At 43.2% G+C, this 125,731-nt stretch overlaps 8 protein-coding genes across 15 annotated transcripts; 4 read left to right on the top strand and 4 right to left on the bottom strand.

Moving 5' to 3' along the window:
- The first annotated feature begins 6,871 nt into the window (after positions 1–6,871).
- On the top strand, positions 6,872–17,905 carry drd4-rs (dopamine receptor D4 related sequence). Of its 2 annotated transcripts, XM_029248855.1 has the most exons (6): positions 6,872–7,245; positions 8,020–8,389; positions 13,094–13,371; positions 13,694–13,806; positions 15,660–16,240; positions 17,381–17,905. In XM_029248855.1, the coding sequence occupies exons 3-6, from the start codon at positions 13,135–13,137 to the stop codon at positions 17,581–17,583; spliced, it is 1,134 nt and encodes a 377-aa protein (XP_029104688.1). In that variant the 5' UTR covers positions 6,872–7,245; positions 8,020–8,389; positions 13,094–13,134; the 3' UTR covers positions 17,584–17,905. The 2 variants fall into 2 exon arrangements, with proteins under 2 accessions (XP_029104688.1, XP_029104689.1); XM_029248856.1 differs by lacking the exon at positions 8,020–8,389.
- Positions 17,906–27,561: 9,656 nt separating this feature from the next.
- Positions 27,562–60,428, bottom strand: LOC108936379 (kielin/chordin-like protein). The gene is made up of 27 exons (XM_029248962.1): positions 60,157–60,428; positions 57,112–57,659; positions 56,301–56,370; positions 54,497–54,597; positions 53,883–54,009; positions 50,828–50,907; positions 50,475–50,571; positions 46,509–46,591; positions 46,313–46,406; positions 45,408–45,560; positions 45,201–45,307; positions 44,938–45,001; positions 44,670–44,770; positions 42,744–44,121; positions 42,476–42,576; positions 41,392–41,461; positions 41,105–41,214; positions 40,516–40,609; positions 40,224–40,376; positions 35,621–35,794; positions 34,240–34,322; positions 33,294–33,477; positions 31,511–31,593; positions 29,598–29,777; positions 28,760–28,897; positions 28,414–28,507; positions 27,562–28,318 (listed from the first exon to the last, which is right to left on the bottom strand). The coding sequence occupies exons 1-27, from the start codon at positions 60,272–60,274 to the stop codon at positions 28,293–28,295; spliced, it is 4,611 nt and encodes a 1,536-aa protein (XP_029104795.1). The 5' UTR covers positions 60,275–60,428; the 3' UTR covers positions 27,562–28,292.
- Positions 60,429–67,418: 6,990 nt separating this feature from the next.
- Positions 67,419–77,278, top strand: LOC108936378 (cadherin-related family member 5-like). The gene is made up of 14 exons (XM_029248961.1): positions 67,419–67,443; positions 69,569–69,780; positions 70,159–70,215; positions 70,720–70,812; positions 70,893–70,979; positions 71,102–71,212; positions 71,340–71,510; positions 71,679–71,769; positions 72,196–72,302; positions 72,664–72,864; positions 73,246–73,377; positions 73,640–73,718; positions 74,628–74,824; positions 76,601–77,278. Exons 1-14 carry the CDS (start codon positions 67,419–67,421, stop codon positions 77,276–77,278), a joined length of 2,241 nt encoding a protein of 746 aa, XP_029104794.1.
- Positions 77,279–81,608: 4,330 nt separating this feature from the next.
- On the top strand, positions 81,609–91,054 carry irf5 (interferon regulatory factor 5). Of its 5 annotated transcripts, none has more exons than XM_018755621.2 (9): positions 81,609–82,263; positions 86,393–86,585; positions 87,273–87,459; positions 87,581–87,612; positions 87,763–87,790; positions 87,938–88,328; positions 88,669–89,058; positions 89,491–89,609; positions 89,798–91,054. In XM_018755621.2, the coding sequence occupies exons 2-9, from the start codon at positions 86,536–86,538 to the stop codon at positions 89,984–89,986; spliced, it is 1,386 nt and encodes a 461-aa protein (XP_018611137.1). In that variant the 5' UTR covers positions 81,609–82,263; positions 86,393–86,535; the 3' UTR covers positions 89,987–91,054. The 5 variants fall into 5 exon arrangements, with proteins under 5 accessions (XP_018611137.1, XP_018611135.1, XP_018611133.1 ...); XM_018755619.2 differs by having other exon boundaries at positions 87,273–87,434; positions 87,535–87,612; positions 87,951–88,328; positions 89,798–91,052; XM_018755617.2 differs by having other exon boundaries at positions 87,273–87,434; positions 87,505–87,612; positions 87,951–88,328; positions 89,798–91,052.
- Positions 91,055–91,127: 73 nt separating this feature from the next.
- tnpo3 (transportin 3) lies at positions 91,128–103,850 on the bottom strand. The gene is made up of 23 exons (XM_018755646.2): positions 103,572–103,850; positions 101,053–101,253; positions 100,349–100,422; positions 99,886–100,042; positions 99,616–99,759; positions 99,034–99,209; positions 98,467–98,605; positions 97,905–98,051; positions 97,562–97,669; positions 97,137–97,228; positions 96,555–96,694; positions 96,098–96,289; positions 95,503–95,594; positions 95,317–95,393; positions 95,170–95,230; positions 94,948–95,088; positions 94,684–94,800; positions 94,479–94,573; positions 94,184–94,340; positions 93,892–94,059; positions 93,458–93,570; positions 91,837–91,931; positions 91,128–91,696 (listed from the first exon to the last, which is right to left on the bottom strand). The coding sequence occupies exons 1-22, from the start codon at positions 103,689–103,691 to the stop codon at positions 91,871–91,873; spliced, it is 2,772 nt and encodes a 923-aa protein (XP_018611162.1). The 5' UTR covers positions 103,692–103,850; the 3' UTR covers positions 91,128–91,696; positions 91,837–91,870.
- Positions 103,851–110,196: 6,346 nt separating this feature from the next.
- opn1sw1 (opsin 1 (cone pigments), short-wave-sensitive 1) lies at positions 110,197–113,157 on the top strand. Its single transcript, XM_018755948.2, has 5 exons — positions 110,197–110,539; positions 111,339–111,507; positions 112,421–112,586; positions 112,722–112,961; positions 113,059–113,157. Exons 1-5 carry the CDS (start codon positions 110,197–110,199, stop codon positions 113,155–113,157), a joined length of 1,017 nt encoding a protein of 338 aa, XP_018611464.2.
- An 800-nt stretch (positions 113,158–113,957) lies between these two features.
- Positions 113,958–120,303, bottom strand: LOC108936415 (calumenin-B). 3 transcript variants are annotated; one of them, XM_018755757.1, is made up of 7 exons: positions 120,187–120,303; positions 117,937–118,172; positions 116,807–117,000; positions 116,134–116,300; positions 115,878–115,938; positions 115,181–115,380; positions 113,958–114,933 (listed from the first exon to the last, which is right to left on the bottom strand). In XM_018755757.1, the coding sequence occupies exons 2-7, from the start codon at positions 118,155–118,157 to the stop codon at positions 114,829–114,831; spliced, it is 948 nt and encodes a 315-aa protein (XP_018611273.1). In that variant the 5' UTR covers positions 118,158–118,172; positions 120,187–120,303; the 3' UTR covers positions 113,958–114,828. The 3 variants fall into 3 exon arrangements, with proteins under 3 accessions (XP_018611273.1, XP_018611270.1, XP_018611272.1); XM_018755754.1 differs by lacking the exon at positions 116,807–117,000 and adding an exon at positions 116,555–116,748; XM_018755756.1 differs by lacking the exon at positions 116,807–117,000 and adding an exon at positions 116,555–116,748 and having other exon boundaries at positions 120,232–120,287.
- Positions 120,304–120,974: 671 nt separating this feature from the next.
- gtf3c6 (general transcription factor IIIC, polypeptide 6, alpha) lies at positions 120,975–123,875 on the bottom strand. The gene is made up of 6 exons (XM_018755828.1): positions 123,773–123,875; positions 123,498–123,578; positions 123,273–123,336; positions 122,005–122,049; positions 121,655–121,765; positions 120,975–121,450 (listed from the first exon to the last, which is right to left on the bottom strand). Exons 1-6 carry the CDS (start codon positions 123,794–123,796, stop codon positions 121,176–121,178), a joined length of 600 nt encoding a protein of 199 aa, XP_018611344.1. The 5' UTR covers positions 123,797–123,875; the 3' UTR covers positions 120,975–121,175.
- Positions 123,876–125,731: the final 1,856 nt, after the last annotated feature.

The following is a 125,731-nucleotide window of genomic DNA, read 5'->3' as shown; positions in this document are numbered from 1 at the left end:
CTCTCCAGCAGGTCTGAGGTTCGAGTCCCGCTTGGGGTGCCTTGCGATGGACTGGCGTCCCGTCCTGGGTGTGTTCCCTCCCCCTCTGGCCTTACGCCCTGTGTTGCCGGGTAGGCTCCGGTTCCCCGTGACCCCGTATGGGACAAGCGGTTCTGAAAGTGTGTGTGTGTGTGTGTGTGTGTGTGTGTGTGTGTAAGTAATTCTTTTGTGCTACACTAACATGCCTGCTATGCTCTGCCAATTTTGACACCGTTTTATTGTGTTATTGCCTAATCTCTTGTGTGTCCCTCAAACTTTCTTCTCGGAGTTACCCATGAGTATTTCCAGAAGGTTTATTGGTATCTTTTATCTATAAACTTGCCTTGAGGATGTGATTTACTCCGACAAGACCTCTGCAGAGATGGAATAAGGGTTTTGCTGAAGATCTCGCCCTTTCATTCCATGCTAAAGCTGGTAGGATAAAATGTTCTCCTTTTCCTCCTTTTTTTTCCCAGCTTTGGCTTATATTAAGTTCAAAGTTGTCTCCGTTCGCCTCTTTTAAAACTGAGGATGAGCTTTTCTAACACACTGAAAGAAAGGCCTTCTGACATATGAAACCCACAGCATGTATGCACTCAAGCCACCCAATCAAATCAGATATTACTACATATTGCATATATCACCACTTCAAACAGAACCCCCTTGGAGATGATTTTGCACAAAGACCTTTGCGTTATACGCTTGTGGAACTCGAAACACAAACTGGTCAGTGTAGATTGCATTAGTCACGGTGTGAAACGATAAAGGAAATAAGGAGGTAGGGAGAATGGAAATGCATCACAATGACATGGGGTCAGCATGAAGTCGCGTAGAAACATCACACGTGGTCTTATTGAATTCATCTACACTACGAGGAACCAATGAGCGGAAATCATAACTATGTTGTCCAAGAAATTACTTCACTTTGACCTCCAGCTCCAGCTGAATGCTCAGAATATGAACACAAAAAAACTGCTGGCTCTTCACCTTTCCGTGGAGCGTTTCTTATCACCAGCGAGCATACGCCGAATATCGGGAGGTCTGCTAAGTACACAGATACAAATGTAAGACTATGAGGTATCGTTTCAATTGAGGAGGGTTGTAGCTCTTGCAAATTTGCGAAATCCATGTATCTACTAGGGGCAGCTGGTAGCGTAGTGGTTTGAATCATTGCCTCTGGACCCAAAGTTTGCAGGAAAGTTCACAAGATGATTGAAGATCACTGCCTGTGTCTTTCAATTTTCATCTTTTTGTTCTTCCCAGATGTAATGCAAAGCATGTGGACATTATGCTATTAGGGTGTTGTTAACAAATGTCTTGTACTAGATCTTCTTCGATCATGAAACTGAGGATTTACTGTATTTACCCTATTATAAGGGTGTTTATGTTATTAAAGCTGTTCATGTGACTTAACTGAATTAACAGTTACAGCTTCATAGTTTATTTCTATAAGGAAACTAAGAAACCGGGTTCAAATCCCATTCCTGCTGTAGTACCCTTGAGCAAGGTACCCTTCACTGCACCAGTAAAATTACCCAGCTGTATAAATGGGTAAATAACTGTAAGTAACTCAACGTTGTAAGTCTCTTTGGAGAAAAGAGTCAGTTATACATGTTATAATAAGTAATGCCTTTTCACAACAGTGGCATAACTTTTCAGAAAAGATAGATAATGGAATTATACACGAGTTTCCTTGAATACTAGGGGAGAAACACTCAGACGAGGGGTCCGCTAAATGAAATACATTGATTTCAATCCATAGAAAGAGACCCCTGGTGTGGCGGTTAAAAACACTTAGATCCCAGATTAAACAGCAGCTGTACAGCTGTACAAGCCCACACGGTACATGTATACCCCTGTTAACATGTGCTCCACATATGTTTTCCCCCCGAGAGCCATCACTTGGCAAGTGGAACCTGTCAAAACGATTTATTCCATAGGTATGAATTTATTTGTCACATCTATAACTTTAGAATTTGTTAGAAGAGCACTGCCAATCAGACAAATACGATTAAATGGTTAGTGCACCTTGAGCGCATACTGTGAAACGATATATTTGTTTGAAAAATAATATATGTCTGAGCTGTGGTCAAATACGAAACTGTCACACATCACGAGTAAAAGAGGAATCAAGAGAGGTGATGTATTAAGGCTTAATATGAGATACGGGACGACTGTGAAGAGTTATACAGCGAGAGGGCTGTGATACGTCGGTTTGCCTCCACATACTGGAAAAAGCTTCAAAAGATGAAGGAAAGAGACTGTAATACTGCGGGGGCAGAGCTCTCCCAATTAAACCAGTACTAATGAGAACTCCTTCCGAATAATCCAGGCACAGAAGACTTTGTATAAGAAATTAATGCCCTGCATAATTAATGAAAAAGCTGAAAATATTGTTCTGCTTGTATGGTGCAGTTTACGAGTTCTGTATTGAATGTATGCGTTTTCTTCCTTTTGATACACCAATAATTGGGAAAATCCTACATAAAATGATCATTAAAAATTACATTTGTATTCATGTGGGAATATCTCTAAGACTGTGTGTATCACTAAAAATGCATATAGTATTGAATCACAGCTGCTCAGTGCTGCCAGTGCTCTCTTAAAATAATTTTTCAGCCTGTTTTACAGCCACAGAGCACTGGATGCATTAGGCAGCTATGATTCAGTGAAGCACTAACATGATTCATCACAGTGACCCCTTCGCTGTGTTAAGTCCCGGTCTTAGCTGTACTGAGCGACGTGCCACCCAGGGAATGGCAGAGCAAGGAAACCAGAGAACCAAGTGGTCAAATATGGCAAAAAAGGCCATTTACATCAGTAATTTTGTTTACTTTGGCAGAAGGACCTCCTGGGGGTAAAAACAGAAATATTTGCTCTTAACAACAGCATTTATAGCATCCGGTATCAGACGCTTTACGAGAAGCACGAGAGATAACAACTTTCACCGTCCCCATCCTGTACTGTTTCCTATTCTCATACCACAAAGCGAGGACAGTCTTGGACCAGTCAGACTAGTTCTGAGTACATTTACATTTATTCACTTAGCAGACACTCTTTTCCCAAAGCAACTTACAATGGACAATATGTAGTGTTATCAGCCCGCATATCTTATTCACCGTGGTGACTTACACTGTTGGATACACTGCTTACAACGGGTCACTCATCCATACATCAGTGGAACACACTGTGTCACTCACACACACTATGGGGAACCTGAACAGCATGTCTTTGGACTGTGGGAGGAAACCAGAGCACCCCAAGGAAACCCATGCAGACACGGGGAGAACATGCAAACTCCACACAGACTGAGCGGGGATCAAACCCATGTCCTGTTGGACAATTTGGACAATTTCAAAACATTCCTAGCAGTGCCGCGCCCCAGAAATGAGCACTTGCCAAGGAAAGAGCACAAGAACCCAGATTGAACTGCAATGGTAGTACTTTCTTTCAAGTACTTTCTTTGCTGCTGGAATGCGTTCGGCTAAGCAGTGGGTGTGCAGTGAAAACACAGTGAGAGAAGTAAAAGAAATGCGCTGAAGAACCCTGCAGCAACACCTTGTCTGGGGCGGAAATCTGACACTGAAACAAAAATTGAACATATGAAGCAATAGAAATTCAAGGAACTGGAGTCAAATGTGGTGTCATTTTCCAACCTGACACCTTAACTACAGAGAGCAAAATGTCAGCGGGTTACTAGATACGAGGATGCCAACCTAACATTGCCACTTTGTCAGTATTGACTTCCAATTCGGAGAGTGACATTGTATCACCTCTATATTTATCCTGCTGCTCGGCTTTAATCTCCCTTATTCAAAATTCATGGCGGGCAAATCCTTACAGACATTTTATTTGACATTGTCTTGTGTTCATCACATACAAATATCTTATCAGCTCACACCTCCGTAATGATGACATTAAGATTCAAACGGAGGGATTTGGTGCCTTCAGCCGAGCTCCAATTAGAAATAGAACAAATTTGCTTGTGAATCCAGATGCTACTGTAGGGTTACTGGGTTTTTCGGGGATTGCGCAGTTGAATTCAACATTTTTATTGCCAACATAAATTAATAAGCAGCAAAACAGGGCAAAAAAACCTATTATCTACAATCAAGGTTAAAGTGTTGGAAAAGCTCCCACCCTGCCCTTGTTGTGCCATTTCGCTAAAAAATAATGAGCTATTGATGTATACTGGATAAATCACTATACACGTAAAATCCATCAGGCATTTACATGAAAATGATAAAAAATTTCTTATTCAGATAAAGTCTATTAACAAAGGAGCGTATACTTGTTTGGTTCAAAAGGAGCAAAAACAAAAAGGAACTTTCAGAAATAGAGTCTAGTATATATTTTATGTAATTGTACATATTATACCATATAAAAAAAAACTGCAGTGATTTAAATAGTTATTTAAGCAAACATATCTAATTTGTGCATTTTTCTGTCAAGATAATACACACACACACACACATTTTCAGAACCGCTTATCCCATACGGGGTCACGGGGAACCGGAGCCTACCCGGCAACACAGGGCATAAGGCCGGAGAGGGAGGGGACACACCCAGGATGGGACGCCAGTCCATCACAAGGCACCCCAAGCGGGACTTGAACCCCAGACCCACTGGAGAGCAAGACAGTGGTCCAACCCACTGCGCCACCGCACCCCCTGCCAAGATAATACAGTATATGGAAAAATATTTTACTTTAAAGAGAGAGCCTGCAGAGGGGTGCGGTGGCGCAGTAGGTCGGATTGGGCTCTGCTCTCCAGTGGGTCTGGGGTTCGAGTCCTGCTTGGGGTGCCTTGAGATGGACTGGCGTCCCGTCCTGGGTGTGTCCCCTCCCCCTCCGGCCTTTCGCCCTGTGTTGCCGGGTTAGGCTCTGGCTCCCCGCGACCCCGTATGGGACAAGCGGCTTCAGATGATGTGTGTGTAGAGAGCCTGCATTTAATAAGTGTAGCGGTTGGGGTTTTCACATTTCAAAGAGCAAAAGTGGCCTGCAGAACTTTAATTCTGCAGGATCAGATAAGAAAATGTTGGCCGCCAGAGGATACTGCCAAGACAAAACACCACGTCTGGCATATTCACGAAGCTACTAAGGAGACGCACCTTTTCTGTGCTGCTCAAGACCCAGAAGCAGTCATTTTGATTTTACATTTATTCCTTAGAAGACACTTTTCTCCAAAAGCATGCACAACGCAGAGTAAATATTCTCAGCTTAGAACTGATTGACTTCTGATCTTTTGAGGTGGAGGAGTGTAATGCTCTTGCTGCGGTGTAGGGAGCGATCGTGTCTTACAGGTCCCGGGGTGTAGATGTTTCGACCGCTTCGAAGACCACGACCGGAGCGTCGAACTTACGGGAAGCTGCAGGATGCCAGAGGAGGGAGGGGAGAAGGAGAGACACGCGAGAACACTTCCGGCAGGTCAAACCCAACTCGTGCTGCAGCTTTGGACCAGAACCTGCGTGGAGTGAATTGTGGGATAAGAGCGGATCCTGTGGACGTTTTACAGGATGTCTCTGCAGGGTTGGGTTATTTCATCAACGTGTCGGGAGAATCAGTGACGGAAGTCAGTTGTTATTCTCAGGCTGCTTACCAGTGAAGCAGATGAAATGAGCAAACTGCCCGCTGTGAAAAGGAGTTCCGAACAGGTGGATGGACCTGCTGGGAGGTGGAGGATCTCAGCCTTTGAAAGGCCAAGCTGGAGATGCGGTCAGTCGTCCGAGCGGCGCGGCGAACTACCAGACCGAAGGACACATCGGTGGCTGACAGGAGTGGAAGGGCTGAGTATCCTGAGCATAGCAGTGACAGTGCTTAGCTGGGACAGTCAGGTCAGCTGTAATTAAACCTGGGAAGAAGAGAAGGATGCAGATTGTTTTGGATTCAGTTATATTTTTTGGTCAATGAAAACAAGACCAAATTTAAGAAAACAAAATCAAAAACATGTCAATAAAAGCATATACTCGACCCTACAATCCATTATTACTTTAGGTTGTTGCCATATGCGTAGGGTCCAGTATCCGCTTCAGAACTGTTGGAGGTTCAGTTCCCACCTCCTGCTGCAGAACAAGTGAGCACAGTACTTTCCAAAAACTGTGCACGAAAAAATAACCCAGCTGTATAACACACACAGACATTTTCTGAACCGCTTGTCCCATACAGGGTCGCGGGGAGCCAGAGCCTACCCGGCAACACAGGGCGCAAGGCCGGAGGGGGAGGGGACACACCCAGGACGGGACGCCAGTCCGTCGCAAGGCACCCCAAGCGGGACTCAAACCCCAGACCCACTGGAGAGCAGGACCCGGTCCAACCCACTGCACCACCGCGCCCCCCAGACCCAGAATGTTTATTAATTAATGAGACATACATGATTAAAACACATGGTAAATAAGCTCAACCCCAGGACCGCTGAGTGGATTTTGCCAAATGTTGGAGCACACTAAATATAGTCAAATCTCTGCTGGGGTCGGGGTTCCTCTGAAGCCACCAAAACTGGGCCATGAGGTTATTGACACGGAGAGGTGCGTGTGGTACGGTGGAGAGGGAGCGGTCCGGTCGCATCCGGGCACAGCTGCACGGCCCGGTGCTCCGAATTAGAGTCGGAATAAAGGAGCAGCCTCTTTAAGACACAGCGGAGCTCACGAGGGGAGCGCGGTGCATATGGCCAAGAGCCAATCCCCGGCGCCTGAGCCATCGGGGGCAACGTGGAAAATGATGGTACTTAACGTCCACAGACAGGAAAGGAGCGAGTGAGAGAGAAGGAGGGTGTGAGAGAGAGAGAGAGAGAGAGAGAGAGAGAGAGAGTGTGTGTGTGTGTGTATGTGCCATAGACAGAGGGGGGGCAGAGTGACACCGTGAAGGAGCACATGTTCACGCCATCAGCGCAAGGTTTCGTCGCATGAAGCCGTGCGCACGAGCGCGTGGCTCATCTCGCACATCTGTTCTAATTAAAGATTAAACAGAACTTTTCTCCCCTCCTTTTTTTCCGGCCGTGCGTGACGGAATAGAGAGAGCGCAGCGCGAAAGAAGGAGGCATTCAGCTCCACTCACAGCACAAGAAGATAACTGGGACATATGGCTGCACAGGAGGAAAAAGTGAAGATGATTTAAAAAAAAAATAAAAAAAAAAAAAACCAAAATCTAATGGAACGGACATCTTTCTCTAAGGATAAAGAGATTTGAACTCCAAACCTGTGTTCTGCGGAAGTTTAGGCTTAACGGGCGCTGTAAGTACATTTAATTTTGAAAAATTTTCTGCACTTCCACGTGTTCATTTAAACCACAGAAACGTTTCAATTCAGAGCCCTTTTGGCATTAAATCAGTAACATTTAACAGTTAAATTACATGTTATTTCCACATTTCTAGGCTGACGTCTTCATAATCTTACTAAATAAAAATCTTAAATCAAACTGTATTGCATCGGTTGGTCACAATGATTTTTTTTTTTTTTTTTTACAATTTATTCTGCTTTTGCAGCCACATTAGAAGAACACAACACAGTTGCACGACACACAGCTGTCATTTCAGTACTTTTTCGAATGGCCTTTATCTTTTCACTTCGCCCACCTGAGAGGAAGGGAGAAGATCTTTGCGGCTCACATCGGACCACTCTGTGCTCTCTCATTTACCACAAATTTACAGCACTGCATCGGCTGTGCCCGACACACGTGTACGTGTAGCTGTACGTGTAGCTGTACGCGCCGCCCTTCACGCACACGTACCTTTATTTTAGAAAAGCTTGCTTGGAGGAGGTGACCTGTTGCTAGGGTACAACTTTGCCACTTGCATCCGTCACTTGTGACTGAATCTTTGTCTTCCTTTGCTCTGAAATAAATCTGACACATGCAATATGAAAACACGGAGCCGCTGTGTATTTAAGGGTTAAATAGTCAGTCAGCGAAACCCGGCTGGCTTTGCTGCGCGGGTCGGGCCCTAAGGCTCGACCCCATTTAGGATTAGGGTAAGGGTTAACCCTAACCCTAAGTTCATCTCTCTCCAGATGGGACAGTGCCTATTGGAGGGTAACAATCAGAGAACAGCCCCACCCTCTGCCTGCCACCGGTGCCCGCTGGGAGGACCAGTCGCATTTCCTCTGCCAGCGTTCATTCAGCCTGTGCTGCGAAGGGATGCTGGAGAGCAGTGGAACATGGTGGAAAGTGGTGGCATGCGGGGTTTCTCCCACCGTCTTTCTCCAATCACTGCTTTTTACACAGCTTCACGCTGAATATGGACTCGGCCTGCCTTTAGCGCTCCGCACAGGTGTTAAATGTGTGAAATTACCGCTTTTCCAGCGCTGTCTTCAAATTTGGAAGGAGGGACCTCAGTAACTTCCCGCGCTGCCTCCGGAGACAGATCGGACGGTTAAACAGGTGAAGTGTGAAAAAGAATCGAACTGTCACTAAAACGAGTTCATGCATGTAAACATGAATAGAGGAATTCCAATATATTCATAGCTCTCCTGTTCTTGTTTTTTAACAATACCATTCATGGAAATTTTTGCAACACTTGTTCCTTGTAAGGGGGTGCGGTGGCACAGCGGGTTTGGCCGGGTCCTCCTCTCTGTTGGGTCTGCGGTTCGAGTTCCGCTCGGGGTACCTTGCGACGGACTGGCGTTCCATCCTGGGTGTGTCCCCTCCCCCTCCAGCCTTGTGCCCTGTGTTGCCGGGTTAGGCTCTGGTTCACCATGACCCCACTTGGGAGAAGCAGTTTCTGACAATGTGCTTGTGTATGATTACTGCGGACGTTACAATGACCTGGTGATCCTAGCTGAGATTTACAGATTGTTCCATGGTTTTTGGACACATGATGCTTCACTTTCATTACTGTCTCTGAGATCGCTAGAACTCGGCAGCCTGCTTACAAAAAGGCTGCCTTACAGATCATTAAATTATTAAAATGTATTTACAACCCAAGGGGGGTGTGGTGGCACAGTGGGTTGGACGGGGTCCTGCTCTCCGGTGGGTCTGGGGTTCGAGTCCCGCTTGTGGTGCCTTGCGACAGACCGGCGTCCCGTCCTGGGTGTGTCCCCTCCCCCTCCGGCCTTACGCCCTGCGTTGCCGGGTTGGGCTCCGGTTCCCCGCGACCCCGTATGGGACGAGCGGTTCAGAAAGTGTGTGTGTGTGTGTGTGTGTGTGTGTGTATTTACAACCCATGGGCTGCACTGAAAGTGCCATTAAAACACCCTTTACAGAGTATATTTTGCATGTACACCAATTCACATGTACATTTGTCCCTTACTTCCTTGTTTGGTTTTTATACTATAATGGTTTTTATGCAGTAATGGTAAAATATTCCTGATATACCTGCTCCCCTCCAAAGGTAAAAAGTACTATGGTGATTCAGCTGGTAACAGTGCCAAGCTGTTGAATCTCTAGAATCTGACTTTCTGGCCTCTCAGGCTTTTGAATTGTCTGTTCGACACCTTCAAGGCCCGCAGTACGAAAGAATGATTTCATTTCATTCATGTATTCATCCGTCCTGCATGATGTTTACAGGACTGTTGCCATGGTTCCCCATTCCCACATGTTCAGAGTCAGGACTGAATGGCGCTTTACTTTCTGCTATGCTGATACATACAACAAATCCATGACTTATTCACGAATTCGGGATTCATGATGAATCCCGACTTGGTTTTTAGAACTGTTCAAAACACTGCAAATATACCATATTTACCCAGCTAACCTGATTCGGTTCTTTGACCGAAACAAAAGCCGTTCTTTCTAAGTTGATAGAAAGATTTAGGTTAACTCATGCTTTTCTCCAAAGTAACGTACCCATATATACAGGTGGGTAATGTTTTTTTTTTTTTTTTTCCAGGGTAAATACTTTGCTCAAGGGTATTAGAGATGGAGGTGAGATTTGAAAGTGCAAACTTCCGGTTGAAATATCATTTTAGTAATGATAAAGAGTACTCAGCTGCACCTTGCCAGACACACTTGGCACACGGAAAAAACCAGAACATACATGTGTTCTTAATAAGTGCTGTCCCAAAGAAGCCCAAACGTGGTAGACTTCACCCCACCTTCATATTTCTTATCGGAGGCCTTGTGGACATATGTACGTTAACTAATGCACTGATATTTCTTGCAAATGCATTAACGGAAATAGTCGTATTCCGAATGGTAGAAACTTTTGCCGATTTACAGTTAGTGCGTTGATGCTGTGACCGGACTCCGGTGTGAACCTTCCAAACCAATAACAGTATGGACGTTTCCCTACTGCTTCGGACGTATCACAGCGATGAACGTGATATGCGGTAATTAACAGAGTGGAGGATTATCCGTTTTGGGCGATATCATCTGGACATGGGCTTATGGAGTTGCGAAGCTCCTGTGATGAATCAAGCAGCGGTGGAAAAGTTAGCAGCAAACTCTAATTAACTTAAAGGTCAAGCCAAAGAAAGAGCACAATGACTCCGAGTTGGAAGCGCTGTGTTCTGTCCATTGAGACGTGTGGATGTGGCAGTGTTAATGGAAACATCAAGCTTCTCTCTCTGAAACACCCAGCGATATATACACAATCGACCCTTCCGGCACGCTCCTTAATACGTCCGTCGAGACGTGATGAACACGCCCAATCAGAGCTGAAAAGAGACTTCTGGATTCTGTGCTACATGAGGATAATAATAACAATAATAGTAATAATTCCTCCACCTACAAAATTTGATTTCGATTCATTAATGATTCGTTATTCTCAGTAGATTTTGATAATCACAGGAAAACCCCTGCATGCTCATATCGGTTTAATTACATAGAGCTTCGAGCCACATATCCTACTGTATATTCTAACACAGCGTTCATAATGAGGGCGGTACAACGGCACAGTGAGTAGTGTTGCTATCTCACAGCTGGGGGATGGTGCGAGAAGATGTGGGTTCAATCCCCACTCAGCCGGTATAGAGTTTGCATGTTCTCCGCGTGCCTATATAGGTTTCCTCTGGGTGCTCTGGTTTCCTCCCACAGTCCAAAGCCATGCTGTTCAGGTTCACTGATAGTGTGTGAGTGACAGAGAGAGAGAGTGTGTTCCGCTGATGTATGGATGAGTGACCCGGTGTAAGTAGTGTATCTAGCAGTGTAAGTCACCATGGTGAATAAGGTGTTTAGGCTCGTAACACTGCATAGAGTTCATTGGAAGTCGCTTTAGAGAAAAGTGTCTGCTAAGTAAATAAATGTAATAGGCAACAAAAAGAATGTTGCATGTTATAATCATTTAATATATCACGGCTTTTCTTTGACTGGTATTTGATTAAATTTAACCAATTCATCGTCTACCTTAAGCTGAACATTTGTGTCTCCCATCACAGGTCTGTCTCAAGTCTCACAGATGATGACAGTATTTAATTATTCGACTAATTCTGACTGCAAGTGATAAAAAAATCCAGTGGCTTTTCAAATACATGCAGTAGAATAACATTTGTTTTCATTTTCCACATTTAAAAAAAGCTCAGTTGACTGCTGTGGTTCGGCAATCATTCCATAAAAAAGAGGCGAAAGAAACACTCTGGGAGGGATTTGTTTCTCCAGGTACAGCACATTGAGAGCATTACATATACATTTACATTCATTTACCAGGCACTTTTCTCCAAAGCAATCTCCATCTCAGAGAGCAAGATCGAATCCATTGTCCTTGGGATCATGTATGTGAACAGAAGCGTGTGCCACGTGCGACTGTGACTTCTGTTATTATTCATGTGGAGAAACCCATGCGTTGTTTTCTTCTTTACTCGCAAAACTGAGTTAGAAAGAAAGCCACGAAACTGTGCAGGCTTAACAGTACATCAGTGCTCCCACAGCATGTCACTTGTACACAGCGGCTCCATCTATTCACGCTTGCAGCTACTGTAATTTTCAGAGCTCAATCGATGAAACCGCTTTGTGCGAAAATCTTTACGCCTTTATCTGTCCCCCGTCATTATTTCGCACTGTTCCACCGACGGTATCCTGTTATTAACACGCTGCAATTATAATCCAAAGTTCTGGCTGTCGACCGGCTCCAGGAGCTATTGTTATGTTTAGGAACTTATTTCCTAATAGGAAGCAGAGACATTAGTCATTGACAAGGCGCAAAAGAAAAAGTTCAGATGAAAGATGACGGGAAGAATTGACTGCTTTTAAGACCTCTTAGTGGACTCGAAGGTCTAGGTCTAAGAGTTGGACAGCCGGGCCATACGCCACGGGCCTGAGAAAGACCGTGAAAATACCCATCCGCAAGTTCATCTTCAGCAACCTCTCGCATGTCTAGTATCATGGTGATTGAGGGCCGGTTCTGGAAAGGACGCTGCGAAAGAGAGGCTCGCCGTGCACGAGAAATCACTGCAAGGCAGACCGTGAAAAGCTCGTTATTTATTACAGGAAGTCCGACTTCGTTCCTTGGAGACACCGCAAAGGTCGAACCTCGGAACGGCTTCCGCGGCAAACTGCCGTAACGGCAGAACGTAATTCAAGAGTAATTCAGACCAACCATTAAATTAAATTGCAAATGAATAAATGTAAATATAATAAAAGGATGGGTTGAATAATTAATTTAAAATAAGCATTAACTACTTCTGGGCATTTGTACGCTCAGGAATAATTCATAGTTAATGTACATCTATGGGTACATTATTAAGCTGTGCGATGGCTGAGCAGCTGCCGTTATGGAGATGATTGGGCCCTAACCGCACGCCCGGAACACGGCCAAGGCAAATGGGAACGGGTCAAAAGTCCTTTGCAAAACAAGAGAGAACTTTGGGCTCGTTTTGCAAAGGGAAATCAGCACAATGTTCATCGGTTCGACCTAGAGGCTGGCATTCGTAAGCGTTCGCTGGGTCGTACCCATACATCTGATTTATGAACTGCCCATACTTGAAATGTTCCCGCGAGTTCCGTGCGACAGCTGGAGCCATCGGTCACATCCGCATTATGACTTTCCATTTATTAATTTTGCTCTGACTTTGCGCACAAAAATGCGAAGGATTTTCATAACAGTTTTCACCCCGTCTGCTTTGGTGTGCGATTTCCGCGAGACCGATGCCACCAGACCGCAGGGGGCGGACGAGGTCAAAGCATCACTAAGCGCACGGTTTTGCCCCTTAGATGCTGACAACGTCCCGACGCAGATCACCGGGGGCCCCATCATGGTCAATGTGACGGCAAATGGCACCCTGGGACAGAACGGGGCCCGGTACAACTACCCAGCGCTTCTGCTGGGCGTCCCGCTCATCCTGGTCATTATCCTGGGCAACGTACTGGTGTGTCTGAGCGTGCTCACCGAGCGCTCGCTCAAGACCGCCACCAACTACTTCATCGTGAGCCTGGCGGTGGCCGACCTCCTGCTGGCCGTGCTCGTGCTGCCTCTCTACGTGTACTCCGAGGTGCGGCTCCGGGGCTCGAACCAGGAACGAGGTTTTCAGCAGCTTTGCTGTGTTGTTTATCCATTTAAACGACACGTTCCTCCAAATTCCGCAGCAAAGCCAAAAAAAATGCAGCTACGGGCTTTCCAATTCGCAAAGTCGAAAGTTTCCGACGTACCGGCTGCTTCAGAGTTCCGACAAACACCGACACCACGTCGACTTGTTCGGCAGCCGTTCCATCCCAGAGCCTATAAATCAAAGCACTTAGCTAAAGTCTGCACAGCCTCACGTAGCTGCATCGCAATTTAAATCATTCTTCATTTAATTTTGGGCTTGTGTTCAGTTTCTCGGCGGCATTTGGACGCTGGACACGCACATCTGCGACGCGCTGATGACTATGGACGTGATGCTCTGCACAGCCTCAATCCTGAACCTGTGCGCAATCAGTGTCGACAGGTAAGTGCAGCTAACGCACCTACTCTCCGTCACATTCCGGACCGAAAGAAGACTTATAGATCTATGGCCGGTGTTCTTATGAAATAATTCAAGGCTCTGGTCGTTTCCCAGCTGCTGGTAGGGCGGTAATTACGAGCTGGAACCGCAAACTATTTTCATGATCCGTGCACGGAAAAAGAGGTCAAGGTGGGCTGTTTGTCAGAACCGTCTCTGGTGTAGGAAATGTGTTAAGGGGGGGTTCAGCTTAGACAGGTTCAGTTACCCCAAGCGAATTAGCCCATCCTCCAGCATATATGCGACATCCCAAGGACACAGGCCCGGAAAGTGGTGAAAAAAAATCACGGCAAGGAGGAAACAAACACAGTTCCACTTCCCCGACTTCCTCACTTAGGTTCATTTCAACTGTTTTCCAGAATATTTTACATTGACATTTATCCACTTAGCAGACACTTTTGTCCAGAGGGTTCATTGGAAGTTGCTATGTAGTGTTACCAGCCCCCACACCTTATTCACCGTGGTGACTTACACTGCTAGATACACTACTTACGCTGGGTCACTCATCCATAGATTAGTGAAACACACACTCTCTGTGTGAACCTGAACAGCATGTCTTTGGAGTGTGGGAGGAAACCAGAGCACCCAAAGACTTACACTGCTAGATACACTACTTACACTGGGTCAGTGGAACACACACACACTCACTCTCTGTCACTCACACACTATGGGGGAACCTGAAGTCCTATAACCATAAGTCCCATATTTTACTCATGCCCCCGCTGTGAATAGAGCACAAACGGTATGATGATGCTCAATAAGCGCTTGCAATTATGCCTTTATGGCTCAGGCTGTGGAAAAGACGTTACGACTTTCATATATCCCCCCCCCTTTAAAGCCAAAAGCAGTTTGTTTTAAGCATTAATGATTTTAACGACCACATTGCGTGACTGAAACAAGTTGCAAAGTGATGTTTTTGGAGAGGGAAAGCGAATTAAGGAATTTGTTTTGTGTTTGTTCACTAACTCGGGATAAATAACCGTATGCCATTTTCTTGCTGCGATAAACTAAACATTTAATTATCTCAGGTACTCAAGTGTGTTACACGGTGCGGGATGTATTTGCTTAAAAATGCTTTTCTAGATATTGAGGTTAGAGCCCGAGAGTGAAGGTACGATACCGGAGGGACTGTGAGTCCATTTCTTTCACTCTGAAGCCTTCGTGTGATCACACTAAGTCTTAAGAAAATCTAATTATTTGCAGAAATTGCAGCGAAGCCAGAGCACAAGTGTACAGCACAAAAAACTTAACTGCATAAATGCGTAAAAGCGGAAAATGAGCCCAAAAACATCGCCGAATGAAAAATACAACGTGCGGTGAATTCATTATCCAGATTTGAGCATTATTTAACCTATATCAATTATCAAACGGATGGAAATGAGCAAAACGAACGCAGCGGATAACGAAGATAATGCTGCGAGCGCAGACACGTGTACGTGCGTGTGCCACATTTTTAATATTCACACGCAGAAAACATGTTGAGTCTTCCTAAGTGCTGAGGAACCATTGCCCTGTAGGCCTGACGGTCCAACCCTTTTGCCGTTTGCCTGGGCGTGGGTTCGAGCCCGGCCCTAACCCTAACTCCAAAAGTGACTGAAAAACAGGACGTGATGTGGGACGACGTGTTAAAATGTCACGTAGGAACGAAGACTCAAGGTATGACGGCAGCAGCAGCCACGCACCCATATCGTCTGCAGGCCTCCAAGGCTGCGCTTCCCATCTGCATTGACTTTTATCCCCCACAGACTAACCCTAACCTCACCCTTATCCTTATCCCCGATCCGCTGAACTTTCTACAGATACATTGCCGTCGTGGTCCCCCTGAAGTACAACCGGAACCAGTTCAGCATGCGGCAGCTCATCCTCATCGCAGCCACCTGGGTGCTGTCCTTCGGCGTGGCCAGCCCCGTCATCTTCGGCCTGAACCGGGTGCCGGGTCGGGATGCCGGCGTGTGCAAGCTGGAGAACGACAGTTTTGTCGTGTACTCCTCCGTCTGCTCCTTCTTCGTGCCTTGCCCCATCATGCTGCTGCTCTACTACTGGATGTTCCGCGGGCTGCGGCGCTGGGGCGCCAGCCGGGAGTCCAACCTGCTCCGGGCCGAACGGCGCTTCTCGCTGGGCCTGCGGAGGGCCGGGGCCGCCTACCTGGTGCCCGGCCTAAGCCCCACGGACGCGTGCCCGGGGACGGTGCCCGACAGCGACCTCATCACCGCCCAGGGGGACAGCGCTTCGGACGCGGAGGGGGGCGAGAGGGCGCGCGAGGGCAGCCCCCGGGCGAACGGCGCGAGAGGCCGCAGGAACGGGAGGGCCTCCAACAGCAAGAGCAGCCGCGTGAGCGGACGTGAGCGCAAAGCCATGAAGGTCCTGCCTGTGGTGGTGGGTAAGTGCGAGCTATCGTACCGCGGTGCAAGCGATCCGGTCCGGCTGATTCGCGGTGCCGCCGATGAGCACATTTATCCATTTATCTCACACTTCCCTCCAAAGTGACACGCAGCATTATGCTGCTTACAGTGATTTACTAATTTACACAGCTGGGTGATTTTTACTGTGTCAGTTCAGCGTAAGAACTTTGATCAAGGGTACTGCAGCAGGAGATGGGATTTGAACCTGGATCCTTTGAGTCACATGCGGCAACATCCCTCTTCACGACCACCATCCCCAGTCATACGATAACTGTGGATCACCATCATAAGGCGAGATTGTCAGCAGCTCAACGGAGCTCATTCTGCATCTCGCACCACACGTTCTCAGGCTATTTCTTTCCCACCGATACCATTCCCCGCGAATCCAAAAGGCCGTAACAGGGGATGAACAGGGTGAAAGCGTGGTAATCGTTCATACAAGTCCAAGTGAAACTGCACCAAGCTGCGTTCCGTATCCCCGGCGGAAATACTCCCACCGATCAGGGAGGCGCTAACAGACTCCGGGGCAAACAAACATCCGTACGTGTCCCGACGTCCCGCTCGTTTCCAAGGCGAACGGCCTTCACCGTGTCGCCGGTGCATTGTCCCTCATTATCCCCAGCTGCCTTTGATCCTCGGGACGGAATTTTAAAGAGCCGGACTGCATTTATTCTGCGGAGGCCCTCTGGCCTGCTTGTGTCGCTGTCATCATCGAGCCTGTGTATAAACACGTATACACGGCAAAGCATCTCTCAATGGATCTGTGTGTGTGTGTGTGTGTGTGGGGGCCAAGCAGGAACACAAACACCCAGTTGAACCTAATATTCCACTACTGCTGTTGAGCTCTCTTCCTGGAAGGAGTATCAGGGCCTATAATTAAAGCGAACCAGCGGTGAATTGAAAGGTGAAATGCTTCATTGAAATTTTAAATCCTTGCTCTGCTCTCATTTCAAGTTTACCACGTGTTTCGGGCTGCCGCCGCTTTCTGCGTTTGTTTGTTTTGTTCGTGCAAAGTTTCCACGCTGCATTCATACGTATATGACACGCAAGCGGAGCCGCCGACGTCGCGTCGCGGAAGGGAGGTCGGGCCAAACTCACCCCGCTGTCTTCTGCCCAAGGTGTCTTCCTGGCCTGCTGGACTCCCTTCTTCGTGGTCCACGTCACCAAGGTCCTGTGCGTGTCGTGCGACATCAAGCCCCCGCTGATCAGCGTGGTCACGTGGCTGGGCTACGTCAACAGCGCCGTGAACCCCATCATCTACACTGCCTTCAACACCGAGTTCAGGAACGTCTTTCAGAAGCTCTTGTGCTGTCAGACGTGAGGACGCAGGCAGCGGCGCGAAGCCCAGCGGTTTCCTCCTCGCCACATCGACGTGTGCGGGGTGACCAGGCTGCACGTGACGTGTAGATTCTATGCCTTAGCTGAAATTATTGTGGACTGAAATATGGTAAAACAATAGTAATCTACTGAAACCGTGCCATGTCGACTGCTGTAAAATATCGCTTGAGTACAATAACCCAACAATAATAGACTTTAGCCCAGAAGCATAAAACATGTGAAACCGTGTATGTTCTGGAGTTTGTTTGTAGTGGTTTTGTGCAAGGCTGCCTTGACAGTGAACTTTAAATGTTCTGCAGTATTCCCCGCCCCCCCCCCCCCCCCGTTGAACACACCTGTAGAGTTTATTCGGAACGTCTACAAACCTCTCTGTCCAAAAACATCCCGTTCCCACATTTCTTTGACTTTGTGGCTTGTGATTTCGACAAAAGGTCCACGTCCCTGAAACATAAAGCAGTGCCGTGTTTTACTGTATAAAGAAGCAAAGCGAAGAAGGGCTATAATTAGTTGAGATGGGGTAAACAGTGAATTTTATTGTAAAAGTAAAAAAAAAAAAAAAAAGAATGTGAAACCGCAGTCGGATTCAATGTGTTCCGAACGTGTGGGGACGTTTCGTGCTGTTTCATTGTAATGTGCTCGATCTCGATGGAGTCGCGAGCTCTCGCACAACTCCAGCGAACGTGCGGTATGTAAACGGTGATCTGTGTCAGTGGTGAAGGTGAATAAAACGACGTGTTCCACGGGGGCGCTATGCAAATCCTTTGTTTGATCGGGTGTCCGAGGATGCGACGATGCCGTCAAGTGGGATGCGAGACATTTTAAAATAGCTGCCCATGCGGGGGGTAATTTCCACTGGCAACTGCACACAAGGGTCCTTCAGTGGACATTTTTGTGGAGATGATCACACGTCTAAAGCGCCGTCAAAGACTGGGATCTATCCATCTGTGTATTGCTGTATTATCTGCACCCTGCTTTGCCAAAGCACAGTGTATCAGGTCAAAGATAAAGTACCATGGAACACCAGGTAAAGAGAAGAACTATTTCTGCCAGATCTACCTGTCCTTGAGCCAGGCCGGAGCTTTTACTTTCTTGTTGCGGTAAACCTCCAGATGAACCACAAATTACATCTCGATGGGCGCAACCTGAGAAACCCGTCCAGGCAAACGAGCCGCTTGCATTTTGGAAGAAACAGATAATCGTGCCAATCGCGACGTCGAGATACCGAGGCTTGGAAACGCAAAAATAAATTGACGCGATGTGCCGCGCAAACCGCGGGTAACCAAGGTAACGGGTAATGAAGAGGTACAGAAGCAGTACTCGGGGATAAAGGGTTCTTGCCGATCTGTTCACACCCATCCTCTTAACATCAATAATTTCCATCTCTTTTATTCAGGTATTGGTCAGTGTAGCAGAAATGTATGCAAAGAGAACGCCTTTTGTCAGGCTTTTCTGCATGGCCAGTTTCAGCAAGGAAACACAGGGTGTTTAATACAGTTTGAAGAAAGGGGGCCGTTTCATAATCCGGAGGTCCAAGCACACATGTAGGATGAATTAGTCATTAGTTCTTGATGTCTAATAGGCAGCTTCCTGTAAAGTGCTTAATTCCACTACATCATAGATATGCTTAGTCAATAAACTGAACATAAATTCATTGTCTCATATTGTTTGGTCTAACAGGGTTGGAGTGATCTGGACAGTATAATTTCTGTGCGCTGTTATTGTGCAAATAGATGGTCTATTTGGACAATAACAGCGCACAGAAATTATATTCTTTCTGGAACATTCTGCTGAATCATAATTGTGCGCTGATCATTACGTGCTAAATAAATTAGCATGCAGTTGTCGCACAGAGAACAAATTTTGTGAAATTATTATTGCGTGTCTCCTTATTGCATGTGCTTCTTACACGGCATAAATAAGGTCAGTAAAAAATTTGTTGGCATTTTTTTCCACTCCGGCATCAAACATCAGATATGTTTGTGATATAAAATAAAATATTAAATGAACCTTATGTGATCGTAATATCTTCAAAAGGAAAAAAAAAATTACAAAAATAGATAACACATCATTCTGATTTGTGCCAAAACAACTGGTTTCTGTTTCTCTCTCTCTCTCTCTCTCTCTCACACACACACACACAGTCTGAAACCGCTCGTCCCAATGGGAGCCTAACCCGGCAACACAGGCCGCAAGGCACCCCAAACAGGACTCGAACCCCAGACCCGCCATAGAGGGGGACCCGGCTAAACCCGCTGGGCCACCGTGCCCCCGGTTCTGGCTTCCTTTTTTAGAAAATGTGGTCTAGAATAACTAACTCTGGGGTATTAGAGAAAAACATGATTTAAATACTGATGCGTCACCCTCAGCCGCGTGGAGGGGAGGGAACTTTCGGTTGTCGCTACCTGATCGCAGTCACCTTAACTGTCCCCGATGAACACTTTACGCTCTCTTGCAGAAACCGGCCTCCCCGGCCGCACCTGCCATGGACTCTCGATTTTTTTCAGTGTCACAGTTCCTAAGTTCTGTCCCAAATCCCGAAACAAAGCTGTCCCTATTTTTTGCCACGCTAGGGTAACCTGCGAACTTTCCTTCGTAGAAAAATTACAGCCCATGCTCTTATCCCCAGTGTCCCAAGACCGTAGGCCCTGCGCCTTCTCATGGACCCATTTACATTCATTCATTTAGCGGACACTTTTCTCCAAAGCAACTTACGATGCTAAGCTACTTTACAGTTATTTACCCATTTAGACAGCTGGGTAATTTTAGTGGAGCAATTCAGGGTAAGTACCTTGCCCAGGGGTATTACAGCTGGGGGCAAGATTCAACCTTGCAACCTTTGGGTCCAAAGCAAGCAGCTCTAACCAGTACGCTACCAGCTGTCCTAAATCGAATCTACTTCGCAGCGCTGAGTCCCTTCGCTCCCTTCACCCTTGCTGTCTGTACCAAAACAGGTCCCACAGATGGCAGGAAGACAAGAACCAGAGTGCTGGTGGTGCAGTGGGAGGGGCACCTGAGCTGGAAGTGCCCGACACAGAAGAAGGGGTCGCCTCCACAACCGATGCGCCACCCTGACCTAATGCTCCCATTCCAGTAAGCGCTCGAAACCACCTCTACCCATATCTGAGGAGGTAAGGGACCGGGGTCTGGATCATTGTGTCAACAAACAGGATGTTAAGGTTGATGGGGGGCCGTTGCTCAACCCCGAGCAGTGAGTCATCCGCCCACATTTCTGCGTGATAAACGATAAGTTGTGCTGATGGGACCGAGATTCAGATTCACACACAGAATGGGCTGATTATTGCACCCGTTTCTATTCACTGCACATTGTTATGCAACACACACACACAATGTCTACAACCGCTTGACCTGAGCAGGGTCGCAGCAAACTGGAGCCCAACCCGGCAACTCGGGAGGGAACACACCCAGGACGGGACGCCAGTCCATCGCAAGGCACCCCAAGCTGGACTCAAATCCCAGACCTGCCAAAGAATAGGACCAGGCCAAACCCGCTCCACCACCGCTCCCCCCACTTACGCAACACTTCTTTAGCATTTACTCATGTATTTCATGTTCTACACAGCCAATCAGCTACGAAAGTAGTAAGTACTAAGAGTAAGAGCAATGTATACAATTTTATTGATCCAAAGTGTCCAAACATAGAGCTTCATTGAAGGTTAATCAATATTCTCTAATCCATATTTATATATTGTTCAACTTCAGTGGTTCCCAAAGTGCCATTTGAGCACAGAGCTCCTCCCACCACACATATACACACAGAGGATCCAGCTGTTCCACCTTACATGGAACGACGTGACCACCGAGGACCCAAAGTTCCCCTGTTCGGGCTGCGCAGTGCGGTCCCTCCCGTTCCCCAACATGGTAATGGGGAGGGACACCACTGGTGTCAGTCAAGGCTTTCATCCCCAGTGATTCCGTCACGGTGCGCAAATTGAGCAGCGTCAGCGGAGCCTGAAATCACTTTTTGGCCAAAATTTGTCTAAATGTAACGTTTGGGAATCTGAACAAAACAGTACAAAGGTATTCCTGATCTACAAAGTCAAGTAACGCCTATGAAACATTCAAAAAGGGCCCCGCGCCTGTATCTCTATTACTGCCTAATAGTTCATTATCATATCAATCATCCAACGTTCAAACCTTCCGCACCAGTTGCTTTTAAATAATAACAATCCTAAAATTGTTCTATGCTTAATAGATACATTTTGGACCACTGTGATTTTTGATGATTAACGAACAAACGAATGAACAAACAAAAAACATAACAGTAAAAACCAAGTTAGAAATAATTCCGGCACAAATATTTTAAAATATATTGTTATCATTACCCTGCATCAGTAGAACTTTTATTTTGCTGGTGTTTTAATTCATATTACAGAACACATTTCTTGTCCCGGCACTGATTTTCTTTTTTCCCCCAAAACAAAAAACTATCAATTGGTCCCTAACAAAAGGAATAAATTAAACTTGGTGAATAGTGCCATCCCTAGTCCAGGGTGTGAATCTGTGACTTCATGGTTTACCTGGTTTAGTTAGAGCTTTCTCAGTCTTGGATTCTTCTCACCGGAGTATAATGTACGGTCCTAGTAAACAAGATCTTTTCTAGCTTTATATTGCCTTGTCTCATTCCAAATATTAAACCCTGGAGACATGGATATTTTCAATGTGTCCTTAATGATGTTCTTTATTTTGCCTTATGAAGAATCCCAGCACCCTGTGCTTTTGACAGCAGCGCTCTGACCTCAAGTAGGACATGAGTTAGAAATCAACACTGTTCAGACAAAGTCCGGGGGGTATAAGGAACAGGGAAAATTAAATCTAATGGCACCTACTTGATTTCACAATTACACCGGAGTCCTTGAGGTAAATGCCAGAAACTTTTACTGTTGCTAGGTTACTGGAGAACCGGAGGTCCCTGTGTTCGAGAGCCGTGCGCACCGCTGGCTTTCTCACCGAGTACGAATGTTGTCACTGTGGGATGCGACTGCCGCCCTGTTCCGCGCAAGCCTTGGCCGTGTCCGCGATGAACTTGCGTTGACATCACAGTTGACATCACAGAAACGCTGTCGGGAGGGGTTGCTTTTGCAACGACCGGCCAAAATATGAGGGAAAAAAAAAAAAACTCTACAAATTTGCTCAAAACAGCTATGGGATTTCTTGACCTTCTTGAACAGTAAATCAATTATGCACTTTAATGTCTAATAATTCCCAGAATGCGTTTCCAAATTATCTAAAAACCTTTCATTTACATTTTACAGGCTCGAAGTTTTATTTTATTTTCTTTTGGAAAGGAGGTCTGTGTTTTGCTCCCACACATAACCACTTAAAGGGAATGATATTCACAATTATGTCGTTTATAGTGCTTATTTGCATATTTTTCCTTGATTGCAACCTCTTGTTATTTGCTGCTTTGTAGCTTCTTAATATTTCACTTCTAAGTCAAAATTGGTGCCGCTGGCAGCCGTACCCTTTCTCGTGACTGCAAAATGGGCTGACGTCCCGCTGAGATCCCTGGAGCTGTTGCCACGCGTTACCTGTGATGGCGCGCGTTTCACCCGAAGCCGGGCGCGCCATTGACCCGCTGGATCCACGCACCAGTCCGAAAACAATTCGCAGCTTCTCGCATCCACCGTTTCCCTGCCAAGGCAAGAAAAGAAACACTTTCCGATGTCGGCGGCATTCAGTGACTTCATTCTTGACATGCAAATCGCAAATGACAAGTGTTCTTGCATTTCTGCGGAGTCTGAGAGCTGTGGAGTGGCAGGTGGCAGCGGGGTGCCGTCCAGCTCTCGGGGGAACATTTTCCAACCTGAAAAAGTGCGTGCAGATATTGAAATATGAATTCCTTGACAGTGAAGGTTGATAGGGTGCTGGTTTTTAACCACTAAATAAAAGCGCAAAGGCATGCTGTTAGATCACCCCTCCTGGATGGGGTGATGGGAGTCCTTAGGGGAATAAACTGTTCCACCATAAGGGATTATGAGGGATAATTTGGGAGGTGTCATCCCTATGAACACAAATGCATCTGAAACTGTATCGAAACAGAGCGACGGGGCCCTGGCCATCATCCCGCCCAAGACAGCACTCATTCTTCGAGCAAATATCGAAGCAAAAGGACAGATGTTGTTGATCTGCGTCAGCTGTCCTCCAGTACTGGATATGGTGAGCAGATTGCTGCAATGCGCAGTAAATTATTTATCAATAGGTGCTGCCTCTGAGCAAATGTTGTGAAAGAAATCTCACTGGATGCGACACAGCAGTGTGACTTGACACAAAAATGGCCCATTTGGAGTCTATCACATCGGCCGCATGGGGGGTGGGGGTGGAGGGGCCATACAGTCGCAAAGCGGTACATGGATCGACCACACAAGACAAGACAATAGAGGTAATGATGAACAGGCCAAAACTTACAGGCACAGGTGACACAGGGGCCACTGGGGGCAACTGAGGCCCTGATGTAGGTGTAACATTTAAAAACATTTTCTTTTTTTTGTGATTCTCTCGTGTAGCTAGATGTGCTGGTACCAGTATTCATTTCAAAGCTCTTCATTACTTACCTGAAATTCCATCTAACAGCTCTGCTCCTCAGTTTCATCTGCCTGTGTTCTAACGTTTCTGTAGAACATCCCGCAAAATCCCAGGTTCAAATCTCGCATCCTGTAGTACCTTCGAGCATGGCAGTTGCTCTAAACCAATCTAGAAAAAATTACCCAGCTGTATTACCCAGGGTAAAAAAAAAAAAAAAAAAAAAAATGTAGGCAGCTTAACATTGTCAGTTGTTTTGGAAAAAAGCATCAGCTAAATGGATCAGTGCAAATGTAAAGGCAAAATCCGAACAAATATTTTTTTAATAGATTTTCATGGTTTCACCTAGAAAAATGGGAATTAAGGCCACTACTCATCATTATGTGTAGTTAATGCAGCATTTGTTTTTACTCATAGTGGTCCTTTCAAGTGTAAGATGCTGTAATTTGTATATGTTGGACAGATTTACTACCTTGTGAGACAGCCTTATCACTCTTCATGTGTTGTTTCAGTAACACAAGTTTAAACTGTCTGGTGAGCCCAGGTTAAAGCTGCATATATAGAGGTGCAGAAGATTAGAGCAGGAGGGTGACACGCCTCCCACCAGGTCTCATTTCAGGCTAATAAGAACAAATAGGTCTTGGTTAATCAACGTGGCAGACATGGCTCTTGTTTCCAAGGCTCATTGTCTGGCACGGTGTTCAGCAGGAGCCATGGAGAGGTAATTCATCAGCCTAACCTTTTCTACCTAAATGGCAGCACTCCAGTCCACCCCACAAACCCCTCCTCCAGTCCTCAGCACTTCAGCATTTCACTGTCTGCTGCACAATTTCACCATAAGACACATCAAGGTGGATGGAGCTGATGGATCAAATGGCACCTGTCTGTAACCTAACATGACTTTAGGGAAGATAAATACATGGGCAACATGATTGCATGACTGAAATACCCAGAGGGAAGAAAGTAAGAGCTGCATTTTTGGGGGCTTTGTTATGACAACATTTGCCATACAACTCCAATTCCAAAAAAGTTAGGACATTATGGAAACTGCTAATAAAAAGGAGTGATTTGTAAATTTACTTTTAATTGTATTCAAACAAAAACAGTATAAAGACAAGGTATTTCATGTTCTACCTAGTCAACTGCGTTTGAAGGTATACATTTATTCCGAAATTGATGCCTGCAACACGTTCCAAAAAATGTACATAGTTTAGGACTAATAACGATATGAAAAGTTGAAATAACAAGGTGACGTGAAACAGGCAAGGCCATCGTGTTACAGTATTAAATACCCCACAATGTCCAAATATTTACTCATCAAATTTATTCAGACTGCTATACAGAATACAGGCAGTTGTCGAATTATGAACGAGTTCCGTGTCCTCAGTCTGCCTTTAAGTCGGATTTTGACGTAAATCGGAACACTTAGGTATGTTTCGTATCTAACGTCAGTTTATAAAATGTTTGTCTTAGTATAAAGTATATTGTGTACCTTTCTATGCATAAAAAACACAAAAGAAACACTTCCGGATATACTAAAACATTTTTAATATAACAATATAGTAATAATATTAATAATAATACAATGTAATGATGTAATAATAATAAGAAGAAGAAACAGAGAAGTAACTACAGTATTTATAATAGAGATAGACATAGAAAAATATAATAATAATAAATGTTACTACTGGCATGATGAACAGAGGACGATAGACCTAAATGCAGGATCGTATATACACCGACTGACTGAAACCGCTTGTCCCGAGGAGAGCCAGAGCCTAACCCGGCAGCACAGGGTGCAAGGCTGGAAAGGGAGGGGACACACCCAGGACGGGACACCAGTCCATCACTAGGCACCCCAAGTGGGACTTGAGCTGCAGACCCGCCAGAGAGCAGGACCTGGCCAAACCCGCTGTGCCACCGCACACCCTAGGACCGTTTATTCAGTATCAAAAGACTAGCAGACGTGTTCTCGCGATCGGAAATGGGCGAATGGTCGGTCATCAGCGAACTGAAGAGAGGTGAGGATTTGAAATCATGGTCAAGGGACAAGGCGGTGGTTGTTATCAAAGAGACGTGGAGTGGGACTGGGGAACGATGAGGGACAGGACTTGGAAGAGCAAAGAGAGGTAGGTTTGAGAACGCAAAGGGGACGGTCGTGTCGAGTGAGATTCTGCTACTGGGAAGTGTCTTTTATAGCTGAGTGCTCCGATTGAAGATGCTGGTTGAGGTGCGGGGAGTGGTTGTGACAAATACAGTATTTATAATAGAGAGGGAGAGAGAGAGAGAGTGTACATGCGTGCGTGCACATGCAAAACATTAATTTAAAGAAACTTTAATGTTTGCTTTTTCCGGGGGGCACAGTGGTGCAGTGGTGCAGTGGGTTGGACCGGGTCCTGCTCTCTAGTGGGTCTGGGGTTCAAGTCCCGCTTGGGGTGCCTTGTGGCGGACTGGTGTCCCGTCCTGGGTGTGTCCCCTTCCCCTCTGGCCTTACGCCCTGTGTTACCGGGTAGGCTTCGGTTCCCCGTGACCCCGTATAGGACGAGCGGTCCAGAAAGTGTGTGTGTGTGTGTGTGTGTGTGTGTGTGTGTGTGTGTGTGTGTTTGCTTTTCCAGTATTTGTTGGCATTTCACCTTTTTCCGATCGCTTTATTATTTCCACTTTAGTTTCATTCATGATTGTTTTCCTTGTCTTGGATGCATCACCATCACTTGCATCACATTTACACTTTGGTACCAGGGTCAGGAGGGTAAATGCAAAAAAATTAAAATAAAGCCAAATACAGCAACACACGAGTCACTTAACAGCAATGTGGTCCAACTGGAAAGAAGGAAGTCTGACAAACAGCTGCAGAAATGTAATGTCTTGATGCAAGTCGCTAAGTAGCGCCTGTTTGTTATTACAAACCATTGTATCTAACTCAAATTTTGAATATAATAGGCTTAAATATTAAGTTTTAATTTGATTGTTACTTAAGGGTGACAAAAAAATTAACTTCCGGTCAGTAAGGGGGATGGTTCGTAAGTATGGGTTGTATGTAAGTTGGACTTTCTTACTGGGGACTGTCTGTAACCCCTTGCCAGTGAACAGTGCTAATCAATGTTATAATTGATTCCCAAATGCAGATGCACGGACAGACACAGACACGCACAAACACAAACAAAAGAGTGTGACAATAGATGTAGATGCTCTCTTATGCAAACAGAACACATATAGAAGGTCTTAGATATAAAAGGCTTGGGGAACACCTTGATTATCTCCTCTGACCTCTGGATGTTAATGTGCATCAGCAAGCTGTAGATCATGTCCTGGCTGAAAACTGGTGCCAGTTCTGGCAGAGATAGACTGCCGAAGTCCAGATGCCACCACTGAAAATAAAATCATCTAAGAGCAGACTACAGAGATGCTTAGAGACTGTTTCGCATTTTCCTTATGACTTTAATAGTGATTTGGAACAAAGACCACAACAACCGGAAAGCTGATGGTGATGGTTACAACTATGTCTTAGATTTGAGATGTACGTCACTTTGCACAAAACTGTCTGCTAAATGAATAAATGTAAATGCCTACATTAATATAATATACAAAATGAATACAGATGTTATGTTGTTGCAAATAATAGAGGAGTAATTTCATTGCTTTCAATTCAGAAGAATGTCAAGCCTCTGAGGTGAGAAAACAAAGCGGTTTAACACAAACTCTTTAGATTGCCCAGTTTTAGTATGTGGATCAAAGAAGGGTAGGCTCAAGACAGTGACTGAGAAAGGCTTCATATAGTGAACTTTAACATATCGGATTATACATCACTCATAATTTTCACATGTACAATTTTTCGTTTCCTCTTGGGCTGGTCAAGCTGATCTCATTTATTAAAGTTATCTATTGTACTTCAGGCAGCCAGCTGCATAATGCAGCCAACACAAACTCAATCTAACATTAAGTAATTAAACACCACATTTTAAAAAAATAGTGAGAGTGACAACAGTACGGTTCCTTTAATCTGATAATCTATGCAAGTGCCTTGTTATTTCAGCGAGGAATTTCAAATGGATTGCATTTCTTCTTACTGACAGGATTGTTTACTTAAGTAAACATTGGTCTATATTGCCACCTTTCCTTTGTTCTCATTCCCATACCGGCAGGCTTGGATCGTTACATGGCATCTCCGTGGTATATGTCTGTGGAAGAGCAGGACAGGAACACATCAGGTTTTCTGTGACACCGTGGGCTGTGGGATCGGCAGGATATTGCAAACTCAGCGTTATCATCTCACCTCGGCAGCGAGGGCAGCAGGACCCGGGATCTTTTACCTGGTCTTTACAAGTCAGCCTGGGGCAGGGGATATCCACGCATAAGACCCGACCAGCCTGAGAGATACACACACAAAGTGACAGAGACACCGCACACAGCTGCTAGCAACAAGAGTTATTCAGCCATAACTGTGGACACTCATCTGTAGATAGTAGCAGTCTTTGTGCCTGACTGCTCCAGTGTTGCGGGTTCATCTAGTGAACCAAAACCAGAGAGTGAAATAACTTTACAGTACTTTCACCGTAAATGTGCCAGCACCTAGAAGGTAGGGGAGAAAGATGGGAGAACAAAACGAGAGGGAATCTCACCAAACATGAGCAGTCCCTACAGCTGCTGGCAACCGGTGTGCGTATTCTGAAGACCTGACGGTCGGCATAGACAGCACCCATATAGGAGCAAGAGCGGGTCGAGGACAACTGCTTCCTGTGGCATGACACGGACCCATTCTGCGTGCCAGGAAAAGACAGGCAAGGCTGCAGTCTAGGAAACTGCACACCTAGGTATAAAGTGTTTTTAACTACACAATGTCATGTGGGTTTAAGTGACTCCACTGTTTATGCCTGAATGTCTGAGTAAAACTGTCATGGATATGAAAATCTGCCCTTTCAAGCTTGAGTGTTTATAATAGTCTAAGAGTTTACAACAGTTTTTAAAGCAGAGAATTCTTCCATCTTCAGATATGTACATTTAAAGATACTCACATTTCAATGTAACTTCACAGAAAAGGGAATGGTGAACAAATGACCTAATTACCTTTAAGTTATACTTAATACATTTCCAAACATTACACAAATGTATTCTGCAAAGTCCTATATTTGAACTGACCAGTGCACTAAACATTCCCATATTCCCATTGATGATGGGAATTCTTCTGTGCAAAATGCCAAATTAGTCATAATATACTTCAGATCTCAAGGCAACAAAAAAGAAACAGACCACATTTGTGTCTGACTTAATTACTGTGGTGCCACTGGTTCAGTGACTGCTGCCTCTTGCAGTTCCTCTCCCTGTGCCACACATGTTGGGTATCTGCTAATCTGCACACATTCTTCCTAGTTACCTGTACTCACCAGTCTCAATAAACATCTGGCATGCTTACCTGGCCTCACTATTTCAGTGCACACCATGTTTGGTACCATTACTCACGAGGCAGCTGCACTGCACATGCTGCTTAGTTGGCATCTGGAAGGCAGATCCGTTCTTGTAGACCCGACCCTGAAAATGACAGCCCTTGGAGCAAACAGGGCAGCACTCCCCAGGCGGGATGATGGGGTTCTGACACTGCACCTCAGGACATTTGACCGGTGCGCACAATACATGGCCATCCTGAAAGAAAACACACTTCGTCTCCAAGCAGCCATATGAAGGGTTTGGTATGTCAGCTGATAAACTTACACTGGCAATCTTAAAAACTGTTCTCGGGCTCCTACTGCCCCCAAAGTTTTATTTTGTACAGCTGATGCAGGACAGTAAACACTTTTCTATGTTGAAACACCAGGGAAAAGAAACCTAATAGCTAAAATACCGTATGCAGATAACGCACTTCTGATGTGTCCAAAAGTCACAACTGATGATACCATTCTGAGAGGTGGAATAGAGGCTGTAAAATGATAGAATGTGTACACGGCAACACAGGACCAGTTCCTGGCACAATTAAAAATCACTCTGGAAAATACATTAAAAACATGCACTTGAGCAAAACATCCTTCTCTTCTCATTAGCTCTGGATGACTACCTTTTCATTCCCTTCAAATGCAGCTTCAGGCAAAGGTGCTCAATTAAGAAAATGCTTCCAAAAGGGGCATTTTGTTAGCCCACCAAAACAGTAATGTTTTCTGTCGAAAGCAGCTATTCTGCATTCCCAAACTGCAAAATACACACACACATTTATGTAATGATATGTCTATACACCAAGACCGAACATCTGTCAATACCTAACCTTGATGCAGAAGTCAGGGAAAAAAGTCTGAAGAAATCTGTCTTAATTCTTATAGTGGAAAATATAGTAAAGATCAGAATAGATCATAACCAAGGACAATCTAAAAAGTGCAATGGTTAAGCAAAAATAAAAAATTTAAAAGGAGTGTTAAAAGACGTATGTACTTACACTTCTCTGCAAAGCAACTTCCAACAGACTCTATGTAGTGTTATCAGCCCACACACCTTATTCACCAAGGCGACTTACACTGCTAGATACACTACTTACACTGGGTCACTTATCCAAACATCAGAGGAACACACTCTCTCTCTCTCACTCACACACTCTGGGTGAACCTGAACAGCATGTCTTTGGAGTGTAGGAATAAACTGATGTAGACACAGAGAAAACATTCAAACTCCACACAGACCAAGAGGGGATTGAACCCATGTCCTCTCACACCACAGAGGCACTGTGAAACAGCAGTGTTACTCACTGTGCTACCACATCACCCATAGATGACTTACGGAGAAGTTGCTTATTCAATTTAGTAAAGCTTTACTGATGTAGCTTAACTCAAATGCAGATCAAATGAGAACAAATGTATAATTTAGTGAATTATTTATATGACTTATATGAATAACTTTACAATAGATTATTTATTCTTTTTCCTATATAAACATACAAAAGCACAGTTAAATCTAGCATATGAAATATATGCTATTCTTAACATCAGTTCAAGTTTTCATGTTATTCCTCAACTTCACAGACACAGATTCACAGTTAGTCGAGAGGCCCACAGAAAGGTCTCACACATTGCCGTTGGTCATTAACAGTCAAACTGCACATTTTTAAAAGATAGCACACATTCAATATCCTTATGGCTCGTTCACACATCCCAACATTCCTCACTGCAGGAAATCAGCAGATGTAGCACCAACTACAAAAACACCACTGTGGATCACAAGACCTAACTTCGCCACAGAGAGGAGCTGAAAAAGTAATGCTGTCAAAAAAAAAAAAAAAAATCCATCTTACAAGAGTCAGGAGACAAAAGACAAATGCGAAGATTATCCCTGGCTATCTGGTTGATAGTGTAACATCATGAGGAAATGGATGTGGTAGGTGGTGACGTGCTTACCCTGCAGGTGCACTCAGAACATGGGTTTCTAGGGTCCCGCACAGACTGCTGGATGGCCAAGGTCATGTTGTAGAATAAGCACCCTGATGGAGAATGAAAATTCCTGCTCAAAACATACTTCTGCAATGTCCTTCAAGGGCGTGGATGCTAAGATTTGCCTGGGGCAGTTAATGGATAAGGGGGGTGCAGTGGCGCAGTGGGTTGGACTGCAGTCCTGCTCTCCGGTGGGTCTGGGGTTCGAGTCCCGCTTGGGGTGCCTTGCGATGGACTGGCGTCCCGTCCTGGGTGTGTCCCCTCCCCCTCTGGCCTTATGCCCTGTGTTACCAGGTAGGCTCCGGTTCCCCGTGACCCCATAAGGGACAAGCGGTTCTGAAAGTGTGTGTGAGTTAATGGACATTTGGTCTCTTCCACTAGAAACTTTTCCAAAATAGCCTAGTTGCAGTTCAAGAGTGGGCCTTCAGGTAAGGACAGTGTCGGACAATGCCGCAATGAAGGTACAGGGGTTCTACAGAGCTTGGTCCATCAGACATTGCAGTTTTCCCTGTACAATTAAGAGTTCAGAATAAATTTCAGTAAAATGGGTTCTGGCAAAACTGTGAGCTGAATCAGGTGGTTCACTGCCTGGAACATGTCCTCCTACACCCATTCTGACATTATCCACTGTGGACTCATTTCATTTATTCAGTTATGTTTTCTACCATGATCCTTTAAATTACTGTGTGTCGCTAATGGCAAAACCTGTAGCTTGTTGGCATCTCTAGTTGTAACATATTCGCAGTTGATGTAACTAACACCTTATTTGCGTATGTTTTCAGCAAAGATGCATAAGCTGAAAAAGCAAAAGACATGCTTAACTTAGTGAAAGAATACTGCTAAGGGGGGGGGTGCGGTGGCGCAGTGGGTTGGGCTACAGTCCTCCTCTCCAGTGGGTCTGGGGTTCAAGTCCCGCTTGGGGTGCCTTGCGATGGACTGGCGTCCCATCCTTGGTGTGTCCCCTCCCCCTCCAGCCTTACGCCCTGTGTTGCCGGGTAGGCTCCGGTTCCCTGTGACCCCGTATGGGACAAGCGGTTCTGAAAATGTGTGTGTGTGTGTGTGTACTGCTAAGGGTGTGAGTGCTCAGAACCCCCTGTACATATGAAAATTAATAGGAAAGATGGGAGGGCACACGGGTTTACCGAAATAATTATATTTCTTGCACTGTGACGGCAGTGTTTTGGCAGGATGAGCTTGACACTGATGAATGCCTCCCACCAAAACAGGTCCATCAAATTAGAAAAAATATAAATATTTTGGTAAGTTCATGTGTGCTCTCCAATCTTTGTTTTCAGTTTAGTAAAGATGTAAAAATTTTATAAAGAACATGCATTTTTGAACAGTTTTATGTTAAATGTTGTCACAACGGAATTAGAAATACAGCATTAGGAAACATGCTTAAAATGAAGCATGAGGACCTGCCCATATTCATAGCAAGTAATTCCTCACTGGTCACACAAGTATGATTATCTCCTGGAATTACATCTGCAGACCCCCAGTTACAGACCTCGAAGCCTGATCTAAAGAGACGTCAAACCCTGTGCACACTGGGAACTTATTACATTCATTACTTCAAAGATGTGGCACATATAAATAAAACATAATTCCATAATGTTGTGGCCGTAATGAATCTCTGCTGCAAGCTGGACTCCAAGTGAGCATCTGACAGATGGAGTAACAGGGAGACGAAACACTTTCTGGACCAAGATGCTTTGCTTTGATGTTGAAGAGTACACCTCGCTTGGCTTACCTGTTGCTCCCTCTTTAGCAGAGTGAATGGTCCCTACGGTGAGATTACTTCTTACATGCCAGTTTTTGGCCATCAGTGGAAGTTTCGCACCTGCACATTTGGGGCAGCATTTTCCAGGTACCACATTCTGCTTGCTGCACTTTAGCGGAGGACATCTTTTCCTCAGGCACCGGACGTTGCCGTTCTGCAGCAAAAACAATGCAGCCCACCGTTACATTGGTACACATGGTATGACAGAGCACATCTAGTGGTAACCTCAGAACCTTGATGGGTCTTTCTCTGTCAAATCTTTCAATATAACTAACATGATACTCTCCCTTGTGGCATACAAATATTTTGTGCCATTGTAGACAAAGACATTGCAAATTCATATGTTTCATTCTACATGGTTGCGATGCACAAGAACCTGTGCAAAAATAAACACCTCTTTTTACACTGACAAGCAATGAGGGCTCTTCTTGGCGTGCTAATGAGATTCGCCGCAGTGGTGCTAATCAAAAGCTATAAGAGTGTCAGCGAAAAAGTGTCGAGAGATGTGAAAGCAAGCATCCAGTCGACAATGTCACTGCCTATCCTCAATTTCAGAAAGGTGGCAGAAGCTATTAAAGGAAACTTTTTTTGTGATTAATTGCAAGAAATGACAAAGTCAAGGACTTTCCACACAGAAACATATTTATAAAGCTTCAGTCAAGAGATAAACATAAATTTGGCAGAGTTACAGTTCGTACAGTCCCAAAGTGTGATATTCAATTCAGCCTTAGCTTCAGCTCTAAATGCAAAACAGGAACAATAAAGAATTTATAGGCACCAGTTCACTTGATTTCATTAAATACACTTGGAGTGAATAAAATAAGAGGGGCTGTTAAAAAATCCATAAAATCTGTAAAAATTGTCAGAAAAAATTCTAATGGTTAAGAAGAGGGTGTTTCAGACAACACAAACTCACGTTACAGTGACAGGTCTTGCAGTCATCCGTAGGGTGAAGAAACTGCATCCCATTCTGGTACTCCACCCCGGCAAAGCTACAACCTGAAATGTGTGTATGGCTGCATTTATATTTAAGATTACAATGAAATGCCCTGCTAATGTATCCATTAGTGTTATAATGACACAATTTTTTAATGTGAAACACCACATACAATAACTCACACACACACACACACACACACACACACACACACCGTCTGAACTGCTTGTCCCATACGGGCTCGCGGGGAACCGGAGCCTACCCGGCAACACAAGGTGTACAGCTGGAGGGAGTGGGGACACAACCAGGACGGGATGCCAGTCCGTCGCAAGGCACCCCAAGCAGGACTCAAACCCCAGACCCACTGGAGAGCAGGACCCGGTCCAACCCACTGCACCCCCTGACATACAATAACTGCAGATTCCATTTATCTGACACTTTTTCCAAAATCAACTTACATTATTAAGCTACTTACAATTATTTATTCATTTATAGCTGGGTAATTTTTACAGGAGAAGCTGCCCACCAAGCTACCTACATTACCTGGGTAATTATAGCTGGGTAATTGTTCAAGGGAACAATCCAGAGTAAGTAGCCAGACAGCTGGTAGCATAGTGGTTAGAGCTGCTGCCTTTAGATCCAAAAGTCACAGGTCCCCCACCTCTGGCTGCAGTGCCCCTGAGCAAGATATTTACCCTAAATTGCTCCATTAAAATTACCCAGCTATATAAATGGGTAAATAATCGGAAACTTAACATTGTAACTTGGTTTGGAGAAAAACATCAGCTAAATGAACAAATGCAAGTACCTTGCTCAAGGGTACTACAGCAAGATGTTGTATGTGAACCTGCAATGTCTGAGGTAGAAGGCTGCAGTTGTAACCACTACTCTAGCTGCTGCCCCCAACACAGCACTGCTGTGCAGTACAAGTCCACATTTTGCTACAAACACCAAATTAATTATCAATAGCTCAAGACAAAAACCAAGATCCCAACCCTTGATAAACAGGTGATTTCTAAACCACTTTGCTTTTTGTCGTGTTGAGATGTTTCTCATTAGACCTTACTATGTTGATTAAAATTATATATGTGTCTGTGCATTTCACCACATGCAGACAGAAAAATACAGGAAGTTTAAGGAGGTAGTGTACTCTGTTCTCAAAGTGAGACCGCTAATAGCAACACGTTCTGACCTTGACACACATAAGGTCAAGGATGTTGGGTGTTGCCAGTTTGAGGGTTGTGGTCAGAAGGGGTAGAAGGTTTTAAACCTGTGATGCTATCTATGATCATGGTATGGCTTGACAGAGACCAGGAAGCATTCAGTAAATGTATTAAGACAGGTGCAGGAAGAGCGGTACCGTTGCAGTCATTCCGGCAGCAGGGCCCAGGCCGCGGGTTACTGCAGTTGGGGGGTGGACACTCTTGGTCCTGGCATATAACCTCTTTCCTCAATCTCACGCACTCCTGGCATGAGTCTGATGAGCTGTGGAACTCCTTACCACCTGAGATCATGTGGTTCTCAGAGGAACAGTCTGAATGAAGATGGGAACAACATAAAGACATCAGATCTCTGAACTGCTGCTGCGGTTCCTGAAAACAACCAGGCTATACCACATTGACACTAATGCACATATTGTACATTTACATTTATTCATTTAGCAGATGCTTTTGTCCAGAGCGACGTACATCTCAGCAAAAGTACAATTTATGCATTACATTGAGAGAAGGAGACATAGCTGCAGACATGAAAGTCTCAAGCAAACCTAGTTTGTTCAAACCTAATTTATTTTACACAGACTCATTGGCAGGGACCTCATACTTACACACTTAGATTGTATTGACAGTATTGTATTATTTTAATACAGACATCATTTCATTAACAATAAACCACATTCACATTCCACTTGGCTGTGTTTCTTTTTATCCACCTCTGTATCAAAATACATCAAACATATTTCTTTAAGCTATAAATTACTAACAATTTCTTCTTGTTGAGGATTGTTTCCTTACAATAAGACTTGAGAAGGCCGGCTGGCCATTACAGAAACACCCCATCCAGACTGAAGATGATGACCAACCACCATGATGGATGAGCTGTACCTTGCAAAACTGGGAAATCAAGCTACCATACAGCCACAATGCCTTGGTTACCTGTAAACTGACTTAGAAGTCTTGTTTATCTAGAATGCCCAGAAGGGTTGGGGGCTGGGCAGCCACTGGCACTCGGACCCCCAGAGGTTTTTTTCTCCCTGGACTTTCAGTTGGGAGTTTTTTGTTGTTTTCCTCCACGGCCAGTAGACACACTTATAAGTCATATAAAAGCAATGATAATGTATTACAGTAGTCTGTAGCCAACAGACTTCTTTGTTTCTTTGTCTTATGTCTTTGTTCAAGCGCTCTGTGTCACTGCGTGAGAAGAGTCCTCTATAAAAATAAATTGAATTGAATTCACGTCCATCATTATTCACAAGGTTTTATAAAAGTTTCAAATTTCAAAGACAACCAGGATTAGAAAAGAATCTATTTTTGCAGCAATATGTGTATTGAAATTATAAATATAATTTAATACGCATAAAATATCCATATAACTCAATCATAAGCAGCATTTCTTCGTTGTGATATTTTAAATTTAGAGAAGATTACCAAGGTACATAATAATCTGTTTTTACATTTGTATTGTCCAGTGGGGTTATTTTAAAAAAAGTTACTAGATAGGCTTCTGGAAGGATTAACACCAGAAGTTTGGGTAAACAAGCATATGTCACACTGCAATATGACAGGAGAATATAACACTAGCTACGGTGTGGGGGACAATGACATTACAAGACCACAACCCAGGGGACATTAAAGTATTGAAAGATTACAGATGGAAACATTATAGGAAGAATATCTGGGAGTTTGAAACAGCTGCGTCTAATTGTATATCTTAAACTGGCAGAAAGGTCAGCGGTTGAGAACAATGGGGAAATCATTGCCAAACTTAAACCAAATGGAGTGGAGAAATTGCCCTTTTAAAGTGAGATACTGCTCTACACATCCCTGTGCTCTGACAATAAAGTCGGGACTCAGAATTCAGCTCCAGCAGATTGCCTCTCAATCATTTCAGACATTTTTGTTGTTGAACACGTTTTAAAAGTACGTAGATGGCAGAGGATTATCCAATTGCAAGATTTACAAAGTTTTTAGTGCATGCTGCAGGCATCCACATAAACAGCACTCAAGATTCTCTGACTTTGCTATTGAACTGGTCCAGGTTATTTCAGAACACCTGAGAGGCAGAAAAAGTAGAGTAGGCCTGGCAGACAACAACAAGGACACAGACATTAACCATTTTTAAAGAGACAACATAACTTTCCCCACTTGACTTCAAGCACCAAAGAACCCCTTGACCCGACTAGCTCGTTTGGAGTCTCTCGCCAACAGAAAGTATGCTGCTGAACTTTTAAGGACTGAAGCTCTACAATGGCATACTTCTGGGGAACAGGATGTCCTTCTCAGACACAAATCAGATGCTACCTAGGCTTTTCAGGCAGTGCTAAAGAGCATTTCCAGCAGTCAGACTGGTTTCCAACCTCTTTTGGCAATATGCTTTGAAAGCTGAATGAATGAAACTCCTGATCTGACAAAGCATGCTGCAGTAACCATTTCTTTAGGTTTTTTGGTCCTTGCCTTTGAGCAGCTGAAGTCACACAGTCTTCCTGAAAATCCAGCTCTGGCTTTTTTAGGCCTACGTCAATAAGTTAGACAAAATGAACGTTAAACTATAGTAATATTGCTGTTGTTAAATGCCATTGAGTAAATGTTGAACTTTGGCAATCACGTAAATATAGTGCTTCCAGAATTTTCTACCCTTCAAGTGTGTTCATTGTCACTGTGATTGGCTTCATTCATATGGGTGCTGGTCATCCTCTTCTTCTTCCTTCTTTCCAACTTTCCTAAGTATTGCGATCCTCAAGGGAGAGTTTAATTTTTGCATGATGTGTCTAAAGTACAATAACCTCAGTGTCATTATTTGTTCTACACATCCTGCTCCTCCTCCAACTGGAAGAGACACAACAAGGCCTTGGTCAGTACATTCCAACTCATCTCTGAAAAAAACATCTCCGACTTCCTGCAGACACCTGCCATCTTGTTAATCAGTGCATCCTCCTTAATTTGCCAGAACAACTTTGTGTCAAATGATTATCACTGAAATAGTTTGTATCCTATTGGTTAGGCAGATCTTGCCAGATATTTTGGTGTGGCTTCCTGTCTGCCCCTTAGCCTCTCTCGGAAATATCTAGTTGAATGACTGATCACCAACTTTAACTGAACCTCTCGAAGAATGAAATCCTCTACCTCGCAGCTGGTCCTTCTCCATGTCAAGAGCTCGCCAATCTCACTGGACAATTGACTCATCTCATCCTCACCAGTAGCCAAAAGCCTAACAGGAAGAACTGACTCTAGTCTTTGCTTCTCCCAACGCATCTCAGCTGTAACTCGGGCTAACAAACATGTCCTCTTCAACATCCTTTGAATTCACCAGTACCTCACTTCACACTCCATCCACCTCCTGGTCCAGGCTACTATAATATGTCAGCTGGAGCACTGCAGTGCCACTCTGTCTGGTCTTCTGGCCTCTCCCACTAAGTCTCTTCAGCTGTTACAGAATGCTGTGGTACAAGTTGTGTTGGACCTGCCAAAGTGTTCCCGTATGTCCTCATCAAGTTCAAGACTCTGATTATGACCTGCAAGATAGTTAAAGGACATCCAGATAACCAGATCTGGCCACATGCTTGCCCCCTTCTTCACGGAGTCTAAAATCTGAAGATCACCTGTATGTACATAATAAAAAGCTACCAGCAGGATTTCTGATTCCCTTCCAACATTGAAAAAGGCTCCCAAGACTCTTTTTTGGACGGATTTCCTTCCCGAGTTCTTAAAGCCTTCGTTAGTTAATTCCACCACATGGTACATTTTATCTAACTATTTCCCTATTTGTACATTAGTCCAGAATGTAGGTACAGTACTGGAATATGTGAACTGTGACAATGGTTGTACTGAAGAAATAAGCTGTGCTTTGTGTGTGTGTGTTTGCATTTCTCTTTACTCTGAGTTGTTTGTTGCTGTATGTTGTTCCAGTCTAATTTGACTCAATATCCATCAGTTTATTTTCCTGGCTGTTCATGGTGTCCTTCACACTTTATTAGCCCTCCATTAACCTTTCTCTGAAAAGTCTTTGCATGTAATTTTGGCGCATTTTCAAGGCAAACATCCTGGGCAGGCAAATGAACACCAGAGACAATTTTGTATATGTTATTTCTTACCCTACGGGTTATGGGACACTCACAGCCAACAAAACATAAAAGCCAAATTGCATTTTAAAGTATATATATATATACATAAATGCTGGTAAATAGTTACTGGAAGACATTACTGATGTTCATGAGGAAACTGCACATAACACCAGTCTCACATCACCCCCTAGTGGAAGAATACTTCACACATCTTGTCTGTTGCTGACACAGTCATTCTAATACACATGTATATGTAGTACATGTGTACTATATATACATGTAGCGTGTATATGTATTACTTGTTTGTTCTACTAACCTCAGATGAGTAGTCAGTCCTGTAAGTAAAGTATTTCCCATGTGACAGAATGAATTCAGTCACAGCAGAACAGATCGAAATCAAAACTGCATAATTAACTGCAAAAGGATGTTTTGTATGGTAGGTTAAAATGCTTTGTAATATAAATTTTGGTCAGGTTGTCCTTGCTAAACTAGGGATTAGGGATCATCAGACTCCAAAAATGTGTCCCGTTACTTTAGGTGCGCTGTTTGTAACTGAGGCAGTTGCACAGTAAACAGCATCCATCTGCACAAATGAGGATTTAGCTGTGTGTCATGAGTTTTACCACTGTGGAGAACTATGACTGCCCACAGCAACACACAGAGCCCATAGTATCCCCACACATACCGTCCCCTCTGCAGGGCTTCTTGATAAGGGAGAAGTGGCAATGTTGTGGGTCACATTGGGACTCCCCATGGACACAGGTGCAGCAGACCTGTGGTTGGCCTTTCTTGACCCACACCGTGCCTTCCTCATGCCACTCGCCATCCATCAGACACCCTGTAATGTTTGTAAGAGAAGGGCTTTTTATAATATTCCTCTGACTTTTCTGAGGGCACCACTGTGAGAACAAACATGAGTTTTGCTGCCCAAATCAATGTTGATGGTTGATAGTTATGGATGGGATGTATGAGAATACCTAAACACTTGGGACAGCACTGTCCTGGTGGTCTGTAAGGGTTGCGGCAGGAAACAGGTGGGCAGAATGATAGTGCACAGAGTACTCTGCCATCCTTCAGGCACAGGGACACAATGAAATGCAGAAGTATGGCAGGCAGGCACAGAGAAACTCCTCAGAGGGACAGAAGGGCTCTTTTGTTTTATATCCATATATTTTGTACAAACGAAAAGCACAATTACTTCAGCTGAATCTGATAATGGAGATTTGTATGAAACTCGGCATACAAATAGGAAACCGAATTTCATACTGCAGGCACAAAATAAAACTCTGAACAACATTAAATCATTTTGTCCATTCATGTAAATTTCAGAGCAAATAAACAAATACATACTGTAACATTACTCTTAGTCCACTTTCACTAGAAGTATGACAGCTGAAGGTGTGTTTATGTTTTGCTTTACAGTTAATTACGTTATTTACCATTAACATTAACTTGTGTATTTTTATTAGCATATACACCACTAAAACACTGTTCCAGGCCTAGATAAGAGAACCACAATGATGTATTTCTTAAATAAAAACTCAGTTTAAACTTGATTTGGCTTACCAGACAACTACATATTTTACAGGGGTCTTCGGGGTCCATGAAGGTCTCCTCATTGTTGTAAACAAGGTTTTTGTACAAACATACCATGTCAGGTGTGGAACAATCGTCATCTGTGAAGACATCATAACTGTTAAGAGTATTTTGACTGTAGCAGATGGCTACATTTTCTATCTGGAATGAAACAGATGGTCAGTTTGTACATCCAAAGTCAGTGCTGATGGTTGATGGTGACTGATGGTGGGTGCCGATGTACCCCAGTGTAGCTGGACAGGCGGGACAGCACTCACCAGGCAGTGTGGGAGGGTTGGGGCAGGGTGGCTGTGTGCAGTCTGTAGACGTGCATTGTACAGCACCAGCCTGCAGGAACAAGTGATGAATGGAGCCACAACTAAAGCCACAACAAGACCACCGCTCTTATTTTATAGTGAAATTTAAACAGACTAAATTTCTTGAACAGAAATTCTAACTTGATAGCAGAAGACACTGCAAAAGTACAAAAATTACAGGGGATGAAATTATTTTTCTAATAAAGCACCTTTCATGTAGACTGCAGCCTAAAGTTCATAATAAGTACATACTTAGGTAAAGTGTAAGCTACAAAATGTAGAAAATTGAAAAATACTATACTGCAGTTAATAACAGTTGTACAAACTGAAATACAGAATTAAACAAACAAAAACAAGACAATGTTAAAAACAAATAAAAAAGATGCAGATACATTAATGAGAAATTAAAGATACAAAAATAAAATAAATTTCATAAAAACAAAAATTAGAAGATGCATTTTTTAATGTTGTTGAATTCTTTATAGATGCTACTTCTACTACACTATTTTCACGTGTTTGTCCATTCAGTGGTACAGGCAGTCAGTGAAATGATTTCAGAACAGCAGTGATGTAAAGTTGGTAAATTAAATTGTGCTCCATCTTGAACAAGATTTTTTTAAATTTTTTTTTGACCACAAAAGAGTACTTTGACTGTAGCTGATGGTGATATTTTCTGTCTAGAAGGAAACAGATGGTCAGTTTGTGCTTCCCAAATCGTATTTCCTTTTTTCCCCATATGTCTCTTTTTTTTTTCCTCTATGGCACATGTGAAAATGTAAAGCTGAGAGAAAAAGCTTCTACAAATAAAAACAAAGCATCAGTTCTAAGTCAAGTTTTATTATCTCTTATAGATATGACCAGCATTGTTGAAAATCCAAGCTGTAACATAATCACTTGAACTTCTAGTGTCTAATAAAATTTCTAGTGTCTTCTAGTCTCTACTAGAGAAGTCATCAGGAACCATTATGTTGTTCCATCTATCTATTTACGTACCTATGGATCTTTCTCTTTATTTATGTATCTCTCATTTTAAACATGACCTTACCTGACAAATGCATGTCTTAGAGGAGTCATCAGGGTCCACAAATCTCTGCCCATTACTGTACCTATGCTGTTTGTAACAGCAGGCACTGGGACTGGGAATACCTGTGAGGACATCATAATTGTAACAGGAGACTGTGACTGTATCTGATGACTATATGGTCAGTTCTGTATGTAAGGAAATAGATGGTTAACTTCCCGAGTCAGTGCTGATGGTTATTGGTGACTGATAATGTGTACTAGTGTATCTGGAGAGACGGGACAGCACTCACCTGGTAGTGAGCAAGGAATGGAGGAAGGATTGTAGGAAGGAGTTGGGCAAAGATTGGGGGAAGGAGTGGGACAGGGATTGGGGGAAGGATTGCAGCAAGGATTGCGGGGAGGAGTGGGGCAAGGATTGCGGGGAGGAGTGGGGCAAGGATTGGGGGAAGGAGTGGGGCAAGGATTGGGGCAAGGATTGCGGGGAGGAGTGGGGCAAGGATTGGGGGAAGGAGTGGGGCAAGGATTGGGGCAAGGATTGCGGGGAGGAGTGGGGCAAGGATTGGGGGAAGGAGTGGGGCAAGGATTGGGGGAAGGAGTGGGGCAAGGATTGCGGGGAGGAGTGGGGCAAGGATTGGGGGAAGGAGTGGGGCAAGGATTGGGGGAAGGATTGCGGGGAGGAGTGGGGCAAGGATTGGGGGAAGGAGTGGGGCAAGGATTGGGGGAAGGATTGCAGGGAGGAGTGGGGCAAGGATTGGGGGAAGGAGTGGGGCAAGGATTGCGGGGAGGAGTAGAGCAAGGACTGGGGGAAGGATTGCGGGGAGGAGTGGAGCAAGGATTGGGGGAAGGATTGCGGGGAGGAGTGGAGCAAGGATTGGGGGAAGGAGTGGGGCAAGGATTGGGGGAAGGATTGCGGGGAGGAGTGGAGCAAGGACTGGAGGAAGGATTGCAGGGAGGAGTGGAGCAAGGATTGGGGGAAGGAGTGGGGCAAGGATTAGGGGAAGGATTGCGGGGAGGAGTGGAGCAAGGATTGGGGGAAGGATTGCGGGGAGGAGTGGAGCAAGGATTGGGGGAAGGATTGCGGGGAGGAGTGGGGCAAGGATTGGGGGAAGGATTGCGGGGAGGAGTAGAGCAAGGACTGGGGGAAGGATTGCGGGGAGGAGTGGAGCAAGGATTGGGGGAAGGATTGCGGGGAGGAGTGGGGCAAGGATTGGGGGAAGGAGTGGGGCAAGGATTGGGGGAAGGATTGCAGGGAGGAGTGGGGCAAGGATTGGGGGAAGGATTGCGGGGAGGAGTGGGGCAAGGATTGGGGGAAGGAGTGGGGCAAGGATTGGGGGAAGGATTGCAGGGAGGAGTGGGGCAAGGATTGGGGGAAGGAGTGGGGCAAGGATTGGGGGAAGGATTGCCGGGAGGAGTGGAGCAAGGACTGGGGGAAGGATTGCCGGGAGGAGTGGAGCAAGGATTGGGGGAAGGATTGCGGGGAGGATTGGAGCAAGGACTGGAGGAAGGATTGCGGGGAGGAGTAGAGCAAGGACTGGGGGATGCAGTGGGGCGAGGATTGGGGCAAGGATTGTGGAGAGGATTGGGGCAAGGATTGTGGAGAGGACTGGGGCAAGGACTGGGGGAAGAAGTTGGTTCAGATTCTCTACGATTGCATTGTACACTGCCAGCCTGTAAGAACAATGGACAGATGACTCTAACCTCTCTGTCTATAACTGACATTTACACAGAGCCTCTCCTACAAAAAAATGAGATGTATTTATAACAATGAAATATCTATAAAATGAGACAGAGACATCTACAACAATGAGACAACAACATTATTAAGATTTTATTTATGGCAATATGGGGGTGTACACATGATATTTGGGCTGTGAAAAAAGACATATTTCCTGTCATAATTGTGATTTTAAGTTGGAGAGCCAGTGTACTAGCTAAATCACCTCCTTTTTTTCCATGGCACATGTGAAAATGTAAAGATGAGAGAAAAGGCTTCTAGAAATGAAAACAAAGCTTCAGTTCTAAGTGAAGTCTCACTTTAAAAAAATAAGGTTTTATTATCCCTTATAGATATGACCAATACTGTCAAAAATCCAAGCTGTAACATAATCACTTGAAATTATAGTGTCTACTGTCATCATGTTGTTCCATCTATCTGTTTACGTACCTATGGATCTTTCTCTTTATTTATGTATCTCTCATTTTAAACATGACCTTACCTGACAAATGCATGTCTTAGAGGAGTCATCAGGGTCCACAAATCTCTGCCCATTACTGTACCTATGCTGTTTGTAACAGCAGGCACTGGGACTGGGAATACCTGTGAGGACATCATAATTGTAAAAGAAGACTGTGACTGTAGCTGATGACCATATGGCCAGTTCTGTCTGTAAGGAAATAGATGGTTAACTTCCTGAATCATTGCTGATGGTTATTGGTGACTGATAATGTGTACTAGTGTATCTGGAGAGGTGGGACAGCACTCACATCGTGGTGGACGGGGAGTGGGGCGGGGTCTGGTGTCTCTCGATGGACATTGTGGAGTGCCAACCTGTTGGAACAATGTAACAGACAAGAACTCCAATGATGATATAGCAGGGCCAAAGTAACATTTGGGTTATTAAACAAAATAATTTTTGACTTTCAGTGCCAGTTAGGTTCAGAGTTGAGGAGCCAGTGTACCAGTGAAACCAAACACCTCAAATAAACAAATACAATTACAAGTGAAAAATCCAGGTTGAACATTTTACCTGAGAAATGCATGTCTCACAGGGATCATTGGGTTTCAAGAATATGTTCTCATTACTGTGGTTGTGCTGTTTGTAACTGCCACACTCACACGTTAAACAGCACCCATCTGTAGGAATGAAGACATGGTTGTTTCAGGAGTGTGAGCAGTGTGGAGAGCTATGGTTGACCACAGCAACACAAATAGCCCTTAATGTCCCTAAACATACCATGTGCTCTGCAGGGGTTCTGGCACTGGACTGGGGGACAGGTAGATGTACGGCACTGAACATTCCCATGCACACAGATGCAGGTGTGGCAGGGTTGGTTCTCTGGAACCCACACAGAACCCTCCTCATACTTTCGGCCATCAACAATACACTCTGTGAATGGACAAAGAGAATATCTTCTTGGCTTAGGCCCTACCCAACATCATCTGGAGCTGCGATCAGTGATGTTTGATGTGGGTTCAAATCCTAACTGAGGCAACTGGAAAGCAATAGATACAACTGTGGTCAGAGTCAACCCCTTGAAATCAAAGGACTCATGTTGAATATGTGTGCTGTGTTCAATTTTCTTTAAGTACATTCAACAGGGAAAGTATATTACTCACCCCAACTCAGAAATGCCACATGTCTTCCAGCCCTGCTTGCTGTTATTTTTGTTTCACTGCTTAGTTGATATTTAAGGAAACCAACTTACAGTGCTAATAATATGCACAGCTGAACACTTTACCATAGCAATTCAGGCTAAGTGCTTTTCTCTAGGGTCCTAGAGCAGGGTTCTTCCTAAGACTAGTACACTTGGCCATCCAGCTCGCAAGCTGAAATGACAGTCCAGTCAGTCAACTTTCACCTCCTACATACACTGGGCTGCCAGTTTCAGTGAAAATGCTCTGCCTGAAGCCTGGCTGATCCTTATCCATTCCCATAAATTGCAAGAGAAAAAGGGCAGAATAAGGAGCTACAGACCTGTAAAAGGCCAGAATGTATGTACTGGATGTATTGACTGGTATCTTATACTAAAAGGCGAACAGACCTCTTATGATTACGACTCAAAGCGGAATCAGAAAGTATCCTCAGTCACAGGTATGTAAAACACAATAATTGTGGAGGTGGGATGCTGTTCAAGATACCTGTGCAAGTGGGGCAGCACTCCCGTGGCCTCTGGATTGGGTTGTGGCATTTGGTGGGAGGACAGCGCACTGGAATACACCTCACCACACTATCCTGAAGGAGAAAAAAATCTTGATGTGTCGTCACAGGAATGTGAACCGAGAGATATAATGGATGAAGTCTTAACAGAAAGGTCACCAATAGGAAGAGACTTACGGTGCATGAGCAGTTCATACAGGGGTTGGATCTGGACAGGAATACGTCTCCATTCTTATAGATGGTCTCCTCATATTCACAGCCTTTAAAACAACACTCCCTTTGCACTTGTCAAAGTAATAAACAGCACTGTATTTATTTCGGTGCTCTGAAGAAAGCTGGCTTCATTCACACCAAATTCCATCCATCCATCCATCTTCCTCCGCTATCCGGGGCCGGGTCGCGGGGGCAGCAGTCCGAGCAGAGTCCTCCAGACTTCCCTCTCCCCGCACACCTCCTCCAGTTCCCCTGGGGAAACCCCAAGGCATTCCCAGGCCAGCCGGGAGACATAGTCTCTCCAACGTGTTCTGGGTCTGCCCCGAGGCCTCTTCCCAGTGGGACATGCCCGGAACACCTCACCAGGGAGGCGTCCAGGAGGCATCTGGAACAGATGCCCAAGCCACCTCAACTGGCTCCTCTCGATGCGAAGGAGCAGCGGCTCTACTCCGAGCTCCTCCCGGGTGACTGAGCTCCTCACCCTATCCCTAAGGGTGCGCCCAGCCACTCTGCGGAGGAAACTCATTTCTGCCGCTTGTATCCGTGATGTCATTCTTTCGGTCATGATCCAGAGCTCATGACCATAGGTGAGGGTAGGAACGTAGATTGACCGGTAAATTGAGAGCTTCGCCTTACGGCTCAGCTCCCTCTTCACCACAACAGACCGGTACAATGACCGCATTACTGCGGATGCCGCACCGATCCGTCCGTCAACCTGCCGCTCCATTTTTCCCTCACTCGTGAACAAGACCCCGAGATACTTAAACTCCTCCACTTGAGGGAGCGGCTCCCCCCTAACCCGGAGGGGGCAATCCACCGTTTTCCGACTGAGAACCATGGCCTCGGATTTGGAGGTGCTGATTCTCATCCCCGCCGCTTCGCACTTGGCTGCAAACCTCCCCAGCGCACGCTGCAAGTCTTGATTTGATGAAGCCAACAGGACCACATCGTCCGCAAAAAGCAGAGACGAAATGCTGCAGCCACCAAAACAGACACCCTCCGTTCCCTGGCTGCGCCTAGAAATTCTGTCCATGAAGATAATGAACAAAATCGGTGACAAAGGGCAGCCCTGGCGGAGTCCAACATGCACCGGGAACAGGTCTGACTTACTGCCGGCAATGCGAACCAAGCTCCTGCTCCGGTCATACAGGGAACGAACAGCTCGTAGCAGCGAGCCCCGAACCCCATAACCCCGAAGTACCTCCCACAGGATGCCACGAGGGACATGGTCGAATGCCTTCTCCAGGTCCACAAAAAACATATGGACTGGTTGGGCAAACTCCCACGAACCCTCCAACACCCTAGTGAGGGTATAGAGCTGGTCCAGGGTTCCTCGACCAGGGCGAAAACCGCATTGCTCCTCCTGAATCCGAGGTTCGACTATTAGTCGGATTCTCCTTTCCAGTACCCTGGCATAGACTTTCCCAGGGAGGCTAAGGAGTGTGATCCCCCTATAGTTGGAACACAATCTCCGGTCCCCCTTCTTAAAAAGAGGGACCACCACCCCGGTCTGCCAGTCCAGAGGCACCGTTCATGAGCTCCACGCAATGCTGCAGAGGCGTGTCAGCCAAGACAGTCCCACAACATCCAGAGACTTGAGAAACTCGGGGCGGACCTCATCCACCCCCGGAGCCTTGCCACCGAGGAGTTTTTTGACTACCTCAGCAACTTCAGCCAGGGTAATGGACGAGTCCCCAGCCTCAGCTTCCTCTACGGAAGGCGTGTCGGAGGGATTAAGGAGATCCTCAAAGTACTCCTTCCACCGCCCGAGGACATCCTCAGCTGAGGTCAGCAACGCACCACTTCCACTATAAACAGTGTTTGTGGAACACCGCTTCCCCCCTCTGAGTCGCCGGATGGTTTGCCAGAATCTCTTTGAGGCCGAACGAAAGTCTTCTTCCATGGCCTCACCGAACTCCTCCCAAGCCCAAGTTTCTGCCACGGCAACTGCCAGAGCCACGTTCCGTTTGGCCTGTCGGTACCCGTCAGCTGCTTCAGGGGTCCCATGAGCCAGCCAGGCCCGATAGAACTCCTTCTTCAGCTTGACGGCATCCCGTACCTCCGGTGTCCACCACCGTGTTCGGGGATTGCCACTGCGACAGGCACCGGAGACCTTATGGCCGCAGCTCCGAACCGCCGCCCCGACAATGGAGGCGCGGAACATAGCCCATTCAGACTCAATGTCCCCCACCTCCCTTGGGACCTGGTTGAAGCTCTGTCGGAGGTGGGAGTTGAAGACCTCTCTGACAGGGGCCTCCGCCAAACGTTCCCAACAGACCCTCACTATGCGTTTGGGCCTGCCAGGTCTGTCCAGCTTTTTCCCTCGCCATCGAATCCAACTCACCACCAGGTGGTGATCAGTTGACAGCTCAGCCCCTCTCTTCACCCGAGTGTCCAAGACATATGGCCGAAGATCAGAAGAAACAACTACAAAGTCGATCATCGACCTCCGACCTAGGGTGTACTGGTGCCAAGTGCACTGGTGGACACCCTTATGCATGAACATGGTGTTTGTTATGGATAAACCGTGACTAGCACAGAAATCCAATAACAACTCACCGCTCAGGTTCAGATCGGGGAGGCCGTTCCTCCCAATCACGCCCCTCCAGGTGTCACTGTCACTGCCCATGTAGGCGTTAAAGTCCCCCAGTAGAACGACAGAGTCCCCAGTGGGAGCGCTTTCCAGGGACTCCAAAAAGGCCGGGTACTCTACACTGCCGCTAGGCGTATAAGCACAAACGACAGTGAGAGACCGTTCCCTGACCCAAAGGCGCAGGGAGATGACCCTCTCATTCACCGGGGTAGACTCCAACACATGGCAGCTAAACTGGGGGGCTATTAATAAGCCCACACCTGCCCGCCGCCTCTCACCCTGGGCAACACCAGAATAGTGGAGAGTCCACCCCGGTCGAGAAGAGTGGTTCCAGAACCCAAGCTGTGAGTGGAAGTGAGCCCGACTATATCTAGACGGTATCTCTCAACTTCCCGCACCAGCTCAGGCTCCTTCCCCGCCAATGAGGTGACATTCCAAGTCCCAAAAACCAGAGTTGGAGCCCGAGGTTTGGGTCGGCCAGGCACTCGGCCCCGACCACCGCCCAAATCACAATGCACCGGCCCCTTACGGTCTCTCCAGCAGGTGGTGAGCCCACCAAAGAACACACCAAATTGTTATGGAAAAATATTTAAACAACTAAAAGTACACATAAGACAAGATACACTTATTCTCATTTACTACCTAATGCAGGGCGTGGTGGTCTGGAGCCTATCCCGGGAAGCACAGGTTGCAAGAATGAAAGTATTTTATCAGTTCTCCCACAATCTTATGTGGGTTCAATTTACATGTCAGGTCTGACAGACAATATAGCAGCAACTGAACGATAATAGGGGGGTGCGGTGGCGCAGTGGGTTGGACCACAGTCCTGCTCTTCGGTGGGTCTGGGGTTCAAGTCCCGCTTGGGGTGCCTTGCGACGGACTGGCGTCCCGTCCTGGGTGTGTCCCCTCCCCCTCTAGCCTTGCGCTCTGAGTTGCCGGGTTAGGCTCCGGTTCCCCGTGACCCCGTATGGGACAAGCGGTTCTGAAAATGTGTGTGTGTGTGTGTGTGAACGATAATAACAATAAAAAAATAATTTAAATCAGGAACCATACAGTCCTTGTGTTTCTTTGTGTAGCTAAATATAATTTATTATTACTATTACCCTGCTGAGTGGAAGCCCTTTTTCACAATGACTCTGTGTGTATCCAGATTCACACAGTTTAAAAACTCACCATTTACTAAAACCATTCACTTTTGGTACATTCCCCAGGACACGTTTAGATGTGCTACTTTGACAACTCAAGCCAGTTTTGCTATAGAGCACGATCACTCTTGTGGTGTAAGTGTTTCGACATGTCCAAACTCAGTATGTTCATGTGGAACATAGGGCAATTACCTGGATAGCAGGTGGGGCAGCACTGGCCTGGGGGGACGTACTGGTTGGGACAGGACTGGGGAGGGCAGATGACCTTGTGGCACTGGATGCAACGGTTCTAAACAGAATGGTAGTGTGAAATGGTAGTGTGTTTAGCAGAGACTTCAACAGTCAACTCAGTGAGGCTCACATTATGGCCTACCAGCATGAGTTGAACACCACTGCACTGGAACCACAAAAAAAAAACTTCTTTTTTTACTAGAATTACATAGAATAAAGGTTGGGGGAGTTATGACACTCCTGAACTCTTCAAAATTGTTTGTATATTATTAAGGTAGAACTAAGACTTTGTACATAAAATTACATTAAATTACCTCACATATACAGGACGAGCATGTGTCTGGACTGAAGGGTTCGCCATTGTTGTACCTTGTTCCCTCATAGCTGCAAGCTCCTTCAAAGGGCATAAAAAAATCCACATTATGTCTGATTCAGGACTAAATTCTTGGATCTAAATAAAAGTGTTTTAGATTATATTCCTAGAAGTAATTTAAAGGAAAAAAATGCACCCGGTATGGTTCAAAGTAGATTAGTGTGCATGATCTAGGCCTCTGTTTAGTCTACTACTTTTTGTGACATACACGGTTTGCAGTAAATAAAGCAAGTGCGTGCTATTGAGAAATACATATGATCTCTTAATAAAACGGATATTTAGTATAGACACTGTATATATTTCAAGCTTTTTTATGAGGCCTGAAAGCAAACTCTTACATAATTAATAACAATCTACAACAGTTTGCAATGGCTCCATAAAGAACTATCTACACAACATCACTGTTACCACTGACCTCAATGCTACGGCTGTATAATTTTATATATACCCTGTGAGATAAAATTGTCTCTATTGTTCCTTTACTTTTTGTAAGGACCTTTGTTCACCTTTGAACTATGAATTAGGGTTTGTGATTGCTGCAGAAATGTGTGGTGCAAGTGGTAAGGCTGCGTCTGCAAGGACACATTACAACCGCACCTGGTCTGCTGCTGCGTAAAGACAAGATAGCAACACCGTGTGAAGGAAACCTTCCTGTGGGAAAGAAGGAACTAACCCCCACACCCCCACAGGGGGAACACACTGTGGTAGGAAGAAAAGACTCAGTTCAGCAAGACAGTCGGGTTGCAGAAAAGTTCATTTATTCATGTGCACATGGATGAGCCTCCTAGAGAGTCACACCCTTAGCAACTAAGCAAGCAGATATTTATACATAGTCTATGGCGGTTCTTCGCAAGCATGATGAGATACATTCCCCACAAAGGAAGAAGTCATAAAAGTCTAAAGTCATAAAGACTGAACTAACAGCCGTTATTAACCCTACCCTGTAGTGTATAAGTATCTGTATTCTACCTGCCCTCGGTGTGACTTTCCCAGGAGGCTCACCCGTGCGCACGTATTGCATTAAAAGGCTTCTGTAACTGAGAGAAAAAGTTGATGTTGTTCTTTCCTACCACAACGCTCTCTTTCATCTCCAATCATTTCCGTGTGCATCGCTACCTGCCTGTCGGACATCTCTACGTGGATGTCTGATCACCACCTGCAACTCAACCTCTCCAAAACAGAGATCCTACACCTCGAAGCTGGCCTGTCTTTCTGTCATGATCTTTCGATCAAACTGGACAACTGATTAATTTTGTCTACCTCCTCGGCTAAGAGTCTGAACCCTAGAAAACTCATCGACACCTGCATTACTTTCCTTCAACAACCCTCGCTCTTCTGGCAGAGGTGCAGGTACAGGCTTGCTCATCTTACCTCACACAGAGTATTCAGTTCTGCCCTTCTCCCATCTCTTCCTGCCCTCATTTGAATTCCACTTAGTCTCTATCATGCCTTAACTGCCCTTTCTGAGGTCATCCTCTATCAACCCTTTGCTGCTTCTTGGATGACCCTGTCATTCTAAAACTCCTTCCCAGTGAACAACTCTTTCCTGATACTTCTCAACTGACATAACATAACTTTTCAGGACTTCCAACCAGATAGCCTTATACCACTTCTACAGTCACTAGTACTTTCCATATTTCAATCCACAGCCACTCATAAGGCTTCCTCCATCTTTACTTCGTCACTCTCCCTGGTTGCTTCCAAAACTGCCCACATCTCACTTTTGTTTAAGAAACCTCGGGATCTGAATATAGTCTGGAGTCACAGATAAGTATCACCCCTGTCTTTCATTTCAAAAAAGTTTGAACATGCTGTACAGTACAGTATCAGTGATCCACATTCCTTGCCCCAAAGGTTCTCCTTGGTGCATATCAGTCTGATTTCAAGATCAGTCATTCTACTCAGACTGCCCTCTTTGCAAGGTCAAACGCTTTCTAATCTGCTGCCCGCTCTTCAGCTCTCATTCTTTTCAACCTCTCTCCTATGTTAGATATGGTCAAACACCACATCCTCGTTACCTTGCTAAAACTGCTTGGTATCAAAAGACTGTCTTTGAAATTATATGAATCTTACTTATAAGGTAAATCCTACCAGTTGGTTTGGCATGGCTTATTCTCTGTCCATCAGTTTCTCCCTACAGGTGTTTTGCAGGGCTTGGTGCTGGGCCCCTTACTCCTCACCAGCTACAACTAAACCTCTGTGAGACTAAAATCCTCATGTTCCTTGTTGATCCTTTCATCATTTACTCTTTCAGTCAACCTGAATAACATACTTACCTCACTCTTCATGTCAGCTAAAAGTCTGTGAGTAACAACTGACTTAAATCTCTTCTCCTCTCAGCACATTGCAACTATAATCAAATGTCGCACATACCTCCTCTTCAGTATCCATAGAACCCCCTAGTACCTCACACCCCACTTAGCCCAGTTCCTGTTCCAGGACATTTTGGTATTTTTCCTGAACTACTGCAACATTCTCCTATCTGGTCTTCCAGCCTCTACCATGGATCCTATTCTGCTGAAGACTGTAGCACGAATTGTGTCATGACATAATGTACATTACAACCACGCACATTTTTGGAATTTTTACATTTAATATGTTTGAACTCAACAGAATGTGAGAGTTTGCTCTACAATGCATAAATCTACAGATGCAGTTCAATCAGATGTGTTTTATACTTAAAATTACACCCTAAAACCAAGGGCTTATTCATGGACTTCAGTTCGACCTTCAACACCATCATCCCAGACCTTCTTCAGACCAAACTGATGCAGTTTTCTGTGCCCACCACCATCTGTTAGTGGATCACCAACTACCTGACAGACAGACAGCAACTGGTGAGGCTGGGGAAAATCACTTCACAAATGACTGCACCACCAAAGACCCCTCTGAAGCTCCTGAAGTTTTCAGATGACACTACAGGTATCAGCCTCATCTTCACTAATCCAAGAGAACCGAGAACCCAAGCAGAGGTGGAGACCATTCCACTGTGCTACCTGTTGGGGTGCATGTGATTGTGCCATTCATGCACATGCAGGAGCCCTGCTGCTCCATGTCCCAGCGTGTCCCTTCCTCCACCTTTCGCCCCTCCCAGATGCAGGTTGGCCTGCCACGTTCCAGGATCTGAGTCAGGGGTAAATCAGGTAGTCAGCTAAAAGAATGGTCTGTGTACACAAGTGAAACACAAATGGGATGGGGGGACAAGACTATACTGTGTTCAAACAAAGCCTAATATTCCCCCCAGTGTTTATGTAAAACTGAACTGAGCACCATAGCAAAAATTTTTACTTCCCCTACAATAAATGACAATAAGTTAAACCAATGTCTATATATGCATGACTGAGGAATGTAAATATTGCTAAAATTTAAATATAAACAGAAATATCCATTCAGAAAAGTGGTTCGACCAAACGAGGGATTCTATGTACTTTTAGACTTGTTGAAACTCATTTCCACCCTGTTAAGGCAATAATAACTTAAATTCCCCCAATACCTATGTGACTCTTAACTATGTCTAGCATCACAATGATCCCCTTATCTTGTCTCTTCAGACTTCTAAACCTGTCCTTCAAGGTGAAGTGCAAGTACGGTATCTTGCTGCACACAGTACCTGGCCATAGGGTAAATCTGGCTGCAGTTTCATTTCTCCATGGTGGGGCCCCTCTGTAAGAAGTCCAGCTTTGCTCTTGAGGTGGGTAAGTTGCTGTAGACCTGAAATAGGCCATAGGGAAGAGGTGCACGTGAGATAGATACAAGCAAACATGAGACAGAGTATTCTCACATATAATGAACATAGCAAAAATTATCCTTAATTATCCCCATAACACTGTGTTTCCTAAATATTTGAGATAACCTTCAGATCAGGACGGAGTTTAAAGTGGTTCAGGGGCTCACTACAACTAATTAACTACTCCAACCATTATGGTACTGGACAAAGTTCAAGCCCAGTGTCCTGAATCCTTCCATATTATGCAATTGCTTAGGTCTGCAACACCTAATGCCATGGTAATAATAAAATAAGTGATTAATTAAATTCAAATTACAAGAAAAAAACTGCTAAAATAAACAGCTTGTCTATGATTGATATTATTGCATGAATTTGGATTTTCAGATAGATGTAGTGTTACACTCACTACCCAAATAGTGTCATTACCAGTGTTTCCACTCATTACCACTAGTCAAATTTTTATTAAAACAATTAATGAAATTATCAACGCTCAGTGTTCATGTTCAAATAATCTCGGTGTGTCAGTTTTATTTTTCTAAATGCCAGGCAGCTACAACATAGAATGGACCACTATTACAATAGAGCTGTAAACCAGGGAATTGTTAATACCAGATCAAATTGGACAAGGCAAAAACTTGGAAAACATTACAAAAGGAAGCTGGAAAAAAGTGACTACTGTATATGGTTTTCTCAATTAATATGTTTATAAATGAGAGCAGAATGTCAAACAGAAGGGGGTGCAAAGAACAAAAAACCAACCAGCCAATTTCAATAACCGCTTGTCCCTAGTGGGGTTGCAGTGAGCCTATGCTAGAGACATTGGCACAAGATGTCAGGGGGGGTTCAACCTGGACAGGACATCAGTCCATTGCAGGGCCACAACTAGGTACCCATGCATGAAGCTGGGCAAAGACACTGTAGCAATTGCAGGGCAAGCATCTTGCTCAAGGGCACTACAGCCAGAGATGGGGATCAAACCAGCAACGTTCAGAGCTAAAGGCAGCCGCTCCACCCACGATGCCACCAGCTCAGAACATTCAATAAGACTAAATTACCAAATATTTGCAGTAATGAAAAAACTGAAAATAAAGAAAAACACTGTATCACCCAAAACCTAAGGAACTACAACAGAGGAGGAGGAGATGTTGTCAAAAACAGCTGCCCCAGGTAAAGAGCCCCAACTCCCCAATTAGTCAAATAACTGCACAGAAAACAGTTAAGAAGTCAGAAAGAAATAATTTTAAAGTATTCAAAATTGTTCATTCTTAAAGTCAAAACAAAAAGAGTTATGTTCTGCTGTATCAGTTATACCACATTTCTAGGATTGGTGACTGAACTCATTTCCCCAGCAACAAATCTTTCATGGAGATCAAAATGACTTGATCCATAATGGTAATAATTATTAAAGTCTTCCATAATTTCGAAGATACTGCTTTGTTTGGGGGGGGGTGCAGTGGGTTGGAACGGGTCCTGCTATCCGGTGGGTCTGGGGTTCAAGTCCTGCTTGGGGTGCCTTGCAACGGACTGGTGTCCCATCCTGGGTGTGTCCCCTCTCCCTCCAGCCTTGCACCCTGTGTTGCCGGGTTAGGCTCTGGCTCCCAGTGACCCCGTATGAGACAAACAGTTCAGACAGCGTGTGTGTGTGTGTGTGTGTGCGTGCATGCGTGCTTTGTTCAGCTAGCAGCACCTGCATCTGGGCAGACCCATGGCCGCTTCTGGTAGCCAACAGTTGAGATTTTTGCAGTTTGCCAGGAACCCTAGGGAAAAATACAGCATCCTTTAAATTTAAGGTTTCAGAAAAGTGACCTTTACATTATCATACATCACAATGTTTATATCATTGTTGTTATGGCATAAGCAGTCAAAAAAGGACAATTACTACCTGCACAAATAACAGTGAGTTAGATTTGGTGTTATACCAAAGACCCTATATATTTCTCATGCGAACAGTTCATTGTTCAGTGAATTTTCCTGCAACTGAACAGCTGTGCTCTCTGTGAACAACCTCTACTGTTTTCAGTGATCCCCATGCCCTGTCCCGAAGGTTGTGGCACTCTTAGTCTGTCAGATGAAAAGATCATGTTAGACACATTGAATAGCCAAACCCCAAGGATAAGGGGTTCAAAATGACAGCTCATATGACACGAGACTGAGCGCAGTAATGCTGCCAATAATGTAACTGGTGTCACACACCACTACGACAGCTTACATAACTGAATGACTTCTGTCTCTTGCAACAGATTTATTGACACTGGAATTTTCTTAATGAATATAGTAGATTATCCACAGATTTTGTCATCCTGAAATGCAAAAGTTCAGGAAAGGCCCCTGACGAGAAAAGAATATAAAAAGGATACCAGTTTTAGCTGTTCTATATAATTCAGGCATATTTGAATGATAAACTTTTTGGGGGGGATCAAACTTTTTCTTTCCATTTTACCTGGCCAAAACAGATCCCTTTGGATAAACTGCTAATGAAACAAATATCGCTGACTCACCACAAACTTGCTGGCCTGGTCACCTGGTGTGCTGCCAAGGGTGACCTGCAGGTCAGCTGGCAGGTCTAAACTGAGTAATGGGTTCTTCTCCAACATTATTGCCTCTCTGCAGTCGACAAAGATCACAACTTTGTTGATTTCCACACTGAGGGCCAGCTGAGCCCAGTGGCTGCTGGAAAAGGGTGTGCCATCAGGGAAGAGGATATAGGCAGGCTTCATGTCAGACAGGGCACGATAGTGCAGTCGCAGTTGATCAGAAGTTCTGCTGGACACCACACTCAGCAGTGGCCAACTCGCACCTTTCATGTTTGCTGGTGAGGTGAGGGTAATGAGCGTGCCGGTTGTGTGCTTTGCTTGTTGGGCCACAAAGTGGAAACCCAATGAGCCACGAGTGTTGTCCACAAGGAAGGTGGAGACATCTTGGGGGAGGGTGAGGTCGGGCAGTTTCTGGTGAAAATTCCAGACCTGAAACCCATCCTTCGAATCCTGGGCTTTGGTGATGCCTTTGATGGTGTGATTGATGTTGAGGGCTTTCAGCAAGTCAATGACTGAAAATACAGGAAACATTCATGACTCTCCTGAAAACAGTGTCTTAAGTAAACAACAGAAAACTGAGGCCTCAATAAGATGTATAATTTCCTACAATTCCTTCCATTAGATGGGCACAAGTAGTTTCCATATTTTGACTATAGTACGAGAGACTACAACCAAAGTAGCAACATTTCTGATAAATTTAATATGATATGATTAAAACCAACCTGTCACTGATGCTCAATGCCAGTTTGAGTACAATAAAGAAAAACCTTTAAAATTACAAAAAAATGTTGTTCCAGTTACCAGTTATACCTGATTTGTCCAAAATGCAATATAGGAAATTATACTGACAACCTTCAGGAGACTATGTTACAATCAACTTAAAAATCTGAAATAACTCAGTGAATGAGACTTTACTGTATACAAGATTTGAGTTTTTCCTCTAAAAATGCAAATTAGTTTCCTGTGAAGTATGAATTGGAGAGGGGGCGCAGTGGCGCAGTGGGTTGGATTGGGTCCTGCTCTCCAGTAGGTCTGGGGTTCAAGTCCCACTTGGGGTGCCTTGCGGCGGACTGGCGTCCCGTCCTGGGTGTGTCCCCTCCCCCTCCGGCCTTACGCCCAGTGTTACTGGTTAGGCTCCGTGACCCCGTATGGGATAAGCGGTTCCGAAAGTGTGTGTGAGAATTGGTTTTACAACACAGAAATAACAGTAACGAGGAATCTGCACATTAACAAGATAAGGAAAAAACCTGCACACTGCAGATTTTAAGCACACATTATGAATTTCTGAATGAATCAACCCCAAAAAATGCTGGCACTAAAACTTTAATGAAAAGTCTAGAAAATTAAAAAAACTATCAAAATTTTCCCACTTAACATAGTTCTGAGTTTCCCTCAATATGCTCCCGTAACTCAGTGGGTGTACAATCCTCTTTCTGTTCTTAAGGACGTTTCACTAAAATTAAATGTATGCAAAGTTCTCTTTCTGTTCTCTATAAATAAAACCAACATCATGTCAGACCAACGCACCACTACTGTCATCTTCAGCAAATACCTCTCTCATTGCTTAGATGCATATTTACCACTACTGAGGTTGTACTCAGGACTCAAACTATAGTGATTTAGGTTCTGACTTTAAATAAGGAATTGTGGAACCCTATCAAGGTGGGGTGCGGTGGCGCATTAGGTTTGACTGGGTTCTGCTCTCCGGTGGGTCTGGGGTTTGAGTCGGACCCTTGTGACCCTTGCTGCCTTGTGACGAACTGCCGTCCCATCCTAAGTGTGTCCCTTCCCCCTCCAGCCCTACACTCTGTGTTGCCGGGTTAGGCTCTGGCTTGCCGCGACCCTGCTTGGGACAAGCGGCTTCTGTGTGTGTGAGAGTTTCTTAAAGATGATTTTGATCATTTTTGACTAAAGATATCTTTTCACACTGACATCTTTTGTCACCCATTTTTCTATTCCACAAAACAAAAACATTTACAAAAAGTGGAAATCTGTTGAGGACTTGATATGAAAACATAAAAGCTGACAGCAAGTGGTAAGGCAACTGCCCAGTGGTGTATTTTCACTTTTACATAGTCATCACAGGACTGACTTACTACTTGACTTAGAAATTCACAACACTGGAAAATCAATGTACTAAATGTCATTTTGGAGTAAGAAGACTTTTTTGTCAAGTTTAAGGAACACATATCCTTGCGAGGCCAAGCTTAAGCTCCTTGTATGTAATCTTCACTTTGTGCTTTTTCCAGAGGAAAAATGTCAAATTTCCTTTCCCCTCAACTCTTGATGGAGTGAGAAAGCCTAACAGAGCAAATAGAAACACTGAAACACAAAAGGTACCTTTAAGAAGTACTTCATGACTTGAACAACAGAAATGGATTCTTGGTGATCAACCCTCATCCCACTCAAACCATCCCATAAATGAACAGTGAATATCTTAAACCTTTTTTTTTTTTAATTACTGACCCCCACAGCAGCAAATTCTTATAAGGTCAACTAACCACTTCGCAACACAAAACAGTCGAAAGGACAAAACAGTGAAGTGACATTGAATAAACAAAATACTAAGAAGATCCCACAATACCCCACAGTAACATTACTATATGAAATTATCAAAGGCAGTGACCAAGAGGGCAGCTGATAATGTAGTGGACAGAGCTGCTGCCTATGGATGTGAAAGCCACAAGTTCAAATCCCACCTATGACTGTAGGACCCTTGAGTAAGGTATTTATTCTAAAATTGCACCAACAAAGTCACCCTGCTATAAAAATGGATAAAGAATTTCATGAATAATGCAACTTAGCATTGTAAGTGGCTTTCTAGAAAAGTGTCAGCTAAGTTAAAAAATGTAAGCATGTGGTATTATGTCCAGCATTTGTTCACAGTTAATGATAAAACACTTTTAATTTTAGATGCCTGTATAATGCATTTATAGTTTTCATACTGTATATAAACAGAAAATAATTCATATTTCATATGCAGATATATTAAAGAAATTAAAATATTACCATTTTTATTGTCGTTATAATCAGGAAGATTGCCTTGTTCAGCCGACAGGTGAAGACTCCAGAATAAAATAACAAAGCAACGTAGGAAAAGACCTGTTCTCAGTGAAATGATCTCCATTCTCTGTAACAAGCAGCTCAAAAAACCAGGTGATTATTTACCTGATGCTCAGGTCACCACAAAGTGTTACATTCAATTCCTCAATGGTTGTCTGTTAAAAAAAAAAAAAAAAAAAAACATAATGCTACAGGCCATGCACACAAATCACTTGCTGTTTTTCAGTGTGAAAAAAGAATTTTGCGTCAGGTTATTTCACTGCTGCCACTGAGGCCCTTAACCACTCCCCAACACACATGTTGGAAGGATATCTTTCCACTTTTCCCGTGACACACACCTCCAGGGATCCGCCTCTCAGTTCAGTGCATTGCACTGGAATGAAACGAAGTACAAAAAGAGTACAAAACAATCAAAAGTCTTTGCTCTTAGATAATACCACATTATTACTTTTTCATTTACATAACCAAGCTAATCAATTAAAATTAATTTGATAAACAACTGCAGAAAACAGCTGTTGTTTGTTTCATTATTGTACCGCTAGGGGTGCCTTTGAGTAGTGTGAGATGATTAATAAAGTACCATCCTCTCAGAGCTTTGAGAAAACACAAAACACACACATGCACACTCTGAACCACTTGTCCCATTCGGGGTCGTGGGGAGCCAGAGTCTAACCCGGTAACACACAGGGTGTAGGGCTGGAGGGGTAGGGGACACACCCAGGACAGGACGCCAGTCTGTCGCAAGGCACCCCAGGCAGGACTCAAACCCCAGACCCAAGGGAGAGCAGGACCCAATCCAACCCACTGTGCCATTATGCCCCCTCACAAGCCCAAAACAGAAAGAAATAAATACTGCATGTGCGAAAAAGGCTACAACACTGAGCTACCTTAGAACAATACTGAATTTTACTTTGGAACAATAGTTAACCCAAGACGGGGGGTGTGGTGGCGCAGTGGGTTGGACCGGGTCCTACTCTCCGGTGGGTCTGGGGTTCAAGTCCCGTTTAGGTTGCCTTGTGATGGACTGGCATCCTGGCCTGGGTGTGTCCCCTCCCCCTCCAGCCTTATGCCCTGTGTTGCTGGGTTAGGCTCCAGCTCCCTGCAACCTGATATGGGACAAGTGGCTTCAGATGATGTGTGTGTGTGTGTGGGGGCTAACCCAGGTAAACAGTCTGTCTTATTCTTACACAACTGGAAGATGTGAGGCAGAAATCAGAGAAAATGAAAGAGATAAGAGAAAAAGAATGCTGCACCCAAAACATAGTAAAACACATTAAAGTCTAAAAAAACAGGAACCAAGTAAGAAACATAAAGCTGTGTATGAACACATTGAAAGAAGTCCAGCTCTCAGCTTTTATTTATGATTTATCAAAAATTTGACAGGTGATATGAGGGGATTCCAACATATCATAATAATCAGACAGACGATGTATGAGGATACCACAGGCTGAAAAAAAATGATTGAAATCAAGATTTCTAAATCACTGAGCACATCAAACATGTATGCATTCCTTTTTATTCAATGTGACACTGATCCTTATCATTTAAAGAAAATGAAGGGCTTCATTGATGCTTTCTAAGCAAGCAAAGACACAGACCAAAGACAGTTTGGTTGCAAAAAACTCAAGTTATATCCTGCATCCTATGTTTCCTATCGCTGCTTGTACAACAGTATCCTGTTATAGTGCTACGTATATAGCTAGAGCCACGGAGTAATTCCTAAATACTTTAAAGCTGAAGGGGGGCAGGGGGGCACGACGGTGCAGTGGGCTTGACCATGCCCTGCTCTGTGGTGGGTCTGGAGTTCGAGTCCTGCTTGGGGTGCCTTGCAACCGACTGGCGTCCCGTCCTGGGTGTGTCCCCTCCCTCTCCAGCCTTGTGCCCTCGCCCTTGGGACGAGCGGTCTCAGACAGTCCGTGTGTGCGTGTGTTCAAAGCTGAAATGTTTTAAGGGCTTTGGTTGAAAAAAGAGCTTTACTGTGAGCATTGCAGTTTCACATGGCCAGTAGTTTTGTGGTTAGAGAAGTCACATGCCAGCTTTGGTGGCTTAATGTACCATATAAATGTGTTGGAATTCTTTGCACCAGGGGAACTGTGGCAGGAACACCAGTTCAAGAAACACCCATCTGCTTAAGGTAAATCAACATCACTTTACTGTTTTATGTTTTGAACAGAGGGGGTGTGGTGGCGCAGCGGGTTGGACTGGGTCCTGGTCTCCCGTGGGTCTGGGGTTTGAGTCCCGCTTGGGGTGCCTTGTGACAGACTGGTGTCCTGTCCTGGGTGTGTCTCCTCCCCCTCACGCCCTGTGTTGCCAGGCAGGCTCTGGTTCCCCGCAACCCTGTCTGGGACAAGTGGTTCAGAAAGTGTGTGTGTGTGTGTGTGTGTTGAACAGGCTGGGAAGCTATCAGGACCATTAGCCTTTATTCTGTGTTTACTCTCAAATCCTAATTAGACACAACTCAAAGCAATCGGCAGCATCATTTCTCTGACCCCTCACTTCCTGTAAGTGTGGTGTGAGACACTGAGCATCCCCACAGACTGTCTATCTTAACACTGATCCATTGGCCTTTGAGAAAGGATGGACAAAAGAAAGTAATTTCAAAGTCTATTCAATTAAAACTTGATTCTGTTAAAGTTGACATTTCCCACTGAAAGCTGACAGGTTTTGAATGTTCTGCCAATGTGTATCTATGTGAAGATAAATTATTATGGCAATGATTAGAAATGTACTGGCATTCGGAGGTTAATGAACATTTTCAGCAATTGTTTTATGCTGTGTTTATAAAACACAGGCATAGGATTAACTAGCAAGAGATTACACACAGTGTGAGTGTATATGGATTTTGAACATGGACTAAAACGTTAATCGTGGATTATGTAGCTTAACCTTGTTGTTATTTCATGATGTAAAAATCAGAGTGCTACATATTCATTTACCAATCATGTACATATCAATTATTTGTTATTTCACAGGCACTTCTACAGAAGACTACAAACATGATTTTACCTGAACAGTTATATAGTGGAGATTTATGCTTCTTATGCATTTTGGAAAATGAGTAAGACTTGGGAACATCACCAAACGTACAAAACTGGGACAAAAAAGCACAGCTGGAAGCACAGTGGTTAGAGCTGCTCCCTTGGGATGCCAGTGTCGCAAGTTCGAATCCCACATCCAGTTGTCATACCCTTAGGCAAGGTACCTGTCCTAAATTATTTCAGTAAAATTGCGCAGTATAAATGAGTAAATAACTAAACCTTAAGTTGCTTTGGAGAAAAGTGTCAACTAAATAAATATAAAGCTAAGGCAGTTATTGGTCATTAGATTCTGTATGAAATGCGAGAACCTTACTAAGATGCAATTTCGGAAGAACATTAAAATATTTAGCAGTATATACGGTGTCAACACATGTTCCTATATTGTACAGCAGAGAGGATAAACATTTCAGGGACGACTGTAATGGAGCTGTTATCCCTTGTCAGTGTTAATTACCAAGCGGTAAAGACGATGGAGGCATAAGCCTCAAAGACGCAACAGCCGTTCTCTTCTGAACACAGCTGATTTCACCATCACTACATGGAAGGCCTTTTTACTTCTGCCATTCTAGTAACATCCAGAACATTTCCAAGTGTTTGGTGCAAAATGTGGCTTATATATAAAAGAACTTCCATGCATATTTTTCATAAGAGTGCTAACACTGAGCTTAGAAGCCTCATCCATGTGCTTATGTCACAGAATCACTGAAAAAAATCAAATAAAGACAAGGAAAATAAGTAAGGTAATACATAATGCCTTAAAACATGAAGGCTGCACAGAATCCAAGTCAATGCTTCATCTCTTCTCTATTCGACATGTAATAACATTGTAAAAATAATGCTTAAATTGTACTTTTGCTGAGATGTATGTCGCTTTGGACAAAAGCGTCCGCTAAATGAATAAATGTAAATGTAAAAAAATATTATAATACTAATGCAATAACATTTGCAAGCATCATGAATGCAAAGCTTTATGTGTTAGCAATCAAGTTCGTCTGCTGAGTGAAGCAGCAGGGCATGTGCTCCTGTCACGCGGTTCACGCACATACTTGCAAGCTCTGCACTGTCTGCGATGCTGTGATGCTGTGTATCCGCTCTGACACGTTGGTCCTGTGCGTGGTGTCACTCTCCTCGGCCAGCGGGTGCTTAGCCGGCCTTGTCAGTTTAAACCTGCTCTCAGCTGTCACTAACTGCGTCCTGGAAACGCCCTCTAAGCTGAACCCGTGCTGGTTGTCCCTAAAGCCCTGACACAGGCCATCCCCAGGAGGATGGGGTCAGATCTCATCTAGCGAGCGCATTCTGTGTGTTTGATTGCTGTGAACGACGGGGCCTGCCACGGGCACTGCGGGGCAGCAGCGGGGGCATCGCTCGGGGGAGCATATGCCAGATGTGAACCTTTGCTGGCTGCCGAATGCCATAGAAGACCGGAGTATGTGTGCTTGTTTGCTGCCTTCCACAGGTGGGCTTCCATGGTCTTGCTGTGTCTCTGCTTTTATGGAAACTCATTAGTTCAGTCTAACACCATGGCTTCACTTGCAGTGACTGTGTAGAGCTTTTTCACACAGTGACATGACTTAATTGAATAAAATGGATATTATACCTATCCATATTGCATTAATTGGCATTAAGGGTCAAAATAATTCTATTTAATGGGCTTGATTGCCTAAAGAAGGTGATGAATAAATATTCAAAGAACCATTTTAATAGAAAGGATTGGTGTAGAAGGACTGGTTATATTTCTAAATGTACTTCAAGGAATTTACATATATTTTGCAATTCATTTTAGAAAGCACATTTTGGAAAACAATCAAAATATACTTCTGAGAACTGTTCATTTAAGTTAATGTTAATACACACAGCACATTTAGATGAGATTACCATTTTGCAAAGGAGGGTCACAGGATTGCTTGGATGTAACCGATGTCTTATGTTTTTTTCTGTGAGGAATATTAGATGGAATTTAAGAGGCAACACGAACTGTAAAGGAAGAGAGTATTAACTACTGACTGCAGGAATTTTGTGGGTGATGTTATTTTTTTTAAAGACTATATTATGGTATGAAGACAGGGAGCAGACTGAACTTCTGGGGTCTGAACTGCTGAATCAGAGAAAGAAAGAGAAACAGAAGTGCAGGATGTAAAGTAGCAAGACATCACGCTCTGAAACCATAAGACCCCTGAGTTCCTTGGTACTCTAAATGTTGTTTTAACGAACAATGAGTTTAACACTTGGAAATTATGAGAGCAATATGTATATTGTTGTTACGGCTTGAAATACTGTTTACTGCCAGTCACATGACATTGCTGGAGCAGAGACGTTTCCAATTCGCAGAAATAACAATCCATGCATAAATATCAATGTTTGTTAATTTTGAATTTAAAAATATGAGTTACATGTGCCATTAAAACAGGAATTTGCAGGGGCTGCAGTAACCATAGTTGATGAATATGTGGATTAATGTCATTCCTGCATAGAACCATTCTGTATATGATGACACTGCTGTACATGGTACAGTACTGCTTTATATTCCTGTATTTGCTTTGAATGCATTTAGCACAAATGGAAAACATTTCACTGCACTGTTGACTTATTGACTCACTGTAACAAAACCCCTAGAGACTCGAGAGGTCATACCGAAATAGAGAGGTAGAACAAATCCAAAGGTTTAAAAATTAACCCTCAAGAGCTCTGAAACAAAAGCGATGCGTTCATGTTGTGTCATATCTGAACGTCAGGTACTCCCACACGTGAGCATCCACACGCTAAGATTTACAAACAAAAACACACACAGCAGGTTCACAAGACCACACGTGTGGGCACGATTGGGGTGGCTGGTCTGCGCGCTGCTGAGGTGGAACTTTGTTCTTTCCTAATCCGATAAGCTAAGACCTACATTTTGCGGCATTAAACACTAATTAAGTCAGTAATCCTCACAGCCAGCCATGAGGAAAGTACCTCAGCACACGGCTCCCTTTGTGTCCCCCTCCCTGGCTGCTGACCAGTGCACATAGTCATAAAGCCACCAGGTGGTGCAGTGGCTGAGGAATAAAACATCTATACTGATGGATGAAATCAAAGAAGGAATTGACTGCTTTTTCCTTTGCAAGATGCTTTCCTGTCTTACAGGAAGCAATAAACAGTATACAACACAAATGAGTACACTCCTGTGCAATATCCCATGTCAAATGATTCGAAATTGTATCACCTCTCAATAATTGCATTATTTCTAAGGTGAACAGCAGGGTAAATTATGTAAAATGAAAAATGAACAGTTTAGATTTACTATATTAAAAATACAGGCCCCACAGTAGGAACTCAATGCAACAAAAGTCAGTACACCTTTCATTACTGATATTCAAATCTTTAATTTTTTCAATACTTGGTATGTCCACCTTTATTTTTGATGATCGACTCAAACTTCCTCAACATACCAGATACCAGTGTTGCACAAGTTTCTGGAAAGATGTTCTGCCATTCTTCAGAGACAATTTTTTTCAGCTGCTCTTTGTTGGAGAGGTTGTGTTGCTCTACATTTCTCTTTAAAATACCCCAAAGGTGATCTATTGGATTCATGTCAGGTGACATACTTAGCCAAGTCGTAGATTTCACTTTCCTCTTCTTTAGAAACTCTTGTATGATTTTGGCAGTGCGCTTTGGATTGTTATTATGCTGGAATATTTCTCTTCTGCCAAGTTGGAGACTTGGAGTCATCTTGTCAGCCAGTATTCTGGTATATCCACAGGCATTCATGGGGCCATCTATAACTGTCATCTCCCAAACACCTTTTGCACTCATATCATCACACTCCCACCTCCGTGCTTCACTGTCGGGACTATGCATTCACTGCAGCAGTCCTGCTCAGGGGCACGCCAAACACGCTGGACCCCATCTGAGCTGAACAAATTTATATTGGTCTTATCTGACCAATGAATGTGCTTCCAGTATTCATCAGGCTTCTTTTCACGTTCTTTGACAAAGTATAATCTTGCAGTTTTGTGCCGAAGAGCAAGGGTTTTTTTTGTACGCTGTATAGATATTGACGCTATGCGATGTCCTTCGCACCGTCTGAGCTGTCACAGAAACTCCAATTTCCATCAATAACCCCTATGCCAAGTCTGAAGCAATTGCCCGTTTGTGCAAGCAGCGCACTGTCCATGTCGTCATTTTAGGAGGATGGCCACTGCGCCTCTGATTACTGGTACTATGTCTCGTTCTATACCTCCTGATTACTGCTGCAACTGTGTTCAAACTGATTTTTAGTTGGTCACCGATCTTCCTGTATCCTTTTACATCTTTGTGAAGTCTCACAGTCAGATTTTTCAATTCCTCTGGCAATTCTTTTCCATGTGGAGCCATGATGCAGACATACAGATAGACACAGCCTACAGGTCCAAAACTGAGAAAGTTCTGGTGTTTACAGGAGAGGAGGACTGAGTCGATCATCAAAAAGAAAGTTGGACATACAAAGCATTGAAAATCTAAAAGATTTGAATTTCAGTAATGAAAGGTGTACTGACTTTTGTTGCATTGAGTTCCTACTGTGAGGCCTGTATTTTTAATATAGTAAATCTAAACTGTTAATGTTTAATTTTACATAAGAGCAAATACCCTTCTGTTCAACTTAGAAATAATGCAATTATTGAGAGGTGACACAATTTTGAATCATTTGACGTTCAAGTGATATTGCACAGGGGCGTACTCACTTCTGTTGTATACTGTATGTCAGTTAATTAAGTAACACTGGACAAAAAGCATTTGATAAGTGAACATGAAAAGTAATCTTAAATGCATTTTAATTTCTTTAAAAACACATGGTCAGTCAGAACAGTAATATTTCAAACTCAGTGCTGTCTTTTTATTGTCTAAACCCCACATGATAAAGTATGAAATATTTAATGGAAACAGATCATAACATTATTTACTACCAATAGGTGTATCAAAAAATACCAGTTATAACAAATAGATTTATGCTACGTTAATAAAAATAATGTTAAAACTCGATATGTATCCAGGCCTTTAACTGAAGAGCGTAACACAAACACAAAAGTTGGTCAAAGGTCTATTTCGTTTCATAATTTACTTTTTCCATTCACTAAATTTTGCCACAAAAGAAACCAAACTGAACAATTGTTACCAATTCTTGTTTAGGCATCAGTTTCAGTGACACTGAAAATTGTCTCTTAACCCACAAAAATACTGGATGTTCCACCCAAACAAAACTATACAAGCTTGCATTTCAACTACATATAAGTTACTAGAAAATATAACTGCAGAAGAGGGGTTGATAACAATATTTATCAAGACTTAAGGCTCTGGGAATATTTTAAGGAAAATTCTGTATAATCAGATCAGTATCGAGGACCCTCTTCACAAATGCACCCAAGTTCTTGTTATAGCACAGTGACCTAACATAAAAATCAGGAGGTGTATTTATACTTGTATTTATCCACTGTGCAATGACGAGGTGTTTCGAACCTCTTCTAGTTATAACTTGTAAATAGAAGTTACTTTAACATTGCAGTAGATTAGATGGAAAGATGTTTGAACAATTCAAATTGATTTGCAGTATTTACAGTTGGGGGGCGCGGTGGCGCAGTGGGTTGGACCAGGTCCTGCTCTCCGGTGGGTCTGGGGTTCGAGTCCTGCTTGGGGTGCCTTGCGGCGGACTAGCATCCCGTCCTGGGTGTGTCCCCTCCCCCTCTGGCCTTATGCCCTGTGTTACCAGGTAGGCTCTGGTTCCCCACGACCCTGTATGGGACAAGTGGTTCTGAAAATGTGTGTGTGTGTATTTACAGTTGACAAATGTCCAGAAGTGACATATGGAGCTAAGTCCATAGGGGGGTGGGTACAACACTGACTTTGCTCTCTGCTGAAAGACATGCTGCCAGGTTTACTGCTGTATATTGGCTATTAAGAGTGTACCAAAACAGACTAATGGGTTTAATACATTAGTTCAAGCCCAGGGTGAAAATGCAGAGTAAACAAACAATATATCATTGCAAAGCCTAATGGCTGAATAAAGCTAATTTGCTACTAAACACATTTTGTCTTTTTTCCCACCTTTTCATTTTAGGGCAGCTTGCATCCTAGAATTCCAGTAGTGAGTTTTCCAAGAGACTGGCTTCTGAATTCCACAAACAGAATGAAGTTATGCAGGGCAGTGCTCTGCCAAATGGTTATTAACATCACTTGTTATATAGTAAAAGGTAACTTTTATTATATTCATTTCAATAATTAATTGACTTAAATGTTAAGCGAAGATCTTAAATGTTTTGCAAGATTTAACATTAAGTACATTTATGTTCTTTAATTCACTGCACCAGCAGCAAATCAATGCCTTGGAGGTCAGGATATATTTGCAAAAGTTAAAGAAAACAGTCCCACCGGAGAATTCATAGCAAATTTTAGCATTGTGGGGGACCCGGGAGCCAATACCATCCGTTTGTGCCTCACCGGAGAGGATGCCGACTGGTTCTTCCTGGAAGGCAGAACAATCAGACTGAACACGTCTTTCTCACGGACGCTGGATCGAGAGGTAACGACACAATCGCACTAACAGAGATTATCATATTATTTTCAACACTACTGCAGGCAAGCGTTCTGGATAATTAAGTATTTCTGTTTACATCCTAAGGGGGTGCGGTGGCGCAGTGGGTTGGACCGCAGTCCTGCTCTCCGGTGGGTCTGGGGTTCGAGTCCCGCTTGGGGTGCCTTGTGATGGACTGGCGTCCCGTCCTGGGTGTGTCCCCTTCCCCCTCCGGCCTTACGCCCTGTGTTGCCGGGTAGGCTCCGGTTCCCCGTGACCCTGTACGGGACGAGCGGTTCTGAAAATGTGTGTGTGTGTGTGTGTTTACATCCTCTTACTTTGTGCTGTGAGGTTTACATAATTTTTTTCATTGTTTTCAATAAAAAGGTCCAGGGATCTGTTTTAATAGCTGCATTAACATGCTATGAAGACGAAACAATACAGGTAACCCTCTTTATTTATAAGTTATAATGAATATGTGAATTTATCACAATGGGAATGAAAGCTAATCATGCTTGCAGGATATTATTAAAACCACTGAAACTTTTTCTGACAAAAGCTTGTGAACATTTTGTGCACTGCATATCAGAATAATTTTAAATGATTGTAAAAACTTAGTGGGGGGCACGGTAGCGCAGTGGGTTGGACCGGGTCCTGCTCTTCAGTGGGTCTGCGGTTCGAGTCCTGCTTGGGGTGCCTTGCGATGGACTGGCGTCCCGTCCTGGGTGTGTCCCCTCCCCCTCCGGCCTTACGCCCTGTGTTACCGGGTAGGCTCCAGTTCCCCGTGACCCCGTATGGGACAAGCAGTTCTGAAAATGTGTGTGTGTGTAAAAACTTATTCAAAAAAGCTCCATTCTCTCTGAAGTTTTAATTTTTTAACCTGAAGTGCCACTTGATAAAAAGTAATGACAAATGCTCACCACCACCTGTATGGAATATTTCTTTCAGAGCGAATACAGAGTTATGGTTGAGATCCTCAATGAAAATGACAACAAGCCAATCTTCCTCAAAACAAACATTCAATCTTTGGACATTAGTGAGGTAAGCATCATTAGTGACATTTCACAAATACATAAGGGCAACAGCTGATTTTACATGTTTTTTTCTCTTTTTATTGCCAGCTGACTTCAGTGAACACAGTGGTATTCACTGTGCAGGCAAGAGACGCAGACGATGACACCATTATGTACATAATCGAAAAATCATTGGTATGTACTTAGATCCACGAAAACGGTGGTTGCTCTGGTCAAACTCCAGTAACACTCAACAGTTTCATTGATTCTTAAGCCTTCCTGTATTACCATGAAAGCTTTGTTTCCTTGTTGCACAGCCTGATGCCATCTACTTCAGAATAGACCTGCCCAACAGCGGCAAAGTGATTCTGGCCAAACCGCTGGACTACGAGACCAAGACCCAACTGCGGTTAATCATTTATGCTGTGGTAGGTCAACTGTCAGTGCCGCCAAACCGCTCGGTTATTCAGAAGTTTGTGTCTGAAATGCAGTCCACGAGTTATATGGGATTGAAAAGACATTCCAGTTCCATCATTCCAACCCTGCCTGACACAGGAAATGAACACCAAGGAGAAGTACAACGCCACGACCACAGTAACAGTCAATGTCCTGGATGGAGATGACCAGTACCCACAGTTCCAGCCCTGTACCCTCTTCTCCCAAGACAAAGAAGAGCCCATCTGCACTAACCCAGTCTACACAGTGAACATCACAGAAATGGAGCATGTATGTAAACCCAGCTCTGGTGCTGCCCATAACATGTCTGCTATGGTTAAGAAAGATGCTATTACTTAGATCATCAAGTGCAAGGCATTAACGCACTAACTGAACCCAGGTCTGTCATTTAATAAATACTACTATACATTTTAAATACAAAAATCCCTCTCCTTGTAGGACACTATGTTATATTTTTCTCCTGGTCCTATTCATGCTGTGGATGGAGACAAGGGTTTGGGGACACCCGTGCTGTACACCATTTTATCAGGTGTGGCAAACATTTTCCTAAACCACATTATGGATATAGTACTTTACTACAGTATATTTACTGCACCTTACTGTAAAAGCTATTGTGTCAATTTCAGCTGCAAGGGGTGTAGCACAAAGGCAGACTTGTACTGAATGAATAATGTTGGTAATTTTAAGACAGTGTTTTGTGTATTTTCTCTCTTTCAAGAAAGGAAATAAGTCAAATAAATTGTTACTTGTTTTTCACTGGTGTACACAAGATAAAATTACACTGAATCATTCAATAAAATTGTACAGCCATGACTAAGTGAATAATTAGTCAAATTAGAGATTCAAATCCAAATTATTCTAAACGGCACTCGACAGTGACGACTGACTAAGAACTCAATATATTTGCACTGAAAAATGCATTGCGTGTTACAATAAAGAATTATTCCTGCAACAGGTGCTGACAATGGCAGGTTCCACATTGACAATGAAACTGGAGTGATAACGCTAACAAGGCCTGTGGAAAATAGACTCCTAACCCCAATAATCAGACTACGGATCATGGTGGGTGGTACCAAACATACCCACTCATGGAGGTTTTTTCGGCATTAGCGAGTTGTCCTACCTGTTGCACAGAACACCTCACATGTTGGATGATATCTATTACATGGCAACAGAGTAATAAAAGTTTTTAATCAAATCATCTTCCAAAGTTCATTATATTAAAAAAAAAAAAACAAACAAGTCATTATACACATCTGCTGTTCAGTAGTGTTGTAAAGAGTACATGCTGTGATGATCTATTACATCTGGAGAACTAGATTTGGGTAGACATTCAAAAACTACTCACTGTATGAAATATGAATTCAGTAAGTCATGTTATACTGAATAGAGCAGCACTCACCATACTGCTCATGTCCCCTAGGCCTCTCAGATTGATGACCCAAAGAAGTATACAGTGGCAACAGCTCTGATTCGAGTGCTAGCCAAGAACCGTTTCCCTCCGCAGTTCAACAGAACTTTGTACAAGGGCTTCGTCATGGAGAACAGCAGCCCTGCTACATTGGTCTCCACTTACGGGAACGCCGTCCTCGTGCTTCAAGCGATTGACCTCGACTTTAAAGATGTATTTTGGCCTTCCATTATTTCACACATTACAGCAGCTCAACACACTCATGTCTTAGATATAGGGTAGGATAGACTAAGATTATGTCTACACTTGCTGGAGGTTAGATATTGCATCATGTTCTATTTTTGAACCTGAAGCAGGCCTCTGCTGCAGGTAAGAAAAATTTCTTTCACACTGTGCTGTACCATTTTCAGCTTCACCGTGAGCAACTAACCAAGTATGATCTTGTTACTGTCATACAAAACCCCATTTAATTCCCAATGGCCATGGATATAGTAAATCAGAAGAGGTCAACTTGAAATGCTGATATTAAATACCTATCTGCCATTACGAAGTCAGATGTCAACCTATTTCTTGTCTTGTACTGTTTAATTTTAGGGAGTGAATCCGAAGGTCCACTACTCCCTGAGGCAAAAGCCAGATGACACAAAACTCTTTCATGTCACACAGCAGGGCCTTCTGATTGCCAAAACTAACCAGGTGCAAGCTTTTCAGAAACATGTTGTTGAGGTGAGTTGATGCAGTTGATCAATAAAAGACATTTTAAAAAGAGAGCACTTTAAATCTATATGAGTATGGCAACATTCTATTATTTTAACAACGCTAATATAAACCTCCTCGCCCTGTATTACCCTATGTTCTTGGGATAGACTCTGGGCCACCACAACCCTGCACTGGCCAAGTGTTTACTGATTATAGCTAGATAGATGGATAGATATAGAAGTCCTGAAAGGGAGTCCAGGGACAGACAATTAATAACAATGTTTTGCAGGTACTTGCAACAGACCAGGAATCAGGAGACACTGCAAATGCTACAGTTGATATTGAGGTTCTCCAGAAAGGTCAACAAGGTAACCACTGCAACAAACTACGAAGACCGAACTGCTTTCTTTGCTTCATACACAATTTAATTAAATTCCATCATTGAAAATCACTCTATATGCATATGCTTATAGAAAGAAGATAAGACACTTTATTATCATTGAACACAATACAATTAAATTTTGTGTGGCAGAAACCAGCAGCAGAAAGAACTAAAAAACAAAATGAATAAAAGTTATATTAAAATATACATACATATAATATATATTGCACATTCATACAATAAGGAAGTCTAATGTGACAAAGTGCTTGGAGTGCATTAGCAGCAGTTAGAGGTGAATGTGCAAAGTCACTTTAAAGTCCTCAGTCGTTAACAGCCTTAGGGGAATAAATGTGAGGAAGCGATGGCGGTGACAACTAGCTCTAATCGGTTCTCAGGTTGGGCAGGTAAAGGTATTCACAATATTCATTAAATACTTATTAAATATAAATCTGGTCAAATGCAAATTGCTATAGATACTTTTCGACTTACCCTGCTGTGACAACTGACAGAAAAAAATTGACATCAATAGATTTTCGTAAAAAAGAAAACGTATCTTACGCAACTTGGCTTACCAAAGTTTATAGTTAGTAGCCTGAACTCTGAAGAGGACAAGAAATTGGATTACTATCCTACATGTGCTGGAAACACGCGCAGACACAACAGGAGACAATTAAGCAACTTAACAAAAGAGCACCAAGCAGGTCAACCTTGCGCTGCCAATTCAGCGCACAGAACAAAAACACGACCAGTTTCTGACAATACAGAACACCGATTACACAATTTTTTTATGCATTGTACTGTGTTTTGCACTTAAGTTTACCTTACAAGAGAAGCTTAGGTCTAACTAAGGAAGGAGTTTACAGATGAGCTGTAATTTGGCGCTTCCAAATGGCAGTCCCACAGAGCCCTTTCGGGGAGGAACGCCTCTACGGATTGGACATGGATATGAACACACTTGGAGGAGTTGCTGGAATGGTCCTGCTGCTGTTGCTTGCCACCTGCTTTGGACTTCTACAGTTGGCAAAGTGGCGGAGGGAGAGACAGGACCCAGCAGACCGGGCCTCAGTTGCGCAAGGGAAGCACCCAAATGTGGTAAGTCACCGTCTTCAGCATTCACCAATTACATATTCATACTGTTTTTATACTGAGCAGGAAGACTCATATTTACATTTCAATCCCACTACGAATGAGGAAACAAAGCCAAAATGGTGTATTGGCTGAGAAAAATCATTTGTGGGTCTAATAATTCAGAATTTTAAAATAATCTACAAAAACTACTTAATCTGGCCTGAGTCTCAAGTTTTAATAAGTTAATCTTAATGCTATTTTTGAGTTGTAGAAATACATATTTTCAATAGTCCCTCATCCCTTTTCCCACTGCTGCTTATTTCTTTACTAACGCCACTCAAATAGAGCTTAAAGTGGTTCCAGTTGGTGAGTTTGTTTCTTGCTTGATGTGCTTGTCATTCCAAAATTTAAAATATGTATTTGCATGGTCTGAATATACAGTTTGATGTAAAACTTTGAGCACCCCTGCTCAAATTACATGTTTCACTGAATCCAACAGTGATAAGAAGGTGATACAACCTCTGCAGGGTACAGTCAAAACAACACATTTTGTACATTGTAATGTACTGTTTATCTGCTGAATTTAACAGACTGAAAAAACAGAGAATGTGGTAAAAAGTGATCTGCATGGAAGTGTATTCAAAAGTAAACCTTTGATGTGAGCTCATCACATAACATAATTCAAAATCAATCGTGAATTAGTTGAAGGAATTGAAATTAAAGTCTTGGAATGGCCTTAACAGTCCTTAGACATGACTACTATTGAACATCTGTGGGGAGATGGCATACAAGCAGTACATACATGAACAACTAAAGCTGTTTGACAAAGTTCTACTGCTAGGAGAATTCTACAACAGTGGTAAAAATTACTAATGTGATAATATAAAGACTCTAATCCAATTACAAGAAACCTTTAGTTTAGAAGCTGTGATTTTTACCAAAGGAGGCGTCACTATGTAATGACTGACTGGGCACTCAAATTTTTTGCACATGCCTCATTAACATTTTTTAGAGAGTCAAATTTAGCAAATGAATAGTAATTTCAGATGAAAACGTTTAGAAACGGAGCTGTTAATAAGAAATAATTATATGTTCATGCAGAGGTGATTTTATCTTCTTTTCAACTTGACAGGCATTAAAACATTCAATTTGAGGAGGGATGCACAAACCTTTAAAAACAACTGTCAACCACAAAGATACAGTCAAATCAATAAGACTGTGAAAAATACTGATCTTATCTTAGTTACTGTAGATATGAAATATACTGACCTGCTTCAGTAAAACACCCAAAATTGACTGCTAGAAAAAACTGCTATACTGTATATGATTACAAATGATCATTTATATTAAGAATTTTCAGTTTTTTCAATTTGTTCCTCTACAAATTTTCTTTCAATTTCTAAATAACTGTGACAGAAACAAACATTTCCTATTAATCAAAAGCTTGTCAGTATAAAGCGTTAATTATGTTTTGATGTGTGTCATGAATAAAATAGTTGAGTGTTCTTTTGGCAGTTTATTCTGTGAAATTTTGTGAGATAAATTTTGTATTCTCTGTTTTAAGTTGCAAAAAAGGACTCCACACAGGATAGTCCATAGAGGGATCACTATGCCTTCGCAACACATAATTACACTGTAAAAAAATCTGACTTCTGAAACACCAGTGTCACTTGAGGCTTTTTTTTTTTGCTGCGTAAATCCGATGTGACAGTACAGACCTTGCAGTCTTGAGTGAAAGCAGTTGCATAAGCTGAGTACAGGCTGACAAAATAACTAAAATATGTTTTACTTGTTCAACAGGCCAGCCCTGGGAGACCCATGCCTCTAATCGAAGAAATCTCTTATCACAATGAGGCATTCAGTGACTTTGATGTCTCTGTCTCCACCCTGTACGGCAAACAAGGATTATATACTAAAAAGGAAAACATGCCACGTGAAAGGGAGTACAGCGGGGACTACGACGGTTCACAGTTCCCCAGCATAACAGCACCTGCGTTCACGATAACTGAGCCTCCACTGAGAATGGTCTCACCGGTGACTGCATACGCAGGGAGAGCCCGCGACAAGTCAACCAGTAAGTCTGTCTCATTCACGGATGGGTTCAAACTGAAAGCGACGGATATCAACGAAGGCCCACCTGCTGAAGATGAGCCCGCAGACAATCAAACTTCCAAAGAGATTCAGCTGAAAAGCGAGCCCATGACCCTGAAGACAAGCCGCATGCTGCCTCCACTGCAGGCTGTGGCTTTCTGTGAGTCGAGCGTAGCAGTAGCAAGGACTGTGGAACACAGACACATGCAGGATAAACTTTATGGAGCAAAGCCTACTGGCGGAAATGCTGCCACAATGTCATGGCCAAAAGAGCACACAGACAGCGAGGATGACGATTATAACAATGACGCAGACGATGACGATGGTTATAAACATGAAGAGGAGGTGGAGGAAGTTGAAAACCCATATAAGTCCTTGCCACTGTGATTTGAACAGAATGTTGAGGGCAATGATGAAGACCAAATTATGGCATGAGAACACTTTGTATCCTCCATACGACATATTGCAACACTGAAAATGTGGACAAGTCAGCTGGGTATGAAAGGTGGCATCTCACAAAGTCATGCCTCAGATATGAAAGTGATGCTGCCTGTTTAAAAAATAACTGAAAAAACTATAGGGATCAAACAAAAAGTACAGCATTTAAAGATGTAAAAAAAAAAAAAAGGTTCTGTCAAAAAAAAATCTTGCAAAATGAGGTTACAAAAAGTATTAAAAATTAATGCAGTACAGCAAAACCAAATTTGAGCACTCTCACAAGACTTGCAAGTTTTCCCACTAAAGTGTTAACATCACAGCAAAAATCTTAACAGTCTTAACAAAATTTCAAGAGATATCAATTTCAGCTATAATATTAGTGGCATTTTCACACATGATCTCATGTGCAAGAGACAGAGCTGTTATGGGAAAGGTTTGCAATCACATAGGCTGGTTTTAAAATACAATGTGTGTATTTTAGCTGTATTCCCTGTTTTGTTGTCAGTGAAATGACCCATCAATGGAGTTGCCTCAGAAAAAGAATTTAAATGTACTCTTCAGCTGAAACTGTACATTTGTATTAAAAAAAAAAAAAAAAAAAAAACCATTTTGTGATTTTTAAAGATAGTCATCGAGACTAAAGGAAGTATTACACATTTCTGGAAAATATACTGCTTAACACTTCTAGTCACATTGAACAAGTCTGACTTAAGATCAAAAAAGCAGACAAAAGCTTAATACAAAGTTATTTCTTTCATTCATTACAAAATAGCTCAATAAATTAACTTCAACCATCAGTCTTATTAAAATGTGTATTACCCTCTGGGGAATTTCTGTACACTTTAAATATGTGTGATGCATTGGGGTACTATGGTGGTTCACTGGGTAGCACTGCTGCCTCACTCCTGTGGTGTGCATTTGTTCATGGTTTGAACCCAGCACAGGCTGCGTGGAGATTGCATGCCCTCCACGTGTTCTTGTGGGCTTCCTCTGAGTACTCTGATGTCTTGTCACAGTCCAAAGACAAGTTTGGCCTTAACGTGTGTGTGTGAGCAATTGAATGTTTGTTTGAGTGACTTCCCTTCAGTAGACTGGCATTCCACCCCAGGGGGACCTTCCTCACACCCTGAGCTTCTGGGATATGTTTCATTTTGTTGTAACTACTGCCCTTTGCCAAAAGCACAATGTGTTATGCACAAAAATACACTAACCAAAAATAAAATCACCATCAAAGCAATTAGATATTGTAAAAAACAAAGGGGGCAAAACAACTTCTGAAAACTACATTTGGTGCATTTCTTCTCGCAGATTAGACCACATGCTATTGTCAACATTACACTAGATATTTTCTCTTGCAAAGCAACAGGAAAAAATACCTTAGCTCATGGCAAACCAATGCTTAGTCGTCTGCGTGACTGCCCATCAACCACGATTAATTGCAGCAAGGAGTGACATCTGGTCACGTGGACAGCGTGCATGAACTGGACACCTCCAAGTACAGATGAATTCTTCTAGTAGAGTAAGAAAAGGAGAGTTTAGAGGGAGAAGCTGTTTTACAATAACATGTTGAGTGGTTGCGAACCATTCTGCAACCAGCCTTAAGTGGTGGAAAGCAACATAGTTACTAATCCTTATGACAAAGCAGGAGATGTCAGACCTTACCAACCTGCTCTCTGCAGGTGGTATCATTCTTTGCAATAACTCATCTAGAAATGGTGGTAGAGGTTTATTTTTAGAGATATGGCAAAAAACACCATCACTGCAGACTGCAATACACAGTTGTATTTGCACCCTGCTGCCTCAACATATTGACATTTATTCATTTAGCTGATGCTTTTCTCCAAAGCAACTAACAATGTTAAGTTCACAATTATTACAGGGTTACAATCATTTACCCAGCTGGGTAATTTTACTGGAGCAATTTAGGGTAAGTACCTTCCTCAAGGGTACTACAACCAGAGGTGGAGATTGCACCTGCGGGTCCAAAGGTAGCAGCTCTAACCACTACACTACCAGGTGTCCCACAGCTTCAAATGTGTTGTTGAAGGTCCACAATACACTCAATCCACATGCAATGCAACGTTTTACTGGGAGATTATCACATGCCTTGCCTGCGCATGCTGTACTTGAGTCAAGCCTCCTTTACTATTCCAAAAAAACTGATAAAGTGGAATCATACCAATGCTGTACCCTTTAACAACCAGGTCAACACATGGCCAGACTCGCACCGCTATATCTTATTTAACTCTTGATCTGGAATGAATGATGTCTGGCATACTTACTGAGTTGTTTACAACAGCCATGTCTACTGTGGCCTCTTCTGGCACTGCAGCAAAAGTACTATCTCTGCCATCAACCTGTACTGGTCCTTTAAACTTTTTTTAAATATAGGAAACATTACATTATGAAAGTAACATGAAAAGAATTGAAAAATTGCTTCCTATACATGAGAGTAATTCCTCAATGCCCTGTGGTGCACCACTGCAACTGGCTTGATCTCCTTTAAAAATCATACCATTGAATCATGCCACAGTTAATCTGATATGGGTCACAGAAAAATCAGTCAAGAACAGCCATGATGAAAAACATGGTGAATAACTTGTCCATATTGTTGCCAATTTCTTGGACAAATTTAATCTGAAATATTCATTTTCTGCCTTCCTCTTTGTGTTTGTCCACCACCATGCATCCAATCCCATCTTCCTCTATGAACTCCTCTACATCTTGCCTGTTTTTTGCTCTTGGCCTCTTACTTGGTTAATTCTAGCAGAGAAAAGCCCAAACATGACCTCTTTTACATAGAGATAAGAACTGCTGAAAGAGGTTTTGAGTATGCACCGAGGAGGCTCAGACATGGAATCATTTGAATATGCCATGAACAAATGTTTCCATTTTGTTTGACAAGATTTATTTAACTCATGCGTTCATCTTTTGTAGAAAATTGCATGCACTGCTTTGCAAAAGTGTGCCTAGATTTAAGAAATGAGAAATCAGAAACAGAGTAGCGCTGTACTCAAAAGGGTGACATGGACATCCAAAGTTCTCCAGTATCATTAAAATGTCACGAGCGATATAAAAAAAACACAATGTAATACTAGCAGAACCCAGAAAAATACAGATTAAATGACCACTAGAGACCATTACACCTTCAAAAGAACATATCACAAGGCTGATGCATTACCAATGGAGAAGTGAACAAGTAAACACTAACACATTTACATTTATCTGATGCTTTGCTTCAAGTGACTTATCCTGTTAAGCTACCTACCATTACTTATTTATACAACTGGGTAATTGAGCTGGAGCAGTTTAGGGTAAGTACCTTTCTCAAGAGTGTTACAGCTGAGATTCAAACCTGCAACCTTTGGGTTCAAAGGCAGCAGCGCTAACCACTACACTACCAGGTGTCCCACAGCTTCAAATGTGTTGTTGAAGGTCCACAATACACTCAATCCACATGCAATGCAACATTTTACTGGGAGATTATCACATGCCTTGCCTACACATGCTGTACTTGAGTCAAGCTTCCTTTACAATTCCAAAAAAACTGATAAAGTGGAATCATACGAATCCTGTACCCTTTAACAACCAGGTCAACACATGGCCAGACTCGCACTGCTATATCTTATTTAACTCTTGATCTGGAATGAATGATGTCTGGATGTCTGGCATACTTACTGAGTTGTTTACAACAGCCATGTCTACTGTGGCCTCTTCTGGCACTGCAGCAAAAGTACTATCTCTGCCATCAACCTGTACTGGTCCTTTAAACTTTTTTTAAATATAGGAAACATTACATTATGAAAGGAACATGAAAAGAATTGAAAAATTGCTTCCTCAAGGCTGATGCATTACCAATGGAGAAGTGAACAAGTAAACACTAACACATTTACAGTTATCTGATGCTTTGCTTCAAGCAACTTATCCTGTTAAGCTACCTACCATGACTTATTTATACATCTGGGTAATTTAGCTGGAGCAGTTCAGGATAAGTACCTTTCTCAAGAGTGATACAGCTGAGATTCAAACCTGCAACCTTTGGGTTCAAAGGCAGCAGCTCTAACCACTACACTGCCAGCTGCCCCCTAGTAAAAATTAAATCAGACCAACATATGTTTTTAAGCTGGTTGAAGGTAAAAGTGGCAATAAAATAGAGTTTTTTTTTTTTTTTTTTCCCCCCCACACCAAACGTTACAGCTGGGGTTTTGCAACCGGGGACCAAATATGTGGTGTGTAGCGCCCCCTGTCGGAAGTGACTCTTACTGCATGATCTCCCATGGCGCTCTCACCTGTTCAGGTCACAGCGGAAGAAGGGCTCGTGGGATGTTTCTACGTGTTTCATTTCCTCGACAGGAGTGACGCGCAAACCCGGGCTGGTTTAATGCGCTCATATCTCTTTTCCTACTCTTACTTTAATTGCAGTCATGCTTATTCGACCTATTTCACCGTGAAAATAAATAAACTGGGGGCAATTACACAGAGGTACTGGTGCAAATAGTAGCTCTTTTCGAGCGAAACAAAGGGAAACTGCGCACACGCGGTGAAAACAGCGACGGGGTTGTAAACACAGCGGCGCAAAAGCGTGTCTTCCTTCCGTTTTGGAGCGCTGAGGCACCCGGAAGGGTGCGGTTCCTTCTGTAAACTTCTCGTGGCTTGTTTCACATCATGTTATTGTGCTGCGCCACAGATGGGAAGGTGCCGCTGCGCCACCGCGAAGTGACCGCGAACGCCTCACGGCCGACCGCTCGCATCAGGTGCCCCTGAGGCGGAAGGAAGCGCGCCAAGCGCGAGGCTCACCTGAGGCTGAGGCGGCGGACGGGACGGCGCGCGCGAAACTGCGCGAGCCGCCGGGGACCGCGGGGAAGGAAGGCGCGCGCAGCGGATCACGGCGAGGGAGAATCGGGAGCCGAGTTAAACGCAGCACCCAGGCAGAGGTGTGTGTGTGTGTTTTCATTCATTTCATAACGCACTGTATTTTATTAAAAAAAAAAAAATTTGTTCAGCCACAAAACTCGGTTGATAAGTCGTCAAATCGACTGTTTTTATCCGTCTTAAGTGAATATTTTCATACTTGCTTGCGCTAATTACTACCAATATATAAATGAATGAATGAATACTTGCTTCTCACTGCTGGCAGTGTTCTAACAGTAAACAGTTAATTGTTATTAATTCCAAAATTGAACCTCAGCACACTTTTCATGAGCTCGTTTTGTGTGGTGTGTCAGAAGCCTGTATGTCTATAATAATGTTTTTTTTTTTTTTTTTTTTTTTTTTTAAAGTAAATTTGTGTTTTCCAGTAGTTGTATTCAAATTCTCTGTATTGAAATGCAGAAATGATGTATTGGGAAGTGGCTGAAGAAATCAAAGCTGTGTGTTATTATTGAGAACAATACAGAGCAGGCAGTAATGATGACACACATCCTTTGCAGAATGAACACACTCACTGGGAGAGTGTGTGTGTGACAGTGTGTGTGACACCTGTCCGCTGGCTGCGACGTGGGTTTTGTCCTCAGATGACCAGGCCTGTGCACTGCTCTCAGGACTCAAGCTGAATCTATATTTTTGTAGGGTTTCCCCCTCCCCCATTTCTTTTTATAAATATGGCTTCATGTTTTAAGACTCAGTAGAGATCGCATCTGGTTTACGCTTATTTTTCCAGGGTTCCCACTTTCTCCTTTTCTGTGTATTTAGGTGGTGGGTTTTAATTTTTGCGCATTTTAGAAATGTGTGAGAACAAGGGTGTCGGAAATGTAAGTCTCAAAACCTTTTTCTGTAAAAAGGAAAATGTTCCCACTATAAAGTTCTCTGTGGACCAAAAAGTGTATTTCTTGTCATTATAAATAATGGAAGATGTTCGTTGTCAGTTCGTCAACAGATGGGACATAATCAATAGACTGAAAAGCAGGCAGATCTGTTCAGCTTTTCGCCAGGGGCCTTAAATTGTTTTGATAACCTCTAGATACTTTAGAAGAATAAAGGGAGGAAAAAATACACAGTTGGGTAGTACTGTAAAAAACCAGACTTTATGCAAAGACACTATTAGCAGAGACCAAACTAATGCTTTGTGATGGTGGACTATGTGGGATGAAATGTAGATTCAACTACATCTCATTTTTTCTTCCTCTTTTTATCTAATTATTACTACATTTGTTAACTTTATATCCGTAGTTATTTCAGTGATATCATAATTAGTCAGTTATGATATCTGTGCAATTTAAGACAAAAATAATAAGCTTAAGCTATGTGTAATATTTGTGATGTTATGTTTATTAAACATACAAATAATGTTTTTAAAGAACCCTTATATACTGTGCTGTAATGTGCAGTGCTTTTACTGATCCTGTCAGATGTCGGTGTCATCTGTGCGAAGTCACTCTTGAGCTGAACGCAGTACGCTGACACTGAAGGCTGACAAGCGGTGAATGCAAAAATTTCTTCTGATTGCACAATGAAAAAGAAGGAACGTGGACAATCGTAGAGCAGTAGATGGCTTCAGAAGTGTCTGATTAATCATCACTCTAGCTCTAAGATGGATTGGTGCATTGTAGTACACACACACATTTTCACAACCACTTGTCCCATATGGGGTCACAGGGAACCAGAGCCTACCCGGTAACACAGGGCATAAGGCCGGAGGGGGGGGGATACACCCAGGACAGGACACCAGTCCGTCGCAAGGCACCCCAAGCGGGACTCAAACCCCAGACCCACCGGAGAGCAGGACTGTGGTCCAACCCACTGCGCCACCACACCCCTTCACATTGTAGTATTTTTTTTTTTTTTTAAATATTAACAGCAGGACTGTCTCTAAGAACAAAGTATCACACCCTGCATATGTTGAATGGCATTTTTTTTTGGAGAAAGAATTTGGCTGAATGAGTGAATGTAAATGTAAAGAGCATATGTAAATCTGAGTTGCACAGTCTCCTCTGTTCCAGGATGGACACAGAACTGTCCATTTGCGGTGCGACGCACACAGAAAGATGAACCTGTCTCCCTGACAGGGGACATCCATGCATGGACATACAGTCAGGCTTCTGCGTTGATGTGGTTCATCCTCGCTCTCAATCTGAGAACACTGGCTGCACCTAAGTGTGGTGGAAAATGTTTAAACTTGCGATGAAAGGGAAATCTTAGAATGTGTTTTCAGCTTTTTACTTTTCCATTTACTTTATTCTTTAAGAAACTGCTGCGCAAAGTTAAGTGCTGACATCCACATCTGCTACTCTCACTTTCTGTCTATTTTTGTTATCCCCATGTAAATTTGAGTATAAAAATGACTATAACGATTAAATTCCCTTAGATTCAAATTCTGGTTGTCTCAGCTCAGGTGTGTTAATATTTTTCTGAGAAAATATGTTACTCTTATCCAATTTACAACTACATAAGAAAGTGACAACTTGCGTACTTAGTATGTTTTTAGGCCTATTTCATTTATGTGTGTGTGTATACTGTATATATTTTTTGACAGTAGTAAAAGAACTGTAAATACAGGCCAGTAGATAGCATAGTGTTGTAGTGTTTTGAACTGGCACTTTGCAGTAGAAGAACCCATCTTTGAATCCCACCTTCTGTTGTACCCTTGATCAAGGTACTTGCCCCAGATTGGTCCAGTAAGATTGATTTTGATGTAGAAATTACTATATTATTGTAAGCTGCGCTAGAGAAAAGCATTAGCTAAGTAACGTAAAGTAAGACATTTTAAAAAATAGTTGTTTCATATAATTATTTTGGATACATATGAGTGAATTTCTCTGGTACGCATGGTGCTTCATAATGTATTTACCAAAATTCTTACCGAATGAAAAAATAAATGTCAGCCTGCTGGGATCTCTCAGAAATGCGTAGTTTACCTCCGGTCGTAATATCTGATATGAGTCTGGTCCCACCTTCACTGATGGATGAAATTTCAGTATTCATTTTAATTTAAACACAGCTGTGCAGGGATGTGTAATCTGCAGACTTTGGAAAAGTACCGTGTAGGTTTAATACCTCTGTAAGACGTAACGTGCAAGTTACACCTGTGTTGGCATGTCATTCTACCCAAGTCTGTAATCACATAATTGACCAAACAAATTGGATCAGTGTAAGTGCTGTTCTTGCTCTTGAGATGACCACAATCTGGTGCTGTAAAATTTCCTTCCTGGAAAGCTACAAATGTGACCTCCACTTTTAAATGTTATTGTATTAAGTAAGAGTTCGAGGAACCCTGAAGTCCTATTTCGCAGTGTTGGTAGCCGTATTAGAGGTTTGGTGGTTATGGTGCTGCAATAAACCAGTGTCCGTTGTACACCATCCCCTCTGAGCTATCTGGTAAAACACCCTCCACTGAAACTGGACAGTTTATAGAAAACTGTCAAAACAATAACAAAATATGGCAGATTAGAAAGTGTAAAAATCAGGGGACTCATTTTTATGGGTCATTCACCTGTAGATGTTACCATACTTTCTAATCTAGGGCGGCACGGTGGCACAGCGAGTAGCGCTGCTGTCTCACTACGCCTGGGTGGTGCGAGGGGACGTTGGTTTGATCCCTGCTCAGTTTGTATGGAGTTTGCATGTTCTCCCTGTGTCTGTGTGGCTTTCCTCCCACAGTCCAAAGACCTGCTGTTCAGGTTCCCCCATAGTGTGTGAGTGTGTGTATTCCACTAATGTATGGATGAGTGACCCAGTGTAAGTAGTGTACCTAGCAGTGTAAGTCACCTTAGTGAATAAAGATGTGTGGGCTGATAACACTACATAAAATTAATTGGAAATCGCTTTGGAGAAAAGAATCTGCTAAATATATCAATGGGAAAAAAGTAAATCTAAGACTTTACGCCAATGACAGTCTTGCTAGTATCTTCCCTTAATAATGTATTTGTCTGCTTTGGAGACATGAGTCAATTTCTTTTTTTAAATGTCTTTTATATGTGTTAATTTGACTCTAATCCAGCATTGACTGTTGAAATGGAGTGAGCCTGTTTCCGTTGGGTTGTCCACTGGGTCATGATTCAGCACGTGCATTCCAGAGCTCCACGCGTTGTCTTTTCATTCGTCATTGTGCCCATGCCCCTGCCTCAGGGCCAAGTGAACAAGCGACATGAGCCTCCAGCCACGGAGGGTTCGCCTAAAACCGTGGCTCATTGCCCAAGTCAACAGTGGGAAGTACCTGGGCTTGCAGTGGCTTGGGCCCGAGCAGAGGTTGTTCCAGATCCCCTGGCGACATGCCACCCGCCACATGCCCACACCGGAGGAGGAAAACACCATCTTCAAGGTGAGCCAACCTCTGGGGATGTAAGCTGCTGTATTGTTCTGTACTAAGCTGATATACAAGTGGTGAGTAATATTGCGGTTAGATGTGAAAAACAACACTTTGGCTCCATAATGTGCAGCCATATGCAAGACGTTGACAAAAATAGTGTAGTTATGTTATTTTGGACGTGCAATGCCGAAGAATAATTTTTACTTCTTAAGAAATGAACAGGAGGACCTGTTTGTTTTCAGAATTCTCTAGTTCCTTGTCAGTGGCATTATAATAAAAAGAGAATTTACCTAATGGGCCAACAATGGCTTTGAGTGGTAACGTGTAGTCTTCGGGATAATAGTTTTCACTAGTTCACAATATTTGGCTGTAGAAAAACTTGTTTTGGATAGTTACTTTCTCCTGTTTTTTTAAATGATAGGACACATTTCACAAGCAGGGAATATCAAATTGAAGGTGCAAAACAGGGGCTGATACAGCCTTAGAGGCATTTTCAGTGCTTGTAAGTAGGTAACCAGATGGGTTATGGTATGAGATTACTTAGTGCAGAAACGCAATGCCGTCATGTCAGGGAGACTTTCAAGTTAATTGAAGGAGTCTAGGAATCGGGCCAAGATTACTCAATAATCCCTGCAGCGCTTGTGACTCAGCTTTTGGTATGCTCCCAACCTTTCACCCAACTCCCTCAACCGCCTGCAGGCCTGGGCCCTGGAAACTGGGAAGTACCAGGAAGGGGTGGACGATCCCGACCCGGCCAAGTGGAAGGCCAACCTCCGCTGTGCCCTCAACAAGAGCCGTGAGTTCAAGCTCAAGTATGATGGCACCAAGGAGACGCCCGTGCAGCCCTACAAGATATACGAGGTGTGCGAGCAGCCGCTCACAGGAGGTAACCACTGTCAGAGCATCCAGTCAGAACCTCTGTCCTTTTCAGGTACCAGCATCACATGTCTGTTCACTTAAGGCTCAACACACACTGATTGTTCTATGGTGCTCCCCCCCACCCCCAGATGCAGGTGATGAAGATGAAGATGACGATGAGGTATTTCTCAGTACATCTATAACACAATATTGTATTCATACTGAGCAGTCAGTTTGCTGTTATGTGGTGCTCGATATCTGTTCAAATTAGCATATGGATTTAGGTCCACAATTTAATTCAATTTACTTCTGGTTCCATCTTAATTTTCAGCTACCAAACATCGTTGGCCTCTCAATCGGTAAGGCGCTTGTCTGTCCTTTGGAGTTTTCTCCTGATTTGGATTTTAACTAAAAATAGTGGTACTGAAATCAAGAATGGATTAAATATTTATTTTCGTGATGTTCCAACTAAAGCCAAGCTAATTTCCTCATAAATGATGACTCAGTCTCTAATTGCAGACAACAGCATCGCTGACCCACCTAGTTACCCAGCACTGCAGACGCTGAAGAATGAGTCACCCTTCATTGATTCCCCCATGAGTGACGGATATGTCCCGGCTCACCTCTCGTTGATGCCAGTCCCGAGTCACCTTAATGGAGGCGTGGCCATGGCAAACGTCCCACCCCCCAGCATGTCTTTGCCAGAGTTTACATGCCATGTTCCCATACCAGGGGACATGGGGCCTGGTGGGTTTGTGACTGGTGGTATGGCACCGGGGCACGCAGACGCAGCAGTACATCCCATCCCACCAGCGGCCATACAGGACAGCCACATGCCGGAGCCACAGGTGCAACCCTGCATTTCCAACCTACTGAGCAGCCCACACATGTTGCCCTGTAAGCAAACCTTTCCTGACGGTTCTCCTTCATCAGGCAGGGTCTTCATGGCATTAGGTAGATACTCTTGTGCTCCACTCTCTGACTCATAACATACTAAAGGTATATACATACTTTTTAATCGTTTCTTGTTCTTGCACTTTGGATTTGGGCCGTATGAAATTTTAATTCCCACATTTTGAGGTCTAGCTGTATACAAGCATTGGTTCTGATGAAGAGTGCTGGCAGCAGTCATCCTGACAGCTGCTGCTTCTGCAGACAGGGTTCTGTTGGAACCCTTGTGTCTTTTTCAGCAGCTGGAACCTTCAAGTGCCTAATGTGCTTTGTGCATCTGTCGTAGTGACCGATCTGGATGTTAAGTTCCAGTACCGGGGTCGGACGGCCGGCTCGCTGACGGTCAGCAACCCACAGGGCTGCCGGCTCTACTATGGCCACCTAGAGCCCACACCGGAGCAGGTGCACCTGTTTGGCCCGGTCACGCTGCACCAGGTGCTGTTCCCCAGTGCGGCAGAGATCCCCAATGAAAAGCAGCGCTTCTACACAGAGCGCCTCCTGGATGTGATGGACCGCGGCCTCATCCTAGAGATTCAGGGCCAGGACATCTATGCTGTCCGTCTCTGCCAGTGCAAGGTCTTCTGGTCAGGGCCTGGGGTGCCCGAGCAGTCTCCACCCAACCCCATGGAGAGGGAGAGGAAAATCCGGGTGTTCAGCCTCAACACCTTCCTCAATGGTGAGCAGCAGCTCGGTGATTCACGTTTTTGAGTGCCTCTCTGCTTCTGACCCATGATTTCTTCACAAAATTTATTCCTCTGCTTTTGGCCTTATAATATGTAACAAGTTGGGATTTAAGGAAAAGTTCTCAGATGTGCAGTTTAGCTTTGGCTCAAGTTCTGAAATTAGCACCTTGATCGATCAAATCTTTCTCTTTTGTAATAGAAGCTCCCGTATTAAATCTGTGACAAGCAAGGTTTGCTGGTGGTGGAATACTTGAGTTTCACAGCTATTTGGGAATTTCCCTACTGACAGATGTGCTATTTTTCTGTCATGTTTTACATCCTTTAATACAAACAAATGCACTCTCTCTGTGGAGCTGGTTGAAAAAGCAGGCTGTAATTAAGGGATTATGACCTTTATGATTTCAAGTGCCTCTTTTGCATGGCAGAGTTGATAATGTACCAAAAAGGTGAAGCACCAGTCCCACCCCCCTTTGAAATCTACTTCTGTTTTGGAGAAGATTGGCCTGACAAGAAACCCAAGGAGAAGAAGCTCATTATTGTTCAGGTATGGCGAGTCTTCTCACAAAAGGGGGTAAATAACGCTATAAATTGGCATGACTTGAAACTGAGAGCTGTGAAACTTTTATGTGGTTTAAGACCTTTCATTGAGTTTAGTCAGAGGGGGTTTTCCTTCAGTTAATGTAGCATGTAGCTAACAGACACAGCTGAGTCACCATCTCGTTCCTCACCCAGGTGGTTCCTGTGGTCGCTCGAATTTTGACAGAGATGTTCTCAGGAGAGCTCTCCTGGTCAACAGATAGCATTCGCCTGCAGATCTCCCACCCAGACCTGAAAGACCAGACAGTGGAGCAGTTCAAAGAGCTACATCGACTGCTTCAGAGCCAACATGCAGCTGGGCACTGGGTTGCCAACCTGCACTGAGGGCACTGCCACCATGGTGTCCATGAGGGGTTATTGCTCCTGCACTGTCAAGACTCAGGACCCCAGGGTCACCACCCTGCACAAGCCACTGTGAACTCAGGGAGAAACTTTGCCTGCTTCAGGATGCGCTGCATATCCATGGCTCCGTGTTTCTTGTCTAGACCTTGTGGATTTCCACCTTGTCCTTTAAACTTCCTGAACTTAGATGGGGGAGGTGCACAAACTGTACAGTATACATATACACAAATTCCAGATTGATACTGTCAAGGCTTTGACTCCAACCACAATGATTGAAATGAGTTGCTCTTCCACTGAAATAAACTGTTGTTCAACTTTTCATTGCAGTGCATCTCCAAAAGTGTTCCAAGATTTTTCTTAAATGCAGTAGTCAAACACTAAAGGTTTATAAATGAGCAAACTGGTAATACAAAAGATTGTACTTCACATTAGGCAATAGATGAAATTTGCCTACCGCAGGTGAACTTCCTCCAAGCGATGATATCAAAACAAATACACTCCCGTATTATTAGATGCTGTGTTAAAACGATTAATAATGGAAAAAGCTCCCTCAAGGTAGTAACTTCAGTACATCTTATGTGTGGGTCAGGGGAAATCCTAGTATTACAAACTCATGCTTACACAATTGCTTCAGTTCAGGATGTCCGTAACAAAGTAGATTTTAAATATTTGTAATTTTGCAACACACTTTAAGGGAAGTACAGATTTGTACAACCACAGTAAAGCCTTGACAGCTTCCATCACTACTTACCCCAGTTTCCTTCAGTGTACCTCCCAAAAATTACACATGGGCTGTAAAGAGGTTTTCTAAAAAGGTTTTCATAGTGGTGGTGTTGCATTTATTCTGTCACACCCACACTGAGACCTAGGGCGGTGCAAAGCGGGACTTGACACCAAAAACAGAAAACCTGTCATCCACAACTTTATTCATGAGATGGGCATAAGGGCAGCATGTCCAAAGACAGCTGAGTGATTTTTTTTTTTTTTTTTTTTTTTAAACCTCTCAGAACAGAGTATGGTCATAAAAGGAAGATTTAAAAAAAAAAAAAAAAAAAATGCAACAGAGCCTGGCAACAGAATGATAAAACTCCAGTGCCTGTTTTTTTTTTTTTTTTTTAAAAAAAAAAAAAGAAAAAAAAAAGAAAAAAAAAAGCTAAAGGCTAAAAGTGGCACTGGAACTCATTAACTTCTGTCATCCCATTGCAGCCACACCAGTGCCCATGGATGGTCAGTTCTTGTTCTTGGGTTTGGTGTCACAGTTTGCTGTTTATCCTTTTTTTAACAGCACAGAAAATTCAATGTTCATTTCTACAGTAAGTCCAAAATATTTTTTTTTTTTTTAAAAAAAAAAAAAAAAAAGAAAAAAAAAAAAGTATCTTTTCTACCAGGCACATCCTTGTGTTATTTTCCACTATGATTCCTTCCCATGACTCTGGGCAAGTGTCTGTCTGGATTCTATGAAGAAAAGCTCCCTGGAAGCACAGACTTCTGGGAAAGCAGGCTGTCCACACACTGTCTGGTGTGAGTGGTCCCTCCTCTTCTGCACCTCATGTGCCCAACACCCTGCCTCTCCAGCGCTGTGATTCTTCCTTCTGGTTTTCCACAGCAGAGTCCCGCCCATCCATCGTCTGGAAGTTCCCCTTTTCGGCTGCAGTCATCTTGATCCATCATTTTAAAACCCGTGTAGCAAAGCTACAGCCAAAAGTCCGGGACAAAACAGAAACTGCATGTTTTACCACTATGGATCAAAGCATTTGCTAAGCAACTAGACTAAGAATTTTATAACGTTCAACTCTTGTATGCTGCATGAAATGGAACAGGACTTTGCTCACCTGGTGTCACCTGGTGGAGATCAGGGAGGCGTGGCTATCGGAACAACCTGGTGAATTCTCTGATGGCCCAGCATACCTGCTTGCATTCTTCCGCACTGCAAAGAGATGTTGTTTGCCATGAGGAAACTCATGGGGTTTCTTTCTTTCGACTTAAACTCCAAATGTTTTTTTTGCAGTTTTGTGTATTCAGGAGGTGGACAGGTTTATCCCAGCAGGGGGAAGCCTGCAGTCTGAGTTCCTGTGGAGCCAACAGGAAGGACTAGGAAGAGCGCTACACTCCAGCTCCTGCTCAGACTTGTCCAGGAATCCAGTCCATTCTCCCACGCAGGTTCCCCCACGTTCCAGCAGCGATCCGCTTGCCGGCCTGCGCAGGCCCGGCTAAATACCTCCACCGGCCCCAAGGAACTTCTGCTTTTTCTAAATCTGACTGCTGTGGGGCTTTTTGTGACACTTCGTGGTCTAACAGCCTGACAGTGCCCGGGGAACCGCTCTGCTCTTCCTATGCAGACAAAGTGCGTGGCCTCCGCTTCCCTTCGGTGCCCCACCATCTCATGTGAATGGTGTTTCATAGTGACCCTCAGCACAGATTCTAGCTCTCTTTCACTTCTGCTTTCAGCAGCAGGATGAATCAACTCTTTACTTTGTCGTTTTGCTTCCATGGTCGTGAATCCTGTTATAGAGGCCGTCACAAACCGCAGGGCCTGAGCTGACTGTTTTCTGGCTGGACACTCAGAACACTAGTGGATGTGGGTTACAGGCTGTGTCCTGCCTGCAAGTTCCCCTCCATGCTAAATATTCAAATATTAAATTTGATTCGTTTTTTTTAGCAAAGACAAGATAAAGGTGGCGTCATTAAAAATATAATAGAAAAGCACTTAAGAATGATGCATTAAAGTGCTTCAAGAAGGATTAATATACTGAGAGAGGTGAACCGCACAGCAGGAGTGTACTTTAAAATACAGAGTGCATCTTGACCTTACAGTGCTAGTTGTACACTTCAACAATATGGAAATCCTTAGAAAACATCTCTCAATGATGTACACTAGTGGCCATCTGTATAATATGCTGGTTTACCATGTTATAGATAACCCCACAATTCAGACACGAGGCACAGGAATATTACATTAATACAAAGGCATGTGGTGCAATTATTCAGTATGGTGCTAGTTGTAGCTTTATGGCATGGTTTTTACCAAAAATGGCAGGATCGCTTTAGGTGTTCAGTGCCATGAAAAGTGCAACGCGTGAAGCAGACGGATATAAAATATGCTGTAATGCATGAAAGCCCTCATTTTATAAATGAAAAACTGAAGTGTGGTTCTCAAGTTGCTCCAAAACCATTTGATTTACGTTCAGTAGTCATACTTTAACTTTTCACACTCTGCTTTGTGGAGAACGGGCTACGGAGCTTTGTTGCCCAGGAGCACTCAACCATTTATGCTCAAATCTGCATCATGAGAGTCTGGGCCTGCTCCTACAAGGATCCAAGGCTCATTGAAGGTCAAGAGGAAGCTGAGCATCTAGGTAAAGTGCCATTCTGCTTCAGTGAGTTTCTGGAGCAGAGTGTTACGGCCAACAGGCACCCGGGACGAGCTGCAAGGTGCAGAGGGCCGGTGCTCACCTGGTGACCTGCTTGTGGAAATCTGTGAGCTGCTTGTTCGTGACAGTCACCGCCCCTCCAGACGTCTCCTTGGGAAGCCCCTTGAGTGTGCTCTCCAGCCAGCGGCAGAAGGTCTGAAAACATCACAGTGCAGGTGCATTACGAAGGATGTGGTTTACATTCTAGCGCTGCTCTCAACTGGAAAGTCCATGACATACAATGTTGATGATTCACTCCTGTTGAATGTACTCCAAGCCTTGAACTGACTAATTTTGTAGGCAGCGCCACCTTGTGGTGGTGCAGCATCAAGACATCACCATTTTCCATACAAACAAGTTTTAACTTTTTAAAAAATTTTAAAAGGTCTCCTCTTTCTCCAAGTCATAAGTTACCTGTTAAACTGCCATTCTACCTGCCACAGAAACATTTGTGGAGGTAGAATTGTGTCAACTCACCGGTCGGTCAAAGAGCATGATCTCCCAAATGACCTCAGCCACATCAGGCAATGTGTAGGGGGGCAGGCAGAAGCAGGATGACTGGATAAGCTGGGTGACCAGCAGCTGACCATGCTGCCCCATCGCTTGGGAAATGAGCTGCTTGCGTACCTCAAAGTCATCCTCATGCTGTGAAATACAGAAGGGGTTAAGGGACACAGTCAAGACAACCCAGGAGAATAGAATGCCCCCATTGTAGTTCAGTATGCAGTAAGGCTATGTGTGTGTAGAAGCAGATTGTGTGGCCACTCACATCATTAGCAACACCCGTGTGGACAAGGTCCCTGATGAACTTCATGACACTGCAATTGGCATCCCGGTGATCCAGTGAGGTGGCTGCGATGGCACACTGAATAAGGTGTACGACAATCTGGCTGCTCAGCAGTGTAACAGGGCTCCGCTGCACAAACCTGTTGTGCGGTGAAGTGAAGTGGGGTGTGGAAAGGAAGCAGTAAATGAGGCACAACCGAAGAACACCACATTCTGTCCAGCAGAACTCGATCTCCCGTTTGCGGTCCGAGATTGGGGCCAGCGTGCAGTTGGGGTACCTGGTGGCCAGTCTGAAGAGGTCATCCACAGTGTCGGGGTGATTGCGCAGGCCGTTGGGGGACTCCAGCAGCTGGAAGGTGGGCATGCAGAGGGCCTGGACAGAAAAGCCCACTGTTTTACATCAAGCCAGACTGCTAACACTGCTAACTCCGCACCATGTAGGTTTACCACAATGCAAAGGCTAGGAGCAATGCGGACAGTTACCTGTAACATGTCCAGGAGGCCCTGCCGGCAGCCCTCCTCCATGCCATATTCGTCCACCAGGATGCTGCCCAGGTAGAGGAAGCAGGAGTGGGGGTACACCTGGTACACACTCACCATCTGCTCCACACAGAGGGGAATGATTACTGTCATGCAACTTATTCTATGGTATGTAAAAGAAAGCACCTCTACAAAACCAAGACATCTGTGTAGGACCCAGGAGCACAATCATCTTCTGGGTTTCCCGACACACACACACACACACACCTGCGTGACCAGCGGCTGCAGCAGCGCGGCGGAGCCCTTGCCCACACAGCGCACGGCGAAGCGCAAGCAGCGGCAACAACGCTCCACGATGCGGTTGTCAGCCTGGTGCTTGTTCAACGTCTCTGACAGGACGGGCCAGATCTGAGGGACACACAAACGATGTCAACACCTCTTTCACTGTGGTCAGTCACACCAGCACCAAGAGAAAGGGACTGGTCTCACCTCCTGAATGACCTTCTGGCACGGATGCATCTGGCCATTCTCAACAATCGGGTTTGTGTGTCTAGAAGAGTACAGAGCGCACATTCATATGACGGAGATGACATTTTAATCCCATGCAAACTAGTCATGTGGTGACCAGAGTCTTACCTGAAGATGACCGCTAACCGATCTAACCACACTGTGGGGTCTGACAACTTGCCATTGCTGGGCTCCTGAGAAATCAGCTGCAGCGGAATGTAGAAGACACACTTATAGCTTATCGTGGCATAGCTGACAAACACTATCTAAACCTTGAAGAAAAGGGTGCAAATCCATCAAATAAGTGGTAGTCACCTTTTTAAGGGCCATGACCTGCACGTCGCAGAGGTCGCTCAAACATTCAGCTATTTTCTCCAGTGGGAGTCGAGCCAACACCAGCGCAGTCCCTTTAAGAGATAAAATTAAACACATCCAGATTCTGACTAATAGACCCACAAGACATCATTTGTTCCTGATTTTCAGAACACCACCGCTGAGCTCATGCAAATTTTGGCCAAAAAATAAAAGAAAGAAAAAAAGGAAGTAGGAGACATTTGCTGTTCGATTTCCTAACGCACAGAGGGCACGTAATGGACAAAGAGAGGTGTTTTCCCCATTGTAATTAATTGCAATCCATATCCAAACCTGAATGAACACTAACATTTGACTGTTGACTTCCAGCTCCCAAACTAACAGTTAAGACATTACACTTGTAACAGTACAAACCTGAAAGTAATGCATTTAGCATTAGTAGTTACACCCAATTTGTCTTTTTACTTTATTACCTTCATATTGTGCTGCTATGATAAGTGGGTCTGACTGAGCATCTACCATATCATATTCCTTGTGTGCGCTTAGCCAATAGTCTTATTTTATCCTTATCCTAATGCTAAGGTCTGGCATGTGGTACCTTTGAGAAGCCCAACGGCAGCATCTGTCGACAAGGCAAAAGAGTCAAGGGCTCGAGCAATGTCCAGCAGGCCCTGGAAGTGCTGTGCCATGTGGTCCCGGCAGACAGAGCAAATATTATGGAGTGCCTTAGCTGCGACTGATGCCAACGGCTTCTCCCCCAGGCCCTTCATGAGGTAGCTCAGCACAGGGTCTGTGTGGCACAAAAAAGTGTGTACAGAGTTCCTTTTGCTGCTAAAACTCACAAAAAAAAAACCCACAATTTTTAAAAAAGCATAAATGTGAAAGTGGGCAAGGAGAATAGCACAGCAATGAGCACAACACAAAGGGCCATTGCTAAGCATCTCCTCACATTTCCCGTGCAGTTAAAACACACGCACAGATATGCTGTGTATCTTGTATCAATGCAAATTAATGCACATATAGAACTTGCACAAATTCAAGCTAAAGGCACAAACCTAAGAATCGTGGGTTGCGGTCGACTACCTCGCTCATCTCCCCAACAAGTTCAATACTTGTGTAGCGGACTGCAATATGGACCGTCTGCGGAAGCAGGACCACCTGCTCCAGTACTTCTGTTAGGGTCGGGTTATTCTCACTGGGTGAGGGGGGGGAAAGAAAAAAAAAAAAAAAAAAAAAAAAAACCACCCAACATCACTGGCAGAAGTAGCATAGAATAAAAAGGTGTATTATGGCCCACAGGCGCACATGCAGAAAAATGGAAAACCAGCCCCTGTCTTCATGAAGCTTAACTGGAGCAGACAGAGGATGAAAAGGATGGATGGATGGAATGTTCCCAGATTAAGTCTCAGTGGCTGATTAGTCTTCACCAGAGTATACTTAAACATGTACATGTATTACTGACACATTAAGATATTTTTGGTAAACTGGTAACGTGTGAAGTCAAGCGCTGTTTGTACAGTTTCGGTTCAACAATTTCATTCTGCTGTCAGTCACCATGATCTTTCCTACACTGCGTGGTACACGTTGTAAAATGTTTGCCAGCTCTTGCTCGGCCGAACGGAAACATTTCTACTCACGGATCAACACTCTTGGCAATGGCAGCCATGATGAACAGCACAGCTTCCGTCACCTCCCAGGGCGGATTTCCTTCTTTCAGGGTAGAGTACAGCTGCAGAGCATAAGGGCACATTTCAAAAGTGTAAAAACCAGTGAAAACAACTATGGCACAAAGCAATGAAGACACAAAACTCTCCATTTCTGGTCTTAACTTTTCTCTTAATTCAAGTGTGATCATTCAAATGAGGAACTGGCAATAAGCTGTGAACTCGTCTTTCACCACAGCAGCAGAAGGTAAAGCAGTATAAAGAGGAATATATTCACTAGAACTCAAACACATACATTAATCTGCTCAAAGTGGTCAATCCAAGGTTTCCTATGTTTCCCAAACAGTGAAATCAGCCCTAACAAACTCTTCAATTTCAATATTCCTGCCCCACAGTACCTGAGAGAAACACTCCATTGAGCCCACTAGAAATATGACATCCTTCACAAGATCTGAGACCCTCATCCTGAATTCTCCAAAGTCATCTGTATCCTCTGGCACGCCTTCCTTTAAAAGTGATAGAAGTAAGTTAAGATGATGCATGCTACACAGCAAATGACAAATCCAGAAAAACAGAATAGGATGGGGGGGGTGTTACTGTAGAGATGATTACAGCAAATGCTTCAATACCCAACAAGAACAAGACAAGTAACGTGGACGTATACGACAGGCTCAATCCATCCAGCTGTAAAATGTGTACAGCGCAGTAAAGTGTGTGTGTATGTGGGGGGGGGGGGCTGACATGATCAGGGTCCAGCTGGCAGTGGCGCGCCAGGCCATGCAGCAGTCGCTGGATGTAGGGTCTGAAGATGCCGTGGAGCATAGGGTCGCTGGTCTTATAAAGGTGCTCCCCCAGGCGGTACCAAAAGTTGAAGGAGATCTCTGCCACCTGAGAGTAGAAAGACGGTCATGAGCAAAACTAAAAAGCTGCGTAAAAACATTTCATAACAGTCAGTGGGTGGTTCAGAAATATTGCTGTACCAACAATGCAATCCCAATTTTTCGCACAGTGCAAAGGGGCATCTGTGAATAAAGCACCTGAAAAAGGCTCAACTCTGAGTTAGAGGAGGGGAATATATATTTATCTTTTCAATAGCAGAATTTACCAAAATGTTACAGTGCCCCTCTCCACCTTAAACAGTTCCTCTGAACACACTGCAAGAATACATATGGTAAGGATGATATGATGAAATGTGATGTGTGTCACATTCCTAGCAATCTTTAGGAGCTGCAAACTGAGACGAATGGCCAGAACGTGAGGGAGAGAGGACACGTTTATGGCTGACTGCAGGGATGCTGCTTACCTCGTATTGCGGGTGCCCTGCACAGATGAGCAGCAGTTCCAAGGTACGCAGGTCGCCCATGCCCCGGCCAGGGCTGCGCACTATTGTCTCCAGGAAGGTCTCACACAGCTCCGTGAAGATCCGACAGTAGTTCAGCACCCTGGTGGACAGCAGGACAGTCATGGGATGGGGGTGGGCTTTTCTTCAAGTATGCACCTGAGACACTGGCCACATGACTAAGCTGCCACTGATCAAATCACAGTAGAAATGTCAATACTGTGAACAATTTGAGCTTTAACAAAAAACAAGCAATTATATTAAAATTGTGTTAGTGTACAGTTTACCCCTCAGACTTGGTGAAACTACTGCAGACAAAGTGACTAATACAGCTGTACCCTTCTTCCCCACACTACCCCATCCCCATCAGAGCTCAGCTCTCAGCACCAATTCATAATTAGCTGTCTGCTGAGCAGAAAAAAAAGCACCGAGCTGATGGTGGACTCCTGCAGCCATAACTGCACCACGCTGCACTTTGTGATCAGGGAGAACAGCAGGGGTGGCTGCGATCACCTGCGGCCTCAGACTCACTTGTCGAGGTCCTCACGGGCCACAGCCATGTGGTAGGCTGTCTCCAGCGTGAGCACACCGTGAAAGAGTTGCGTGGCCAGCGCCATGTTGTTGTCCACGTTCTCAATGGCGTAAAGGGAAGAGCACACGCAGTCGGATGCTGCCTCATGCAGGTTGGTGGGCGTCTCATCCTGCTGCTGCAGAGAACAAAGGCAGATGACAAAGTTAAAGCGAACAGTGACGGCTGAAATGCAGTACACTTACAATATCATATGTTTCATATTGTGAGCGCCATGTGGAAGCCATGGAATTGGGCAGGGATGAACTTGATGACAGCTCCACACTGACCACTCCAATGAAGATCAGCTGCTGATGAATGATAGAACTGTTAAGCACCAGCAATAAAAGCAGCAGGATTGAAGACTTTTTTTGGGCTATGAAGACAAGACTACTGCAAAGAAGTTTTTTGGCATTAAGGATGACCGGCTATTTTATCTGGATCCTTTCAAACTTGTATTCATCTGTTCACAATTTTCATTTTTAGATTTCTCAGTTTAAACTTGCTGTGGTTTGAGTGACTAAAAACAGGTGAATAGGACTGACCAGCACTTGGAATAGGACAATAAGCAGCCGGTTGTTGGCCATGAAGTTGCTGTCCAGCACACCCAGGTTGAACCAGCTGCTCAGGCAGCGAAAAACCTTGATCAAAATCTTCTCATCATTCCCTGCCTTCTCCGCACATGACACCTAGAGACACGAGAACAACCAAGAAGAAAGTACCTGTCAATTGCAAGGTAGAGGTAAAAAAGGAAAAGAATCTCATTTAAAGTTATAGCGCACTCGGGACAGTGACAGACGAGAAGAAATCCATACCAGCAGAGTGACAACAGTGCTTGAATAGTAAGCCAGATCCTCGATGATCTCTGCCCGCCGGTTGGCCCCGATCCGCAGGGAGCGGCTGTGCACTTCCTCTGGCAGAACAGTCAGGATCTCCATCAAGAAGGGCAGTGAGGAGATGTCACTGCTATACCTTGAGGCAGAGACAGAACAGTTTAACTCCTTAACATTACATCATGATAGCAAAGCAATGTCTTATAATTGGGGAAAACACTATTACAAGCGAGTGGTAATATAGCCCTTCAGTCACTTCCTTTTCTGCATGATGTCTGCTGTTCACATTTCTACACAAGATGCAGTACTTCAATACAACTATGAGTAACTCCTACACAAATACATTTTCTCTTAGGTGTAAATATTTACACTAGTTAGACCTTGGGGCATCAACATGACCTGTCAAAGTATGTTAGTGTGTATGTGTTAGGAAACAGGAACTTACTTTTCAATAAGTGTGTGAACACAGCCCTTCCAGGACGCCATCTGCAGGGCAAGGTCTGCAATTGCAAGAGCCAGCTGGGGGAGACAACAGGCATGTCAGCAACCAGTCCTCACACTTTCTGTTCTGCTTTTTACAAATTATATGAATGAATATTTGAAGGGAAGCAGAGAAGAGCAAAGAGGGCTTCAAAGGGGCATTTCACAGAAAATTGATTATTTTATCTGTATTAGTACCGCACATAAAATACACTGAAATCAGGGAAACAACTTCTTTCGGGCTGCATTACTGTGAGGGAAAATTATTGGGAGCATCTTCAAAAAATCAGACACTACAGCAGTGGTCACTGCAACCAGCTGGGCTAGTGACTTATGGGTCTGTAAGCTCCTCTCATCAGGACAGGGGACGACAATAGATATTGCTGACCATATCAGTTCCTTCAATCCCACTAAATACCATGCCAGCTGTCTCCCAGCTGAGCAGTGACTCACTGCAATGCAAAAATCAGTGCGATGAAATGGGCATGGTGCATTGGTAAGCAATTATAAATTTGCGGTCCAAACAGAGTATTCTTGAAGGCTAATCTGCAGGATAAAACTCTGTTCTGCTACCACATAACTGTGCAATGCTGATCTGCTACTCTAGTTTGGCTTCAATCAGCAGAACAAAAAGTCCACCAACACATCTTGGTGTGAGTGAGGCTGCACCTGGGTGATGATTATTGGCGAGAGTTCTTTGAGGTTCTGGATGTGGGACAGTAGCGAGTCCCGCAGAGCGATGTGTGTCTCAGCTGGAAGTTCATAGAATGACATCTGGATCTTCATCTTCATAGTCTGGGCTGCAAAATAACAGGACTCCACATCCCGCTGTAGTTGGAGCAGCTGATCAGAGATTTCCCAGGCATACATCTAGGAAAAACAAACAACCAAATTTAAGGGCAGAAAAAACAAACACCATTAACTAACAATGATGTTGAGCTGGAAGAAAGCACCAACACATACTGTAGTCTTAAAAGGATGTAGCAGTACATTCAGCCCTTATGTAATGGGGCCTCATACAAAAAAAAAAAAAAAAAAAAAAAACACAGCATATATATTTGTGTATCTTATATTTTTTAAAAAAATTGGTGGGAGGGTATCGGGATTTGTCCATCCTGTGTCTTATGCACCTACTCGAACGATGAACCTCAGTGCAGCAAGTGGTAGGGAACAAACTAGGTTTGCTTGAGACTTTCATGTCTGCAGCTATGGCTCCTTCTCTCAATGTAATGCATAAATTGTACTTTTGCTGAGATGTACGTCACTTTGGACAAAACCGTCTGCTAAATGAATAAATGTAAACGTAAATGTAAATACAACCAACATATTTTGCATAGGCAAAGTGGAAGAGAACAGAGCTGTTCTAGTCATTTGCTGACAGACGCTACTCTCCTATTCTCTTATCCCTCATTAGACCTCTGCCAGCAACACACCCTTCAAGAGAACCTGGCACAGTACACAACTACTTCAGACCACCAGACCCCTGCACAAGCAGTTGTTGAAGTCTATCCTGGAAGAAATAAGGTGTGAGGCAGGGTAAACTCAGGACGCAATGCCAGCTCATCATGGCACAATCACACACATTCATGCATTAAGGGAAATCTGGAGTAAACTATCCACCTGGAACAGAACTTTGAACTGTGGAGGAAAACCTACATGAACATGTGGAGAACCTGCAAACCCCACACAGACTTAACCAAGATTCGAACCCACAACACAGGAGCTGTGAGAGACCAGAGCTGCACACACTACCACTCCATTACACCACAATATACAGTAATGTCTCAGTGAAAGCAGGATTGGGGCTTTTCTGGTGAACATAAAGGACAGTCACAAAGGCCAAATGGCACTGAACCCAAAGGTCAAACTGCCATCCACCTCTCACATTCATGAATTTGGGTTTACATAGACCATAGCACTGTCCAAAATGAACCAAACCACATACTACAAGTTCAGAAGGTGTTCAGTGAAACTGCGGGACATGTGGAATAAATCTGACCCAAAATAACTACTCGGTGGAAACCACATAACGGCTTTCAAGAGCCCAACTGAAAGCTCCAGTTGAGTTGCAGGTTCACAAAGGAAAGTAATCGTGCAGCGATCTGCAAACACTGTCCGTCGGAACCACTCGCCCCACACGGGACACAGGGAACCGGAGCCTAACCCAACACACAGGGCGTAAGGCCGGAGGGGGAGGGGACACACCCAGGACGGGACACCAATCCGTCGCAAGGCACCCCAAGCGGGACTCGAACCCCAAACCCACCGAAGAGCAGGACCAGGACAAACCCACTGCGCCACCGCGCCCCCTCTGCAAACACTGCATGTTGTTTAAAATCATTAACATGAGGGGCTCACTAAGCACATATATTAGGATAGCACAGGACAAGCGATACGATAAATTTAAAAACATCACCTATACCACTATATACAGATGCAGAGGCCCGGTGGTGATTATGGCCAATCCGCCACTGCTCATTTCAGCATCAACATTAAAATGCCATGGCTTTATTAAAGTGTCCCAAGTCACGGAGCAATGGAACCGATGACGAGCATGAGACGAATGAACATGTTGAAAACAGCAAGGAAGATGACGAGGACGATGATGGTGATGACATAACTGGTGATGATAACCATCAGAGGCTGCACTTCCTCCTGTTCAGCCTTACAAGTGACTGTGCAAAGGAAATGCAAAACAACGTTAATCGAAGGGAAAAGCACTTCAGGTTTTTCACTTTCACGACTAGCCTAGCCGTCCAACGGCAAACCTTGAGGCACCGAACCTGGCAGAAACACACGCAGTTCTACTCCGGCATAATAAAAATTAGAAACTTATGAAGCGCCTCGGAGCTCACGAGAGAGACAGCAGGTTGTTTTTTTTTTTCTTTACAGCCACTGACTTATTTGTGATTATTATTGTTTATTAGCATGGAGCTGCTAAATGATCTCTTCCTCCTCCTGTGCAAAACACAGTCCCCACGGACTACTCTCCAGCTCGTAACGGTTCCCGTACAGTTCTCCAGTGATTAAGTCCTCGTTAAAAGGAATTAAAAACTACGAATACATTGAGCTTAAAATAAATGACAGAAACGTCTGGCTGGGTAAATTAAAGTTTCCCCTAAGCCGAAGGCTAACTGTAGCGTCGCGTAGGCCTCTCTAGGCCTCGGACTTTCCTGCGTGCCACTCACCGATCTCTGCAGCTCGCCGAGCCACAGCGAGGCTCGCTCTTTGCCTGCGGGATCCGGGTCATGGTACAGAGCCTGCACGGCGTGGTAAACCAGTTCCAATGACGGCTTGCCACCTTCCATGATGTCTTATTCCAACAAGTAAAAACAATTTTAAAAAATAAAACTCAGCTACGGGGTACTTAAAACCTGAAACGACCGTCTTGACGGTAGTATTTATTCAGCTTCTGGTGCGTTCATTCTGTGGGACCGCCATCTCCAGCGCACACTGGTGCCCATGTGTGTTCGGTAAACACGTCCGTATGGAAACCAGGAAACAGAAAATACAGACCAGCCCACAGTAGTTCCTGCGGCCCTTTTAGTAAAAGCTTTGGTGGTGGGTAATTTTTAAAAAGCCGAAGGTTACTTCATGACAAAAAGTTGAATGAAAGTAATCTAATTTTGTTTTAAATGTAATGATGTGTAATACAATTTCATATTCATTAATAGTTAATTAGTGTGGGTTAGTTATTTAACGCAAGCCTGAATTCGGGGATATTTTTCCCTTTTGAAATTATGTAGAACGTGGTTAATTTTGACATAATTGTTTGTTTGTTGCTTACATTCTGTTTGGTCAAGTTAAAGAACCGTGAAATGAATAAACCGGCGGTAATATTTGTAGTAGTAGTAGGATAACGAAGAACAAGCTTGCTACACGATGTGTACAATCAAATCATGTCAATGATATTTTCTTTTGTTATAAAAAGTAAAGACGCCCACGCAAAATTGTGAAACTTTCTTTCTTTTTTCACGCTGTACGCAGATTGTGACAGAAACAGCAAGTTTTGAACAGTGGGTTGTGTGCATTTCCAACGGTACAGTACTTTTCTTCTCCACAGCACAGCATTAAGGGCGCACTGTCACTTTAAGGGAGTCTTGCGCCTCACTTTGTGGGCGGGAATCCAGCGTCTCGTGTCTCGGGACACTTGTTTTATATAAGAACGCCTTTATTAAAATAAATTATTCTAAATTAGTGAAACACGTTATGCTCATTCTAGTTTCATATTAAAGTGCACACTTATGCAGGCCTAGCAATGAGTCGGTGGCTACAGAAGGGATCAGATTCTACTTAACTCCATCATTTGGACACTTAAGGCCACTGAGGGTCATGATGATTATTTCACTGAACAGCAGCTGTAATATGTAATGATTTGTAATAATGACAGTATTTGGATATGGAGGTAAAGGTGAGGAGACCACCTGGAAACCACGCAGACTGCACATAGACTTCTCAAGCAGATTTACGACCAGGGTCCATGAAACTGATTAAGAAGATGAATAATGAACTTTAATGTGAAATGTGTACATTTTAATAAGGATTATTCTTATTCAGTAATCTCATATGCAGTTTTTACCATGCTTACCCTGAAGTTACTTCCAGGAAGAGCTCGGCGCCAACTGGTGTGTTCCTTACGTGAGCTGCCGGTCTCTCGCAGGGTAGTGAAACGCACACGTATGAACAGTATGAACTCACACGAGACCAGTAATGGTTTACAGATTCATCTGAGCAGAACCAGTGTGCAACATTGGAGCAATCCCATAGAACAAATCTGTTATTTTTATAGACAGAGACAAGACTGGGATTTCATCCATATTTGTGAAATTATATGGGACATAATGAGGCATGAAAAACAACAAGGCATAAAATAATTTCTGTGTGATCATAGTAAATTTTTGCAGAATAATTTAAATTATTTCATAGTTATATAACTGTTTAGTAAGCTTGGAAATGCTGTATATATTAGACAAACTTCACACAAGACTCAAGTGAAATCGTGGGCATTTTGTATTTCATTTATATGGGGCCAATGGCCACGTGAGAGTGAAAAACAACAGCAGCTCTTACAATGCAAGGACTTCAATAAATGCAAGGATATTTAACAGAAAGGAGCTTGTCTTTAAACAATCACAGTTTAATTGATGCAGAATGTGCCAGAATATCCAGCACTCAGCTTCCTGGTTCAGAGTCATATTTTGTGAGTGAACATAAACCTTCCCCCAGCCTAGGTCGTATCATACCCATGCATCATAATCGCACAACTTGGTTATGATACAACCCTGGGCCAGAGAAAGACATCGCTCTGACGTGAAAGCGTCTTCAGGCCGGAACAAGAGCATCTGTTCTTTACAGAGAAAATGAAATACGATGAATAACTGCAGTGATTTTGCTTAAGAAAATGCTTTGGAAGTTTCAAAGTCACACAAAATAAGACAACATTATCGGAAAAATAAAGAAAAAATAATTTGAACAACACAGAAATACTATGCAAAGGATGACATTCAATGTGAAATTAGCATTTGCAAAAAATTCAGATTAATTAAGCACGTGCTCAGCTATTATGGAAAGACTTCTGAAACAAAACATGCATTTAATGTGCTGCAAAGGCATTAAATAGAAATATATAAACCAAATGAATCCAGATCAGATTAAAACCTTCACTCTTCTTAATTTCCTTAACTGTACTATAAATAAGAAAAAAAAATTTGCAATTGTCTACACTAAACAATTATTTAAAAATAATTTTTATTTTTGTTTTTTCAGATAAATACCTTACCAAGCATACACAGAATCGATAAAACCTTAAGACAGCTGTGCATCAAGAGCAAAACATGAATCAATTCAACTGCTATGTTGTTAAGAGGGCGTCATTTATGCATGACGTTGCACCTGAGAGAAATAGAAAATATAGAGAAAAACAGAAGTGGCATACCTGCGTTTTGTGTTAGTAAAGAGGTGTTTCGAGGGAAAGACGGGAAACGGCGCGGAGGGGTAATAAGAAGCAGGCGACAGACAGTGACGAAGTTGTGGATTACCATTTAACCTCCACTTATCTGCCTTCAGATTAGCAACCGTGACCCACAAAGGACATTATCTGAAGAGATAAAACCTGCGGTTTGGGCCTAAGCTGCGTGTCACATCCTTGCATTTTGGAAGATTTAACCAATTGACCGAGCAATCCTGTTTGCGGATTACCGTGATCCCCTTGCTTGCACGCTGTCCTGGAACGGGTCCGGGCTCCTGGGCCTCGCGCCAGGGACCGAGGCGAGGAGGACGAGGAGGAGGACGATGACGATGAGGGCGAGGAAGAAAACTTTCATTTGTTAAGGACGTGTGTTTGTGAAATGAAGCAGGTGACCTTGGCGTCGCACAGCAACTTCCCTTTTTACAATCAACACAGCGCTTTTTCACTCGTCTGTCCACGCACCTCAAAGGAATTTTTTTTTTTTTTTACACTAACTTTACCATTTTCTTCATTTTTAAGCTTTCACCACCCTGAAGCAGCGCAATATGTGAAAAACAGCAGGACTTTTCGACCAGTGGTGTATAAAGCCATTTGGAAACGGGGAAAGTTTCAGTGGGACACACATATAGCGCAGTGTGGGAAAAAGGTCAAATGATGAATCAGTAAGACTTTAGGGAAGGTAATCGATATCTCGCTTTGTGACTGACACTGAATGTATCTACACACACACACACACACACACACTGGTTGCAGTGAGCAGGAGCCTAACCCGGCAACAGGGGGCGTAGGGCTGGAGGGGGAGGGGACACACCCAGGACGGGACGCCAGTCCATCATAAGGCAGCCCCAGCAGGACTCGGACCCCAGACCCACCAGAGAGCAGGACCCAGCCAAACCCGTTGTGCCACCGCGCCCCCCCAAATGTATCTAATATAATGAAATTCATATTCCACACAGGATATACAGCAAAACGCGGATAACACATGAAAAATCTCATCACTTATTTCTGCTGTGGTCCTTAACTATTCAGCTTGTCGACAGAGAAACCGTGGATAGATTCAACCGTGTTCGTACAGTGCTGCGAGAAAGTATGTGAACCTTTGTGTCCCTTAGTTTTATCATTACATGGTAATTATTTTTCTTTTTTTTTTTTAATTTTAAGAACTTTTGGCTATTTATTGTTATTGGTGTTATTATTTTTTGTAGTACTTTCTGTTGTATATAGTCTGTGGAGGAGCAGCAAGCAAGAATTTCATAGTACTTTGTACATGGTAAATGTACTTATGACAATAAACCTTGAACTTGAAATGGTCATTTAATGAGCATCAGTCTTTCTCACCTGACATGATAGGTGTGTAATGACTAATTCCACATTTTGCTTTAGAGGAAATCATGTGTGTGGTAGAAACATGGTACTAGTGCAAGTGTAAAAATAAGTGAAGCCCAAGTTGCACTGGTTACACCTAGTAGGTAAGTACAATCAGGGGTGTAAATCATAGTCATGTATTCATTTTACAAATTTATTTTAAGATTTACATTTAGATTATGTAAGTTTATTTTGATAATTTATAAGAGAATAATGACCATCCTTATAGGGTTCACACCCTTCGAAGCAGCACTGTATTAACAATATCCAATATGTTTCTCACAGTTTTTTTCACTTGACCCATCTTCTCCACAGCAGAGATTCCTGTCTATATCCACAGCAGCATGTTTAAGTAGCAATCTTCTTCAAGTGTCCCATGTCCCAACGCAGGGAATTGGCAGGGCACGGTGACCATGTGTTTGATACCATTCCAGGTGACCCCGAAGTTTCTGGCTGTGGTTTACCTCCGTCGCTAATCCCCAGAGAGATCCAAATTCAGGAATGCAGGAGAATAAAACTTGAGATCCACGGTCAGGTGGTTTGTCGTTGTATACATATTTACACAAAACACTGCATGTTTTTTCCTTTCATTACAAGGAATTACAGTATCAAGAGTATCAACCTGTCATAATACTAACAATATTATATAGATTATATATAATATATGTATTATATTACATACATTATGTATAATATGATATAACAGTAATAATAATGTAAATAATTTGTAATTTCTTCAACAAGTTCCTTGATGGCTTTAGAGCAGGGCATTCATGGGTCTTCAAGGGTCCACTTCTGTGCACCTGAGTGAAGGTCACAGTGTTGAACTTGGGACACAGGATGTGCACATGCCTTTCTGATAGAAAGGAATTAGCTCTTGACCGGTGCAATTAATCAGCCTTTATTAAGGGCTCTTAAGTACTTCCAGTGTTGAATGGAGAAAAATATATATGTCCTACTGACATGGACTTCAACATACTGTATGTGTTGTTGTAGTCTTTTTTTTGCTCCATTTCCTTTTGCAGAAAAATTTTTTTTTGAGCATTAGGTGGTGAACAATCATATTTATAAAGTTCCACAAAGCTGAAATCTAATGATTTTTTTGCATCGCGATTTTCTAAAACAGAAAAGAAACAAATTACGTGTTCAGAACAGTATTTACATACAATCACAGCAATCTAAAAATATTAATTAGAAACTTTAGCATCATCGTATTAATATTCATTAAAATTTTTTTGTTTCCCAGTAAAAATCTTGGTTCTATGCAGGTATATTTGTGTCATGTTAAACATTTGAATGCCCGTGTTGGAAGAAATCCCAGAAAAAATACATATTGGTTTTCTTCCACGGTGCCTGTATTTTGATTTAAAAGGAAACATTTATTCATCTGTAGAAGATGTATTTTAGTTTGTAAGGATATTGAACCACAGGAACGAGGTGAGCAATAAGAATAATAATATTACACGTCATTTAATTGTTAAACAGGGGTGTTTATACTTATATTTATTTAACACACCATACCTCTTATTTACATTCCCTTACATTTATATAGAACATACCTGTACATACATATAATGTCTAGTGTCTATTTTGTATATTTTGAATTGTTATATTTTTAATATTTTTATTTTTTTATTCGCTTATTCTATATTTATTATCTGTTTCTGTCACCAAGACAAATTCCTTGTATGTGTGAAGATACTTGGCAATAAAGCTCATTCTGATTCTGATTATAGCTCTTTGACTGTGAACGTATCACAGAATTTAATATTTCCATATATATTTCTCTAGATGATTAGGTTAGATTAGGGTTCTATGTTTTTTGTACCTGTTATGATGTTTAACATGCAAGCAGTGACAGCATGTTGATGCAATAGCTTCATTTCTATTCTACGAGTCCCTTTCGTAAGAAATATTCTTTTTAAATTAACCTTCCGAGGACCGCAGATGACGAGCAGGAGGGTGAAGATGATGTCAGTAACAATGTTGATAATGCTCGTGATGATGGGTATTTACACAAGCATAGCAGATGGAGGCAAAGCTAAAACCCAGGCTGGTTTCATCCTCGGATGAATTATTCTTCGCCATCACAACCGGTGTTGACGATAATCCCAAGAGAAACGTGTGCTACAAGAGATGATCGGGAGATGGTATGCACGCCATTGCAAGATTTTCAGTGCCACTGGCCCAAAAGCTTTTGTAACATTTTTTGTGTCATAAGCCTGTCCAAACTAGAAGCTCAACCACCAAGCCTGTAAAAAAATAAAGCAACAGCTCTAACTGGCTTGTTAAACGAGATTAGCTCCGTTAAGAACGTTAAAATAGCAGAAGGACACAGTCTTACACGATTTTAATCCCAGAGTTTGCTGTTAAGAAGATCAGGATTTGCCTGGCATTTCCCTGCCACTCTTAAGTGGTTTGGGACTTTAAAAGGGGCTTCGTCCGTCAAACCCATTGACTCCAATAGGACTCCTGCAGCCATGATGGATCCGAAATTCCATCTTTTCATGAACATCTCCAAGATCAGTCCCTTCGAGGGACCCCAGTACCACCTGGCACCCAGATGGGCCTTCTACTTCCAGGCAGCGTTCATGGGCTTCGTCTTCCTCGCTGGCCTCCCGTTGAATTTCATCGTGCTCTTTGTGACGCTCAAGTACAAGAAGCTCAGGCAGCCTCTCAATTACATCTTGGTGAACATCTCAGCAGCAGGCTTCATTTTCGTGGCCTTCTCAGTCAGCCAGGTGTTTGTGTCTTCTTTAGCAGGCTACTATTTCCTGGGAGTTTTCTTGTGCGCTTTGGAGGCCTGCATGGGCTCCATCGCAGGTAAGTGCTCATTTACTCAGTATCTCAATGTCTCAGCACATTAGTTCATCCCTCACAGTATCTGGTTATGTGTTACCACCTCATTGCAATATTTCATTGAATTGGATGGATGGATTTTTACTGTTATGTTTTTGGTTATCCAGGGGTTCGGGGGTGTCAAAAATAAAAAATACAAAAATATTTGGACCCGAGTTGGATTTGGAAAAGGACAGAAGACTGAAGGAACACAGAAATATGAATGCAGTTGTGTGGGATTTACTTTGATTTAAACATATCACTCAGTAAATTTGTTACCACCACATAAAAATTAAGCAAAATTAGTTTTTTCTTTTGTCCTTAAACTGAAAATGTTTGATGCTGAAATAATATATATTTTTTAATTTTATTTTTAATTATTAAGCTGACACCATTATCCAATTAGACTTACTTACAGTTTAGGTGTACAGTGTGTATTTCTGCAACCTACCAATAACATCTACGATTGATAATATGGGATGAAACACACAAGTTTATTTCACAAACCCTAACCATAACCATTTAAAGAAAAGAAAGATAAACAAGGCAAGAACAACATCTTAAAGTCAGTATTATAAAGGACCAAGGGCTAAGAGTGCAGCGGTAAAAACTGAGTCGTGGAAGAGATGTTGGGACGGTTGGAAACCACTGGAAGAGTGTTGTTTTTGAAGGTTCGAGCATAATGACATAAAAAATGTACAGTTGCAATAACGTTACCCGAGGCGACTGTGGGACTCATGAACGGGCCGTTCCCCTGGATCATTTAAACGCCATTCTTTCACAGGGTTGGTGACGGGATGGTCCCTGGCGGTCCTCGCCTTTGAGAGATACGTGGTCATCTGCAAGCCCTTTGGGAATTTTAAATTTGGGAGCACTCAAGCGCTCTGTGCTGTGGCCTTCACCTGGATCATCGGGACCGGGTCAGCGGTGCCGCCGCTCTTTGGCTGGAGCAGGTAACGTGGCAAATTCGGCTCGGCTTGCTTACTTACCGTGCGGGAAAGTGCACCACTGGACCTCGTGTCATCATGTGTGGAAGGCGTGCTTCTTATTTTAGCTGGGTTTTCATGTATTCGTTGATCTGACATTTAAAGCAACTTGGAGCGTTCAGCCATTTATAGCAGTTTACCCATTTGTACAGATGGGTAACTTTTAATGGAGCAATTTTTAGTCTAAGTACCTTGATGAATGTTACTACTGCAGGAGGTGGGATTTGAACCTGCAACCTCTGAGTCCAGAGGTAGCATCCCTTTCCACATGCTGGTGTATTTAATATAATACTGAACCACTGCAACCCTATAAAAATATTACAAAATATAACTTTTAAGATCCCCTATAACAACATACTGCAGAATGCTGAGATTGTGGAATGACCTCCCCCTCTCACTCAAAACTGCTGAATCTCTGCCTACATTTAGAAAGGGTCTTAAGACTCACTTCTCCCTTTATCATGCAGTTCATGTGATGTGTAAATGTTCATTCTCTAGAACTTTGAAATCATAACGGTTGAATAACGGATAAACTTTCACACAGCTACTCGTGCAATGTAAATTTTTAAGAAAAAAATTATGAACGTGACTAGGAATTGTCAATTAATTGGATGAACTTCCATGCAGCTACTCATGTGATGTACATTGGTTCATATGGTGGAAAGTAACTATTCAAGAATCATATATTTGCATCTAAGTCTCTCTTTCAGTTAATGTATTGTACACACTGTATTTTCTATGAGATGTACATCACTTTGGAGAGAAGAGTCTGCTAAAGGAATAAATGTAAATGTATATTGTGGAACAGAAGAGGAAAATAATATACTTTCTAGAAGTGGGTCTGGTTTCAATCTGATCCAGCTTGATTGCTGTTTCTAAGGTACATTCCAGAGGGCCTGGGATGCTCCTGCGGACCAGACTGGTACACGCATAGCGAGGAGTACAAGACCGACAGCTATACCTACTTCCTCATCATTGTGTGCTTCATCTCTCCCATGACCATCATCATTTTCTCCTACTCGCAGCTGCTGGGTGCCCTCCGAGCTGTGAGTATCTCCCATTCAGTGAACCTTCGTCCACCGCCGGCCCTCAGAGCCCAAATGATTTGTGCCTTCCGAGTAGGGGTGGCACGTGATGTCTAACACTGTACTCCTGGGCCTCCCTCGCCCTCCCACACGCAGGTTGCCGCCCAGCAGGCAGAGTCAGTGTCCACCCAGAAGGCTGAGAAGGAGGTATCCAAGATGGTGATCGTGATGGTAGGCTCCTTTGTGGTCTGCTACCTCCCGTACACCCTTACCGGCCTCTACTTCGGCTTTGCGGATGACGACAACAAAAACTTCCGCATGGTCACCATTCCTGCCTACTTCCTCAAGAGCTCCTGCGTCTATAACCCTCTCATCTACGCCTTCATGAACAAACAGGTGGGTCTCCCTCCATGGTGCTTGTGCTCCACATAACTTCAAGAAGATGTAGAAGATGTTGGATGTCTTTATATACACCTCTGATTGTACCTTCCAGTTCAACGCCTGCATCATGGAGACAGTCTTTGGGAAGAAGATTGAGGAGAGCTCAGAGGTGTCCAGCAAAACCGAGACGTCATCTGTCAGCCAGGGCTAGGAGGCGAGCTTAAAGCCACAACCGTGACTGCGACCACACAGACAGACCTCACTCTACAGAGGATAGACTATTTTACCCATGTCCTGCACTCCAGCTACGTGCAGCTTGGATGGACAAGCCAGGAGCACAGCTTTTACTCTTCTACTTCCCAATGTGGAAAAAAAAAGCTTTAGTTTATTTTTCCCCCCTTGTACTTACCTTTAATAAGTCAACACCATAAGTTCACTCAGTTAGTAAATTCCACTGCATTGCATTTGGGGGAGAAAAGAAAGAAAAAAAAAAAAGTAGGTTTTTTTGATAAAATGCAGTAATGGTTCTTACACTGAAGATAACCATCAGCCTGGCAATGTATATTTGTATTAATGTGTAATTCACTGTTGTAGAGACATGCATGGATTCATTCATTAACACTGAGACCAAATAAAAGTTTGTATTGTATGATGCACTTTTAAGTACACTGTCTGGCCTTAATTATTTCTGAGACAAGCAAAAGTGATACTGCTAAATACGTCAAGAATCCAAACATTTTACATTGTTAAAAGCACTTTTACAAACCGAGCACCTTTTGTTCGAAGTAACCTTCTCACTAAGAATTAAGAGCAATAAGTAGCAGACTGGACTTCCACTCTGTAAATTAAACAAAAAACCACACTAAATACTAGGTGCTGCAAAAATTTAGGGCAATATATACAATTTACACTTGAAATGCTTTCATTAAATACAGATGATGCATTCAAACTGCATACCAGTCATTAGAATACTCAATTGTGTTTTATTGACAACCTCAATGCAATAACAGAATTTAATTCTAATCCTGCTTACAAACGATGAGGATCTTTTACACAGGCTTTCAGCTTACATTGAATCAAAGTAGTGTAATTACTTTGCACTGCACTAATTAAAAAAGGTCTAAATACTATTTTGTTTTATTCCTTTACAGTGGTTAAATAAAAGTGTCAGGTAGGAGAGGAAATACTGGCTTTTCTCATGTGGACACTGTTGTAATAGGACAAACCTGGGAACCTTTTGCATTTGCACATCACTTTTACACCAAGTAAATCCATGCCCACCGTTCACAAAGAAAGGGTGCTGGTTAGTCTACAAGAAATTAAAGAAGGCACAAAGTATAAAAGGAGGAATGTAACGAACCAATAGTCCTGAATTACGCTAAAACAATTTTCCAAGGGATCTTTTTAAAATATGACAGCACAAAATAAGATGAAAAAATACAAGCCATCAAACTTCTGCTGCACTCATTCATGGCTTCCACAGGACTAAAGGCAGCAATTACCCTGTATGGTAATGTACTTTAATTACAGTTCCTTTCAGAGTCACCATAAAACTACTTGTGTTGTACATAAAACTTCAACTGCTGAAAGCCAGTTCATGAAAGGAATTCATTACGTAAGAAGTGTTTCGGAGAATATGCTATAAACAAATGTGTGCATACACACATTCTCTCAACCCACTGCATGCCAAAACAGTGTTCAAATGAGAGTAATCAAGGTAACAACATTGTACTGTAAAAATTCATTTTACATATAAAAAACAAACTAAATACACTGGATGTCCTTATAACAGTCTTGTTGGAGACCAGGTGTAGGGACAGGAAGCCATAAAATAAATTATTGTTTATCTAGTGAACATTGAGCCTTTCCAAAGTGGAAAGATTTAAAACTCATCATGCCGTACTAAAGCTTCGCCAAAATCTGTGGCTTGACTCCCAACGAACAAGTCGTACTTCGCTATTATTTCTTCTTTAGTGAGTCGACCATCCTGAAAAACATGAACAAGGTTAAAAACGGACCCGCCGTTATGATCAAACACATCCGTTCTTCCAGATGTTTTCCGCCCGGAGTAACAACCTAATAAAGAGGTATCTACACGCTTCTTCTATTTAGACACACATACAGCAGGATGTCCTATATGAGCTAAGGCTTCACACAGTCAACTGTACACACAGACTTGCTTCATGCTGATGACGTCCATATTATTTCTTGCAATGCACCTCTATGCTCCTTACCTTGTCTGTATCTGACTCGTACACCAGATGCTTGGCTTCTGCCTCAGCATGGTCATAATCCGAGGGCAGTATCCAGTCCTTGGTCTCCTCCTTGTCCATTTTCCCATCTTTGTTCTTGTCGCGGAACTCCACAAACTGCTCACGTTCTGTCTTGACCCACTCGGGTTCCTGGGGGTCTCCCTCCTGGTTGTACATGTCCCCTGGAAGATGCATTTTTTTAAATAAAAAAAAAAAAAGAAAAAAAATTTACAAAATGTAAACCATTTTAAACATTTAGATCAAAATACACAAACAGAGCCTCATTACCTCTTTGTGCATTTCAGAATCTAAGTTGTTACATTACATTTATTCATTTAGGTGATGTTTTCCAAAGGGACTTACAGTGCTTACAATTATTTACTCATTTGTACGGCTAGGTAATTTTACTGGAGCAATTTAGGGTACATACCTTGCTTAGGGGTACTACAGCCAGAGGTAGGGATCAAACCTGAGACCTTGGGGTCCAAAGGCAGCAGCTCTAACCACTACACTACCAGCTGTTCCTACTGATCAAATGTGAACACTGGATTTATTGATTTTTTTTTTTTTTTAAACCTCACCCTGTCAGTTGTGAGGAGTAACCAAAAACCTAAACAGCTATGCAACAACTCGTAGAAATTGAAAATAAAACAAAAACCTGCTTCAGTGATTAACTTACCAATGTATTCCTCTAAATCAATGAACCCATCTCCATTCTTGTCAATATCTTCCATGGTTTCCTGTAGAAGAATACAAAAAACATTTACATTTCATTTACATTTAACCTGTTATTTCTATTTGTTACATTTTTGTTATCACCAATTGCAATTTTATAGATAATGTGCTGATTTTCTTTGTGTGTCCAATAGGCCTTCAACTCTTGCATCTCTTTTCAGATCTCCAAGTTCTGGGAAAATGACTGAAGGCAGACGTACCAGCACCACAATGTCTTTCATGTAGTCATACTCCTCGGGGTGTAGAAAGGCTGTGAACTCCTCCTTGTTGGCAACGAGGTCTCCGTCCTTGTTTGCCATTTTAAAACGTCTCTCATCTCGGGACATCATCTGTTTGTAGTTAAATCCATCATCTGGGTCATTATCATCTGCAAAACACACGTGTTTGTCACTTCTCCAAGGAGCAACGTTCTTCTGCACAACAGGAGCTTATTAATGATAACTAAGTTCCACACTTCATATTAAACATATGCAGAGTGACTATAATAGAATCAACATGATAAATGACACAATCATAACTGATGACAATGGAAACAACAGGTGGAATCATGGGGAAACTGTTGCACTCTGCTAATCATCACATCCCTGGCCCTGTCATCCTGTCTCTCTCTCTCCCTCTTACCCTCGTAAGCAGCATACGTAACGTTTTTGTACTCCTCCCAGGAGACCAGGCCATCACTGTTCATATCGAAATCTTTCCACTGCCGGTCCGCATTGTCATAGATGTACTTCTTTTGGGCCTTTTTAATCCAGGCCTTCAGCTCATCCTCAGTAACAAAACCGTCCTTATCGCCGTCGACCTTATCGACAATCATTCTATGAAACAGAGAGAGAGAGACATCTTGAGGGCCGTGCTGGCTGGTGGGGGACCTACCGAGCACGTAGCCATAGGTCACGTTCTTGTACTCCTCCCAGGAAACCACACCGTCCTCGTTGAGGTCATGCCCCTTCCACTGGCGGTCCACATCATCATAAATCCAGCGCTTTTGTGCAAATTTGATCCACTTTTTCATCTCTTCTGTTGTAACAAACCCATCTTTGTCTTCGTCTATTTTATCAACTATCTTGCTACAGAGAGACAGACAGGTCATCCATGGAAGAGCGGCATTTTAGCAGCTCAGAATGGATTCTCGCAACAAACCACTGCCACTCACGTAAATTCAACATCCAGTTTGGTGCAAAAAATGAGAATCAGGTCTATTAAACATGCAGAAGGAGACAACCGAGTAAAATGTCTTTTAGTGTTTATCCACTGTAGCAGAAAACCACAACAGCTGCCTGGCTCATAAAAAGCATTAAGAGCTCCCTGTACTGAACTGTTAAATACTGAACCTGAGAAGGAGGCAAGACAGGTACCTCAGACCAGTAAGATATGACATCCCCAGTTTGCCCATTGCCTTTAACAGTATTACCAACAAATGGGGAAATAATGGAGAAACTGATATAGCTGCTATAAAACGATACTCCAAATATAGTCCATCCTCACTACTATTCACTATTTGCAGGGAAAGAGGGTCAAATGCAGCCAAATTTAATTTTCTTTGTTATTTTTGTTGATTTTCATGTGAAGCTTTACAACTGAATGCTTAAGTAAAGAATTACTGAAATACCCTAAAGAAATGTTTTTTTTTTAAAAAAAAAAAAAAAAAAACCATAGCGATTTGTACATTTTAAAAAAAAAAAACACAATAATTGAATAGTTTGCTGTACTGCAGCTAATAGGTCAAAAATAAACTTATTTTGCTAATTTTTTAAATACTCTAATTATATGAAACAAAATGTACTGTATGTCTTTAGACAAGTTCAGTTTAATCCAAAATACAAAATAGGTCTAACAGAATAAACTGTATAGTACTGGTTACAGGCCTCAGTATAATGTAACTAATACTTTATTAAAGAACCAAAACATAGCGCACGCACAACCTGAACAGGAAATGGGCTTTTCAGTAAGCACCCAGTAATGTGGTGACCAACAAGCAAACCACACTGCTGCATGATACAAACCCCAGTCTCTCTTTGCTCTCTTCAGGGGTGAGCTGGTCGAAGGTCTTGGCTTCCTCCTCGCCCAGAAAGGCATCGTGATCGTAGTCGAAGTTCTCAGCATCTTCGTGCTCCTTCTCACTCAGAGGGTCATCGTGGTGAACGCGGTCCTTCTTCTCCGTGGGCTTGCTGGTGGCATACACCACGCAGAGCGCAAAGCACATCAGAAAGGGCCGCAGCTCCATCCTCCAGCTCTGGAACTAGGGTGGGGACATAGGGAGGCAGGTGCTTAAGCTGGGAATCTCAGTATGCACTCACTGCCCTGTTCTGCCTATTTTGTCAGTAAAATAGGCCTGCACTTTGAGTGAAGTCCTCTGGAACAAACAGCGTAAAACAGCCCTGGGGCAATCAGTATTTCTTTGGTAACAAGAAAGGGAGGCTTAAGAGAAACAAATCTATAGGAGCACTGCTTAAGCTCAGTGAGCCTGTAAGAAAATGAGAAGCTGCTCAGGTGCAGTCAGGTATGGAACCTGCAGCCCTTCTCTCCTCATGTGACATCCATATGAGAAACACTTGCATTCATCAGAGGAGTTATGAGTAAATAAGTTTAATAAGCACAAGTGATGATTTATGCTTAAATTACAACGCTTCTTTGCATTGCATGTAGTTAGCTATTAAGCTTGAACATATCCTATGCAAGACTTCTGTGATATTTGAAAGTCCAGTGGGAACAAAACCGAACACAACATTTGAATGTTTAAAGGTCCAGATCCATAACTACTGCTCTGATAAAACAGGTAAAAAACCTCTGATACAATTACATATTCATTATTTATTCATTACATGATTTATTCTGATGCAATCACATGTACATGGTTAGAGCTGCTGCCTTTGGATCCAAAGGTCACAGGTTCAATCCCCACCTCTGGCTGTAGCACCCTTGAGTAAACTACTTACCTAAAATCACTCCAGTAAAATTACCCTGCTGTATAAATGGGTAAATAATTGTAATCTTGTAATAATTATAACCTTAACATTGTAAGTTGCTTTGAAGAAAAGCATCAGCTAAATTAATAAATGTAAATGTATCCTACTTCAAAATGCAATGACTAAGCCATGTGAGTATTTGCAAATCAAAAGAATTGTTGACTGTAGACAATAACCAAATAAATGGTAACTCTCTTCTCACTATAATGCAAATAAAAGATGAAAGCTCTGCCAAGATGTTAAGTTAATAACCTTAAAATGGTGTAACTGGGGCAGAATGTACTGGGTATTGTGCTTAGGGTTGTAAACCAGTAACCAGTAACCCGGTGGTCGCCGGTTTGAGCCCTCCATCAAGTACCCTTGATCAAAATACTCAACCTGAACTGACACCGTGAAACACCCTGTTGTACAAAAGTGGTAAATCATTGGAAAGTTTAGCAACTAATCATGCGGTCAATGTTAAACTGGACAAAAGAATCAAATAAACAAATATGATAATATTACAGATACTAATACCTCAAAACACTTAATACTTAAGAGCTCTTTTTGGTTGCAACACAGGGCGTAAGGCTGGAGGGGGAGGGGACACACCCAGGACGGGATGCCAGTCCATCACAAGGCACCCCAAGCAGGACTCGAACCCCAGACCCACCAGAGAACAGGACCCGGGCCAACCCACTGTGCCACCGCACCCCTCTGTGTGTGTGTGTGTGTGTGTATTATAAATATATAAAATAAACTTTGCCGAAGGAGAACACTAACACACAGAATTTACATCCATTTACGCCTTCAGTAAATTCTAAGTGGGGAAAAAAGAAACTGTGACACTAAAATACTATACTATAGATCCCTTTTTAACAGAAATAAAATCACGAACTAAATTTCACGGAAGACAGAAAGTCACACATACAACAACACACTGACTGAGACTACCGGTTACTTGACTTGTGTGCTCGCCTTTGTCACAGCGCAGTTACCAAAATTAACGAGAAAACAGGTCGAATACACTCCAATAAAACCTCTTCTATTGTATAGTTTTAAAATAATATTATTATTATTATTATTATTATTAATAATAAGAAAAAAACACAAATAGTGACAAAAACTGTCACAGCTCCACGCCACGGACTGCCGGGAGCTGAGAGGATTATTATATTTAAACGATGATGCATGATATTATTGCATGCTATTGTGAGGGGAAGAGTCAGAGAGAGGAAAAGACTGAAATCGTGCGACGTGCGCGTAATTAAATTAATTTAATTAATTGGAAAAAAAATTTACAATCACCTCGCAGATTTATTGACTTGGACGAACGTACTGAACCCCGCTCACCCTCCTCGTCTGCCTGTGTTTTCTCCTATCCAGGTGCGAGCAGTGCACTGAGACCAAGGCGGATGTACTGAACACTCCTCTGTCACACCACTTCCGGTAGGGAATATGGGAACAAGGTCCAATCACAGTGGGACCGCATCGCGGCGTGACGGTCCCACACAGTTCTTCTGGCGCTCTCGGATTGGTCCTCTTCGTTGTAACCCGGCAATCCGATTGGCCATGAACCGCCACGTCCTCAAACCGCGGTGCGCCTGCAGAGCGGGCGGTAAGGCGGGAAATACGGTACGCACGCGCGCGCACGCGACGTTACTCATGTCGCTGATGCCTTTCCCCAAATCGGATTACAGTGTAAGATGTTCAAAATTACCTGACCGTCACTTTTGCCATGATTTGTTTTTAAATATAGAATGGCAAGTTTGCAGACATAACACAGATTGTCTTGTACAGAGATGCATGATTCTCGTTGGTTATACAAATGAATGAATTTAACTGTAGCTGTTTAAAAACTCTGAGGTGTCCGAATTCAGTAGAATCTCCTCCTGCTCTTTGGAAATTTTATTTGAGAAAAATTCGACTCATTTGTACAGTGGGTAATTTTTAACTGGAGACATTTGGGTAAGCACCTCAAAGACACTGCTGGAAGTGGGATTCGAACCTGGGTCCTCCCAGTACAAAGTTTTCTAGAATTTCCTACTGAAGTGAAAGCACATATGCCTAGACGTGGTCAGAAAGCTTCCAGATTGTTCTTTCTTAGCTTTCTTTATTTTTTAAACAAAACAACGCATTGTCCTACAGTATAAAGCCTTTAACAAAGAAGACACTAAAGCACTTCAAACTTTATGAAAAATCAAGACATTTCCTTATTTGGTAGCAGTAGTATATGTTTAACTAAAAGGTTATATGCAGAGATGCAATGCCATGGGCTGTTTGCAGGTCGGCATTGGTCATGTTTTTCCAGCAACACTGTTGTCCAGTGTGTCCATGCCATCCTCAGGGTCCCTTTGGGAGAAAGGCGGACCAGCTGGGTCCCGGCTGAGCTCCGCCTGCTCCGAATCGGACGCCTCGGATCCGGAGCTCGGGTCAGGCCCTGCCCCGCTGTCCCTGTCACCCTCGTCGCGGGATTCGCCTCCGGTCTCGTTCGGTTCGTGTAGGAAATTGCAGATCGTATTGTTCCGGCCCGTGAATTCTCTGTCGTTGAGCTGCAGCACTTCAATACCACCTTCAAACACAGTTAAATACACCAGTCGTTGTGTAACTTCTCACAACCACTGTATTTACACTTAGTGTCTTTCTTTCAGGCTTGTCAGTCAAACTGACAGGAACTTTGTGCAAATATATATTATGCAGCAGGCCTCTGAATATCTGAATGTGAGATTAATTTCAAATCCACCCCCAGGAGTGGGGTGCAAGCTCCTGGACCAACCTGAGCTTGCTTCTCCCTCCTTCTTCTCTGACAGAAATGTGCGCTGCATCATCAACTTCTTTGCTGTGTGGCACATGTATTTGAGCTCCGGGGTGCCGCCGGATTCTGTATCTAAACAACACATTCACCGTTTCACTACGGGACTTGGAAATCTGGCGAGGGTAAGTGCTCAGAAACCAGCACGGCCATTAATTACCATTTACAGTTGCACAACACCAATGCTTTCCTGGAAATTAACACTTTAGTCAAACATTTATTTGTGTCAAGGAGTTTACCGCTTTCTCTGTATTCAGAGTTGAGCTGGGAATTTCTATATAGTACAACTTTAATTCACAAAAAAAAATACACACCATGCCCTGGCTCTTCTTGAAAGATCACGCAAGTGCCGAGGCCATCTATAAAATAGAGAAAATTAAGATAGAAGAAAAAAAAAAACAATTTGCTGCAATAGGTTTGTGTATTTTGTAAGAATACATTGATAAACAACTTCCATACCTTCCCTTACTGTGAAAACCACACAGGGAATGGACTTGAACTCTATTACACAGACACCTAACCCTATATGTACATTATTGTATCACCGTGAATTTAATACAGTAGTAGCTTAGTCACAGGGCCAGACTTTTGTAAAAACAGGAATAAATGTCAACTGAATTATGTTGATTGACATGATTATTCCAATGCTGCACTATATGAGTGATGGAGAAGCTGAAGAAAAACATTAATCAGAACTGCCTAGAAGTTCTGGAATTTTAATTTTGAAGTTTCAGTTGCATTAAATTTGTCTGAAAATCTTTTTCCCTTATTTTCTGTTTTTTAATTTTTCCCCTCCAGTGCCTAATGGGAAATCTGACACTGATTGTAAACATTTTAAAAGAAATTATTAGGAATGCAATTAGGATTTCTTTACATTTGGATAAACCTTTATGCAGCAACGGTCCTGCTCTCTAGCGGGTTTGGGGTTCAAATCCTTCTAGGGGTGCCTTGCAATGGAGTGGTGTCCTGTCCTGGGTGTGTCCCCTTCTCCTCCAGCCTTGCACCCTGTGTTACCAGGTTAGGTTCCAACTTGTCACGACCCCGCTTGGGACAAGCGATTTCAGACAGTCACACAGTGTGTGTGTGTCTATGCAGCAACTCGTGTGATGTTTCATATGGTGGAAAGTAACTAACTGTAATTTATAATCACGTGTCTGCATCCGTGTCTCTCTCTCTGCTGAAGTAATGCACACATTGCATCTTCTATGAGATGTATGTTGCTTTGGAGAAAAGCATTTGCTAAATGAGTAAATAAATGCTTAGAGTGATAATCAAGTCTGCATATTTGCACACCCAAAGAATTTTCTTTAAACATACCTTTGATAATTTTAGATGACAAATTTTCAAAGTAAAATATTTAGAACATTTAGTGTCAAAATTTGTTATTTTTTACAAATATTCCTCTGCAGATCTGTTATTGTTTCATAGCGACACTTGGTCACAAATAAGGACGTTACCGCTGACACTATAGCGCCGCCTGGTGGATGTCACCAGACATCGCACGTCAAGTGTAAAACAGAAAAACAATGCTGCTGTAGATTACAGGGAGGGGCAAAATTTAGAATAATATTTAAAAAATTACCTTCATACTCCCCAGCAAACACATATCGTCCAACCTGCATCATTGGCTGTTCGGAGTCCATTCCCTTCAAGGCAAAAACAAAATGTGTCTTTCCTACAGTTCAAAAAACAATCCCTTAAAAATGGTTAATTAATATTCAGAAGAGGAATAAAGACATATACAGCTTGAAATGGTGTCTTAAATATGATTTTGTATTTAAATTTGAATAACAGGAAAGTCACTTACTAGAATTTTGCATTTGCAGTCACATTGTGTCAAAAAGTCTGAATTGATTATTCCTGACAACTCGACCACAACGAGCTGCTCCTAATTTAAAGCCAAAACAAATGAGCAGACAAAAAAACAGAGAACAAAGACAAGAAATAACAATATGATTAGTAAAGTAGTAGTCGTCCAGTCGGGATTTATTACCGAAGTTTATAACAAAATTACACAGCATTCAGCCTATTTATTTTGAGCCTAGAGTCTATTTATTATTGTAATCGAAACATTTCGCCGACCTCTTCTTCCCATTCGTCCTCCATGATGAAAAATGTACGGCTTTTAAATTTCAATTAAAATCGCCATTTGTATCAGAACCCCTTCGGGGCGCCGCCATCTTTCTCCGGCTGTAAGGCATTCTAATCGATTGACGACACAACCAATGAAAACAGGAATAATAATCCATCCGTCCATTAATCCACCAGGAGTCATTTAAATTTGCAATAATTTAAAAAAACTAACTAAAGGCTTAGTAACAAATCCTCATATTATGATCAGTTTGACTTATTATGTGTACATATTATAATTGTTTTTTTCATCATCTGCTTGTCCACTGCTGAGTCACAGTGGCCCAGAGTATGTGAGACAGGGTATGCTAGTCCAGCACTGTCCAATCACACACTCATATAAACATTTTGGGCAGTTTAGAGTCATCCATTTACCTGAAATACATGACTTTGGACTCACACACACACACACACACACAAACACATTTTCTGAAACAGCTTGTCCCATGCAGGGTTGTGGGGAGCCGGAGCCTAACCCGGTAACATAGGGTGTAAGGCAGGAGGGGGTGGGGACAGACCCGGGACAGACCCAGGACAGGACACCAGTTTATTGCCGGGCACCCTAAGCAGGACTCAAACCCCAGACCCACGGGAGAGCAGGACCCAGTCAAACCGATTGTGCTACTGCACCACTGCACCCCCTTTCACTGCGAGAGGGAATTGAACACCTGGGCAAAATCCATGCAAACATACGGAGAACATGCAAACTTCAGTCAGCCTGAGCCAGCAGCTGTGGGGCACCAGTGCATCCCGTAGCAATAAAAACAGCAGAGTAGAACAAAAAAAGAGAAAACAAATACTATTAAATAATGACAGGGAAAGGGAGAAAGGGGATAGTATAAAAGTAGTACACAAATGTGCTGTGTGCGAGTGATTATTTTTTTTACTTCTTGGTCTTAAGGGTACGTTTAAAATTTTTCAGAAAAGTTATAATATTTTGGACCCAGATTTTCTTGGTATTTTAAAAAAAGCTGGAACTTTGCATGTTTTTGAACCACCAGTGGCTCAGGAACACATTTATTTTCACCATTTAAATCAAGGAGCCTCAGACAGGGTTGAATTTTCCTTGCTAACAAACATCTGGTACCTAAGAGCAGGGCCAAGTTAGGAAAGTGGGAATGTGTATTTTTCCACCTCTAGATGTCTTTACTGCATCTCTGTGTTAAGGAGGAGTCTTTTTTTTTGTGAGAGTTTCCCTCACAAAAATTTTCAGGAATTGCACTTGTTATGCAGGAGAAACCTCTTCTGTATAACAAAGTGCAGTGAACGAGGAATTCACAGCAATGGACATTAGATGGCAACAGGCGACCAGCTTCTACCTTTCCTTTGCTGTGCAATAATAAGAGGCATAATTTATAACCATCTTTTAAATGTTTGCTATGCATTGTTATAATTTTACATTTTTAACAGTTTCGAGTTCTCTCCTACAGGAGGGAGGGAAAGCACTATATTTGGTGCTCAGGAGGAATAACCCTTTTACTTAATTAACATTATAACTGGGCCTCTGACCATGGACAAACAAAGGGAAGTCGCTGTTCCTCCAGAATTCAAAGCCATTTGTGGCAGGGCAATTGGTGAGGCCATCACCTGACAGGCACATGAGTCTCAATATGTCTTTGTGGGGGTGGGATAGTGTGGTGGATATGCACACAAGGGTCTTTGTTGAGCCTTGTCACGCCTGGGTGGGGAGTTTCAAGACACCCAGGCCCCAGTTATGGTCAAGGAGCAGCAGCCGTATCCGCTGCAGCCACATAAACCTCCTTGTCATGGGCAGACGTGGGGGAAGGTAACCGGAGGAGCCTCAGACAGGGTTGAATTTTCCTTGCTAACAAACATCTGGTACCTAAGAGAAGGGCCAAGTTAGGAAAGTAGGAATGTGTATTTTTTCACCTCTAGATGTCTTTACTGCAT

This window comes from Scleropages formosus, chromosome 24, assembly GCF_900964775.1.
Source record: "Scleropages formosus chromosome 24, fSclFor1.1, whole genome shotgun sequence".
In the NCBI taxonomy this organism is placed as follows: Eukaryota; Metazoa; Chordata; class Actinopteri; order Osteoglossiformes; family Osteoglossidae; genus Scleropages; species Scleropages formosus.
The sequence above is the reverse complement of the archived record's forward strand: the minus strand, read 5'-3'. Positions and strand labels throughout refer to the sequence as shown.

What these genes read in the sequence shown, in the direction of transcription:
- drd4-rs (XM_029248856.1), top strand. Translation starts at nt 13,135, where the DNA reads ATGGTCAATGTGACGGCAAATGGCACCCTGGGACAGAACGGGGCCCGG. An exon ending in CTCTCTACGTGTACTCCGAG is followed by an intron (nt 13,372 to 13,693) that starts GTGCGGCTCCGG and finishes GCTTGTGTTCAG; the next exon opens with TTTCTCGGCGGCATTTGGAC. An exon ending in GGTCCTGCCTGTGGTGGTGG is followed by an intron (nt 16,241 to 17,380) that starts GTAAGTGCGAGC and finishes CTTCTGCCCAAG; the next exon opens with GTGTCTTCCTGGCCTGCTGG.
- LOC108936379 (XM_029248962.1), bottom strand. Translation starts at nt 60,274, where the DNA reads ATGGAGATCATTTCACTGAGAACAGGTCTTTTCCTACGTTGCTTTGTT. An exon ending in AATCACATGCACCCCAACAG is followed by an intron (nt 50,908 to 53,882) that starts GTAGCACAGTGG and finishes TGCCCTTTGAAG; the next exon opens with GAGCTTGCAGCTATGAGGGA. An exon ending in ATGTGCAGTGCAGCTGCCTC is followed by an intron (nt 28,898 to 29,597) that starts GTGAGTAATGGT and finishes CCTGGCACGCAG; the next exon opens with AATGGGTCCGTGTCATGCCA.
- LOC108936378 (XM_029248961.1), top strand. Translation starts at nt 67,419, where the DNA reads ATGGCCACTGCGCCTCTGATTACTG. An exon ending in AATCTTTGGACATTAGTGAG is followed by an intron (nt 70,813 to 70,892) that starts GTAAGCATCATT and finishes TTTTATTGCCAG; the next exon opens with CTGACTTCAGTGAACACAGT. An exon ending in TCTCCAGAAAGGTCAACAAG is followed by an intron (nt 73,719 to 74,627) that starts GTAACCACTGCA and finishes TCCAAATGGCAG; the next exon opens with TCCCACAGAGCCCTTTCGGG.
- irf5 (XM_018755617.2), top strand. Translation starts at nt 86,412, where the DNA reads ATGAGCCTCCAGCCACGGAGGGTTCGCCTAAAACCGTGGCTCATTGCC. An exon ending in AGCCCTACAAGATATACGAG is followed by an intron (nt 87,435 to 87,504) that starts GTGTGCGAGCAG and finishes TGTCCTTTTCAG; the next exon opens with GTACCAGCATCACATGTCTG. An exon ending in CATCGTTGGCCTCTCAATCG is followed by an intron (nt 87,791 to 87,950) that starts GTAAGGCGCTTG and finishes CTCTAATTGCAG; the next exon opens with ACAACAGCATCGCTGACCCA.
- tnpo3 (XM_018755646.2), bottom strand. Translation starts at nt 103,691, where the DNA reads ATGGAAGGTGGCAAGCCGTCATTGGAACTGGTTTACCACGCCGTGCAG. An exon ending in GTTCACACACTTATTGAAAA is followed by an intron (nt 100,043 to 100,348) that starts GTAAGTTCCTGT and finishes CTCTGCCTCAAG; the next exon opens with GTATAGCAGTGACATCTCCT. An exon ending in TTCCACAAGCAGGTCACCAG is followed by an intron (nt 91,932 to 93,457) that starts GTGAGCACCGGC and finishes ATCTCTTTGCAG; the next exon opens with TGCGGAAGAATGCAAGCAGG.
- opn1sw1 (XM_018755948.2), top strand. Translation starts at nt 110,197, where the DNA reads ATGATGGATCCGAAATTCCATCTTTTCATGAACATCTCCAAGATCAGT. An exon ending in CCGCTCTTTGGCTGGAGCAG is followed by an intron (nt 111,508 to 112,420) that starts GTAACGTGGCAA and finishes GCTGTTTCTAAG; the next exon opens with GTACATTCCAGAGGGCCTGG. An exon ending in ACGCCTTCATGAACAAACAG is followed by an intron (nt 112,962 to 113,058) that starts GTGGGTCTCCCT and finishes TGTACCTTCCAG; the next exon opens with TTCAACGCCTGCATCATGGA.
- LOC108936415 (XM_018755757.1), bottom strand. Translation starts at nt 118,157, where the DNA reads ATGGAGCTGCGGCCCTTTCTGATGTGCTTTGCGCTCTGCGTGGTGTAT. An exon ending in TGATTTAGAGGAATACATTG is followed by an intron (nt 115,381 to 115,877) that starts GTAAGTTAATCA and finishes TGCATCTTCCAG; the next exon opens with GGGACATGTACAACCAGGAG. An exon ending in ACGAGTCAGATACAGACAAG is followed by an intron (nt 114,934 to 115,180) that starts GTAAGGAGCATA and finishes CATGTTTTTCAG; the next exon opens with GATGGTCGACTCACTAAAGA.
- gtf3c6 (XM_018755828.1), bottom strand. Translation starts at nt 123,796, where the DNA reads ATGGAGGACGAATGGGAAGAAGAG. An exon ending in AGGACGAATGGGAAGAAGAG is followed by an intron (nt 123,579 to 123,772) that starts GTCGGCGAAATG and finishes GCTTTAAATTAG; the next exon opens with GAGCAGCTCGTTGTGGTCGA. An exon ending in ACTGCAAATGCAAAATTCTA is followed by an intron (nt 123,337 to 123,497) that starts GTAAGTGACTTT and finishes TTTGCCTTGAAG; the next exon opens with GGAATGGACTCCGAACAGCC.